The sequence below is a fragment of the Nannobrachium achirus genome (assembly GCF_963921795.1).
Source record: "Nannobrachium achirus genome assembly, chromosome: 11".
Taxonomy (NCBI): Eukaryota; Metazoa; Chordata; class Actinopteri; order Myctophiformes; family Myctophidae; genus Nannobrachium; species Nannobrachium achirus.
In genome coordinates this window covers 62,561,002-62,705,180 of record NC_137820.1, presented here as the reverse complement: position 1 = coordinate 62,705,180, position 144,179 = coordinate 62,561,002, and the positions used below count along the sequence as shown (strand labels likewise).

The following is a 144,179-nucleotide window of genomic DNA, read 5'->3' as shown; positions in this document are numbered from 1 at the left end:
TAGGGACAACATCAGAAGCATCTCTTTGGGTACCAACAGTAACGATGTGGCCATTCCTCTGACCGGAGTGAAAGAGGCTTCTGCTCTCGATTTCGACGTGTCCGAAAACAGGATATACTGGACAGACATACAGGCCAAGGTGATTATGGGCTTCTGAGTACAAACGTATGTGTCCTGTACAATGAGATCCTGCATTTATTTAAATGTGTTTAAATGAACACTCATGATATAGCTGGCTGTGTGTGTGTCCCTACTCCCTACATATGGACATGTGCACCTACATACTGTGGACACTCGTCATGTCAAAGTGTGTCATAACTCAAAGTGGATTCCAGGGTCTCTGTCGGTTCCTTTAAGGGGGGTTTAAATTGACCCTGTAACTCTGACAGTGGTTCCATTTGTGGATCAGAGTGGGTGACTAACAGGTCATTTTGACCAATTTTGAGATCGCAAAGTGCAATAACTCTCCCTGTGACGGTCTCAGAAATTTCCCCTTTCATGACTTTTCCTAAATACTCAAGACATATGTTCTCGTTTTTTCCCTTTCTGAAATGTTTCCTAAGTATGAAATAATATACCATTATACCACTCTGACTGTTAGTTATCGGTCATAAAGACAGGTCTCACCCATTCCTCCCCCTCCCAGAAGCAAGGAGAGAATTTCACACCTTTTGCGCTCCCCATTTGGTCAATTGAATTGCTAATTCACATTTGGAAGACAATAGAACCCCCGCTGGCAGCAGGGGAGGAGGTGTTGCTCTCCTGGGCCAAAAGGGAGAGAATTTACTTGTCAATTTGACTGATAAATGCAGTCAGAGTGGAAGTGATTTTTTTCCAGTCACCCGAGTGTTGGGGGACCTTGAAATTTTTTGAGTTTTGACTACTGTCATAACTAAAAAGACAAAACAACAAACCTTTCTCCCGCAGACCATCAGCAGAGCATACATGAACGGCAGCTCCGTGGAACACGTGATCGAGTTCGGGCTGGACTACCCAGAGGGCATGGCGGTGGACTGGATGGGGAGGAACATCTACTGGGCCGACACCGGCACCAACCGCATCGAGGTGGCCCGGCTGGACGGGCAGTACCGCCAGGTCCTGGTGTGTAAGGACCTGGAGAACCCGCGCTCACTGGACAACCCACGCTCACTAGCACTGGACCCTTTTAACGGGTAAGCTGACATCTTTGGATTAGACCAGCTGTTCTCAATAGCGTTTAACCACTTTAACACTGTTTCATACTTTGGCAGCTATAGGTGTCTCAAAATAGTCTAAAAAAAGACAATTAATGGATAACTAGATAAATAAATACAAAGAGTGAGAAGAAAGATACATACGAGCACTAAGAGTTGAGGCATTACATTTTGTATAACACGGTTCTATTGTGAAAATAGCAGATCTACATGCTCACAATGCCTCGCGCTGCGAGGCTTTGTGAGCATGTAGATCAGCTATTTTCACAATTTCTGCCTCTAATATTTGACATTTTGGCCAATGTTTAATTTGTCATTTTAGAGGTATTAAAAAGTTTAATGTTTATTAAACATTTTATTAAACATTTTACACCTCGTTTAAGACTTGGCTCTTTCTCCTGGGCAGCATATCGTCACTGTGTCGGGCATAAACCTTGTATCTCCAAGTTTCACGTTTGTACGTTTTTTTCACAAAGTAAAGCCCTGCTTCATCATACAAGGCTGTCGCACAAAAGTAGTGAAAACAGACGTTCTACAAGCACACAACGCCTCGTGGTGCGAGGCATTGTGTGCTTGTAGATCTGCTATTTTCACTAGTTTAGATCATTTTTAAAATGATAAATACAAAACGAACGGTATTGAACATACAAGGTTTCCACCCGACAACGACGATATGTTAGTGAGTGTATATACGCTGCATCACTGAGTTGGTATTCAGAGGGCCAGTTAGTTGTTCAGCTTTAGCCAGCAATTCCCTGCAATCTGTTAGTTGACCGAGGAATGATGCGTTAAAACCTCTTTACCGGAATGTTGCCAACATTCATGAACCTTCAATAGCACCCTGTGTGTGCTTGTGTGTGTGTGAGTGCGTGTGTGTGTGTGTGTGTGTGTGTGTGTGTGTGTGTGCTGCGTGCGTGCGTGCGTGCGTGCGTGCGTGCGTGCGTGTTTGTGGATGCTAAACCACATGCCTGTCTCAGCATGCCATATTGTTAACTCATGTCACTCACCTGGTGATGTCATGATGATGTTGTGCAGCAGTGCTGTCAACACAAATTGCCCGCGGCCATCTGATGTAGTTTTATGATCACATACTGTACCACACATAAACACGCACGCGCACGCGTACGCACACGCAAACTGACTGCATTTTCTCACAAAGCCTTGACCTTAATGTTAACTTATATTGCCCACCTTTTGCCCATACCTTACAGAGCTTACCCTAAAGCCTAAACCACAGCTTTGTAGATTCATATTATCCTTGGGAGGGTATTCGTCATGTTTACATCCTTTTGGGGCGATATGCTATATCGTCATCATTGTCGGGTGGAAACCTCGTATCTCCAAGTTTCAAATTTGTATGTTCTTTCGTAAAGTAAAGCCCTGCTTCATCGTACAAGGCCTTCGCACAAAAGTAGTGAAGACAGCAGATCTACAAGCACACAACGCCTCGCGGTGCGAGGCGTTGTGTGCTTGTAGATCGTCTGTTTATACTATTTTAAATTATTTTTAAAATGATAAATGCAAAACGAACGGTTTTGGACATACAAGGTATATTATGTACCGGTATATAAGATGGAATACAATGGGAAAACGTACGTAAATAGGATCATAGGCCTGGTTCACTGGTTACATCATGGCATAAATTCTAGAATGGTTCAGTGAGTCTCAGTGATAAAGACTTACAGTAATGTATTCATTTGGGTGCCTGCATTGACCGCCTCTCTCTCTCTCTCTCTCTCTCTCTCTCTCTCTCTCTCTCTCTCTCTCTCTCTCTCTCTCTCTCTAGTTTCATGTATTGGACAGAGTGGGGTGGTAGACCGCGTATAGCCAGGGCCTACATGGATGGCAGCACCATCGTCACCCTGGTGGACAAGGTGGGCAGAGCCAACGGACTGACCATCGATTACATTGACCATCGACTGTACTGGACTGACCTGGACACGTGCATGATCGAGAGCACCAACATGCAAGGTATGGACAATTACACGCAAAAAAAAAAATGAATTGTGGACCATGCCACAGTGCCACACTAGCATTTCACTGACTGTATACCTGTATGAGTAGTGACAAATAAACCCTCTCGATTCTTGTTGTAACATAGAATTTGTTCAAATAATTTGACTTTTTTCTGCAATCAAAATATGTTTTTGCGACAAACAGAAAGGCTGGCAGACCATCTAATTTCACTCTCTAGATCTCTCTCTCTCTCTATCTCACCCAATCCCTTTGCCATTGAGTTGCCTTGAAAAAAAAAAAGATCCTCACTTAGCAGCCCTTTTTCAAATCCTCCCCCTCTTTCACTTCTCCCTGACCCTTCAGAGGGAGGGTTTCCAGTTATATCACCATGAATAACTAACTGTGTGAATTGAATTGAAGTTGTCCTCATTGTATTTATATTCTCTTCCTTCCTACACAGGTCTCCAAAGAGAGATCATAGTTGATGATCTGCCGCACCCCTTCGGCTTGACTCAGTACCGCGACTACATCTACTGGACAGACTTTAACCTGCGGAGTATTGAACGGGCCGACAAGCGCACCGGCCTCAACCGCACTGTGGTGCTGCAGGTACAGCTCTATTGATCAGTCGTTGAATTGATTTAATAGCTTAAAGATCTAGTAGTCTATCTTCAGTTTGTTATTTAACAATTGATTAAGTCATTCATAAATTCATTATCTGATTGATTCATTGATTCATCCCTCCAGTGGCAGTTTGCATGTTGGAGATCTTAACTCATTGACTAACATTGTTTTTTGACTTATGTTGTTCCCTGCCAGCAATTTTTCGCTTTTAAAAGTAGTCACAGCATATCCATCTCAAGTTAGATCCAGTACGATCATGCACACCAACACACACGCCACGCTACAGCGTCAACGGAAATAAATGCTAGTTTAGTTAGCATGTTTACACTGCAGAATCTCCCGAAAACAGGAAACAGAGATATGGGTGTTTTCATGCAAAATTTGGCTTTCTCACTTGGATCAGCGCTGCAGTGGAGATACAAACGCAATCGCTCCGTGAGTAAACACCGGGCGATATTTACAAAGATGACCACAATCCAGCTCTTGCCTCCTGCGAGCGCATGCACAAACGAGCATGCATGCGATAATTTCACAGGCCGCGCCTCTCCACACCTCAACCTCTCTGCGCCTCCCAAAAAAACGCCCGCCTCTCATTGAAAATGAATTACTAGGGCGTGTCAACTGCCTCCCGTCTGTAAGGCGCTTAGAATCTTTTCACCGAATGTTTTCGCCAAAAGAGGGACACTGGGGTTCAAGCGCTTAATGAGCGATTGATTAATTGATAAATGATTCAATGTCTACCAGGGTCAGTTGGAGTTGATGCTGGACATCCTGGTGTTCCACTCGTCTCGTCAGGACGGTGCCAACGAGTGCTCCCAGAACAACGGCCAGTGTGCCCATCTCTGCCTGGCGGCACCGGGCGGCGCTCAGTGCCGCTGTGCCTCACACTACACCCTGGACCCAGATGGACGCAACTGCAGCTGTAAGGATTGTGGGGGACAATTTACTGTCATGACATGAGACAATTTATGTGTTATTTTTTAGTTTACCCGTGTGTCAGTATTGCTAGACAGTAGACACCAATGGACCTTACTGTCATTGTAAGGGGAGTTAATTGTGTCTGTGCCTGTGTGTGTGTGGGTGCGGGTGTGTGTGCGCGCACGCTTGTGTGCGTGCTTATATGTGGGGGTTAGTTACTGGTTGAGAAACTGAACTGGATCTGAATCTGTAAGAATGATTCAAGGGCTTGAGAGAAGGAAGGAGGGGATTGTTGAATGAGGACAGAATGTCTGTAAGTGTTGGATCTGAACCAGTCTTCTGTCAGCCTCGTTCAGGGCTCTGAGAGCGGAGCAGCACTCGGTCCGAGCTGTGTGTCGAAATATGAACAAACACACATGCACACGTTCGTTCACACACACACACACACACACACACACACACACACACACACACACACACACACACACACACACACACACACACACACACACACACACACACACACACACACATGCACACACACAGACACTCTACATGCATGCACTCTTGTAGGCCCCAGGATTCTTGTCCTCTTGGCAAAGTTTGTACTCTTGAGCAAAGGCTTTTTCCTTCTGCATTTGTGTTCCCCCTCTCTCTCTCTCTCTCTCTCTCTCTCTCTCTCTAGCTCCCTCTAGCTTTCTGCTATTCAGTCAGAAGTCCAGCATCAGTCGGATGGTCCTGGGGGAGCAGAGTCCTGACATCATCCTGCCCATCCACGTGCAGAGGAACGTCCGTGCGGTCAGCTACGACCCCCTGGACAGACTGGTGTACTGGCTGGACGGGCGGCAGAACATCCGCAGGGCCAGAGACGATGGCACTATGGTGAGACGGACACAGGAATAGGTCTTTTGATTGATTGAATATTTCATTAGCAGTCTGCAAAAAGTCCATCCATCCATCCATCCATCCATCCATCCATCCGTCTTCAACTGTCGAGTCTGGTTGTTTCCATTGTCGTCCTGTGTATTCAATTCATCAAGACATTTAACACACTTGTTGCCAGGATTAAAAAGCGACCATATGTCTTCAATTGCCAATATTTTACCTTTTAACGTGCACGATGGTGCACGGGTCATGCACGGATCATGCACCACATGTGTGCACGCCATTCACAGCTTTCAAACAAATAAATCCGCTTGGAAATCCGTTCAGGAGAGGCTATAGTGTTTTCTCTTCAAATGTAAACAACCACGGCTGCCATGTTTGAAAGATGGAGCTGTTCTGGGAGTCAAACATGCATTTCAGGATTGCGATCATTTTCAAAAACGGCCAAAACTCGGGAAACTTGTGTTTGGCACCAAGGTTGTTAAAGACATACAATAACATACAAGACATCATCAACACTAATAGCATCAAAAGTATATGTACAGAAAACATGAGGGGGGGCACTAGGTGCACTCGGTAGGTAGTCGCTCTTGACGAGTTTAACCACTCAAACCTCAAATACGTCTTTAATCACTTATAATGACATGCCCAGAATAGAGATGCCAGGGGTTAGGCCTGTCACAATGATTACATAATCGTCTATTCGCAATTATTTTGTCATAATCGCAATTATTTTGTCATAATCGTGTCCGTGTTGAAAATAGTGGAAATAGCAGATCTACAAGCTCACATGATGCGACGCGTTGTGAGCTTGTAGATCGGCTATTTCCACTATCTATAGCGGGTATGCGCATGCATAAAGTGAATGGCAAATCGAGTGGCAAAGTGAGTGGCAAACTGAGTTTAATGTCGTTTAACGTTGTTTAATGCAATCAGATAGGACTTTTCTGTTTGGATGTATGAGCTTTCAAGGCTAGAAAGTAGTTTTTACCACTCAGTAGGCATTCCTGCATAACTTCCGGGTATGATGATGATGTCACGCGCATACCCTCTATATTCTTTTTTATGTATAAAGATGTCAAATATGTCATTTCTTTGTATATTTAGGTTATGTGTCATATCTACCATGTGCAACTTCAAAGCCTACAAGCCAAACAGAAATGTAATCGTCAACGACAAAAACACAATTGAATCATTAATCGCAATTAAATTGAGTCACATTTAATCGTCGTGTAAAATGTCCTAATGGTGCCAGCCCTACCAGGGGTGACAGTGGTTAACATGTCCTAATGGTGCCAGCCCTACCAGGGGTGACAGTGGTTAACATGTCCTAATGGTGCCAGCCCTACCAGGGGTGACAGTGGTTAACATGTCCTAATGGTGCCAGCCCTACCAGGGGTGACAGTGGTTAACATGTCCTAATGGTGCCAGCCCTACCAGGGGTGACAGTGGTTAACATGTCCTAATGGTGCCAGCCTTACCAGGGGTGACAGTGGTTAACATGTCATAATAGTGACAGCCTTACCAGGGGTGAGAGTGGTTAACATGTCATAATAGTGACAGCCTTACCAGGGGTGACAGTGGTCAACATGTCATAATGGTGCCAGCCCTACCAGGGGTGACAGTGGTCAACATGTCCTAATGGTGACAGCCCTACCAGGGGTGACAGTGGTTAACATGTCCTAATGGTGCCAGCCTTACCAGGGTGACAGTGGTTAACATGTCCTAATGGTGCCAGCCCTACCAGGGGTGACAGTGGTTAACATGTCCTAATGGTGACAGCTCTACCAGGGGTGACAGTGGTCAACATGTCATAATGGTGCCAGCCCTACCAGGGGTGACAGTGGTCAACATGTCCTAATGGTGACAGCCCTACCAGGGGTGACAGTGGTTAACATGTCATAATGGTGCCAGCCTTACCAGGGTGACAGTGGTTAACATGTCCTAATGGCGCCAGCCCTACCAGGGTGACAGTGGTTAACATGTCCTAATGGTGCCAGCCCTACCAGGGGTGACAGTGGTTAACATGTCCTAATGGTGACAGCCCTACCAGGGGTGACAGTGGTTAACATGTCATAATGGTGACAGCCCTACCAGGGGTGACAGTGGTTAACATGTCATAATGGTGACAGCCCTACCAGGGGTGACAGCGGTTAACATGTCATAATGGTGCCAGCCCTACCAGGGGTGACAGTGGTTAACATGTCCTAATGGTGACAGCCCTACCAGGGGTGACAGTGGTTAACATGTCCTAATGGTGCCAGTCCTACCAGGGGTGACAGTGGTTAACATGTCCTAATGGTGCCAGTCCTACCAGGGGTGACAGTGGTTAACATGTCCTAATGGTGCCAGCCCTACCAGGGGTGACAGTGGTTAACATGTCCTAATGGTGACAGCCCTACCAGGGGTGACAGTGGTTAACATGTCCTAATGGTGCCAGCCCTACCAGCGGTGACAGTGGTTAACATGTCCTAATGGTGCCAGCCCTACCAGGGATGACAGTGGTTAACATGTCCTAATGGTGCCAGCCCTACCAGGGGTGACAGTCATAATGGTGACAGTCCTACCAGGGTGACAGTGGTTAACATGTCATAATGGTGACAGCCCTACCAGGGATGACAGTGGTTAACATGTCATAATGGTGACAGCCCTACCAGGGTGACAGTGGTTAACATGTCATAATGGTGACAGCCCTACCAGGGGTGACAGTGGTTAACATGTCCTAATGGTGACAGCCCTACCAGGGGTGACAGTGGTTAACATGTCCTAATGGTGCCAGCCCTACCAGGGGTGACAGTGGTTAACATGTCCTAATGGTGACAGCCCTACCAGGGGTGACAGTGGTCAACATGTCATAATGGTGCCAGCCCTACCAGGGGTGACAGTGGTTAACATGTCCTAATGGTGCCAGCCCTACCAGGGTGACAGTGGTTAACATGTCCTAATGGTGACAGCCCTACCAGGGGTGACAGTGGTTAACATGTCATAATGGTGCCAGCCCTACCAGGGGTGACAGTGGTTAACATGTCCTAATGGTGACAGCCCTACCAGGGGTGACAGTGGTTAACATGTCATAATGGTGCCAGCCCTACCAGGGTGACAGTGGTCAACATGTCCTAATGGTGCCAGCCCTACCAGGGGTGACAGTGGTTAACATGTCCTAATGGTGCCAGCCCTACCAGGGGTGACAGTGGTTAACATGTCCTAATGGTGACAGTCCTACCAGGGTGACAGTGGTTAACATGTCATAATGGTGCCAGCCCTACCAGGGTGACAGTGGTTAACATGTCCTAATGGTGCCAGCCCTACCAGGGTGACAGTGGTTAACATGTCATAATGGTGCCAGCCCTACCAGGATGACAGTGGTTAACATGTCATAATGGTGACAGTCCTACCAGGGATGACAGTGGTTAACATGTCCTAATGGTGCCAGCCCTACCAGGGTGACAGTGGTTAACATGTCATAATGGTGCCAGTCCTACCAGGGGTGACAGTGGTTAACATGTCATAATGGTGCCAGCCCTACCAGGGTGACAGTGGTTAACATGTCCTAATGGTGACAGTCCTACCAGGGTGACAGTGGTTAACATGTCATAATGGTGCCAGCCCTACCAGGGGTGACAGTGGTTAACATGTCATAATGGTGCCAGCCCTACCATGGGTGACAGTGGTTAACATTGTGTCCCACTGTGTTCCTTACAGTCGGCCACGGTGGTGAACAGCGTGGTGCAGCAGGTGGAGAACCAGCCTCATGACCTGAGCCTGGACCCTTACAGCCGCCACGTCTACTGGACCTGTGAGACGGACAACACCATCAACGTCCAGAGGATGGACGGACACGGCGTGGGCGTGGTCCTGAAGGACGACACGGACAAACCCCGGGCCTTAGTGGTCAACGCAGAGAAAGGGTGAGGGACATTTCTAAATCTATAATGTATACCATATCGCATGATGGCGCTTTGTGCAATGGCTTATAAATCGAGCGTCACATAAGATAATATAATAAATCATATATGGGATAGTGTAAAGGTTATTTTTTTCCCCTATTGTTTTTGGAGCTGTGTGAAACACAGGCTCCCTATACGTGGCTGTGTGGGTCTGTCTGTCTGTCTGTGTGTGTGTGTGTGTCTGTGTGTGTGTGTGTATGTAGCCTGAACTAAACTATCCTAAACTTCGGCACGCTACTAGTCCCACAGTTTTGCCACCACACACTCGCGCCATATGTCAAATCGACCGGCTTACTCGGGAATCGTGGGCTAGTAACTTGCTAAGAGAAAGGTTCAATAGTTTAATTGATATTAATTTATTAGTGAATTAATTTTCCCCATTGACTTATAATGGGAATCGCAAAAACTCACATTCAATTATTTGTCTCTCGCAAACCATAGGGGCTAGAGTTTCAAGACTTGGAGAGGAGGTTCATAATGATTTCAAGGATTAAATAAAAAATAATTGTGTCATTTGGCCGCATGGTGGCGCCATAACACCCCACTTTACGTTTTGGCCTCTAACTCTTGAACCGTAGGTCGGAAAATTAAAAATATTTTTTCCCTGGATTCCTTGGGTCATGACGCATCTCCCCATATAGGCCACGCCCATTTGCGCCATGATAGATTTTCCGCCATCTTGAATTTTCTCCAAAACACACTTTTTGCTCCTTTTCCTACATATTTTCTTCAAATGTCACAAAAATCGGTACACATGATCCACACACACACACACACACACACACACACACACACACACACACACACACACACACACACACACACAGCTCCACTTCACACGGGTGTGATTTTTTATTATTATTTTTATTTCATGAATTATTTATTCTTCCTCCTCTTTTAGGATTAATTTTAGTCCTTGACTAGCAGCAATTTAATTTTTGTCTGTTGAAGAAAACCTAAATAGGAGGGAAGAATTGTATGCCTGTGTGCGTGTGTGTGCTGCATGCGTGCTTAGGCCTGTCACACAATTATTAAATAATCGGCATCATCATAATCGCAATTATTTGAGACAATTCATATATTTCCAAATATTTAAAAATAAATAAAAAAATAGCAGATCTACAAGCTACAACACACATGTTTTAGTTTTTGTCATATCTGCCATGTGCACTGTTTTGACTACAAAGCCGTATCTTCCTCTGTGTTTGCAGATACATGTATTTCACTACGGTTCAGGAACGCTCAGCTAAGATCGAGGGGGCCAGTCTGGACGGCACAGAGAGAGAGTCCCTGTTCACCACGGGTCTGATCAGACCCGTGGCCCTGGCTCTGGACAACAAGCTGGGGAAACTCTTCTGGGTGGACGCCGACCTCAAACGGATCGAGAGCAGCGACCTGACAGGTGAGCGGCCCAGAGACAGACGTCACAAGCTCAGAATGAAGCGCTTTCTCTTAATCAATAGCCTCACCCCTGGGGGTTGAATATATCACACAAACATATCGTCGTTGTCGGGTGAAAACCTTGTATGTCCAAAACCGTTCATTTTGCATTTATAATTTTAAAAATGATTTAAACTATTGAAAACAGCCGATCTACAAGCACTATCTGCTGTTTTCACTATTTTTGTGCGACGGCCTTGTATGATGAAGCAGGGCTTTACTTTGCAAAAGAACTGACACATTTGAAACTTGGAGATACGAGGTTTCCACCCGACAACGACGATATGGTTGAGCATAACCAGTATTTAAGGTGAAAATCTACATCTAAAAACTTTAAACATCAAGGCTGGATAATACAAGTGCTCTGTTCAGTAACATCTGTGGTAATTACTGACACCTGGTGGGCATAACCATTTCCTGCACCCACTGCCCCCACCCATTGTGCCAGTTTTAGGAAGCAGCTACTGTAGCTAACTAGAGGTTTTCTCCTAAATAGCTGATTGCTGTTTGTGCAGGACATGACATGATCTCTTTCTCACTTTGTTGAGTGCCACGATTTCTATCTGTACTGGGTACATTGGCTGGCTATTCTCTCTCGCTCTCTCTCTCTCTCTCTCTCTCTCTCTCTCTCTCTCTCTCTCTCTCTCTCTCTCTCTCTCTCTCTCTCTCTCTCTCTCTCTCTCTCTCTCCTTCCCTGGCTCTCTTGGGTAGACAAGACACCCATGCTCACACTCCCCAGATAATATTATTTATATTGTGCTGGAGACAGGCTCTATTGAAAACACTGCCAAATGCAAGACATGCACTGAACTGCTTCCAAAGACAAAGAGATTGATATTATTTTTAAGAAGAACAGATACACAGAGGCAGGTGTATGGAAAATACTTCAGCCCCCTCTTCTACTCTCTTCTTCTCCTTGTTTGGTCAGAAGATGGATCCCAGCTGAAAGGGAGCTGTCATCTATCATACATGCATAGACACACCAGACCCTACTAGTCACACAAAGATAGGATACGAAGGTTGAGCATTCTGCTGCACCTATTATTACAAGTTGCTTCAAATTTACTAGCTAAAAATACAATATTTGATTTAATTAATTGGCTGCTTTCATTAAACTTCATCTTTGAGGGTCCCTAACCCTAACCCACGCTTTTTCTTTCGCTTTTCTTACCTTTTAAAGTGGTCGCAGTGTGTCTGTCCACGGTATAGATGTTAAAGTGTTCTACAGCTACATGCTCACTAGCTAGTACGGAAATGCTGCAGGACACATGGCAGGATCAGCAAACAGAGAAATGGGTGTTGGGCCAAAACCTCAAATGGAGTTAGGAGGTTTTGACCGAAGGGCTTTTTACTACTTTTCATTGGATCAATATTATTTTAACCAACACACAGACGTAAAGGGTGTTCAATAGCACATATTTATGAAAAAAAGAGAGGGCCAATCGGGTGGAGTTAGCTGGTTTGGCAGAAAGTGTGTTAGGAGTTAGGAGGTTTTGTCCCAAGCACTTTTTACTACTTTCCATTGGTTCAATATTATTTTATTTTTTTTACAATATACTTATTGAGTTTTTTTCCTTTTTTACAGAGAACATCAACTCTCAGATGTAAAGGGTGTTCAATAGCCCTGATTTATGCCAAAAAAAATCTAAAACCTCAAAAATGGAGTTAAGAGGTTTTGGCCAGACGGTGACAAATTGATAAATTGGTTACTATGCCAGAAGTTAGCAAAGGTCTGGGTCGTCTTCACCATAGACATAAAAAGTTAGACGCCTCCTTCGGCTCTGGGTCCCGGAAAACATGTGCTTTGATTGGCCAGTAGTCACTTTGAGTGGCAGCGTGCTTTCAGCACTTCTGCACTTCCTCCTATCCAGTTTGTCGGGTCGCTCCAATGAACTCCAGCGGCGGAAGAGGTGTCTAGCTTTTTATATCTGTGGTCTTCACACCCTGATGATGTCACTTACTCTTCCCTCCCTTCCTCTCTTTCTCTCCTAGGAGCCAATCGTATTGTCTTGCAGGACTCCAACATCCTCCAGCCAATGGGACTGACCATCCTGGGGGAGCACCTGTACTGGATCGACAGACAGCAGCAGATGATAGAGAGGGTGGACAAACTGACCGGGGACAGACGGACACGAATCCAGGGACGCATCTCATACCTGACTTCCATACATGCTGTGGAGGAGATGGACCCACTCGAGTTTGGTAGGTACCCCTACTCTGTGCCTATGTGAGTGTCTAGCCACATGCAACGCCACACACAATGATAATGGAGCCACGGGAGTGCTCAGTATGTGGGTTCCATAAAGATCTCAGCTAAACAATCTTATTTGTATTTGGACAATATGTTTGGTGACAGTGCAGCTCTAGTGAAAACACCAAACAAACTGAATTAGAGATGTGCCGATTGATCGGCGAGTGATCGCGATTGGCCGATAATGACTCTATCGGCTTTGATCGTTATTGGCTTTGCCGATCTTTTTCACAATATTTATCTGTGGGACTAAATGTAACCTCAGCTTCAACTCCTACAAGTTGAATTGGATACTAAAAGACCTCAGCCTGCAATCTCCTAATGTTTATACTTAATATACAATGTCAATGTTTTGTAAGAAGAATCATTAAATAATATGAATGCTGCTACAGTAACACAATAAATAGAAGAATTTATGGATTTGACGCTGTGATCGGGAATATCGGTATCGGCAGATACTGATTCCAGTTGATCGGCCCCAAAAATCACAATCGGAGCATCTCTAAACTGAATATATAGTCAAATAAATATGAATAATAATGTATAGGACAATTAGAGATCTTTCCCTACCACAGAAATGACTAGAACTAGAACATTTCTCTTAAGTGTTCATATTTGTTTTTAACTCTGTCCAACTCTGTTGAATCCTTACTCTCTCCTGTCCAGCCGCCCACCCTTGTTCCCGTGACAACGGGGGTTGTTCTCACATCTGCATCGCCAAGGGAGACGGAACGCCACGCTGCTCCTGTCCCATGCACCTGGTGTTACTGCAGGACCTGCTGCACTGTGGAGGTGAGCCAGTAAGACTCTCTAATCGGGAGATAAGCGACCGTCAGGTCGCCAACCTCATGGTGGCGCTAGAAGAGGGTCATGTGAGGAATCAGGGGCGGAGGTTGTGATTTGCCATCCAATTTGCGTGATTTTAGGCCAAAATCTGTAGGAGCAGTGTTCAAAAATGTGTTTTGAAAAGGTCTGCCTGATGGTGGCGCTAGAAGAGGGCCATTTGAGAAAGGTTGTGGTTTAGCAGCCAAGGAGTGTGTGTGCAAAGTTTGGCATGGATCGGGGCAACGGTGCTGGAGATATGAGTAGGGCAAAAGTGTGACGTGACGGACAGACTGACAGACTGACTGACTGACAGCCGGTGGAGGTTTTCATAGTAACTGCGATCTGACGGTCACAACAACAAACAATCAGAAAACAAACGCCAAAGGATTGGATCTAAAAACATTCACAAAAAGTAAAATGTTTTACTTTGTGGTTTGTAATTAAATCGTTTTCACTTTGAACGACCACAACGAGAGAATGAGAGAATAGCAGTTGACCAACGCAGCAATGTCTTTTCCTCCTCTCCTCTGGTCTCCCAGAGCCTCCCACGTGTTCCACGGAGCAGTTCACCTGTTCTACAGGGGAGATTGACTGCATCCCCATGGCGTGGCGCTGCGACGGCTTCGCTGAGTGTGAGGACCACAGCGACGAGGAGAACTGCCCCGTGTGCTCGGCTTTCCAGTTCCAGTGTGACAAGGGAGAGTGCATCGACGCACAGCGGCGCTGCAACGGAGAGCCTGACTGTGATGACCATTCTGACGAACAGGACTGTGACAGTGAGTTTGCATTCACACACACTCAGGGGTGTCGCACCAAACTGCTATTTTTGAAAGATCGTGAAGATTTGTGCAAGTCTTTGAATCCTTCTAAGGTTTTTTGAAAAACGTATGCTTCTATGTCAGAGGTGCTCAAACCTTTTCATGTGAAGGATATGTATTTGGAATGGACCCCCATCTCAAAATATTTACTTCCAGGGACCCCCCAGAAGCAACATTTGAGTTGCAAATGTTCCCTGCAAAAATACATATATTCAAAGATTTGCACACATTTTCACGACTTTTCAAAAATAGCAGATCTGAGTGCCGCGCTGCGAGCTTGTATATCTGCTATTTTTCAATAGTTAAATAATTATTTAATAGCATTAAATAATTCTAGGCCTAAAAGGATTAAAGCTGCAATCTGTAACTTTAACTTATGTAACTTTAGAACCGGGATCAGCTGGGATCAGCTGTGCAAGTGCTGAAATTCCTACCACTGATCGAAGTAAAATATTATAGCACACCTACTTACTGAGGCGTAAAATAGCATTTTACTAAACTAATCTACCATAACATGAAATAAAAGGTTGTCTGAACCAGTAATTCAAATTTGACCTATCATCATTTTATAATGGACGATTTACTTTTCGGGCAAGTGGGCATGACCTTTCTTTGGGCAAATAGAACATGACCTGTACTTGCCCGACGGGCAAGTGCCTCTGAGACCTTAGTGTCAACCCCTGTATGATATGATATGATATGATATGATATGATATGATATGATATGATATGATATGATATGATATACCGGTATACTTCTAGGTTCTTTCAGTATGTGTAGACAGATCATGGTACGTGAAAGATATCGAGGTTGTGTTTCGTTTGTCTGACCTCCACTCTCCCACCTCTCACCTCCCCTCTCCATCTCTCAGATATCTGTCCTCCCAATCAGTTCCGCTGTGGTGACAACCAGTGCATCACAAAGAAACAACAGTGTGACAACTACTCTGACTGCGCCGATGGATCCGACGAGTTGGCCTGTGGTACGCATGCACATACACACTTTAATGCTTCCTGTTACGACATATTATTTCTCAGTTACCCAAATCTATACTGAACATATTTCATCTTCCTAATTTTACCTTTCTATCTTTATTTCTTTCTCTCTCTCTCTCTCTCTCTCTCTCTCTCTCTCCCTCTATAAGCAGAGGTACTGCAGCCTCCTGTCAGTGACCTCCCCACCAGCTCCTCTACCATTGGCCCGGTGATCGCCATCATACTGCTGGTCTTTGTGATCGGCGGCGCGTATTTCGTGTGTCAGCGCGTGGTGTGCAGGCGCTACAAGGGCCCCAGCGGGACGTTCCCGCACGAGTACATCAGTGGCACGCCCCACGTTCCCCTCAACTTCATCGCCCCCAGCAATTCCCAGCAATTCCAAGGTAGGGCGTTCTTCCCTAGCTTGGAATTGCTGGGAATTGCTGGGGGCGATGAAGTTGAGGGGAACGTAGGGTTATTGTTGGATGGATGGATCCTGGCTTCGTCATCGTGTCTGAATGTTAACAGGCGCGTTGCGGTTGTTTTGTTTTGTCCAGGTATTCCCGGGTGTAAGTCTATGATGAGTTCAGTGAGTCTGATGGGCAGCAGCAGTAGTGGAGCTCCGCTGTACGACAGGAACCATGTGACTGGAGCCTCCTCCAGCAGCTCATCGTCTACCAAGGGAGCCTTTTATCCTCAGGTACGTTTGCAAAGTATGCAAACATATCGTCGTTGTCGGGTGAAAACCTTGTATGTCCAAAACTGTTGGTTTTGCATTTATCATTTTAAAAATGATTTAATCTAGTGAAAACAGCCGATCTACAAGCACACGACGCCTCGCACCGCGAAGCGTTGTGTGCTTGTAGATCTGCTGTTTTCACTTTTGTGCGACGGCCTTGTACGATGAAGCAGGGCTTTACTTTGCGAAAGAACGTACACATTTGAAACTTGGAGATACGAGGTTTCCACCCATCAACGACGATATAGTGCAACAGAATATACTCTGTAATGGCCTTGTAGTAAAATCATCTTTTGTTTGTGAGGTTAAAAAGTGGCCTGCCTGCTTTGATGCTATTTTGTGTGTTTAGATACTGAATCCACCTCCCTCCCCGGCTACTGATCGTTCTCTGTACAACGCTGAGATCTTTTACTCTTCAAACAGCCCCTCCACCACCCGATCGTACAGGTAAGACACGCGTATCTGTTGAGGTGACACGCATACAGCGAGCTCACTGAATCATTCATTCAACTAAAAAGAAAAAAACACACATACACATACACACTCTCTCTCTCTCTCTCTCTGTCTCTCTACCTCTCACACAATCACACACACACACACACACACACACACACACACACACACACACACACACACACACACACACACACACACACACACACACACACACACACACACACACACACACACACACACTCTCTCTCTCTCTCTCTCTCTCTCTCTCTCTCTGTCACATACACACACACACACACACACACACACACACACACACACACACACACACACACACACACACACACACACACACACACACACACACACACACACACACACACACACACAGTATACTATAATACCGTTATGACCCAGACATGCTCATCCTCACACCAGTGATAACGACTGATTTTGAAAATGGCTTTCGACTCTGGGCTTTCTCATCTTATCTGTTACAGTCCATTTAGTATTAACTGACCCAGACTAATTGACCCTGACAAAGGCAGCTGCCAAAAAGATTATATTTAATAGATTGTCATGTGGGATAGTATGTACTGCATCATTCTTTTAAAATAGTTTTAGTTGTTTTCTCTAGCCTTGCCTGCTGCTCAGTGGTCAAGGTGGGTTTACTTGCTTCTATAGTCACAGTCCATTCTCTACACATGGTAGAAATGCAATGCCATTCTAATATAGTTGGAACACAACATAAACTGTACATCAGGGGTCTTCAACAAGGAGTCCGGGGCCCCTAGGGGGTCCTCAGAGTTACTACAGGGGGGCAGCCAAATCTTTGAGTGATAGGATAATTATTTTAAATGAACAACTTGGACCCTCGCATCACTATACTCTGAGGAGAACTTGCTGCGAGGCGTTGAGAGCTTGTAGATCAGCTATTTTTGGCAAATAGGTTTGCTGTAGAGGTAGCAGTAGAAGAGCAGACCAAGTACAGAGTGAATGGTCAAGTTTACAAAGTATCGACGAGTTAAGATTTTAAGTGGTTAAGTGTCAAACAAGTCTATGAATCTATCTATGAAATTGATGAGAATCTGCATCACACATTTATACAATAGGCAGAGTGCTCCCTGCTTCATCTCTCTCCCAGCTAAGGGGTCCTTGGCCTGAAAACATTGAAGATCCCTGATGACTCAGGGCCGGATTTACCATTGGGCAAGGGTGGGCACGTGCCCAGGGGCCTCAGGGGGGTGGGGGCCTCCAAAAAGAAAAAAAAAAAAAAAAAAATTTCAAAAAATATTTTTTGGACCCCAAAAAATGTAGTAGGCATGATCGCGAAATTCCATGTTTAACCCCCATACCAACCCCATCTTTCAAACATGGCAGCCATGTTTGTTTACATTTCAAGAAAACATAATGGCTGCTAGCTCATGAATGCCTGAACGGATTTCCATTCGGATTTTTTTGTTTGAAAGCTGTGAACAGTGTGCACTAGGGATGCGAAGATATACCGGTACGGATCGTAATCGCGATACAAACGTCCGCAATACGGTCGAATCGGTTCATTCAGTGTGTACCGGTACAATAGACGGCCGAAATCGTGATGGATTGTGCCGTGAGTGTCTGGATCGGTACATTCCGCGATTGTATCGGTTCTTCCATAATAGTATTTCATTCTATCCTGTGTTTCCGAGGCGCCATGAATGCACCATCATCAGCCGTTCGGTTCAGCCCCCTCCCCAAAAGCCAGTCTTTAACGCGAGCTGCTCTCGGACAGACGGACATCTGCACTCTGCATGCTTGCAACCAGGGAGACAGACAGCGAAATGCGAGTGAATCAACACAGACGAACTAGCAGCCCCACGGGTTAAAAAGATGATAAATTAGTACAGTACTTAGCTTTATAACATCCAAGTCCGCTGCGCTGATTGTTGTCACAGAGTAGCACAGGCTGATCGAGTGATATGTAATCAACAGCCGTTTCTTAGCGAATCTTCGACGGACAATTGATTGAGATCATCTTCTCTCTGCGCTATATTAACTGCACACACACAACAACAACAATGTTGCTGGGTGTTGTAGGACTACTGCTTGCGTTTAAAACAAAGTATTTGTCACTGTTCTACAACTTTCCTGTTGATGCAAGCAACTCTCTCACTTTCTCTGCTGCTAGTTCTGCTCTGGAAAAGAAGCCTAATTTATACATCGCAGTACAAAGGTGTTGCACCTAAAATAGCAGACCTACAAGCTCACAATGCGTCGTGGATGCGACGCGCTGTGAGCTTGTAGGTCTGTTTTAAAACATTTTGGCTATAAAAATTGCATAATCCTGGATTAAATATAATATAATATAATATTATATTATATTATATTATATTATATTATATTATATTATATTATATTATATTATATAAATACAAACCAGGGAGGGACTTTATTGTTTTTCAGGTCAAGGACCCCTTAGCTCAGACAGAGATCAAGCAGGGACCCTCGCTGTAGGCTATACTGTATCACACAAATATTTGGCAGGCCCCCTGTAATAACCCTGGATTGGGGTCCCTGACTCCCAGTTGAAGACATATAGGCCTACTAATAATGACATAGGCCTTCTATATGATTAGTTATCAAACACTTCTACAATAGCCAGCAGCTTTGTGTTCTCCCAGAATACTATATGTTGGGTTGTTAGACAGAGCCTAGTACTACAGTGAAACAATAAATTGTGAATTTAAATTTCATACATTTTTAGTCGCTATGTTTTGTAAATTTTGGGATTTGGGCTTGAATCGTGGTGAATCGTATCGCATCGTATCGGGAACAGGGGTGGATCGTGATGTATCGTATCGTCAGGATTTCAATGTATCGCAATTATATCGTATCGCTGGCTGTGTATCGAGGTCCGTATCGTATCGCCTCAGTGGTCGAGATTCGCATCCCTAGTGTGCACACATGTGGTGCATGATCTAGGCATGGGCGTGCATGATCCGTGCACAATTAATTACATGGAAGTCTATGGAGAGGGAGGCGGTGTGGAACTTGGAAGCCATTTTGAAAAGACCCTGAATGAGTTAATGATGACATTTTAAAGTATTGCTATCCAAATAAAGTGATATTTGTGTTTAGTTACTGTACATTTTGTTTTATTATGGTAATAACATTGAGAGCTCTGCTCGCCGCACTGCATGTAGTTGCTCTGAAAGCTTAGTGCAGTCTAAAGCCCGTCCACTCTATGTATCAGGTACTTCGCGTGCGCGGTACGTGTGCGGTACTTCGCGCGCGCACAAGGGCCTCTTTATTTCCCCTTGCCCAGGGGCCTCATGTCATATAAATCCGGCACTGCCTGATGTACATGAACGCTTGTTTCATTCCACAAATTAAATTCAACTGAATTCTATTTGAATCTATATAAACCAGCGGTGTCTGTTCTCTTGTCCCCATGCAGGCCCTACCACCCGGTGCGCGGCGCGGCTCCTCCCACCACGCCGTGCAGCACAGACGTGTGCGACAGCGACTACACCCCCCACCACCCGCCCACGGGGCCCAGCTCATCGGTGGGCCGCTGGAAGGCCGCGGGGGGCCACAGCGCTCATAACAACAAGCACAACAAATACTATATGGACCTGAATTCGGACTCGGACCCCTACCCGCCGCCCCCCACCCCGCGCTCCCAGTACCTCTCTGCGGAGGAGAGCTGTCCGCCCTCGCCCTCCACCGAGCGCTCCTACTTCCACCTCTGCCCTCCTCCACCCTCCCCCTGCACCGACTCCTCTTGACCCTCCTTTCCTGAGGGGGAAGGAGGGGCTTTGACGGGGGTCGGAGCCCAGTGACGATCCTAGGGACAAGCAACAATAGGCCTTATTTCCCCATCCTCGCAGTGGGATTTGTTGATCTCCACAAACATTCAACCAAGTAACAGGCAAAGAAGAGTAATTATAATAGCAAAGAGGAGGAGTGTCTGCATATTATCGTATAAAATAATTATTTTGCTGACTTTTTTCCGGACCTGGCCTATTGCACTACAGAGCAGGTGTTACCAGAGTGGGTGAGGTTCAAGAGTGTTGCTTAAAGACACGTTGGAAGTTTGTAAAGCAACATGGTCATATTTTTCGCATTCCAGTGGTGGTCCAGATGCTAGGCGGTCCAGAGGTGTGTCCCTCTAGTATATTGTCACTGTCGGGCAGAAACCTTGTACGTTTCAAATTTGTAGCTTTTTTAGCGAAGTAAAGCCCTGCTTCATCAGACAAGGCCGTCGCACAAAAGTAGTGAAAACAGCAGATCTACAAGCACACAACGCCTCGCAGTGCAAGGCGTTGTGTGCTTGCAGAAGTTCCTTTTGACATGGACTGGTTGAAGAGAAGAGCTGTGACTTCCATCTTGTTGGCATCTTAGGGAGTGTTGGACACACTTGACTTCTTCTGGTCAAAATACAACCTCTGGGCGTACAAATAAAGCAGTTTAGTTCATTTTTTAAAATGATAAAAACGAACAGTTTTGGACATACAAGGTTTCCACCCGACAACGACGATATGTCAGAGTGCTGTTGTGACAGTCAGCAGTTACAGGCCATATCACTTTTGCTGTCTTGCCACTACTTTTGACTTATGATAAGCTAAGTGATTTTCCCGTTTTCAGCAGCGCCCTGCTTCATATTTACAGTTACACACCTCCACCTGCTGGCCAGTACGTACAACTACAATCTTCTGCTGTTCTGCCACTGAGCCCCTCTGCTGGAGCAGTCTGGCCGATTAAGGGCCATGCTCAAGGGCCCTTAAGGATTGATTAAGGGCCATGCTCAAGGGCCCTTAAGGATTGATTAAGGGCCATGCTCAAGGGCCCTTAAGGATTGATTAAGGGCCATGCTCAAGGGCCCATCAATGGTGTTAAGCAGGAGATCAGTGCTATTTAGGCAGCAATTGTATTTTTCCACCCCGTTTTCATCCTGCCTACAGAAACTTTTTAGCAGTCTGTTGACTGAAGCCAGTGAGCTTTTTGATCAGAAATTCTCTTTTTCCTAATCTCAAAGCTAGCCTTGCCACAACACCTGAGTTGTCAAATTGCTAGTGAAAACAAGACGAAACACAGATGTCCAATCTCTGGCACATTTAATGCCGATTCCACCGACTGACTATGCTGCTCTGCTCTTGTGTGTGCAACAAGAAACTGATTTAAAGTGGATGTGAAGTTAATGTAAAATGATCGGCGACAACCCCTTATTAGCACCAATCCAATATGGACGGGTAGTGGCTCCGTGTCACAGCTAATGACTGTGGCAGGTATCTCTAAGATGGAACCTCTGTCAGACTCATCCTCTGTGTGAAGTCGGACAGCTGCTGCTGTACTGTGTTGAAATCTGTGGAACCAGGAATCAGAGGCTGCCGGCCGCCAGCAGAACAACTTTTAGAAACCGAAGCAAAGACTTTGAGACAACTGTTTGGACATCCATCATCAATGCAAACCATCAACGCCCCCTTCTTCCGTCTTGACAGCGACCTCGTAGGCAGCAGACCAAGTGCCAGGACTGTATATAGTGTTAAAATAATATGAACAAAAATAAATGAGAGGAATTATTTTTACTATTTTATTCATGCCCGCTGATTCACCACTGGCTTAACTTTGGGGTTAGGACATTGTGGTTTAGGGCGATTTAAAAAAAAGAAAAAAAGGATTGAGAGCTGGATGGATGGATGAATGTATGAGTGAATGAATCAATGAACACGTGATTGAATAGATTAAGAATGAATGTAAATAAATAAATGAGCGTGTGAATGGATGTGTAACTGAGTATGTGCACATCTAAATGTGTGGGTGGCTAAATAAGTGTGATACGATGGATGGATGGATGGATGGATGGGATAAGGCCAATATAAAAGTGTGAAATCTTTTGTACATTGTGAATTTATATAACTTTTTTTTAACCCAACATTTCAAATTCTTTTGAAACTTGATAGCATTTTATTGGCTATGGTCTTAGTCCCGGTGATATGGTATGTTTTACATTGTGGAAGCCTTCCTCAATGAACCTGCATGCATTTAGAGAGGAAGACAAATCTACCGGTGGTATCACTTTGAGGGAATCCATTTCTCTCTCAAACATAACTTTAGTTAAGAATTCTACTATAAATGAAAAAAAAAGATACCAAATTTATTTCATAGTATTACGGAAATGTACATATTTGTAATTAAGTAAATAATTGAGTCTTGAGACATTAGTGATTTTTCTTGATGAATTTGAACCTGTTCCTACCATCACATTTTGTTTTGTTCTTTTTGTCCCGTTTACCAAAAGTATGTTTGCTGCTATTGTGTACATACTATATCATTTACTATGAATTATAATTATACAGAAAATCCCAAAACTACCATTCTCTTATTGACAATAGATCATGAAGCTATTTTACTGTTAATAACAAATTATTCCTATAGCAACTTTTGTAATTCATATTTCTGTCTGTGTGTAGCTCACTATGTAAGTATGTATGTATGTTTGTTTATCTGAATCGTCATTATTGGTGTGAAGAAGTCTTTCTGGAGTCACTTATAGGATAGCTTTGAAAAGCTATAGTTCGATACAACTGGGACATGTCATTTATCTTCAAAGCTATGTTGTTTGTGTTGTTTTGTTTGCAACATTACCTGTCGAATACAAATAGTTTGACTTCATGTTTCCAATATTGGAAAAAAAAGAGAGTAAATAAATAAGAGTGCTGCTTTACACAATATTTTGCAAGTGACACTACATTTTAAAGGCTGTTATATAGCCTTTGAATTTCAATTGAATGCTTCTCAATCAGCTGTAGTAGTTTGGAAGCATATTAAAACACAGTTGTCCAGGTGTGGTTTGGGGTGATATGATCTGTTTTTATTTAACATGTTATGTGAAGCCAGACTGTGGTAACATTGAACATTCTTCAATTTAATATGCTTTAAATTCTAGCCAAGCACTTATATAATATGTCCACGCAGATACAGACAGAATGGTACTTTGACTTAATCATGGAACAGAAAGTGATGAGTCACATGAACGTAGCAGGGTGAAAGACCAGAGTTTAGTTTTTAGCTGTTGATATTATTATCTCAATAGATCAGTTTCTATTTTTTGGGAAGGAAAGGAAACTCAGCACTAATAAAGAGAGATTGGTAACAAAAGCGGTGCCCCATAAGGGGCACACGCAGTACCCCACAACACCCACTCCAACCCTTTTTCAATGTAAAAGCATTGGAGAAATATAATGTTCATGCCCAAAGGTTGGGGTCACCACAGCACAGTCCAAAATAAATTAATTAGCATCAGCTTCAATGAGACAATTTTGTGGATTGAACAATGCAGAATCTTGTCTGCATATGAGAAGCAAAATGGTGAAAGTGACTTTTATTATTTTAGGATTACAGGACTAAATTCTACCCACTTACTGCCTGGAATATAATGTATGACCTGGTAACATTAGCTAATTGAACATTATATCAGTAACCACTTGGAACTATCAAGAGACTTGAGTGATTTACTTGCCACAACTCTTATAGATAGGCCTATAAAGTTCTGGCCCTCGCCTCCTAAACCACTGTGCCAGTAAAACTATGCTCCTTAACACAAACCCTGTCGTTGTCGTCTTTGTCTAAAATGCTTTGTGTAATTTACACTTGTGACAATTTTTGTATCAAAAGCATTTTTATATAATAAAGGTTCTATTTTAAGGAACTGTTTTGTATGTGTTCACTGAAACTGTGTCTATGTTTTCATCCTGGCTTTTGGATTCCAAAAACTAACCAGACCCTAGCTGTTCAGCGCTCAAACTTTGTCAAAAAGAAGATTTAAGTGGACTATGTTATTGATGTTTCTGACTCAACAATTCTAATATGTCTTCTTGTGCAATTATGGCAATTACGTGCCAGCAATATTACAGTATATGAGGCAGGTTGAGTGAAGTACTGCATCAATACAGTAGGTTATGGATATATACTAAAGGGTGGATATTGGCAAGAATCTTGCAATGCAATATGTATCACGATACTTGGGTCACGATGCAATAGTATCACGATATATCGCAATTCTTTGCGATACGATACTATTGCGATATATCAGCTTTAAAAGCTGAAGGCACTGCTCTAATTTTGTTATTTTCGTCGTTCGCAGCCATTTTCTCGAGAGACCTCACTCACTGAACCGAGAGACCTCACTCACTGAACCATGGGAAGGGGAAGTAGCTACTACAGCGACATCTAGAGGCAGCGGAGTGTCAGGACTGGACTTCTACCATTGGTTCCTTCCTATGCATGGGAACATATTTTATTTTATGACATCTAGAGGCAGCGGAGTGTCAGGACCGGACTTCTACCATTGGTTCCTATGCATGGGAACATATTTCATTTTATGACATCTAGAGGCAGCGGAGTGTCAGGACTGGACTTCTACCATTGGTTCCTATGCATGGGAACATATTTTATTTTCCTCAAAGTATTGCGATACTACGGCCTGAAGTATCGATACAGTATTGGCAAATAATAAACTATCGCGATGTATTGCCATATCGATTATATTGCCCACCCTAAAATATACCTTATCTTTCGCCCTCAATACAGCTTTTTGGACTTAAAAGTTTAAACGCATTCTACTTTCAGCCACAGCATCATCATTTTCATTATAAACTTTTCCTTTTTGTGAAGGTGTCAAAATATCAATTTCTGACAGGATCCTAACGAGGATAGTATGGTAGCCAGAACTACAAGAGTTGCCTTTATTTTAATGAGAAAAACAACAAATAGGAAACTTTCAAGACAATGTGATGGCAAACAAGTAGCCGATATACCAGCAGCAGGACCAAATTCATTTAGTTATGAATATCTGTTACCGTTTGGTTGCATATCTGGTCCGGGTCCCAGAGCGGATTATGAAATTGCATGTACTGTATGTGCGTGCTAGTACAGCTGATACAGTCTAAGGTTGGTGACACATTTTGTCTATCAAATCAAGTATGAATCAATCAAAGTAGTCTATAAACCCAAATGTAGTGGCTTCAATGTATGTCTATATTCATTGAAGCTAGAATAGGCCGGGCCCCAAATCTGCTATAATGATTCTCTCTCTCTCTCTCTCTCTCTCTCTCTCTCTCTCTCTCTCTTTGTTTGTCTTTACATGCACATTTAAACAGAGAGAGACTTTTCACCTTTTATACTAAAGGTGTATGTCTGATACATGAATTAATATCAAATATCTAAATATTGAAAGTTAAAAGCTGTCTGGGGTTTACCAAAAGGGTTGCATGTCTCTTCCTTGCCTGAAGACTATTATAAAGCAACTCAATTAAGATATCTATTTTGCTGGTATAACAATGAATATGATGCAAAATGGAAAGACAGAACTGGACCAATTGGATGTCCCCCTACAAGCATCATGAGGATGCATTCAAAAGAATTAAGTACCAGGACCAGGGACGTGCAGAGAATGTCTTCTTTCTAAAAGGGCCTTTTGGTAACCTGACTCCACCAGATGGTGGCAGCAATGCGTAGCATCCTGCAAACTGCCATCTGGCAAGTCAGGTTACCAAAAGGCCCTTTTAGAAAGAAGACATTCTCTGCACGTCCCTGGTCCTGGTACTTAATTCTTTTGAATGCATCCTCATGATGCTTGTAGCCTTTTGGTGAAAACAACACAATAGCTGACCTCCAAGCTTGATACTTACCACACTGAACTATGATCAAAGTGTGGCATAATCAAGTTAATACTGGAGATGTGGTGTAACGGCATGTATTTCTAGTTTCTACACAGAGAGGGCAGTTCTTTCAACATGAAGCTGCATTCAAGTTCAGGAGAGTTTGGACAAGGCAATTCTCTTGCTGCCTTTGTGGAAAGAGGGCATTTGCATTTCTTTCACCATAGTAAAAACTGCATTCATGGTCTGGAGAGGGCACTTTTTACAGATGGATAAAAGGGCAGGGGCTCGAACCCACTTTGATGTCAATGTGTGCATGTGCCAAAGGTCCCTCTAAATATCTGGTTTAGAGAATGAAAGAACCAAAAAATAGAAAGAGATGCACGGTTATTAAGAAGGGTGGCAGGGTCAAGGTGGTGCAGTCGGTAGCGCTGTCCCCTCACAGCTAGAAGGTCCTGGGTTCGATTCCCGCTGGAGAAGCTGTGGGCACTGGCGGCGTGTTCTCTCCTCCGCGTTATCAGTGCCCATATCCATACCATACCCCACTTACCCTAAGTGGGGTAAATAAGTGGCTTGGACTTCTCATGCATAGAAGGAAGCATGAGGTCAGTCCGTTGCTCTCCCCAAGTTGGCAGAGAGAGTGTTGTGCCCGGGATTACATTTAATGTAATTTTGCAACACATTTTTCACCCAGTTATCTAATAGATAATTGGCACTGGGTGAAAAATGTGTTGCAAAATCATGGGATAAAAAATGAAAAATAAAGATTTTACACCAGCACAGCTAGATTCTAGATTCAAACAATGGACTTGGTATGATATCAAAACATAATTGTCTGATTTCATCTGGTACAGACCTGAACGACTTCCCATACTTAATTGATTATCACAACTTAGGATCATTTTGACAAGAAAGTTGAAATAGATCTCATCTATATTCTCATTGATGCATACATCTATATTCTCATTGATGCAATGGCAATACCACCCAAAAAATTATATCAAGAATTTACTCAAGTATACAGTCAGCCCAGAATCATTCTACTTTTTATGTTAAAACTAAATGGGAAAAGGAGGCAGGCATGACCTTGGAGGAGGAGGATGTTCTCCACTTCTAGCTCCGGCCTTTGGAGAGAGTTTTCATGGAACAAGAATTGACACAGTCAATATATGAGCTGGTCGCATGTGGGTTAAAAAGGCGGGGAGATTTAACAGTCTAAAAGAACCCTTTAACATTAGCCCTATGTAATCAATTGAAAAGGGCAGATGTACAAGTTGACACACAAGAACAATGACATGTCATTATTAGCCTGTAAAGAAAGATCCGACAGGTAATGATTTTTTTTATTTTTTATTGAAAGATTCGAGCATGAACAGGTTGCAGTAAACAAGACAGTTGTATATTGCAGGAAGATGAGAGTTCTATATTGCAGTGAACAAGACAGTTGTATATTGCAGTGAACAAGACAGGTGTATATTGCAGTGAGCAAGACAGTTGTATGTAGGATGTACTTGTTAACCTAACTGTTGTACTGGGTGGGTTGAAATAGAATCATGGTTCTATAACCAGGTGTGCTGTTTAGTGTTGCGCAGGCTGACCCGGTGCCAACGTTTCAGACCTTTTCAGGCGGGCGGGTGGGTTATCACCACTCTCACGTGCAAAAAATAAATAAGAATAATCACCTGTTCTTATTTGCCTTTTATTTTTAATAAGAGTAGGCCTATAAGAATAAGAATATACAATGTTTGAATACGAGCACGAGCAAGCGAGTTTTAAAATGCGCCAGAGGTTTCTCCTCCGCTCCTTGGTGCGAGGACCGTCCCAAATCCGCTCCTGTTGAGGCCGCGAACCACATCTTGCCAACATTTGACACAACAGGAGCACAGCAGAGAAGATGCACAAACAATTCAGCTCAGAAAAAGTTAAACTAAATGCCACAAGCTTAAACCTTTATCCCATGATTTTGTAACCCATTTTTCACCCAGTGGATGGTGAACTGTGTAGCGATTTGTGTGATTTTAGGGCAAAAACTGTAGGAGCAGTATTCAAAAATGTGTTTTACAAAAATGTGGCGGGGGTCCCTGGAGCTGGGGGGGTCCCTGGAAGGGTGGAGGTTGTGGATTGGCAGACAAGGATTGTGTGTGGAAAATTTCACATGGATAGGGGCAAAAAAGTGTGATGTGACGTGACAGACAGACAGACAGACAGACTGACAGACAGACAGACAGACAGACAGACAGACAGACAGACCTGACGGTCGCAATTATAATCATTAGTTTTGTTTATTTTAATTATTATTATTAAGGAACTCTAGAAATCTCAGTTGGAACTGTTACCCCAGTGACCCGATGCTGGATAAGTGGTTGAAGATGGATGGATGGATGGATTGTGCTGCTGGTGTGTGTGTGTGTGTGTGTGTGTGTGTGTGTGTGTGTGTGTGTGTGTGTGTGTGTGTGTGTGTGTGTGTGTGTGTGTGTGTGTGTGTGTGTGTGTGTGTGATACACTGTATTGGCTAAATGGCCCACCATGACGACACCAACACCTTATTTGTTATGTTAAATAGCTACTGATTATCCCCCTTGGGATAATAAAGATATCTATCTATCTATCTATTAAGTAGCCTGCCTAACAGCCATAAGCATACCAACATCATCATCATCAGCACAGACTTTATTTGTTTAGATCGATTCATATTATTGTCTTGACCTGGGCGGAATGTGAGTTACTTTCATCAAGTCTTGTCATGAGACAAGATGAGAAAATATGTGTAGGCTACGACTCATTTTATACCAACACAACACATTGTATGTGTTTGTATCAAGAAGCACCAAGGAATAGGCTACTTCATCTGATATAAAGCAACTTATCACTGGACTGGACAGTTGTGTACATACGGTAAGAAAGACAACAACCTAATAAATATACCTACAAGTGAATTTGCGTGTTAATGTATTCATTTGATCTGTGATGATGGTGTTTAAACAGCCTATAGCGACGAATGAGGTAGACAGTAGCCTACAGCGGTCTATTTCTCTCTATTTCAAAACAACCAGAATAAACTGCTTCAAATGTAGGCTAGGCCTACGTGTTTCTTATCATGCCGATTGCTTATAAATCTACAACATGTGATATATCTGGCGTTAAAACGTCTCGAATCCGAAAAGTTTTAGCCGCTCCGAGTCGCAAATACACAAGCACCAAATTCTGGGCCCTGGGTACAAGGATTCACTGCGGGCCCACATGAATGTTCTTCTGGGGATTTAAAAAATTGCAGATATACAAGCTCGCAGCGCGGCACTCTCGAGTTTATATATCTGCTATTTTTCAATAGCTAAAGTATAAAATAATTAAGGCCCTTCCACCTTGGGCCTTAGTAACTCTCCCCCCCCCCCCTTTTGTGACGCACCTGCAGTCCTCCACACATGTCAACACTTCGCGTTTTTCATTCATCATTAGGCTACTTTATCAGTAGCTATTTTACATTACAAATAAGGTGTTGTAGTCATGGGTCAATGGTCTTTAGCCAACACAGTGTATTCATATTTAAATCGACTTTTTAAAATAAAAAACGGCGATCTGTGGTCCAACAGACAGGGGCTTCCTCATTCCTTTTTTCCCCAAATATTCCTCTGCGGTTTTGTTCCATAGTTTTGTTCTATTAGCCGTGTAGGCTACTACACCTGTTTGAAGGTGTATGATTCTCTCTGTATAATAAACATTTGGTTGCATAACACAAAGAATGATAGCCGATCTGCTGCAGAGTCTTTTCTCTCTGGTTCCCTTCAATCCCGTTGCCGTTTTTAACTAGAGATGGGACGTTCGTGAACGAATCGAGTCATTTGAACGGCTCTTTGAAATGAACGATGGGATCCGGTTCACAGTAGGGAGCCGTTCCTTTCTAAATAAACAGTTGTGGAAAAAGTACAAGCACATTCACATAGTAGAAGTTTGCAATTAAAATGCACTTGAGTAAAAGTACAAAATTATTAATCAAAATGCAATTAAACCATAAAGTAGCCTACTTATTATGCAAAATGTCCCATTTTAAAAGTTTTCCAATGAATACGTAGGAAAAAATAATAAAAAGTATTAAAACATTTGAAAATAGCAGATCTACAAGCTCGTAGCTTGTAGATCGGCAAAATGTATATGGCCGAAATGTAAATAGGGTTGAAATCATGTGTAATTATGAACACAATCTACAAAGTAGGCCTAACTAGTAACTAAAATGAGCCAGTCTTTTGAACGGCTCTTTGAAAGGAACGAATTCCAGAGATCCGGTTCACTTCAAAGAACCATAAATCCCATCTCTTTTTAACCCATAGTCTGGAGGAGCGTCGCCTGCGATTGGCCCTAATCAATGCAGTTCTTCCCCCCCCCATCGTCTGGAGGGCCGCGACAGCCAATAGGCAAAAGGTGCCCTGTATGTCGCGCCACAAACTCACCTAAATGTTGGAGTTGGTCTGACCAACTCAAAAACATGATTAGGTTCTTCATTACCCTGAGAAGAAAGTACAGTATTTACAGAACGGTACTCCGGAATCGGGGATTTGCTTGAGAAAATGCAATAATACAATGGCTGACCACTTTCAAATATTTTGGGATTGCTCAGCAATCCAAATCTACTGGCTTAGAGATTGTATTTTTTTTTCTCAAAAATTAAAAAAAAAAATTGAAAAAAAATTTGAAAAAAATTTTTTTTGAAAAAAAATTTTTTTTGAAAAAAAAAAGAAATTGAAAAAAAAAATTTGGGGGAAAAAAACGCTTGCGCACACACACGCGCGCGCACGCACACACACACACACACACACACACACACACACACACACACACACCCCTCTGTTGTAATTCGATACTCTACTCTGCTCAGCTCCTCTCCCCCCTCCCTTCCCCTCCCTCCCTCTGTAACTTGATACCCTGATGATCATTTTGACGTTTCAGCACTGGCCAGAATGTTCAGAATACTATGTCAGGACTGGCTGCTCTGCGTGAGGCGAGATGTTGTTAAATTGAAATAAATGCGGTTCAAAGAGTGGCATGTTTAAAATGTGGACAGTTGTAAATGTTCACGTTTGTTCGACGTGGTGGCTATGTTTGTGAGAGGTGTTTGTGAGAATATGTAGCTAAACATTCTGGTTTAGGTTTGCCACCAATTGCTCCAGTATAGATGCTTGATATCAATGTAATAATGGAATTTGAGAATGTAATTTCACCAATATTTACCGGAGTAATATACCAACCGATTTCAGCACAGCAGATAACTTACCTTGTCAAAATTTTACTGGTAGCCAGTAAGAAGACAATAACCAAGAAATGGCTGGGCAGAACTCCGCCAGTGGACAGCCATTGTACTAAAACATTTTCTGTAAGACTCTGTATAGATACATTTTACAAGTAGGCTACTGGTTGAAATGGATACTATACAGCCTACATGAAAATTTGTGAAGGACACTTGCAAGCAAATATGGGTGTAATATCATGTAAATAAAAATATATGTAGGCCTATATGTTTACTAGGGATGGTCCGATGAGGTTTTTTGGAACCGATCACCGAGCACCGATGACAAAAGTTTGATCACCCGATACCGATCAATCACCGATCCGATCAAGTTATTATTTATATATTATTTATATTTTCTAAATGTTAATGTTTTAACTTTAATTAATTAATTCACTCATGAATTCATTTATATATTTGCCTTACAGTTATTTACCAGCATTACTATGTATTTATTATCATAGCAGTAACTAATTATTCCTTCAGCACTGTGGAAATCAATACCCCAAAATGGCCTCAAGTGGGCATACTGAACGGCTGGTTGATCGGTTGCACCGATCGGATTGGATCGGTGAATTTACCTTTTGATCTAAACCACCGATTATCGCCGATCACGCTTTGATCGGCCCGATCCGATCCATTGCCGATTGATCGGTAACATCTCTAATGTTTACAGGTAAAAGTGAAACTAATCAATGTGTTGAGGTATATTACATGTATTATCATACATTCAAGTATGTTCTATTTCTGTATTTATTTTTATTTTATTTTTTATTATATGTATTACTGTTTTTCTTCCTGCTACATCTGGAGGCCAAGCTGCCGTGGACTTTGCCATTCAGGAGGAACGAACTGAGAACTTTGTAAAAAACTGAAGCTGCCTTAGCATAGGATCTACCACGTTTGGATTGAATTGAATAGCCTGTAACAATTCAATTACATTTTCAATTCAAAGTAGCTTTTTTGGCATGAGAAAACATACGTTTACATTGCCAAAGCAAGTTTCAATAAACACAGTTGAAAATGGGGAACATAATTATATACAGTTGGAGGGGGTATTTGGTACAGCATTGTGTAAACAGAGCTATGTCACATTTTGTCGTTATGTATATACAGGCAGGCTATGAAGCTTTTTGGAACAGATATCAGCATTTCTTTTTTCTCTATACAATTTCAATGGCATACAAATGAAGGAAAATAAAATGCCAATGCTATGCCCGTTGCTCAAAACTTTCACTGCAATGTGGCTGGCTAGAGTGTTTAGAATACCTGAAATGTAGCCTACCACTTTCACTGTATGATGCCCAAGATGACCTGTTTGTTCTAAAAGAAAATAAAGGAATAAAAGCAAAGTAAATAATAATTAAAAAAAGCTGTCTGGGGCACTGACCGCAGAAGTGTTTTAAAGTGAAATACCCCTTTAAGGGGCAGGGGCATTTTTGAATTTAGACTGGATGCCAATGAATAATAGATAACATAGTTGAGAGGTTTTCAAACGTTCTTATGTGGATAAGCAAATTGACTTTTATTAGGCCATGCATGGTCCAAGGACCTACCCTGGAATTCAACTTTAGGATTGGATAAGTTAATAGAAAATCATTCTATTTATTCCAGGCTACCACCCCCATATCAAATGATTACCGTATGTCCCATGAACACTGATGACCAAAAGGTCTTTTGACATATGAATTAAATTAAATTAAATTGTCATAATTTTACATCAGAAATAAGTCATAGTGGTGACTGGTGATACACATCAGGCATGTTTGTCTCCACTAGGCCGAAAGGCATGGCAGAGACTATGTTTTGCCCCCTGTCCGTCCGTCCGTCCGTCCGTCCGTCCGTCCGTGTGTGTGTGTGTCCGTGTGCATCTGTCTGTCCGTCTGTTACCAGCTAATCTGCGGGGCCATTGACCCGGTCTCGGCCAAACTGTGCACACACACTCCCTGTCCCTGGATGCCAATTCAGAACCTCTGCCCCACCTTTTTCACATGGGCCTTTTATAGCGCCACCATGAGGACAATTTTTGTTAAACTCATTATAAGTGTGACCGCCATGCAATGGCAAAACACTTATTGTAATCTGCCAGATGGTATAATCATACCATCTACCGGTAACTATATAGTTAATAATCTTCTTCCTGCAAATTTCGTCTGTCGCGCAATTTACGCCACCCCCGAAATATATAGCCTACATCAAAACGTGCGGCTCAGACGGGAATGGTGTGTTTTCTTTTTCCGATCCGTGTTACCATGGTGACGTAATTCGCCAAAAACGCCCAAAAACCCCATTGACCTTGAATGGGGGAAAGCAGAAAAAAACAGATACTTTGGCGCCACATAACTCTGCCATACTTTTGCCTAGCAACGTGATTTAAACTCTAAAACGCTCACACGACTTTGATCGTTTTCCTATTGGCTGGGCTTTAAACAGCCATAACTCCAGTTTGCAGCATGGTACCCTCTCAAAACTCGGTGTCTGGACTTAAACGGCCAATAGGGACTTATTACTTAAGCCCCACCCCCTCTTAAGCCCCACCCCTATCTTCCTATTGGCTGAGCTTTAAACAGCTATAACTCAAGTTTGCAGCATGGTACCGTCTTGAAACTTGGTGTGTGTACTTAATCGGCCAATAGGAATGATCTGTAATTGCATAGCCCGCCCCCTCTGCTTTCCTATTGGCTGGGCTTTAAACACCTATAACTCCAGTAGTTCCCAACATGTTACTGGTCTCAAACTCGGTGGGTGGTCCCACAGTCCCAACGGCTAACCGCTACTTCCGCTAATGCTAATGCTAAAAATGCTAATGCTAATTCAAAAAAATGTTAATGCTAATGCTAAAAATGCTAATGTTAATGCTAAAGAATTCTAATGCTAATACTGATGTTAATGTTAATGCTAAAAATGCTAATGCTAACACCAACCGCTACACAAGGTTGCACAAGGAGCGAGCTGCAGGCACACTTAAAATTTCTTCGAAATGTTCTTTTCTATTTTTTTGACTACTCCTACAGATTTTGTCCAAAAAATCATGCAAATCAGTTTTCCTTATTACATCCTGATTGGCCAAGAAAGATTGGCTTCCAAAGTTTACAGGATTGGTCCGTTTTGAACAAAATTCCTCAAATCATGAACACAGCGTGCAATTTTTGTGAAATTGTGCACGGACAGAGAAAGAAATTCCACTTCAAAAAATCCAAATCAGCCACATGGTGGCACTATAACAGGCCAATTCATGTTTTTACCAATAACTCCACTGATCAGTGTAAAACTTTGTGTGTGCACTCCCTTGGGCCAAGGAAAAACCTTTGCCCTGCCTTTTATAGTGCCACCAGGAGGCCGACTTATGTAAAACACACTTTTGGATATTACTCCTTCAGATTTTATCCAAATCACACAAATCAGTACACAGTAGGCCTATCTATACAACTTCTAATGGCGCTGAGTCGGCTCATGTGACCTTCGCAACGCTCGACAGTGACTCGCTCGCTACCGCTCGCTCGGCTCAAGGTTGCCTGAGACAGCGCACCAGTGAACGGTATCGAACATAAAGTAATCTAGGCCTACTCTTCATTTGACAGGGCACCCCCTGCAGTGCAGACCACCCCACCTCAAGGACCCCCAGACCCCACTTTGATAACCACTTGTCTAGTAGTCTATATTTTCCTGTTTGTTTACGTTTTGAAATGAGGAGTTTCGAACTTCCTACTCCAGGCTAGAGGGCAGAATTAGTGAGTACTTTTTCCACCACTGGCACTCAACTGAAACAATACCAATGACACCTGTAGTGACGTTTATCATGAGAAAATGTTCACATTTATGCAAGTAGTAACCGTAGCTACTCCATTTATGAGCTGAATTTGCAAATCGTTGCAATGCACCGATTATCCAGTAACCACGGTAAATTGCATCAAGCACACCCCACCCAGAACTAGCAGGGGCCCCTAGCCAACCACATTGCAGTGACGGATTTGAGCGACGGCAGAAGTGGCCAATAGCATTCCAGAGACTCTTTTGACTGATAGACTCCACAGAACGTAGTGGGGGAAGGGTCGTGGAAGTTGACGGAACCGCCATCTTGAAAAGTGCCCTGTGATAATCTACAATTTTCGCGCCTGTCAGAATCGGTTTTAAACGCTTTATTTTCCTTACCGGTTCGCGTGCTAACGGTTTGTAACATTTTTGTCAACACTTCAGGCTCATGGCCAAGTAAGCTACATGCCGGAGACTCGCCGTTTGCCGTTGATTATTGGTAGGTGCACCTTGCCAGTCCATGCACTTCGTGTTGGGGGAGAAAAAAAAAGAAAAACACGGACTGACGACTAACCCACAGTCCAATACAGCCGGCTAGCGTTAACTCGCTAGCAAGAAGAATACTTGGCCATCTTAAAAAGGCTTGGTTAATTACCTAACTAACGTTTACGTTGTCTGCGTGTACATTTAGCCGTTATTAAACGGGTAAAACGCCATAATAAGCAAGGTGAAGCAGCCAGTTAATGTTTATTTGGAAAGCTAATGTTGGTTGACTACCTTTATATATTAGCTAGTTGCTATCGCTATGGCTAGTTTCCCTTAATTATGGTGGCCGGGTATTGGGTAAGCTAACAGCGCTAGCTGTCAAAGCACCACTAGCTGTTAGCCAGCTTTCCACGGCCTGTATTATGTGTTTAACGTTAGCTAACCTATATTGGTCTGATTTTTGGGCCCTGGCAACGTTGACTCTTTACTTTCAATTTGAGTCAACTGGATGGTTTATTGACTCTGTCTCAAGTTAAAGTAGATTACTTTATATAAGCTGGTAGTCTCGGGTGTGATTTGCTGGTGTAGCCCACCCAGGTTAACCATAGTTTACATTATGTTGTCCAGTCTGGGCTTACAATACCAGACAGATGTAACTGGGCCACCAACCATCGCCCTCTTTCTTTGCTACTAGTGTCGAATGAATGCTGCCTTTCCGCTATAGAAACAGGGAAACGTTATTTTCACGTTTCAGCTCAAGTTTCAGACTTGATTTCATTCCTAAAGAAGAAGCAGATTTGGGGTTCTTGTGTTACGCCAAGTATCTTAATATTTACTGTTTGTTTTGCTGTCCTGTTGACATATCTACGAATCTTGGGAGACGCTTGTAGTTTACAGTGTACATTAGTGGATTATTATTTGAACTGTGTTATTATTCATTATCAATTATTTCTACAATATAAAAGTACATTTTATGCGATCCCCGCTCTGTGGTCTTTTGCATACTGTGTTTTGGATTTGACTGTTCCAAGTAGGGTGAGTAATTTACAGAAATTATATTGTAATTGCTCAACTGTCAGCTTAATAATTGAACCAGTCGGTTTAGTGTCTGGACTCTGTATTATTTTCCTCTGGCTGTTGAATTTTGGAAACCCAACAGCTACTGTTTCCTGTGTGAATAATAAAGCATTAGCTGCTCTGGTTCATGTTTGATGTAGACTAGACTGGTTTCTCCACTGAGATCTTGAACATGGTGGACTGGTGTTGTATTTCTTGTGGTTTCGTGTCGGGCACCCTTTTGATTCGAGAGCAGGTTACCAAGTGTCTGTAAATGTCTAGTTGTTGTTGTTGAACCTCTATATGCTGAATTGTTTATTTGCATTTTGAGGTAGCCATTAGGCTAGCTAGCTGCTGTCATGTTGATCTAGATTCTAGATTGCTTCCACTCTAGAATACATGTCCATGTCTCATTTTGATTTGATATGGCGCTCTGCCAATGCCATTGCCACCAGCTATTCTCTACTGTACTGTAGATATGCAGCTAAGTGGGCTAACCGTCAGGGGAATTGTTGGGGATAGACCCAAACACAGCCTAGTAGACATGCCCTTGAGGTGATGCATTTGATGGTATTGTTAAGTATCACCCGGCAACCAGAGAATCCATGTGCAAGTGAGAGCCAGCTGGGAATGGATGTTGACTGAATCATGGTGGTTAACTATTGATTGATTGTTTTTCGTCATGGGTTACTTGTTTGTATAAGGGACTTGCATGTCACACAGAGCCGTGTGACATGCAAGTCAAGGTTAGAAATCATGTATGACTATGATCCCTCACAGACTGACTCCATACTTGATTATTGTGTTCAATCAATGTTTTGCCTATTGGGGAAACCTGGTTACACATCTCTATTCAGAAACCTTGCTATTCAGAAGATTGACTTCCATTATTCTAAATGGATGTGTCACGTCACCTAAACCCTAACCTCAACCTCAGTAGGGGTGTTTCTGAATAGAGGTCTATCACCGGGAAACCTCAGTCTACTGTATGTAAACCTGCCAAGTGTGCACACTGCACAGCATGAATTACACAATAATTGTAATCTGCATTTTGTACAGTTTTGTCATTACATTTCAGTACTTCTAAGTTCTGACCTCACTACTTCTCAAGATATTATTTTATTCAGTAATACCTTTTTTATGCAGTGCTTCTCTTGTTACTGTTTAGATTGGGAGGGGCCACAGAACGTTACAACACAGAACTGACTCTAATAAAAGCAGGACTGGAGTTTTCATGGCAGGACTTTGGTCAGGTGTGTTTTATGGCTTTAGCGTGCAGACATTAAGACTTAAATCAGTGTTTACCACGGGTGGAGAGAATTTACTGATGTTGGTGCGTGTGACTGTGACTGACTGGCTTGGTTGGGGAAGAGGGTGGTCAGCTTGTGTGTGTTTCAATAGCTATTTGATAAAGAGTAGAGTATTTGTGTAACTAACGACCAGAACAAAAATAGCTCCCTTCAAGTCTGTCACTGGCCAACAAAAAGTCTATAAGACCAATTCCAGGAAACATGAGGAAAGTACTCGATATCATAACTACATCTTGGCCAGAACTACCAATTTGCGGCATTTAATGTTAAAGACGGGGTGAAATCAAAAACATGTTTTCCACACTTTTAGAGCATATCTGTAGTGATAATATGGCCATACCTAACACTAGATGCGAAAAAAATAGAAAATAAACATTGTTTGTGTATATTTATATCAAAGGTCCCTAAATAGGCCATTCTTAATTACTTCCTGTGAACAGAAATTCAAAAAGTGATGACATAGAATAGAGTTTTTGAATATAAATGAACCTTTGATTACATTCACCTGTTTGTTTCCCATTGCTGGCTCCCATTACTCAGATTTTAAATCCCATCGCTGGTCCCCTCGGATAGGTTCAGAAACACACAGGCTTCCTTTTCAAACTGAAACTTCAAAATAAAATACCCCAAATAGTCATTTCATTGGGTCTTTAAGTCTCCATCAAACAATTCTGTTGGTTTCTAATGGAGATTATTTTGGTATTGTTCTGATCCTTTGATCACCTATAGTGAGCAACAAAGATGATGGTTCCATGCTATTTTACTGGATTACATATAATTAAGGCAAGCAGGTGGAGCTTTTGTGTCCCTCCTCCATTGCGCTCTAGTCTACTTTTAATGAGCTTCTTCTCTCCTTAGACATTTATCCCAATACTATCAGCTGATCATTGCCTAATAATATGTGAGTATTTCGCTCTACACAATGTAGTCTGTGTATGAAAAAAGGCGTTTCAGTCATACAACCTACCAGAGGTTTTGTGTGTGTTGGGTGTCCATGGTATTGGTGTGTTGACACAGTTTTTACTTGGATTGTTAACAATGACTGGAGCAAGAACAGACTTGGTAGCCGTTGAGGTGGTAGTCTTGTGGAATAGCACTGACTGACTGTGTTTGTGTGTATGTGAATGAAGGATATTTCGAGGACGCCCGCATTAAGATGAACTGTTGTCAATGTGTAACAATGATATATGGATATAGCCCAATATGTGGGTTGTACTAATATGTAAATTTTAACTAGTTTTTAAATAGGAAGATGTATATTCTGTTTCATCGGCTGATAACTGATTTGGCTGTGCAATGTGCATCCAGTCCGTAATTTTAATTCTTCATTCCTACCTCTTTCGCTCTACATCCAATTTAGTTGTCAGCTTAGGGGCGCTTGTGTATTCCTTCATTGTATGTATAAGTAAAGGTTGTTGCACACTGCTGCGTTTTTCGGGCAGAATAACAGTGAATTTCGGAGCACGTAAATTAAAAAATCAACCTCACGTTATGTCAATCACGTTTGCACACTGCCGACCGTTTCGTATTTGTTTTCGGACCAGGATTGATTGTTTTCCGATTTTCGCAACAGTCACCACTGGGTCCCTTGCGCTCTCTCTCTCTCTCTCATATCGGATATCCAAAACGCAACGTAAAAACGCAGTGCAGTGTGCAACCAGCTTTAGACCCAGGATTAAATAAACAACTATCATTCTGTATCACTCAGTCTGTTCCTCTTGTTCCTCTCTTGTCAGCTGAGTGCCGTTGATGTGCTGAGGAGCTGCGGACTGCTGCTGTATATGTATGCTGTCTGTCCGTCTGTCCGTCCGTCACTGCTGTCTGCCTGCCTGCCTACCGTACCTGCCTGCTTGTCTGTCCGTCTGGCCAGCCTGGAATGGGCCACAACTCCCAAAGAGCAGAACATACCTTCTCTTTTTAACCCGAGTTCCATTCTCTGGACTCCAACACACACAGGTAGTTATAGAAAGTACAATTTAAAGGACTATACCGGTCTGTTTTTCTTTGACTCTTGTTTTGGGAGTATTTAAAATGTATACTAAGCAGCATTCTGCCTCTACAACCACTGGGCAGTTGTTACATTTAGAAACGGCAAAACCAAATTATATAAAGCATGCTTCTGGCGACTGCGAGAATAGTTTGGTTTTGAGCAGATTTCTGGGAATCGCCGATACAACAGATTGTTGTAGTGTCTGGGTACTGGGTAGTTACCATTGGTGTCGCCAAAAAACATCATTTTTACACAGTATGCCTGAAAGGTGACTGAAGATGGGGTTGCATATTGACAACTGAGGAAAAACATCAAGTTTGCTTTGTTTTTTGAAAAGCATATCCTGTGATTGGATTTTATAAAAAAAAAGTTCTGTCAACACTAACAGACTACTGAATGCTTCCATTTACAAACCTGTCCAGAAACGCTTTTCCCTAGCTTTTAAACCATGTTGATAAGATGCCGTCTTGTACATTTATTTTCTAATAAATGTTCCTATTCAAGGTTACAAATGTTGCTTTATTTTTTAAATATACTTTATTTCAACTTTGAAATTGCACCATAAATCAAGTATGGAGTTGCCAAAAGAAATTGCCCTCATAAAAAGGGGTCCTGGCATAAAGAAGTTTTCAAACCCCTGATTTAGAGAGTACCTCAGCTCTCACAGAAAAGGAAACGACAAAATAAAATTACACCATCATTAACAATGAAGTAGGATATGAAACGGATCATGTACAATGCATCACAAAAATAAACCAATGTAGTAAATGTGTATAGGGGTGGGCGATGTACTAGGGGTGTGCGATATTATCGATATGGCAATACATCGCGATCATGTATTTGGCGATACTGTATCGATCATTCAGGCCGTCCTATCGCGATACTTTTGGAGAAAAAAAAAGAACATAACATGCGGAAATCAATGGGCTCTAATCCTCGCTCTGTGTGTGTGTGTGTGACTCACGTCTCACGTTGAACAAGAACAACAAACGATAATTCCAAATAAAGTCCACGGGAGTAGTAGATATGGACAACACTTGTTGAACCTGGCACTTGTTGTCCAGGATAGCATTTTTAGTTCCCTTAAAACGACAAGTTCTACCGGAGCTAGCTTAGCATTAGCCTGACTGACGGTGGAAGGGGAGTAGTCCAGTAATTTTAGGCTAAACCTAAAACAAATTGCAATAGTAGCAAACTCAACTGATTTTGTATCCTCATTATGTCCTTAGTGAGAGAAAAAAGTCCTTGGGACTTTTCTTCCCTCACTAAGGACATAATGAGGATACAGATTGTTTTTTTTTGCTACTATTGCAATTTGTTTTAGGTTTTTTCATATAATGACTGGACTAGAGGGATTGTTGCCTTTCTTGCGAGAGAAACAAGCAAACAGAGCAAAAGTGTTGCCTCTCTTGCGAGAGAAACAAGCAAACAGGTATATAAAACATCTTTGGCAGCCACTAACACATTTCTTGACTCTCTTTTCTCCTCCAAATAAATTTGCCTAAATTAAATAGGCCTATTATTGATTCTGCTTTTAAAGAAATATGCTATTAACCAAGTAAGCAGAAATGTTATTGAATATAATTGAAAGAGAGTGACATGGTGTGTTTTTTGCCTTGAAAATAATCAATGGCAATATTGCCTGTCTGAATGGGAAACTTTTTTTCATTAGGAGGAATTTCCAATGTTCAGTTAATTCAATGTATGTATTTTAAGCTCTACAAAATTTGTTTTAATTCTTTTGAATTTTGCAATATATCGCAATAGTATCGCAATAGTATCGTATCGCAATAGTATCGCAATGTATCGTGATGTATTGTATCGTGAACCAAGTATCGTGATGAGTATTGCATCGCGAGATTCTTGCCAATATCCTCCCCTATGATGTAGTGATAATTATCATTGAGACGATACAATGTCTCCACGATATGCCTTTTCAGAGGTATCGTATATATATCGTGATACAATTGAGGGAGCCTTGTAAAAAATCCTGTTTAATCGTTGATACAGAGATTCATTGCAGAATTTAAACCTGCATTTTGGTCCAAATCAGTAGTTCTCAAACTTTAAAATGTCAAGGTCTCCACTTAACTCTGACAGTATACAAATGAAACCAAATGGACCTGTAAAATGTCAAGGTCTCCACTTAACTCTGACAGTATACAAATGAAACCAAATGGACCCTTACAGGTCCATTTGGTTTCATTTGTATACTGTCAGAGTTACATACTTGTAAAGTTCAATTTAGACCTCCCAAAAGGAACCCAGAGAGTCTAGTTTTTGTCAAGTAACTTGAAAAATAACCATAAAAACCAACCAACGTGAAAAATAATCGTGATAAAATCGTGTATCGTGATACCGCTTGGGAAAATATTGTGATATTGTATTTTTCCATATCGCCCACCCCTAAATGTGTGTGTATATATAGATTCTTATTTGCTTTAATGACTGCTCTGTGTCTTGTTTGTGCCTCCAGAGCCATTATGTTTTGGAAGTTTGACCTGCACACCACGTCCCACATCGACACACTATTGGAGAAGGAGGATGTGACGCTGACGGAGGTGATGGACGAGGAGGACGTCCTGCAGGAGTGCAAAGCCCAGAACCACAAGCTGGTGGACTTCATCCTGCGACCGCAGTGCATGGAGGACCTGGTCACCTTCATCACACAGGAGCCCAACACCGATGTAGAAGAGAAGGTCAAATACAAGTAAGCTACTGAGAGTTATTTGAAAAATATACTGTATATACTGTTGTGCTCGAAATTATTCAACCCCCTCTGACAAATTTGTTCATTGGTGTAGCCACTGTTCCTTTGACTTCGAACTTGTCAACTATGCTCAAAACTGTACTTTTTGGAACATTCAGTGTCTTTGCAATTGTTTTATATCCTTTTCCTTTGTTTGTACAAAGCAATAATCTCTTCTCTGAACTTTTCTGACCATTCCTTAGATTTAGCCATGTTTCTAACTGCTCTAATCACAGTCAACAAATCAACAAACTTCTAGTCAGGCCAGATTGCACATCTGATGCAACTATTTAAGCCCTTGATTATTTGATTGCAGTTGATTACAGATGTTTTCAGGTGTAATTAAGAGTTGAATAATTGAAAGTGAAAGTGGCGTTGAAAGTGGCATTTAGCATTGAATTTGGGAAAAAACACAACAAATGTTACTTTTGAGCTATTTACTTCATTCAGTTGTCAGTTTGTGAATTTAGCCAATAAACCAGATTTGCAGAGAGGGGAGGTTGAATAATTTTGAGCACAACCGTATATATAAATTAAATGAATGACGTTTATTAAGTGATCTGGTCAATGGGTATCTACAGTATCTCCTTAAGAACAGCTGTGACGTTGCGATAGTAGTGTTTGTTTGCTTTTATCTCAGCAAAGGTGAGCTGTCAAGGTGTTGCTATGTGAATTGTTATTTGTGACAAGCAACGCTCACTGTTTTAACTCTACAGAGTTCTCACCACGGTCAAGATGGTTTCAGGTTGGATATTCCCGTTGGCTTTTATGGTGTTAAATTTGGGGGAATTCATCATCTGATTGTACACCTGTGAACCGCACAAACTAAAGATCTACATACACACCTTTTCAGTGAACCAGTCTTTACTTAGTCGCAAAGTATTACTACTAAAATATAGTCCTCATTTTCGAAGAGCTTTGTGACATGACTTACCAGATCATGTGTACCTAATTTGGTGAATACTGTAATTGACCAGTCGCTATGCCCCTCCTAAAGCCGTCCTTGTCCAATGCCAAGTTAGCAACAGGTTACTAACGCAGCAGACTTGGCAAGCTGCCATGGCGGCGCGCATCGGTGTCTGGCTGCTAGATAGAGATGGGATTTATGGTTCTTTGAAGTGAACCGGATCTCTGAGATCCGTTCCTTTCAAAGAGCCGTTCAAAAGACTGGCTCATTTTAGTTACTGGTTACTTTGTAGATTTTGATTATGATTGTAAATCACTTCCACCCATATAGGTCTATACATTTTGGCCATTGGATACATTTCTGGCATTTGAAAATAGGTGATCTACAAGCTCACAATGTGTCACGTTGCGATGCATTGTGAGCTTGTAGATCGGCTATTTGCAAATGATTTTTCTACATTTTACTCATTGGAAAACCTGTGAAACAGGACATTCTGCATAATGAGTACGTTCTAATATTGGTACTTTAAGTACATTTTGAAACCAATACTATTTTACTTTTACTCTAGTACATTAATAACATTCCAAACTTGATTGCAGTATTGATATGTTTACCTAAGTAAAGACATGTAGTACTTTTCCCACCACTGTTCATTAGAAAGGAACGGCTCCCTACTGTGAACCGAATCATATCGTTCATTTCAAAGAGTCGTTCAACAGACTCGATTCGTTCGCGAACGTCCCACCCACTCGCTTCCGTGTCACAAACACTGAAACAAAAACAGAACGGATTGCACTGACCTACACAAACCCACGGGAATAATTTAGGAGCACTTCATGAGAAAATATAACTGGTAACACTTGTGTACTGTATGTTAATCTGACTTTAGTATAGGCTATTGTTTTCTTCCTGGACGTGCGTTCGTTTGTGGCAGGTTAGTCTGCAGCTGGGTGCTATTGCTGCACGCCGCCATGGCAGCTTGCCAAGGCACCCGCCTTAGTAACCTGTCGCTAAACGTGGCATTGGGCAAGCACGGGTTTAGGAGGGGCATAGCGACTGGTCAATTGGAGGGGGGAAAAAGAATCTGTATAATGTAGACATAGCAGCAAAAAGTGTTTTGGAGAAAATGAAAAATGACAAATGTACATGGCATTTATTATTTTTGTCTTGAAAAATGTGCAGATGGACATCATTTTGAATGGACTAAAAGCGAGACCTACAGAGTGTCTGGGGCATGGCTTGATAATCTACCCTGGCAAATGTGAAGTTGTGAGCTATCAGACTTGAACAGTTATCATTTAGTCTCAAAGCAAACTGCACTTACACACCCCTCAACCTTTTTTTCGGGACCATCCTCTCACACTATCAGCTGCTCTGAGCTGTGACTCCCTTAGTTTATGATGGTGTCATTGTGCCATAACTTGGCTTATTTCCACTGAAAAGTGTAAACGCTGCTTCTTTTACATGATTTTGTACACTTGCCAACAATTTCGATCTAGATGGCTTTTAAGATGGGGCAGGATAACAATCAGGCAAAAGAGAATAATATTTCTTGTAAGAAAATAAAACAATTCAGCAGTTGGCTGGCTCCTACTTTTTTTCACATGACACAATGACTAGTTCGTATCTGTAAATTCTACTCTACATTGGCGGGTGTTTAATTTTGTTCCCAGCCCCCATATAAATGTGATTAATGGGACATTTATTAATTGGTTGAGAAATAATATGTTGTATAATCATAATGCTTTATTCAAATCTTAATAATTATTTTATTCAAATGACATCGTGGCAGTAATGCATGAAGTGCTCATTAAATGTATTGTCACTAGAGGTTCACATCTAGTTGTCCCCACCATCACATCGAGTTGGCAATAACTTGGCTTATTTCCACTGATAAATGTAAAATTTCTTATCAGCTTGAGTTATGGAGTAACATAGCCAACGAGGAACCACCATTACCTTTATGCAGCTTCCTCATTGGCTAAACACGTTTTTTCTGCTTCCTCATTGGTTAAATATTATGGTGATGTATGCCCACAACATCAAAAGCAGTTTTTATTGCCTCGTCATTGTTTAAATGTTACTCCGTATAGCCAATGAGGAACCAGTATTCTTGGTGACGAGACTGACGTCACTTTTATGTACAGTAGTCTTCTCATTAGCTGTAAGTAGCTTTTGCTGCTTCATCATTGACTAAAAGTTACTTCATAAATTCGGTTATGTATGCCCATGTCACCTTTATAGTTTTTATTCTGAGAAAAGAAAACGGATGGATAAGAATATTAGATGAGTAATAACAAATGTGATCCGTATGCCCACAAGTTTTTGTTGCTTCGTCATTGGTTAAATGTTACTCCGTAAACTCCAGAGGATTGGTCAAGCATCACATGAGGAAAGTTTTATGATGACACAGACACAAATGTGACTCAGGTCATGGCAACCACACTCGCAATTTCCAATACTTTCTAGTTACTTGCGCCAGCAGAACGCATAAGTACTGCGTTGGGCTGCGTATGGTCAACCTGTTTCACTGTAAGGATTTAAACAGAGTGCCAATCAAGACTATTTCTTGTTTTCTTTTAACAATTGTATGATCTACTGTATTTTCTTTGCACTCCAAAACTGCGGCATACAGTATATGTATGCACTGTAATGAGCAGGGCTACTTTTAGGTTATGAGGTGTCTCAATATTTAGGAAATTTTATTGGCTATAAAATCATAATCATTGCAAACAAAACAGTCGCCAATGAAAATAAATGGTGGTGGCACAGTTGGCATCGTGCCTGAGAGCATTTAATCTTGGCTCTATTTTGCTTCTTTAATTACATGAATGAGCATCTCTGTGAGGAAGCCGGATGTCTTTGAGATGGAGTGGCAGGCTCCGCTGCTCATTGCATACTGTAGGGGAAACACTGGATGTTTTTTAATGTTTGATATATTCCAATACTAAGGACACACAGATGCCATTAACCCACTTAGGCCTAGACTTATTGAATGCTTTAACTGTTGAAAAATAGCAGATGTACAAGCTCACAGCGCGGCACCGAGTGCCGCGCTGTGAGCTTGTAGATCTGCTATTTTTGAAAAATCACACATTTCTTTTGCAAGTCTTTGAATATATCTATTTAAAAGCGAACATTTGTAACTCAAATATTTGCTTCTGGGGGGTCCCTGGAACAACATATTTTGAGATGGGAGTCAGTAGCCAAATACCAGCAATTTTGGGGATCCTTGACAAGAAAAGGTTTGAGAACCACTGATTTTAGAGGAAGGATTTAGAAGTCAGGTCAAAGATCAGGGTCAAAGATATTCAAAGACTTGCACACATTTTCACAAGTTTTCAAAAATAGCAGATCTACAAGCTCACAGCGCGGCACTCGGTGCCAATAGTTAAAGCATAAAATAATGGTTAAAGTGGTTAAAATCTAACTTGAGGGTTAATGGTACAATATGTTTGCTGTTTTCCAGGTACCCCAACATATCGTGTGAACTGCTGACGTCGGATGTGGGCCAGATCAACGACAGACTGGGAGAAGACGAGAGCCTGCTGATGAAACTCTATGGCTTCCTCCAGAGCGAGCCGCCTCTTAACCCCTTGTTGGCCAGCTTCTTCTCCAAGGTTCTCTCCATACTAATAGGACGCAAGCCCGAACAGGTGAGTCATTTGTGATGTGTTGTCTGTAACTTGAAGGTAGGGTAAGTGATTTCACTTAAGTTTCAGTTTCCATGTAGGTGACGGTGGGGACCTTCGTTCAATCATGAACAAGTGGGGGTGGGCCTTGGTGCACGTAAGGCCCCACTCGACCATGATTGGAGGAAGGCCCTACTCTATCCTGATTGGAGGAGAACTTGTCACCCAACAGTTTTGGTGGAGCAACTGAAACTGCTTTTTTCTCCTCACAGGGGATAAGGCTGAAGTCCAGATATGGACCAAACACTCTAGTAACTAGTACTATCAGAACATGGACCCATTTTGTTATTTGAATTAAACAAAATCACTTACCCTACCTCTAACTACATGTCAGTGCTCCCTGTGTGACTGTGCTAGCTAGTGTCCTGGAGGGGCATCATTAACATCAGTGTGTTTTTGTGTTTGTGTGGACAGATAGTGGAGTTTCTGCGGAAACGGGAAGACTTTGTAGACTTGATGATCAAACACATCGGCACATCGGCCATCATGGACCTGCTGCTGAGGATGCTCACCTGCATTGAACCACAACAGCTTAGACAGGATGTTCTTAACGTGAGTAGATGGACAACACTGCCTGCCTCCGTACCATAACCCAGTGGTTCTCAACCTTTTCAGGCTGTGACCCCATAAATAGTCATAATTTAACTGGGGACCCCCCCTCCCTGACGAGCACTATAAGAGTTCAGGCATTACATTTTGTACGGTTCTATTGTGAAAATAGCAGATCTACATGCTCACAACGACTCGCAACGCGAGGCGTTGTGAGCATGTAGATCGGCTATTAATTTGGGGACCCCCCTGGGACCCACAGGTTGAGAACCACTGCCATAACCTACACTTATTGGCCCTCATTTATCGATCAACTGTAAAAACCCAGCACAGATCCTAATGAGTGCATAAATCATTGTGTGATCCATGAAATGTGGTGGCTGAAAAATCATTTAAATAATATTCCCCTACATATTCTCCTAGTTTACAATGGACATACTGTATGTAATAACATTCAAGAAGAACTTCTCTCTCCTTCTCTATCCTTGGTTACTGTCTGGCTGCCTGTCAAGCTTTTGCACCCGGCATGGCTTTTTCTTTTCAGTGTTTCTTTTCACCCTTTTTTCCCCAATTTTGTCATTATGTCTATTCCCCCTGGTACTGTAGTCCCTTGTCACAGCTGACCCATACTGGTTGGTTGGGGAGGGTGTAGACCAGGGTTGCCAACATTGGCCTCACTTACATCAATACAAATTCAAAGTTTACTATACATATACGCATATATACATAATATATAGTATTACACAAAAAAAAACGTAACCCTGTTAATTGCAAAAGAATTGTATGGAAATGACCAGGTGCAGTTTGTTTCGTAAATCGATTGAGATTTTGTTTGCATGTGTCAGATTAATGTATCACTATTCTAACACTGTGCCCTGTTCTTTGTGTATTCCTTTAGTGGTTAAATGAGGAGAAGGTGATTCAGAGACTGGTAGACATGGTGCAGTCTGCTCAGGATGAAGATGTGAGTCTTATTTCCTTCATTCTTTTCACACTTGGCAAATGACCATATGGCAAGAAAGTGTAGATGTATGCCATCTGGTGGTTGTGTTAAGAACACGAGAGACACTCATTATGTTTACTTTATCTCTTATCTCGTCCCCTGTCATTTCTTTTTTCTTCCATTCAACTAGAGACACTCTAACGCCTCACAGTCCCTGTGTGAGATCATCAGACTGAGCAGAGACCAGATGTTCCAAGTCCAGGGCTGCTCTGAGCCTGACCCGCTGCTTTCTACATTGGAGAAGTATGTATTGAAAGAACCCATTCTAAAACCCTACTCCCTGACGTACATGGGATACCACTGTAGGGTACAGTCTGTACACTACCACACTATTCTCTATTAGGTTCAGGACGTCAGAGCTAGCTATTAGGGCATTAACGAAAAAGTCGACAAGTGGACTGAGTTGACTTCATTACACAAGTCGACTCCCACCAGAGAAAGTCGAAGTTGAAAAAAAATCCTTTGTATTTTTTTTTCTATCATTATTTTTACTCCATGTGTGCGTCTGTACAGCATTCAAACAGTAGGATTGCTTATTGTCAAGGACGGAATGATCCAATATTACAGTGCTACATTACATTTGGTATAACATGGTTCCATTGTGAAAATAGCAGATCTACATGCTCACAAAGCCTTGCGATGCGAGGTGTTGTGAGCATGTAGATCGTCTATTTTCACAATTTCTGCCTCTATATATTTAACAATTTGGACAATGTTTAATTTGTCATTTTAGAGGTATTTAAAGGTCCTTAAATTGGCACTTTAGAAATGTGAAGATACCCTCTATATACTTAAACTTTATGTTGGTTTGTTTACAGTTAAGTGAGAAAACAATGTTGTACATTAAGTTAATCATCTGGGGGTCTTGTGTGATGTGATGACGTCATCAAGTCGACTTCACCTCAACTTTTTTACTGAGTCGAGTCGACTGTGTACAAAAATCACAAGTCGTTAATGCCCTACTAACTATATTGTTGGAAAGTCCGGAGTCATAAGCATAATCATGCCATGCAGTTCCTTCATACACCCTGGGCAATTAACTGAACATTTATTGAAAGTGACATTTAGAACCAAAGACCTCCAACGGAAACAAGACCGCAAGGGCTTTTTTGGGGTGTTCCTTTTAGGCAGGGTGTTTTGGTATGTACTTGTACTGTTTTTGTTTTGACTGTACTTCATTTTTGTCTAAAATATTCGATCGATCAATCAGAACCTCTCACAAAATGACTACTAATGTTTTCCACAATACATGAACCGTGACAATAACCGTTAAATAAATCTGGGAACCCATTCGGTATTTATTTATTTTTTAAGTATAGAATTACTGTTTAAATTATATGGATTTGAAGTCTTATCTTCCAGGCCTGCTCTACCCTTTCCTCTCCTCCTCTCTGATTTGTATCCTCTCCTCCCGTCTCCTCAGGCAAGAGACAGTGGAGCAGCTTTTGACCAACATCTTTGAGAAGGAGAAGAATGAGTCGGCCATCGTCAGTGTTATCCAGATCCTTCTCACACTGTTTGAGACCAGGAGACCAGCGTAAGTCATGTCTTATCTTTTCATTTGCTCACATCTTGTACCTTGTAAGTTGCTCTGGATAATAATGGCAATAGCAGTTAAATACATTCCTTAATTGTAATTTGACTATAACTGAGTGTAGGATCTACAATGAAGTATATATAGGAGACAATTACTGCGTCGTAATGATTGTGTACACTACAATACACTGCATAGTTTGTCTTCTATTGAGAATGACAGCAAAGTTGAGAGGGAGACAGTACTGGTCCTATCCTGGTCCACTCTAGGCCAGTGTTAACAACTACACCAGGGGTCTTCAACAAGGGGTCTGGGGTGTGTAGAGGGGGGAAAAGAGAAGACTAAGTACAGAGTGAAAGGTCAAGTTTATTAAAGGGGAAGACCACCCATTTTCAATATTGAAATATGTCATTAATATACCTTAGAGCAGGGGTCTTCAACGTTTTCAGGCCGGGGACCCCCAAACTGATGGGGAGATGGAGCAGGGACCCCCTACCACCTCGTAGGGTGGGGGGGTCGGGGCTACGACATATTTTTTATTTTAAACATGTACAAGTTACAGCGAGCAGGGTGGGCCGTACCACTACCATTTCTAAACATACTACTTATTAACTGAGAACCAATGTCAATAATATCAACAATCTGTCAATTGCATAGTAATCATGTATTCAAGCTATTCAAAATGGATAGAATCATGATTTATTTTGTAACATAAATGTGAAAAAAAAAAAAAAAAAACATTTTTTGATTTTTTTTTTTTTTTTTTTTAAGCAATAATTTCGCGGACCCCCTGCAGTACCTCCGCGGACCCCCTAGGGGTCGCGGACCCCCTGTTGAAGACCCCTGCCTTAGAGGAGTTGTGAGGAAATAATAAAAAGGTTCCCCCTCTTCTGTGTTGCCTAGAACTGGAGGATTGATTTTGGGGTTTGTATTGTAAAGTACAACGGTGTGATGTCATCACATTGTACTTTACAATACAAACCCCAAAATCAATCTTCCAGTTCTAAGCAACACAGAAGAGGGGGAACCTTTTTATTATTTCCTCACAACTCCTCTAAGGTTAAGGTATATTAATGACATATTTCAATATTGAAAATGGGTGGTCTCCCCTTTTAAGTATTGACGGTTCAAGTGGTTAAATATCTGAAAACACAAATTGTCATGAATCCATAATACACTGATTGTGCTGAAACTATATGAACGATGAAACTATATGGAATCTATGAAAAGGTTGTGGGGTCCCTGCTTCATCTCTCTCTCAACTAAGGGGTCTTCGGCCTGAAAACATTGAAGACCCCTGAACTACATTAACGCAAATGACTGATGCCTTTTTTGTAACCATGGTCCTGTACAGGTTTGAGGGTCACATGGAATGTCCGCCTGGAATGTCCCACCCTTCATTCTCAGTCAACCACAGCATCCTGGAGGCCGTCAGACCCAGACTCAAAGACTTTCACCAGCTGCTACTTGAACCCCCAAAGGTAAAGAGGATGGGCCTCTCAGGGTTTCCTGCAGGAAAAAGTCTTGACCAGGGGGGATCTCATGGCGCACGCGCGAAGCGCGTGCGCTGAAATTTTTTGATAATTAATTAATTAATTCAAGTAATTAATTCACTTAATTTTTTATATTAATTCTTATTTTTGCCCTATAAAAACACATGAATGTGCCCATGATGATGGAAAACACAACTACATGCTATCATTCACATTTATTCAACATTGAATAACTACGTTTTTCACAGGACAGTGTAACTAGTTTTTTTCCCCCAGGTTAATCAACAAGCACTCGTGCCATATAAATAGAAGTCTACAGCACAGTAAAAAAAAAGAAACATTGGTGTAAAGTAACTAAGTAGATGTACTTAAGTACTGTACTTATACTGTACAAAGGAGATTTTCAGGTATTTGTACTTTACTTGAGTATTTCCTGTTTTCAGTACTTATTTACTCCACTACATCTGGGATCCAAATATTTTACTTCTACTCTTACAAAGTTAACTTTAGTTACTTTGGAGATACCAGCCCTAATGTTTTCTTCAAATGTAAACAAACATGGCTGCCATGTTTGAAAGATAGGGTTGGTATGGGGGTTAAACATGCAATTTCGCGATCGCGATCATGCCTAGTACATTGTTGGAGGTCCAAAAAGTTTTTTTGAGATTTTTTTTTTTTTTTTTATACCCTTGGGGGGGCGGGGGGGTTTTCAGGCCGGGCGGGGCGCCTGGCCTGTAAAGTGCTGCAGGAAACCCTGGGCCTCTGATATGAGCCTTCTACAGACCTTTACACATGTTGCTGCTGTACCACATGCGCTTCTTGAGATCATGGTATACTTGTAGGACATTTTTACACAAAAGAAAAGCAAATCAAGCCTGACACTTCGACGATGTCTTAGCACAGACATCTTTCATAACATACATTCATGGCAAATTACCCAAATAATTTTTTAAACTTGAATGATTGATTGTTGATTTCAACTTTTGATAATCCGTTCAACAGGAAAAGATAAACCCCAATAACCTATTTTGATAATTTCTTTCTGCACCTTTGCCTCATGTGGGAATAATGATGTAAAATTGTATTAGAATAATATATCATCCATAGATTGGACATAATCTACTATGAAAATAAGTAGATATGCCAAACTATTCAACAATTCCTATTTACATCATGCCCATTAGGCTAGTGCATGTACGTGAATATTCCCACGTTGCGCCGTTCCCCAAATGACATTGTTCCAGACTTGCATGGTCCCAGGGTAGTAGCTTAGTACACTGGGACCTTACAGTAACGGGTAGGGCTGTCACGATTATGACATTTTACATGACGATTAATTGTCACTCAAATAATTGCGATTAACGATTTAATTTTTGTCGGTGACAATTACATTTCTGTTTGGCCTTTAGGCTTTTAAGTTGCACATGGTAGATATGACACATAACCTAAATATACAAAGAAATTACTGACATATTTGACAACTTTCTACATAAAAAAGAACATTGATAGTGGAAATAGCGACGCACTGTGAGCTTGTAGATCGGCTATTTCCACTATTTTTGACTTTTAAAAAAATATATGAAGATTTTTAAACATGGAAATGATTTTGACTTATGAAAAATAATTGCGATTATGTCAAATAATTGTGATTAGACTGTTATGTAATAATTGTGACAGCCCTAGTAACGGTAGGCATATAACTTTACACCCCTAATGTCAACGTTGTCACATGCATGTACCTACGCTTTTGCCTCCTGCTGTACACATGATTAGTAAGGACTTTCCTCATCAGTAGGATTTAGCTTGTATCTTCTTGTGTCCTCCAACAGAAGAACATGATGAAGACGACGTGGGGCGTCCTGGACCCCCCTGTAGGGAACACAAGGCTCAACGTGGTCAGACTGGTGGCCAGCCTACTTCAGAGCAACACACACAGCATCAACACAGAACTCATCAACCTCAACACTTTGGGAGTTATACTAGTGAGTATAACAGTGGTTGTTTACTGTGTATTTTGTACAGTGAATTGTCAAAGCTGGCTTCCTACAAAGCTGAGGATCTCAGCTTAGATGGTATAAATGCTTCATAGGTTCATCCAATGATCTACTACAGCGGTTCTCAAACTATGGGTCCCGACCCAAAGTGGGGTCGCGGGAAGGTACCGTTGGGGTGAAGTTGTTGCAACCAGCGTGAAGAGAACGGACACTCGTCTCTCACTCACACACACACACACACACACACACACACACACACACACACACACACACACACACAAGCTCCGCCCCCCTAACAAGTAGTAGAACAGAGCACAAGCTGCTGAAGCAAACACACATTCACAAGCCCGTGTAAGCAGTTTACAGTTTAGGCATTTAGCAGACTCTTTTAATCCAAAGCGATTTACAGTAAGCAGATAATACATCACTATAATAAACAAGATAATATTTCAGAGCATCAACAATAAACAAATGTATATGAATATCAATCTACAAAAACAATATAATCAGTAAAGAAAAAAGGATTCTAGAAAACCTAAAAACAAATGCTAACTAGCTTCATGTATGGTCATTGAGTGTTACAGTAGTGCTATGGGTTTAGGTGGAGTCTGAAAAGGTGAGTCTTCAGTCCATGGCGAAAGCTAGCGAGTGAGTCCATTGTTCTAAGTGCGACAGGGACTTTATTCCACAGCTTGGGGGCCAGGAGGGCAAACTGTCTCGGACGAGTGGACTTTTGTCCTGGAGTTTTTAGCAAAGGTTCTGTCAGCATCCCTGTGTTGGCTGATCTAAGTGAACGGGTTGGGGTGTAGGGGTTGATCAGGTTTTGGAGGTATGGAGGAGCCATACCTTTGGCTGCTTTGAAGGTCGGCACTAAGCAGAGGCTTGGAGACACAAACAGATTTTAGCTGTTCATTAACGATTTCATAGGATTATGTTTAATATCAGCGGGTGATGCAAGTTCATGGACCCACTAGTCCATTTGGTTTCATCTGTACCCTTGCAGTGTTAAATTTTGATCGCGCCGCGATGTAACATTACCGACCGTCTCACTCGGAGTGGAGAGATCATGACAGACAGACAACCAGACCAGTTATCGACCGTGCTAGAAAAAAAGAGAACCTCTGATCTACTATACTGTATGCAGAAGGCGTTGTTCAACCACTTGAAACCTAGTGTCCCTATTCTGGGGGAATGTTTGCAGAAAATGGGCACTGTACAAGCTCACAATGTTGTGCGCTTGTTCATGAGCTATTTCCGGGCCAAGATATTTTGTGTAGAGTGAAAACAGGAGGGGGACCAGTATAGAGCCCTTGGGAATCCGGTTCACAAAGTATATGGGTTTGGTTAATTATAGTTTAGGGTTTTACCGGTTCGATCTGGTTTACCTGATTATACCGGTTCAGTTTATGAATACCAACTAAACCGAGTTGAGGGGAAAAACAAAAGTGACAATTAAAATATAGCTTACAAAATACAAATGTAAACGTATGCTGGCGGCGTCACGTTTATTTTCCGACAGCACTAAATTCATCAGAAAAACATCAGAGAAAACTTATTATGCAGCCAGCCTATGTGTCTGGGTAAAATGAAGAACAGGCTGGAGTGTTTTCTATGGTTGCTTTTTTGTTTTGTCGTTTTCACACAGTCTTGCATAGGGATGTAAACCGGGTCTGTGCCAATTCTGTCCCGGTGCCATGTGGGTCTGTGCCAATGCCACACACAACTCGGTTCTGCAAAACAGTACCTAGGCAGTTGACACATGCTTGAGGTGTGGGCTATGGGATCACAACTGCAGGCACCCTCGCTGCTGAAAAGATGGAAATGTGCTTTGCATTTTAATAATGTATACATGTTTCTTTGATGGGTGACCAAAACTACACTACATCAAGAGGACCCTAACAACGTTGTCACTGTCAGCTGTCAATCTGATCCTATCCAATCCTTTGATTAGAGTAGGTGTATTTGATGTGCAGTGGAAACATTTTCGAAACAAATGCCACGACTGCTGATCAATGAGAAATGTAGGTCTTCTCTCAATAAACAGACTTAATTTTCGCTCCTCGGAGCACAGTTCCCTGCCAGGCCTGGTTGCCTACCAAGGGCCAGCAAAGTTTGGGTTAGGTTTCCATCTGTTTCTGTTAGTGTCAGGGGTTTTGTATGAATTAAAGACTGATTGTTCAGTTTATGGTCAAGCTTAAGATCTTATATCACACAACATATACACTTAGGCAATGTTCACCAAAATAATAATAATGTTAATTATTGAAAAACGTATCCGTTCTCAGCGTTCAGGTACCGTTTAGGTATTGGTACTGTTTTATAAAGTATTCGCTTTAGCATTGGTATCGGATAAATCCTTTCACTGTTTTCTTTTTAAGCCATGTTTAGTTTACTGGATCTTATGTCACTTGTACCTGCTGCAAGGCAGCAAACTATCCAGATATTGGGTTAATTCCCTGCTAAGATTTATTCTCTGAGCCTCACATCACTGTACCGCTGCTCTGTTTGGCCAAACCTATCCTTGCAAATTTTACCATTTAATTTGTGAATAAATCTTTTTTTTTTTTTTTTTCATTTTTATGAAAGTTTACAACATTGATACATGATTTAAAAAACAATATTTAACCCAAAAACATTCCTCCACAGCATTGTCATATTTTCAAGAGTGAGTTGCACATGTCTTCACTATTGTTATTTTCCTTTGCCCCCAGGACATGTATTTCAAATACATCTGGAACAACTTCCTCCATATTCAAGTGGAGATCTGCACAGCCATGATCCTGGCCATGCCTCCTGCCCCCACGCACAGCGCAGACAGCCAGACAGACACAGAGCAGGACCACCCCAGGGAAAGCATACTCATCAAACATGTAAGCTTAGCATTTCACTGGTCTGCATCATTCAGACCGCTCCAATTTAACATTGACACCTGATGTTAAAGGTAGTGTAAGTGATGTAATTTAATTCAAATGATAACAAAATGGGTCTATGTTCTGATAGTATTAGCTACTAGTTACTATAGAGTGTTTGGTCCATATAAAGACTTCCGCCCTATCCCCTGTGAGGAGGAAAAAGCAGTTTCAGTTTAGGTGATGGCCTTCCCTCCAACGATAATGGAATCCGTCGAGACGGGGTTGAATAAATTAGAAGACGCGGCTTGTGATTGGCTGGGGCGGAGGTCTGGATCGCTCGGCTGTGGTTACTTGGACCCTGTGGGTGAATGTTGACCTCTATGCCTAAACCTAACCTCAGTAAAACTATGCCTAAACCTAACCTCAGTAAAACTATGCATAAACCTAACCCTAACCTCAGTAAAACTATGCCTAAACCTAACCCTGACCCTAACCTCAGTAACTAACACTATGCCTAAACCTAACCCTAACCTCAGTAACCCTGACGCTAGTGAGGCGCTATAACTTGCCGACGCTGGTGAAGGGAAAAGAAGCGCACCTTCCCCCACCGTGTCTTACGGATTCAATAATAGCTTCCCTCCATCAGCATAGAGTGGGGGCATTCCTCCATCAGGATAGAGTGGTGGCATTCCTCCATCAGGATAGAGTGGGGGCATTCCTCCATCAGGATAGAGTGGGGGCATTCCTCCATCAGGATAGAGTGGGGGCATTCCTCCATCAGGATAGAGTGGGGGCATTCCTCCAATCACCCATTTTGTTATTATTTGAATTAAATGAAATCACTTACTCTACCTTAATCAGGTTCAGCTGGGAACGGGACTCAGTGCCCAGAAACCTTTATTACTGCTGTTTGATAACAGTCAAAAGTGATCATCCTTTTATGTTAACCTTGACTTCGACATTAAGGTTTTATTTCACACAATACAAGCACATAATGAAGCGATTTTTGTGGCTACATAAAACAGTGTTCTCTTCCCTCTTATCACAGCTGTTTCAAAAGTGCCAGTTTATACAGAGAATTGTGGAGGCCTGGAGCTCCAATGAGAAAGAGCAGTGAGTATTCTTTTATGCAATAGAGCTAATGGAGAATTAACATGTCCAGCATTCAGTTCAGTTCGCAGTGTGTGTTCCTCAGTTATTATACTGTGTTCAAATGTTTCAAGAATTGTAAAGGTGCAGTGTTAACGGTTATTTAGATCGGTGTAATCCCCTTGGTAACAACGGTTTGTTTGTTTTCAGGGCGGAGGGTGGTCGCCGGCGAGGATACATGGGTCACCTGACTAGAATAGCTAACTCTATAGTTCATAACTGTGATAAAGGGCCTAACGGACCACAAATACAGCAACTCATCTCCGGTATGGACACAGTGTCTGTCTCTAAGTATCTCCATCCTCACCTTTTTCCACTTTCAGAAAAGTGGCTTTTATGTTGTGTTTAAAGATGTATTTTAAATGCCAACTTGTTTGCTCCTGTCATCTGAATTGAATTCTAATCATCTCTGTTTCTGTTACAGAGCTCCCAGAGGAGGACAAAGAAAGATGGGAGTCCTTTATTTCTGGCCAACTGTCTGACACAAACAAGAGAAACACTGTCGACCTTGTGAGTTTCTCATTCCAACTTAAAAAGAGAGTGTACACACATGGTGAAGTTAACTTGCATATGATCCAGCCTAAATCCCTAGAGCTCCATTATGAGATATTTAGTCTGGTTGAGCCCAGCAGCAGCTGAATTCAGGACTAGTTGGCAAACTATAGGGAGGGAACTATGATGAGCAACTCTGTATCTTATAACATCAATGGCTGCCCTTTAAAAGGGTTAGTTGATGCTGCTATAGAATTAGTAAAACATGAATTGAAGTTTGGCCAAGAGTTTGATGTACCAACTGGCGTGGCTGGTTGTATGTCATGGTGGATTGCGGCTCTGACTGCTTGAAAGGTTGATTCAATCGGCATCAAAGTCATTTAGGTCTACGCCCGTTGACAACGACCACAACCAAAGCCAAATGCCTATTTAGCCGTGCCAGGCCACAATGAGCAAAATAAATTGTTGACTGGCTTTTTGAATATCTTGTATAGGTCGATACATTGTTGACTGGCTTTCTGAATAACTTAATGTATAGGTCATTATACTGTACGTGGGTTTAGGGCTGTCACAATTATTACATAATTGTTTAATCGTGATTTATTTTTCATAATCGTGATTATTTTTCATAATCGTTTCCATGTTGAAAACTTTTCACATATAAAAATAAATAAATAGTGGAAATAGCAGATCTACAAGCTCAGTTGTGAGCTTATTCCACTACCAATGTTCTGCTATTTCCACTACTTTTTTAAGTATAAAGTTGTCAAATATGCCAGTCATTTCTTTGTATATTTAGGTTATGTGTCATATCCACCATGTGCAACTTAAAAGCCTAAAAGCCAAACAGAAATGTAATTGTCAACGCCAAAAACACAATTAAATCGTTAATCGCAATTATTTGAGCGACAAATAATTGTCAAGTAAAATGTTATAATCGTGACTAGGGACGGAGCTAGTTATTTTTTTTATAGATGAGCACCTTATCAATCCTGCTTATTGAGACAGGCTTTTATCGAGCCCACTATTTAGCGGTTTCTAATATTTTGTGGAGGGAATAAGCGTTAAATGGCTTTATGTTATGAATAGTACTGTAATAATTTCTTGATCGCCTCTTGTCTTGATTGTTTAACCCATTTAGGCCTAGAATTATTGACTGCTTTAACCAGTGAAAAATAGCAGATATACAAGCTCACAGCGCGGCACCGAGCGCCGCGCTGCGAGCTTGTAGATCTGCTATTTTTGAAAAAGTCATGAAAATGTGTGCAAATCCTTGAATATATGTATTTTCAAAGCGAACGGTTGTAACTCAAATTTTGCTTCTGGGTGGTCCCTGGAACTAAATATTTTGAGATGCGGGTCCGTGGCCAAATAAATATCATTTTGGGGGTCCTTCACATGAAAAGGTTTGAGAACCACTGACATATAGTAGTCTCTCAAGAACAGACTAACTGAGCTCCAGTGAAGTGAAAAGGACCTTTTCTTTGACGATGGCTGACCAGATTGCTGACATATAGAAACATAGGTTTTTTCCAAAAATCTTAGAAGGATTCAAAAGACACTTATAGAATTCTGATTTTCACGATTTTTCAAAAATAGCAGATCTACAAGCTTGCAGCGCGGCACTCGGTGCCGCGCTGTGAGCTTGTATATCTGCTATTTTTTTTATATTTAAAGCATAAAATATTGCGTCATAATGTGTTCAGGCCTAAATGGGTTAAACATGACGTCATGGGCCGCTATGCTCGATAACAGGCTTGATAAGCCCAAAGGTTATTGATACCGGGTACTCAATACATTTGTTACCGAGTTTGTAGCGGACCCTTGTTTCGAGCTCTGTCCCTAATGGTGACAGCCCTACGTGGGTTACATTGTGAGGCCTACACACACACGTTTCTGCATCTAAGCTCTTGTCTCTTAACCTCCAGGTGAACACACACCACATCCATTCTTCTAGTGACGACGAGGTGGACTTCAAAGACAGCGGCTTCCACCAGGACTCCTCTTTACAACAAGTAAGACCTATATACATACATACACACACACACATGCACACACGCACACACACACGCGCGCACACACACACACACACACACACACACACACACACACACACACACACACACACACACACACACACACACATACACACACACAGAGTGGGCCCATAGCCAGACAGGTGTTCAAGCAGTAGGCTTACTGATCAAGAGACACACCAGCCAGTGAGTGTCTGTGATGAGATTAAAGCCTGATTTATACTTGGTTGCATGTCTGCGTCGAGCACCGATAATTGCAGATCTACAAGCTCACAACACGCTGCTCTGCAGGCTTGTAGAGCGGCTGTTGTCACTGTGTGACACCTGCATGCAACTAAGCATAAATCAGACTTCTTAGACATACACGTTCTGTTGTCTCAAGGAAGCATTTGTATTGCTTTGGAAAAGAGCCATATTTCTAAGTAGTATGGATGGGAATTAATATTCAGAGCAGTTGAAGTGACTAGCACATGAGACGGGGCAATGTAATAACATATTGTGCTATAATCAACCAGTGTAGTTTGCCATTACTTGACAAGAAATGTCTGGGTATAGCCATTCAAAACATGCTACACTATCCACTGAAGATGGTATGCAATTGACAGATATTGCTCTTATGAGCTCCAGGCAGTACTACTTAAACAGTAACTGTTCAACTTGACACCTAAATTCTAAATTTCTCATTGGAAGACTAGGGAGACCACCTCCAACCACTGCAGATGTTTTAGCTATATTGTATTAACATACTCTTCTTATACAGATTGGTTAAAATAACATTTAATTCATTAAAATAAAGTCTGGAATGCAGCTTTAATACTGAAGAAAAAAGAAGCAGTTACATTCTCAAGGCAAACATTGAGAGCAGTTACATTTCATCCATGTTCTCTACATAATTTTCATATAATGAGTTAAAATGGATCATAGATTAATATTAACCAGTTCCTGAAATGTACTGAGAACTATGGGCCCTTCTCTGATACATGTTATAGTATCCAGCTCTGTAGATCTAAAAAACAAATGTATTTTGCATTGAGACAATAATTTGCTAATGTTTAGAGCTACAGACTATTAAATGAAACTAATATCTTGAAGCATTTTGTGACATGTCTTAATGCATGATGTGTTTGCTTTTGTTTTAACTATAACACTTTCAAAATGTAATTCTCTCAATGATAGAATGTTTTTTAGAACTATATTATACACACTTCCTCTTTGCTGTATTGTATAAATAAGTGCCAGCTTTTTGTAGAGCCAAGACTATATCATTATCGTTGGTCCTGGGCTTTGCCAGGCCTTTTCTGATTATCAGATGCAACAAATGACGTCCAATTTTATTGAGCAGTTCGGCTTCAATGATGAAGAGTTTGCTGATCAGGACGATGTTGTGGAGTGAGTACTCATACTGCATGACTGAGCCTAGTGTGTGAATCAGGGATGGGACGATTTGAAACTGTCATATCACGTTTATTGTGACAAAAGAAATCGCGATTTACGATATTATCACGATAATCCAAATCCATTATCTTGGGGCGGACCATTTGCCAAGAAATAGCAGATCTACAAGCTCACAACGCGTCACGTTGTGACGCGTTGTGAGCCTGTAGATCGGCTATTTTTTGGCAAAGACATTTGATAGAGTGGGGGAAAAAAGACTGTCGAGTACACATATTATATCTTTTACCATTTATAGAGTGGTACCGGATATGCAGCTCGGCAAATAAAAGGTGAATTGATCCCAGTGCATGACGGAGGACGATGTCACGATAAATAAAATCTCCACGATACGATTATCGTGAGTTTTTTTTATCACGATAAACGATAATATCGCGTATCGTCCCATCCCTAGTGTAAATGTGTAACTCTTAAAGGGACAGGACACTAAAAACACTAAGCTGCTGGGATGTCTTTGACATTATTTTTTAAGTGCCTTCTTTGAAAAAAAATGGCCTTTTTGATTATTTCAGAAACTGATGCAGCACTAGGAACTCATAAACCGCATGGAGTTTTAAAACATGTGTTGCTCTGCTGAGATTTTTGAGTACCTTTGGACTGAAAACAGTAATCTGGCATTACTTCCACCTAATGTCGCAGCCTTTAGTCGCATACTTGATTATCTGGCAGCCATAAAATAATGTCAGCACACTACATGACCTGTGTATAACATGTGTCCAGCACTTGTGTTTTGGGGTATTGTCCCTTTTCTTTCTTACAGAGGGGTAGTTATAGGTGGGGGTTTTCTCATATAAAGGCTCTGGGTTGTTAGATGTCACTAGTGATCATTGTCAGAATGTGTCCCCATTATCTGCTTCAATTTAACCAGGGCTTACCTTAATCACTTAAACCCTGCATATACTTATTTGACTGGGGTCCCCCAGGCCTCTATCCTAGGTCGTCTAATATTTTCCCTTCAACACCAAATGTCTTGGCCGTAAAAGGCCGATCTACGCATTGCGTAACTTGTAGCTCGGCTATCGTTTGCACATGTTTGCCCGTAATAGGGATTCTAGGGTTCATGTGTTCAAGTGGCACTGACTGTTTTAATTCCTACCAGGGTGTTAATTCCATTGACCTGGTATCCTTTCTAGTATTTTGTTCAGGGACTAGTTGGTTAGACCTGGCAAAATACCTATACTAGGGGCTGTGGGGACCGAAGTTGCGAGCCACTATCTCCTTACTCTATGTACATCTAGGGATTAGAATTCACCGTTTGTCAGCCTTCTGATTGGTCCCTGAGACTCCCTGACTGGCCAACCAGAAAAAAACATTCACTTTTTGCTATCGGGGGTGGAGTTTGTGCAGTGGAGAATGTTGCTTCAGGCTTTCAAGAACAGTCCGCACTGCGCGACACGGCATGCGTCTGGTACGGCCGCAATTTACGGCCGCGATTTCGCTCAATATAATGAATAAGCTTCAACAAACTAGTTCACATGGACCTTATCAATGTAACTAAGAGTTACGATTGGGTACATATATTTTAAATGGGCAGAATTGCGAAAAGCCAGCCTATTATGTGAGGAGAACAGATTATAGTTCTCCTCTTCCTACCCAAGATGCAATGCGCTTTCTTTTTCTATTTCTATTCTCTCTCTGATCCAGAGGATTAAACTAATTAAAACATATATTTTCGGGGGGAAATTACTGTTTTGCTATGTAATTACTGTACCTTTTTCTTCCCTTTTTATTAATATCACGTAGACGTGTTTTTTTTGGTACTTTATATAGCTGTAATGAGGCTATGAAGGAAAAAGAAATCCCATCCACTTCCACTATAAAAGAATCTGCAATAGTGATTCTGTCCCACTGGGATTAAACAAATTAAAACATATATTTTCTGGGAAACCCCCTGTTTTGCAATGTAACTACTGTACCTTTGTCTTCCCTTTTTATTAATATCACCTAGATGTTTTTCCTTTGGTACTTTAAATTGCAATAACGAGGCTATGAAAAAAAAAAAAAAATCCCATTCACTGCCACTATAAAAACAATCTGCCCAGGGTTAATGTCCCACCATAGTAACAGGGCAGAATGGGGCGGGATTTGCAAAAGCCTGAATTAACAGACACACTGTATCATTCCTGAAGCCTTCATGATAACTGAGAATTGGAACGATTCTGACAGCAGAGGCAATTTTTGTCATGCGATACTGAACTGGGGGGCGTTGAACACGTTTCGTTGTCCCTGTTCATACTAAATATGAACATGCCATTGGTGGAAGAATCCCAATCCTAGTTGTTCTGAATGCAGCACACATTCAAGATATTACATCATAAGTTAGAAATGGGTGGGGAAAATTTGGTGTAATAACATTAACCCTTGAGTAGCATATCTGTTAATTGTATCTACTAATCATTTGTGGGTAGCTTGTGGGTAGTTTGTAGTTGGCTAGTACATTATGTGTGTGTGTTGGGTAGTAGCCTTCTCACATCTTGTGGGGCGAAGGCTGGTCTGGTACACATCTGTGTATCTGTGCAGTCAAGACAAATGGGTAGTTGACAAAGCTCTACACACTAGTCATACCGTACATAATGATGAGAGGATTCATCAGAGCCTCAAATGGTGCATCGGAAATTTGGTTATATTTTGTTTTTAGCCTCTTGGGTTTTAACCCATTTAGGCCTAGAATTATTTAATGCTTTAACTATTGAAAAATAGCAGATATACAAGCTCACAGCGCGGGCACAGAGTGCCGCGCTGCGAGCTTGTATATCTGCTATTTTTGAAAAGTAGTGAAAATGTGTGCAAATCTTTGAATATATGTATTTTTTATGCAAACATTTGTAACTCAAATTTTGCTTCTGGGGGGGTCCCTGGAACTCAATCCTTTCAGATGGGGGTCCGTGGCCAAATACATATCATTTTGGGTGGTCTTTCACATGAAAACGTTTGAGCACCACTGACATAGAAACATTGTTTTTTTTTTTTTTAAGATTTGAAATATTCAAAGACTTGCACAAATCTTCATGATTTTTCAAAAATAGCAGATCTACAAGCTCGCAAGCTTGTATATCTGCTATTCCTCAATAGTTAAATTACCCAGGGCCCAGAATTTGGTGTGACACCCCTGCTCTTGGGTCATAAGGTTGTTAACTTCCCAGTTGTCTTGTCTGCACTATTGTCTGGTGGCGTAGGTGAATCCTAGCACAGTGTAAGTTTTGGGGGCTCTTACACTAATATATTTGTGTGTAAGGGATAATGTCTCGCTCAGCGGTCATTATCGAGTGACGGCTGAGGGATTTCTTCACTCAATAACGACCACTGAGCAAGACGACGTCCCGCTTATTACACGGCTACTTAATAAATACATTAATAATTTGACTAAAAACAAAGTATTTCATTGCTTAGAGTAGTGAAAATATTCCACAAGTGCTGCGCTGGGTGGCCCCCCAGCGAGGCACCAGAAATTACAGAACACTGATTTCAGTGATTGACCAATCAGAATCAAGCATTCAACCAAGCCATGTAATAAATGTGTATGATAGGCCCTCAAACAACAGACTGTGCATAACTGTAGTCCTGGGTTTCCAAATGATGACAGACCCTGTCTTCCTGTTCTGGTTCATTTTCACATGGCTTCATTCGATTGGCTCGGCAACACATTTGAAGGAAAAACATAAAGTGGTCCTTTGTGTTTCCCTTTCAAATCTGCTGCTGAGCCAATCAAGCTAAGCCATGGGACAGTCGCTGAATCGGTACAGGAAACAATTATGCCACCGTTTGGAAACCCGGAACTACAATTATGCACCGGTAAAAGTGTAAATTAATTAACCGTTCAGCTACAAGGAATTGATCTGATACATTCCAACCTTGACAAGTTTCACATGGCTTGGATTGTTGGAGGAACACTGTTTAGTAAGGGCTAATATCACTGGAATTGGAAGAATAGAGTGTGTGCTGCTGTGAGGTGGGATAAATGGATTCGGGGGTGGCAGGATTAAGTGAAACGGGCTGGCAGTTTTCATATGACTTAATCTGCCGTCCATACAAATACGATTTTAGATGAATCAGCACACGTTTTTAATTGTTTAGAGTTTAGACCTTTCGGACACATGGAGCCTGTGTTTTGCAGGCTCAGAAGACGCCGCCGTGTGTACAACCGAATGCGTATATTTCCTGAATACGATGACGTTACAGCCCAACGTGTCCCTTAACCCGCATGCGCTGCTCCCTCAACAACAAACACCCTCAACAACAGAGCGTGATAGGGCTTTAACAGCAAAATGTACTGCTCCCTCTAACAAGTGGACATGATAAAAGAATCGCTCAATTCTTCTCTCTTTTTGGTGCTTTGTGGCAGCCTTGGGTGGGTGGGTGGGTGGGGGGGGGGGTTCAATATGAAGTTGTTGATGCTAGTTGCAAACGATTGGTCTACAGTTTGTGTTTTCATGAATGTGGATGCCTAACGACCTAACCTAAATTAAACTCTGTTCTCTTTAACATTGCAGTATTCCCTTTGATAGAATATCAGACATCAATTTTTCACTGAATACAAATGACAGTGTAAGTATTTTGATTATTAACCTGATTTTGTTGTTGTGATGCACATATGTCATAATGTATTTTCATATAGTTGTGGGTGGCCAACAAAGCAACAATAACAAAACATTCCAACAGGAGAAAACAAGACATGTAACTGCACTAAATTGAAATGTGATGCTGTGTATTCTGTATCATGTCACCACCAGCATAGCTAGAATTAACGAGTAATGGAACTGAACAGCAGCATCTAGATGTTTGACCGGTAATGCTTGATTAATTTGCCATCGTACTGTGGTGTTGTGCTCCTAGCAACTCATTGTGAGATTGTAGATGGGCTGTATTCGGAGTGCAGCAATGACGTATTAATCGGGGGTAAGCCCGGTTTGAAGTTGAGGTTAACCCATTTAGGCCTACGATTATTGACTGCTTTAACTATTGAAAAATAGCAGATATACAAGCTCACAGCGCGGCACCGAGTGCCGCGCTGCGAGCTTGTAGATCTGCTATTTTTGAAAAATCATGATATTTCTTTGCAAGTCTTTGAACATATCTATTTAAAAGCGAACATTTATAACTCAAATATTTGCTTCTGGGTGGTCCCTGGAACAACATATTTTGAGATGGGGGTCCGCGGCCAAATACCTGTAATTTTGGGGGTCCTTGACATGAAAAAGTTTGAGAACAACATGATTTAGAAGAAGGATTTAGAAGTCGGGTCAAAGATCGGGTCAAAGATATTCAAAGACTTGCACACATTTTCACGTTTTTTCAAAAATAGCAGATCTACAAGCTCGCAGCGCGGCACTCGGTGCCGCGCTGTGAGCTTGTATATCTGCTATTTTTCAATAGTTAAAGCATAAAATAATGGTTAAAGTGGTTAAAATCTAACGCGACTCGGGCGCGTTCCAGGTATTTGAGAGTTAAACAGTGTTTTGTTCATGCACGTATGTCACGTGTACGCTTATAAACGCATCCGTCTATAAGGTTATGCTCCATGTCTGTTCCCCAGGCAAACATAGCTCTGTTCGAGGCTCGCTGTAAGGAGAAGATCCAGCAGTTTGAAGATGCTGGTTCTGATGAGGAGGACATCTGGGATGAGAAAGACGTAACCTTCGCTCCGGAGACACAGAGGCGTCCCAGGTATAACACAATAGATCTCGGGTCAGTTCAGTTGCCAGTGCCACCAAACACCTTGATTACACCAGGTTACATGTTTTGCCGCCAGAAAGTAAATGCTCAACACATGAAATCACATTATAGTAGTTATAGGTAAAAGCCTGGGATGGTATGGTGTTGTTGACAGCTTTATTGACATTTATCGTTCAGAGAATACATAGGACCACAATGGAAACGCCCTTAGGGATTGTTCTCCTTTTTAGCATTATTGTATAACTGCACCTTAAGGCATTCACCAAATATTCAAATATAAAAGTCACTATTCAACGTTGTTCACCAAAGTCGAATATTAGCTCATTTCTATTTTTTTATTGTTTTCTCTTTAAATAAAATCAAACCTCGGTTCTAAGTGAAGCGGTGAATTTTTATTCTGTGTACTAGAGCTATGAAATCTGTGTTCTAGATCTATACTTTCTATGTGCTTTAGTTCTATATTTCTATGAATTCTGAATGAATGAATGATTTTATCTGGAGAGCCAAATTGTCATGTGAAGCTTGACCAATCCTCAATTCTGCTTGCACGGGACATGTACGGGACAGACAAAACCTGTTCATTCTGGACTGGAATGACCATATATGGACATGTACGGGACACACAAAGCCACTCCTTGGAAGCGGCTTTCACCGCTTCAACAATATATAGTTTATAAAGCTTGGCTAGATAGGAAGTCGTAAGAATGAGTTGTCAATGCCCCTGGTGGATGAATTTGTTAATGCTCTATACCAGGGGTTCTAAAACCTTTTTAGGCCGTGACCCCCAAAATAAACATATTTGAACTGGGCAGTGGCACCCCCACCCTGACAAGCACTTGGAATTGTAGGTATTACAGTTAATGTGACTCGGTTCCACAGATAAATATTGTGAAAATAGCAGATCTACGTTGTGAGCATGTAGATCGGCTATTTTCACAATGTTCACCTCTTGCTTACTTAATATTTGACAGTTTGGCCAGTACTGTCAAATATCGACTATTAGAAAATTTTGAGGTCGAATAATTCAAATACTAAAAATCACCTACTGCACCTCTGTACTTTTTACAAACTTCAAATAAAGTATTCAATCAGAAATGCTGTGAGGGACAAGCTGTGACATCGTGAAAACATGCTTATGCTTCAGAGGAGATGTTATTTCTTTTACACCCCAGCAGTGGATTTGTATTGATAACTACTTAACTACAAGCATGTGTGTTGTGTGTTCAGGAGTTCAGGCAGTACAGACAGTGAGGAGAGCACAGACTCGGAGGAAGAGGATGTGAAGAGAGATCCATTTGAGGCCTCCAACCCTAGCGCTGATGACAGGATGGAGGTCGACACAGGTGAGAATAGTATGTGACTTTAGCCCCTTTTCCACTGCAGCTTTAGCACCACACCACACTACACCACATCACATAAAAATATCGACATTTTCCATTACTCAAAAGTACTCCTATCGGTAAGAAACAAATTGACCCTTTTAATTGTGATTATAATACAATATAAATTTGTATTACAACTATCCTAATTATAATACACTATAATGGATTATAACTGTGATTATAATACACTATAAAGTATTAATATATTACTATGATAATTATAAAACACTATAAATAGATTATAATAGTGGTTATAACAATAGAATCTATTATTGCGACCGTAAGGTCGCAGTTTAGTATCAAAACCTCCACCGGCCGTCCGTCACGTCACACTTTTGCCCTGCTCATATCTGGGCTCGTTTGTGTATTGTATGACATCACGCCACATCATCGGCTGAGGACTGTGTGATGTCATCATATCTCCATATATGGAGACATAAGTTGCTCATGCCCAAATATGGGCTGGTGAGGTCAGACTTAGTGTGATGCGTAGGTTATCTCCATATATGGAGATTCAACTTCAATGAGTAAACATGGCAAACTGTCAACTGCCCGTATGTCTTGATAATTGGTAAAACAAACTTTTGGCCTATTTGTGGAGATAAGCGACCAACGGTCGCTTATCTCCCGATTAGGGAGTCTTACTGGTCATGTTACAACTATATCCTGGTGGGCTAAATGAGAAGTCAGTGAGTGATCAGTCATTATTGTGTTTGGCCTAGCTCAGACCTACTCTAGATTGGATACTTTTTAGTACCACGTTTAGTACCACTTTCACACCACTCTACCCAGATTCCTGTAGTGGAAAACCTGGCACAAGTGGGCGGTGTGGAGTTGTGTGGTGTTATGAATGCAGGGATAGGATTAATTGATTTTTTAATGTAGAGATGATTTAATTGATACATAATGATTATTGATGATGCTTAACCTTTACTATACTGTACATGGGTATACTTCAGAATAAATGAATACAAATGCACACAAAATTCAATGACTTGTAGGTAAATGTAAATGCCCCGAACACATTGATTTACAAAATACAGCGTCCTTCACTTCCCATAGACATAACATTATCAGTGGGGAGAAACTCATTGTGTGGTGTCTTGTTTAGGACCTGTGTGGACAGCTAACTTTGATGACATCCCCATGGACACAGGTAGCTCCACAGCACCACCAGCCTCCTCCAGCCCCAGCAACCCGTCCCCCACCTCCCCCTCCACAGCACCGCGCCCTGACCCCTCCTGGAGCGCCTCTCCTGCCACCACCTCCAACTCTGAGACGGGCTGGGCCGACTTCTCTGGCTTCTCGCCTGTCAGGTAGGAGGACTGTGTGTGTGTGTGTGTGTGTGTGTGTGTGTGTGTGTGTGTGTGTGTGTGTGTGTGTGTGTGTGTGTGTGTGTGTGTGTGTGTGTGTGTGTGTGTGTGTGTGTGTGTGTGTGTGTGTGTGTGTGTGTGTGTTTATGCCAGGCATGTGTGTTTATGCCAGACTATGACAAGAGATGGTACCTGTTATAATTCACATGATTATTATCTAATCTTTGATATACGACACGAGGTGTTATGGGCTAAGTCTAGAAATTGCTTGGGTTTGAGCGCAACAGCTAAAACGAAAGTTACGTATGTAACTACGGTTCTATGAATCCCGAATGACCGCCAGAGGCGGTGCTTAAAGCACTGAATATATCCCTTCGCGCATGCGCATTCGAGTATGAATACCAACAAAGTCACTTGTGACCCCTGGATGACCCTACAGAGGGTATATCATCCGGGGTTATCCAATGGATCATTTCCTACAGAATCTTCTCGCGAGACCACGAGGATTCTGAGTGACCCAGTGCTCTGGCGGTCATTCGGGATTCATAGAACCGTAGTTACATACGTAACTTTCGTTCTATTTCATCCCTCCTGACCGCCAGAGGCGGTGCTTAAAGCACTGAATGACTATACCAACAAAGTCACGAGGAATCCTGATTACAAACCTCAAAGAGCAGAATCGAAGGATTCTGGGAAGAGAACCACCCCCAATGGATATGGAGTGGCAACAATCACCCAATAGAACCTGGAGAACGTGCCAATGACTGCCATGAGGCAGTGGCACCAATATCTTCCAGGGGTACTACTCTCAGGTAGCCCATGATGTGGGGGCACTATCATTAGAGTGGCACCCTATACCAGATGGCAGGGGACGATTACTCGCCTTGTAGGTGTGGCTGATGGCACCCACAATTAAAAATGGGGCAGGCGCTGTATGGGGAGCGCAATATCTGGGCCATCATAGCCACGGAAGAGCTGTTCTGGCTGCCGAAAGCATGTGGCAGGGCTAACATAAGCTCTATGGGCCCACACTGGGCACAACAGTTCCAGCTTGTCCACCCACTCTCGTGGTGGAGGTTAAGCTGGGCAAGCCTTACAGGCTGGTTGAGGTGCGACTGAGACAGCACCATTAAGGAGGAACGCTGTGTTCGGCCACATAGCGACACCTCAGCCGTCTGAGTTCTACTTCAGACAAGAGTCACTGACAGGCAGGGCGTGTAGCTCACTGACACGTCTGTTGAGGTAATGGGCAGGATGAATGCCTTCTCACATGCCACCAACCTAGACTGCCTGTGTCAAGGGCTTGAAAGGGAGGCCCGCAAAGGGTGTCCGTACCATGGGAAGATCCCATGATGGAAGTTCTCAAGGCTCTTGAAGGATAAAACCTCAGAGCCCCCTCCGGGAAAAGGGACACTTGACTATTGTTCCCCACTATGGCTGTGCCATTGTCGATTTCTACCATGTCTACATGATCTTGCTGCTATGCAAAATTTTTGAGTAGACGAAGAGTGGCCCCAGTCTAGGAGGGACTGGTGAAACTCCAGAAAAGTAGGCACAGAGCAACGCACTGGGTTATCACTCTGACCCATACACCAGTTGGAAACAGCTCCATCTGTTATCCTACTGTAACCTGGTGGATGGCCCCGGCCCTCTATCATTCAGGACGGTATGCCTGCCTGGATCCGCACAGCTACCCGCAGCGGTTCAGTTTAAGGGCTTGAGAATTGGGATGCCAGACCCGACCTCCAAGGTCGAGAGGAGACCTCTCCTGTCCCGGAGGTGCTATGGCTGTGACTTAGTCTGTGCAGCCAGGTAAACAGCCAGAAGGGAGCCACCAGTCGAATGGTGTGACCCTCCTGAAGAACTCTTAAGCACTGGTCGTATCAGTGGAAGCAGTAGAATGCATGTGCAGTGCCTCTGGGCATGTGCACATTTCAAAGGAAGGCGCCCTTTGGGCGGCAACCTACTTGGGGCTTTTGAGGTGATTCTACTCACCCGGTAGATACATTGCCCGCTAATCGGGCAGGGGACTGCCCCAAGTCATGAGGTCCATGGATGCCTGCAGCAGCCGTGCAGACCTGGTTCCGCCCCGGTTTACCCCAATACACGGTCAAGGTGTTACGTGACCGCAAGAGAATGTGCTCGCCTCTCAGGCACGGCAGAAGGCACAGTAGAGCCAAATGCACCACCTGGTGCTGGCTGTTATAGTAGTGGTATTTAAGGCCACAGGCTGCCAGATACCTTGTGAACACCCTCTGGGAGAGGGAGAACCCGAAAGGAAGCATCCTGAGCTTCCAGTGGTGGCCTTGATAGGCATAGCACAGAAACTGCCAGTGTTGACAGGCAGCGGAAACTGTGGGTATCAGTTTGCAGATCATCTGCTGTGGTCAACATATAAGATGACATGACCTTAATATACCTCTTGGGTCCCCCAGACTCAAGGAAGTATGTCGATTAGAACTAGCCTAGCACAGCGAAACAATCCACCCATGTTAAAACAAGGTGGGAAAGCTATACTATACTGCAGTTAGCTGCATTAGTATATAGTCTGGCCAAACCAGCCTAGATTAGAACCTCCTTGTCTGACAGAGGGTCTACAGCCTCAATGGCACCCTTCGTCAGGAGGACGGATAGCTCCCGGTCCAATGTTAGGATTTTTGCCGGGTCACTGACTGCCTTCTTTTGACCCAGCCAGATGTGGGGGGCCGGTGTCGGAACTGATGCTTATATCAGGCGTTTGAGGTGGCAACCACCAACACGTCTAAGGTGTAAGCAGCCCAGTATCTGAGCTGCAGATGGGAAAAGTATCACAGCTGGCCCAGTAGCCTCAGCTGCCGCCTGGTCTACCTAGCCTGCATGATTCGCTTCAGTAGTTCCATCACTGCTGAACCAAACCCTTCCACTGGGAGACTACAGAGTTCTCCTAGGTGCCCCAGTCAGGCTTAACTGTTAAAGCCACACTCTGGGATGAGTTTGAACTAGGATGGGCATCATCAATCTGAGTTCATGGAAATAAACCCAATGCCTCTGGTGACACGTCACTGAAGGTGATGGAGTCAGCATTCACATTGCCCTTTGCAAAGACGTTGAGAGGGCAAGCATAAGGTATGATAGGGAGTTGCCCAAGCACCTCGCATTCAAACCCCCTGCCACACAGCCCCCTCGGGGAACACAATGCGGACTGTGATGACAGGCTTGATAGCTGGCCTACAACCCAGGCGAGCACTTATTGAATCATTCATGGCTGACAGGCATGAGGAACATAAAAGGCAGTGGAGGGCGGCCTGCGCCTGGCGAGGGTGCTTGGCCTGGTTAGGTGCTGGCATTCCAGGGCTATGCGAATGATAATGCGCATGGAGCTGTACTATGTCTCAGTCAATGGCTCTGAGCTGAGGAGTGGGAGCTCGGCTCTAAGGCCCATGCATCTTCCTTATATTCATGGAAGTGTGTAGCTCAAGCTGCAAGGAAGATCACATCATCCTCTGGAGTCAGCTGTGGCATTGGAGGAGTAGGCACTTAAACATCCTCCAAAGGTAAACGGTTGGCGGGCAATGGCCCTCATGTAAGCCAACTCAGCAAATAGCCAATCCAACATGGATGAAGTCAGACCTTTTCTTCCTGGTACACAGGGCAGAGGTCATGGCCGGCATCCGGCTGGAGAGGAGCCTCACACGAGGTGCAAAAGTGGGAGATCTCCATTGTGGTGGCACCGGTTTCTCTGCACCGGCCAACACACACCAGTCCCAACTAGCCCAGAGCGCGGACGCCACTGGTTGCTAGACAATATTGACCATATGCTGGAGGGATGGAGCGTGTACGCTGCATATACCAGCAAAGGCCATAATTTGAGCAGGATAGACAACTCTTCCGCTTACCAGAGCGCGAACGTCACTGTTAGCTGGAACGTCGACATTAGCTAGACTGTAGAACCTGTATGGTGGGGGGAGGAGCGCGTACGCTACCTGTACCACCAGCAGATGCCCACTCATAAACAACCGGCTTGTAGTAGCCGTTAATCAAAGTCTGCTACCATACATCTTTCTTTCAATGCTTTAAATGCTTATTGTTGCACTGCTTGAGATTTACAAGTTAAGTGCATTATAAAACCAGAGCGTGAAAGCTGCTCTTAACTGGACTGTGGAACATGTATACTGAGTGTAGAGGGAGCGCATACGCTGCCTGCACCAGCAGAGGCTGTTAGTTGGTCTGTGGACCACTTGCTGGGGGGAAGGAGCGCTTACGCTGCCCGCACCAGCAGAGGCTGTCGTTGCATATAAAATGTCTCAACAAAGATTATAAATATATATTACTTTAATGAAAAAAAGACTACTGGTAGCTAGCTACACAGTAGATTAGCTGCAGTAGAGGCCATAAACTGGGGGGAAGGAGCGCTTACGCTGCCTGCACCAGCAGAGGCTGTCGTTGCATATAAAATGTCTCAAATATTATAAATATATTACTTTAATGAAACAGACTACTGATAGCTAGCTACACAGTAGATTAGCTGCAGTAGAGGCCATAAGCTGGGGGGGAGCGCTCACGCTGCCTGCACCAGCAGAGGCCGTCATTGCCGAAAATTGTATGCCAACCAAAAAGTTATATAAAAAATATAAAATATAAAGTTAGGCTATGGAGTACCAGTAGCTAGCTACCAAGTAGGCTAGCTGCAGCAGATGCCGTAAGCTGGGGGGAGGGGGCGCTCACGCCACCTGCACCAGCAAAAGTTTTAATTACAGTATTTAGTCGGCTCTTCAGATAATCAGGACTGTTAACTGGAATACCGCCGTGCTGTTAGTTGGAGCCTGTTCGGTGTGAGAGGAGGAGCGTGTACGCTACCTGTACCACCAACAGAAGCTAACTAATAAACAACCAGCTTACAACCTTCAATAAAGGTTTGGATGCTGCCATTTATGTAGCAGTGTGAGATGCTTCTTATGCCAATGTTTATTGTAGCACTTTGAAATCTATCCAAATGTAAAGTTGTTTACTATGCAACTTACAAACAACAAGTTTATCACCCTCAATAAAGGTTTGGATGCTGCCATTTATGTAGCAGTGAGATGCTAATATGCCAATGTTTATTGTAGCACTTTGAAATCTATCCAAATGTAAAGTTGTTTACTATGCAACTTACAAACAACCAGCTTATCATCACCCTCAATAAAGGTTTGGATGCTGCCATTTATGCAGCAGCATGAAATGCTTCCTTTGAAAGCTATCCAACGTAAAGTTGGTTTATTATTATAAGAAAACGGCAAGTGAACACAGCTTAATATTGACAATTGTCAATTCTTGTTATGCTTGCATTTACCAGGCAGTAAACGCTAATCAAGTAGCAAACTAACAGCACTACATCCAAACACGCTAGTCGTAGTAGTCTGAGTTACAGATCCATGCTGGGATGAGAGAGCGTTATGCAATCTACACCAGCCCAAAAGTTTAATATAAAGTTTTGGAAATTAAGCTACGAACGAACTACTGGTAACACCACCAGTAATGGGCACCTGCTGTGTGAAGGCGCGCACGCTGCCCGTATCAGCACTCAGCAGTGACTGATAAACAAAACAAGCTATACAATATAGTTAAGAGTTTGAGCTACTTGTAGCTCCACTTTACCAAGTACAAACTATCGGTAGCTACGATCAATCAATCGTCAATAGAGACCATTTTGCTGAGGGAGGTCGCTGCCTGCCCTGTACGCAATATTTCTATCGTAGGAGACGGTGCTGTACCAGCTGGCTAATATGTTTACGAAAGCTTGAAGCAAGCTTGAACGCTGCCAAAAGCTATTAGACAATGTCTACCAAAAAAGCATAAGTAGGCCGTCATGCTGCGAGCAGGAACGGCATGTGATCTAACCAGAAAATGAAACAAAAAAGAAAGAAACAACTCGCTAAAACAGCGTGTTTCAACAACAAGGAAAGTAATAATAGTATGTATCCTTGATAATGGTAGAAACGGAGCGCAAACGGTCCGTTCACAGCAAACGAGAATCTCGTATTGGAGGGAGGCAGCGCCAGCAGCCTTTCGCAACAGTTTATTCTCTTATACAAACAAACACAATGTAACTTTAACCTCATCGTAGTGCGGAACTTACCGCTAACAACAGTAACCTACCTCTTGTCCGGAGAGTTAAGACCCTCGTCAAGATCGGACGCTTTCGCGTCCACGTGAAATAAACTCCGCTTGTAGAGGAGATAAAGTCGCAGTTCCTGGAGGGCGAACTCTCGCTACCCCGACCAAAACGGCCACGGAACTACTAGCGACTTCAATAATAAGGTAGGTTGCATAATAATGCATCGTATACTGATGCATATTGTAGCTCAATGCAGAGCTTGCAAACGAAACTCGGCGCGCGAGAAGAAAAAAGGAAATGATCCATTGGATAACCCCGGATGATATACCCTCTGTAGGGTCATCCAGGGGTCACAAGTGACTTTGTTGGTATTCATACTCGAATGCGCATGCGCGAAGGGATATATTCAGTGCTTTAAGCACCGCCTCTGGCGGTCAGGAGGGATGAAATAGAATCCCCAGAGCTGCAACTTTCGCGCGTGAGTAAACAATGACCGCTGCATTTGCCGTGAAAAGAATGACATGTCGTTGGATCTCTATGATGGTCTTGTAAAATGAATGCTGTCTCAGATCATAAGGTATATCCCTGAAATAATAGAAATGTCTGGATAATCCACCAACAGCCATTTTGGCAGGTTAGGTTAACAGGAAGTAGATAGATCCCCCCCCCCCCCCCCCCCCCCAGTTGACTGTTCTTGAACTTGAATTGACAAAGCGTCGGGGAGAATATACAGAATAACTAAAACAACTATTATTGTACAATACAATAGGGCATGTCTGTACGTGATCTACCTATGGTATGCCTTCCAGTTGACATATTATGTTTTATCTCTCTTCAGTCCCAAAGACCCTCTGAGGTGCAACTCCCCGGTAGCTATGGAAACCAGTGTAGAGACCATGGACCCTCTAGGGGTCAACGCACCGATGCAGCCTGATGGTAAGATGTGCACACACATACACACACACACACACACACACACACACACACACACACACACACACACACACCCGTACATGATGACGCATACACTTACACACACCCATACGTGATGACGCATACACTTATACACACATACCCATACATGATGACACATACACACACACCCATACATGATGATGCAAACACTTGAGTCTACAACACAACAGTGTGAAGTCAAACATGGCTGACTATAGGCTGTCACAATTATTACATAATCGTCTAATCGCAATTATTTGAGGTAATCGCAATTATTTTGCATAATCGTCATAATCGCTTCCATTTTGAGAAATGTTTATATAGTGTCATTCAAATACATCAAAAAGTAGTGGAAATAGCCGATCTATAATGTCTTTGTATTTTTAGGTTATGCATCATACCGCCATGTGCAACTTCAAAGCCTAAAAGCCAAACAGAAATGTAATTGTCAACGACAAAAACACAATTAAATTGTTAATCGCAATTATTTGAGTGACAAATAATCGTCATGTAAAATGACATAATCGTGACAACAATAAATTGTTTGTTTTTATGCCTGTTGTTTAAATCCCAGAAGGGAACGTGTTAGATTAATCGATGTAGAAACGTAATTCCTTTTCACCATCAACTTTGGCTCCAAGTCTGCTTCAGTCCCCTGACGTTGCTTGATCTGTCGTTAAATCCACAATCTAATCTTCGACAACTAATTCAGCTTTGTTTTGTCATCCAACAACCGTCTCGCTCCAGACGGTTGTGACGGTTGGTCCAGCGACGGTGTGACTTCTGCCACGTCCCCCTCTTCCTCCAAAGCATCCGTTGGCTCTGCCGCAGATGAGGAAGCATCATGCGAGCAGCGCAGCATTACAGAGACAGTCATCAACGGCTCCATGAAAGAAACAGTCAGCCTCACTGTCGACGCCAAGACCGAGACTGCCGTCTTCAAGAGGTTAGACACTGACTGACTGACACACCGCAAACATGAGTGTTCTTATGAGCACCAATTCTGTAGAATCACTGTCTCTGTTCCTCCTACATCGGTACAGTGTTAGATTTAGGCCTAGAATTATTGAACGCTTTAACTATTGAAAAAATAGCAGATATACGAGTGCTGCGCTGCAAGCTTGTAGATCTGCTATTTTTGAAAAAAAAAGTGAAAATGTGGGCACATTATTAAATATATATTTTTCAAAGCAAACTTTTGTAACTCAAATCTCTGCTTCTGGGAGGGTCCCTAGAACAACATATTTTGAGATGGGGGTCCGCGGCCAAATACCTGTCATTTTGGGAGTCCTTGACATGAAAAAGTTTGAGAACAGCTGATTTAGAAGAAGTCGGGTCAAAGATATTCAAAGACTTGCCCACATTTTCACGGTTTTTCAAAAATAGATCTACAAGCTCGCAGCGCGGCACTCGGTGCCGCGCTGCGAGCTTGTATATCTGCTATTTTTCAATAGTTAAAGCACAAATAATGGTTAAAGTGGTTAAAATCTAAATCGACTTGGGCGCGTTCCAAGTCTTTGAGGGTTAAACTCCACAAGCTCTTGTCTAGATGGTCTTACGCATCGCAGGAGTATTGGTATCTTTTCTTGAGACTGGCTCTCGGTCTCAGGAAGAGATCAAATTGAAATCTAACAGCTTGTTGGGGTAAAGATTTGGACTGGACCATGAACAAGTGCAGAGAATATTCCTTCTCAACTCCACCATACGCCTCCTGTCTTCTCTCCTTGTCTTCTCTCCTCTTGTCTTCAATTCTCCTTATCTTTTCCAAAATATGTGCTGCCCCCTTTGCATATAAAGTGCTTCAATCCAAACCTGCACAAACACAAATCCTCTATTCTTTAACCCATTTAGGCCTGAACTAATTTTTCTGAAAAACGTCAAAATATTATTCAAAAATGACAAAAACAAATATGTTGCTACATACTGTACATGTACTGTACTACACAACAATGTGTTCCCGGCCTGAATGGGTATTATACTGACTACCAGTGACTGATACAGAACATCTGCCTGGCTGTCAAACTGGTTTTCAGAAGAGTATAGAGGGACTACAAAGAATTGACTTTGATTGTACAAACATTTGCTGTCTTAACACAAAAAGTGATTCAGTGGAATTTGCAGGCTTACAGCTTATACTGACTATTGACTATAAACTGTTGGTCTCTACAAGCCCTGAGCATCAGTTTGAAATACGTTAAGAGAGCAATAATAACGGGCTGTTCTTAAAGTACCATGATATATATATATCGTCGTTGTCGGTTGGAAACCTTGTATGTCCAAAACCGTTTGTTTTGAATTTATCATTTTTGAAATGATTTAAACTAGTGAAAACAGCCGATCTACAAGCACACAACGCCTCGCACCGCGAGGTGTTGTGTGCTTGTCACTACTTTTGTGCGATGGCCTTTTGTGATGAAGCAGTGCTTTACTTTGCGAAAAAAATGTACAAATTTGAAACTTGGAGATATCAGGTTTCTATCCGACAGTGACGATATATATATATGTTTTATGAGACCAGTTTTCCACTAAATCTATCACTTGAAGGCCATTTCTCTGCTGTGTGTCACTTTATTCTAGTAGTGTGAATGTAAAACTGAGAGAGCCAGACCACAATAACCCCCCTCCCTCCCCCCTCCTCTGTCTCCTCCTGTCTCCCTGAGTCTGCTGATGCTGCATAGTACTGTCTGTCTGTCTCAGTAAATAACTGCTGTCCTTTTTGACATGACCGATCGATTGTTGTTTGACTGACACTTACAACCTGAGCTTCCCCCCTCCTCTTTCTCTTGCTGTGCGTTGTGGGTGTGGTCTTCTTCAGGGTGTTGAAATCTTATCGGTATGTACAGCCAATCAGAGATCAGCCTGCAGCCGTGATGTAGTCTTGTTGTCACGTCAACCACCAACTTTTTTTCCCCCCTTAGTTTTGGTCTCTTCTTTGATCTCCGCTCTGTTTGTTTGTTTGTTTGTTTTTTTATTCCATTTTCCATTCTGCATGTCTTTCTACCAAAAGGTCGTCAAAGTACAGGTTTTTATTTGTGTAACTTATGGTGAAATTATTCATTTTATAAACACAAACCAGAGGGCACCTTGTTGTTGCTGTCCGAGGATGTTCTGAACTGGCACCTGATTCCTCCGTCTGAGTTTGGTTAGTTTGTCACTTCCTTGGTATCTGCCTCTTAAAGATCTGGTACATGATGGCAAATACTGTTGAGGTCTACGAGTCAAAGGGTCTTTGATTATCTTATTAATTATGTAATGGATTATGGATGGAGCCCGACTGATACTAGTATTTCAGGGCCGACACTTGTATTGTGGAGTACAGATATTGTAGCCTGACACTCAGCCTGAATTGACATTTCGTTTCACTCCATTATTCAGTCTGAACTCGCTTCCACCGAAGGCGATTGCAGGGATGGGCATTGCCAAAAAAGAGGCAGTCTTCAGCGATTGGTTCACAACGCACATGAGTTCTGGGAAACCCCCACCCACGCTGATCACAAGACGCTGATTCACGATGCTGATTCGCCGTACAGATTTTCGAACGAGGAAGGCCTCTTCAATGAGAGCACTTCTAGACCACTGAATCGCCAAAACAAAAATTTTAAAGGGGTGGTGACATCCAAAAATAAATTTTGAGTTTTTTATGCTTTTTTTAATGTTCCCTGGCCTCAATTACACCAAAAAAAACACAACTTTTGACATGCAGTGGTTTTCCTGCTATCTGTGTGTTTGTGCCGGTTTCTGCATAATGAGTCTCAAACGCGCAGTTCATTGGATACTGGACTCATACGTCGTCAGTCCTCCTCTCTCCCAGTCTCCCTGTCTGTATTTCTCCCATAGAGTTATTTCTCCACAGCCCAAGTTTTGAGGAAGTGACCTCTTACATTATATCATCCTTTAATTGTAAATATGGGCATATAAAATACATTTATCCATTCAAATATCTTATTTACATCAATATCCTTCATATCAAGTAGTCTGTTTATGCTTTAGTGAAATAATTAAAATCGCTATGTATTTGCGCACAGCGGAACCTCTCTCCTTCTTACCGACACTCTGTGTCGGCTGTGTCCGACTAACAGTGCACTGCTCCACGGGGTAGAGCTAAGTGGAACCTCCCTCCTTTTACCGACACTCTGTCGTTGCTGTGACAGTGCACAGCGCACCCACACACACACACACACAGACAGACAGTAATGCGAGCAGACAGTAAAACGCTATAACACAAGCAATAGGTGTTTCTCTAAACTGAGGCATTTAGCCAAAATATGTTGCTATAACTACAAAGGACCATGACGTTTTTCTGCATTGCGGAGCGGAGGCTGAGCTGAACGTTACCGCGGCGCCGACGGTCTAAATTGAACTCCGCGAAGGTACATAGTAACCGCAGGGCTCCGGTAATGTATCGTTCCCGGGGTAAGAAAAAACACCCGCGCCTCGGCTCGTAATGACACAATTCCCCGCTGATCATGCAGACGCGTATGCCTCAGGCCAGGGCTTAGCTCAGCCTCTTTAGCTGCCATGGTTGTGTGTGTGTCTGTGTCACAGCCACTGTCTTGTGCGAAAGCAACAAAAAATGCGAACACGCATCTCTGTGTGTTGGAGCCGGGGCGGCCGCAGATCTGTATGTGCGTGCGCGTGCGTGTGTGCGTGCGTGTGTGTGTGTGTGTGGCCACTTTGGGTACCATAGTTTGAGAATCGCTGTCCTATAAGGGCTGAAGTGATTGATTTGTATTAATAATCAAAATCTACAAAGTTACTAGTAACTAAAGCCTCCAAATGATTGTAGTGGAGAGATAAAGTGCATTTGCCTCTGAGATGTAGTGGAGTAGAAGTATAAGAATTGAAAATTGGAAAGGGTTAGGGTTAGGGTTAGGGCTAATACTCAAAATTGTACTCAAGTACATGTACTTACTGCACTATAGGCCTACTAATATTTATTTTGTTAGAATGAGTGGGAGAGAGAGGCTCCCCTGGTGGTGAGTTTAGAGTATTTCAGGTGACAGACCGTTTTTCATGACACCTAAACAGAGAGAGACACCATGGCTCCATGGAGTGGATTTTCAAGTTTAAACATTTTAAAACATGTTTTTAGGACCAGGGCAAAGACTTTTATGATTGGTAAAAACAGAATGTCATTTAACCTTTAAGGGGTGTGGCTAGCGATTCAGGGTCTGGAACTAGGATATTGATATTGATATATTGGCCACAATTCTCACACGCAGTCGCACACACATACACAACCCCACACACTCTTATATTTTATTGTTATTACTATTGTTATTATTATAAACATATTAGCATATCGTCAGGTAGAAACTGTGTCTCCATAAATGTTTGGGGGGGTAATTTAATACTCTAATTTGTCATGACAGTGTTGCGCAAAGCTAAAATAGCAACATTACCGAACAATAGCTACAAAATGCACATACATCTATGAGAGGCCAATAGCGGTGGATTGAAATTGATCAACCGATAAATCGGTTCATGTTGTTAATATATTTCCTGGTGTAATGGACACTTTTCAGACATCAACTTTTATATATATTAAAAACATCTGTAAACTGTTATGGAATGGTGTCTTAAACACAAATCAATGCCTTCTTGATGAACATCAGATTATATAGATTTGGCGTCATTCATCCCACAATAGTGACTACCTCTTTGTTTACTGTTTAGCCCCACTAATGACGAGGCTCTAAAGATGGTAAGGTTGGTCATAAACAAGGTTGTCTTTAAAACTACTCACTGGATTGCAATGGAATTTGCAGTGCACGTTGTCAGGAGGATGAACCCCATCACCAACAGGTGCATCATTTCTAAAAGGATTCACGTAAGACCATGAAACTTTGAGGAAAGGTTTTGTCATAGAGCAAGGAAGAACTGATTAACCTGGGCCGTGCCCAATTCCAGTTTATTGAATGTCACCAAAGGTTGCCCAGGGGGCAAGGAAGCTCAGCTGGATTTGAAGCTCAGGAAGTAATTTCTTAAAGTGGACCCTTTCTGTACAGTAACCGCAATACATTAATGTGATTGGCTAATATGAGGCGAGGGGCGGAGTTGAGCCTGAGTCAACAACAGACAGCTGACCGCAGTGAAAATGCGACTTTGTATACCGTAAATTAAAAGTTGCAGTTGTAGGTGTAAAAATTATAAAGATTCCACAACTTCATGGCATATTTACAGCAAAAAATTAAGTCTTCTACAAACAAGCTGTCAGAGATTAGTATCGAGGGTCCAACGTTCTCCTCCCGTGCTCTGGAACACTTTTAGTGGCCATGTCCGTCTCTTCCACTAGAAGCACGGCGTGATCCTGCGGTAGATGTTGACTGTTCAGCCCCGTCTCATACACTGTGTGTGTGTGCCGTGACAGAAAATAGCCGTGCTACAAGCTCACAACGCGCCGCAGACATGACGCACTGTGAGCTTGTAAATCGGCTATTTTCTATGTTCGCGGCCCCGTATTCACTACTACGCAGTCACTCTGTGCAGAGGCTCTGAACTCTGTGATGCCGTCCTTCCCCATTTCAGACTGTTTGTAGAAAGACCACGTGACCTAACTGTCTCATAATGTAAATTTTTTGGGAGCATTTTTTTTACAGTATGAGGTACGGTTGTCATCAGACCACTTAACTCATTTGTAGCCAATCCCGAGAATACTCGTGAAAAATACTCGAGTATTTAGAGTGCCGATCCCGAGTATACTCGCGAAAAGTACTGTATTACTGTAACGCCGGTTCTCCTACCCTGTAGCTGGGCGGAAGGTCCTGGCACGATCGCCCTCGCCGATTCATCATCATCACGGATCCACGTGCACAAAATAGTAATCCCATAACATGGAGGCAGACGGGGAATCTCATCTTTAATGTCCATTATCTCCAAACAACACTTTTAAAGGACCTACACCATGAATTTTCACTTTTTCTATTTTAAAACCTTTTTTTGGGGTCCCACTGGCACCCTCTATCCTCACAAAGTCCTATTTCTCACCATTGTGTCTTTCTCTCGTTTTGGGAAGACAGAGATGAAAAGCTTTCCACGGGTTCTCAGAACAGTGCTGTTCTGAGAGTTGATCCGTGTGACGTCACACGGATTCCCTTTTTTTTTTTTTTTTTTTTCAAAAAAAAATTTTTTTCAATTTTTTTTTTTTTCAAAAAAATTTTTTTTTTCAATTTTTTTTTTTCAAAAATCTTTTTTTTTTTTCAAAAATCTCAACCCGGAAGTATTTACGCAATGGACTTCTAGCCTTCAAAATAAGACAATGGAGCGTAATGGAGCCCTGCGAGCGGCACGCTATACATTTAACCGGTTCATGTCTGGAGCACAAAATGAGTTAAAGGAGAAGTTCACCCCAAAACGTTTTCTTTTCTATTGATTACTCATGCCACAGAGACTTGAGTTCAATAATATTTTTTGGTATTTGTCTCATTCCTAGATAGTAATTTGATTATACTAAATGTACCCCCATTGTTTCCCCATCCAGTGCCATGCATTTGGGTCCCCATCCCGGGCCATGCATTTGGGTCCCCGACTCCCCATCCAGAATCAATGGGGGTACATTAACTATCAACTAATCATTTTTTGTGTTAGGAATGCGACAACTACAAAAAAATATTATTGAACTCAAGTCTCCATGGCGTGAGTAATCAAAAAGTCATTTTGGGGGTGAACAACTCCTAAGTCATATGGGGTGCTCATGAACCGTAATGGAGACGCTTGTGGCACAGCTGGTGGGAACGCAGCCTTCCGTTGAGTGAAGCGATGACGTCAGGGTATTGTGCTCATCATGTCTGGTGTAAATGGGCCCTTAAACTCCGTTACTCCTATTTGTTTTTTGGATTGCCCAGGAGATTTCCAGATGTGTGTATGATCTTTTTCGGAAGTAGGATAATGGATTCAAAATAAACAATGGCTCATTATCTTGCTATTGTTGGTTTCTTCCCTGAGTATGTTGTAACTGTCAAAAGCCAAATATTGAAGGTGGTTTTAGGTGGATGTTTGGATTCTGACTAGGCCTGAAAGAGCTTCTTGGTGGTTCTCTGACACAAAGCAAGACTGACGGCTGGCAACAAATGACTTTGGTCCAATCATTTTCCAAAACTGTGTGTAGACCCTGCCTACCACTTTTAACAGCAGTACTGTAGCTGTACGAGTAGCAGGACGATACAGCTAATAAATAAAACATATTTAAAAAAAGACAACTTTCTCCATTTGCTGTACATTTTGATGCTTTGCCTGCATCTTATGTATTTAGCACCACTCGCCCCATTTCAACACAACTCCGCCTATGTTTTCCTCTTGTGTTACTTCTTTGATGTGTTCTTCTGTTATCCCATCAAGCATGCATCTATGTTTCATCTATGTGTGTGTATGTGTTCTCTCTGTGTGTGTTTTACGGGGTGTCGGGGAAGGGCGGGGATCATGAAGTGACCTCAGGAAAGCACTGAGTTGTATGTGTTGCTGTGTGTTGTGTTCCAGTGCTGATGAGTCGCCCTGCTCGCCAGAGGCAGGGGAGCAGTGTGGGGAGCAGCAGAGAACAGGCCCGTCCCTCAGCAGCAGCCCAGCCTCAGCAGCCTGCTGCCCTAAAACCACACCTAAAAGGTCAGTTAACACACATAGAGATGGATTGTATAACACTTAATTACCGTGATACATCACCCCTGTGCAGAGAGTGACACTAAGGCTTGCCCACCTGCCCCCGGCAGGTAAATAAAACTTTCGGGCAGGTGAAGTTTGCTTTCAGGTTGCCCGACCGGACAAGACGCAACCGTCTATAAATACAACACCATATATCTGTCTAAACACCTGAACGTGGCCAGAGTGCTCTGTCTTCTGTCTGTGGAATGTAAAATAATAGCTCTGTTTACCTATAATGTGCTGTTTTTACTGTTGCTACACTTATAAATGTAAAATAACTAGTGTGAAACCATAGACATATTCAATCATAGCTATGTAGATATTTGGATTTGGAAGTAAAATCTTACCTATCATTTTATAATGGACGATTTAATTTTTAGGCAAGTGGGCATGACCTTTGGGCAAGTAGAACATGACCTGTACTTGCCCGACTGGCAAGTGCCTCTGAGACCTTAGTGTCAACCCCTGCCTGTGGATTCCTGTCTCAGTATTCTTTCTCTCTTCATAACTATATAACACCTACTTTAGAAGTAATAAGGTAACATTATAAAGATGTGTGTATAAAATACAAAGAGCACATTGTGGTGACACAAATGAGCATGACGAAGATTATTTATTTATCGTGTTTATTCATCTTATCTTTTACTTTGTACAAGCAACGAGAAGTGTCGGTCCCCTACAGAAGTTCCTAACGGACCTCTCGAGGAACAGTCTGCAATGGAGGAGGCCAAGTAGGTTGTTTTCTTATGCACACAGTTGATGTATGACCTTCCTTGGGCAGTGTTTTAAAGACATAAACATAACTAAATCATGATTGAAAACAATATTTGGTATGTGTTGAGTTAGGATGATAATTATATTCTTTGAGACGCGAAGAGCGAAATCGGCTGAGGTTTTTACCAAAGCCACGCCCCTCGTGGCTTGGGAGCAACGAATCGGAGCACAACGGTGAAGGCTGAAAGTCGTGGGGACGAAGATTTAATATTCTGTCCATATCGTGACATAACTCGGACGGTGATGAGTCGGCTCATGCGACCTTCGCACTGCTCGACATCGACTCGGCGGTGTATCACAGGGCTCATGTTTGCCTGAGACAGTGCGTCTCCATCATGGCTTTTCTAACTATACTTGGCCAAAACGAGAGAAGCACTTCCGCGGTGGGCGTGGCTTAGGTAAAATCCTCAGCCGATATCGCTCCTCGCCTTGAGACGCATACAGGTACTTTTGGGCTTGGCCAAATCCAGAATTACTTAGTAGCTATCGCCATTGGGATTGTGAGACAGAACATCATTTATACTGTAACATTTATACTGTAACATTTCTAGCTCTAATTATATACCTATAGTATTGTTTGCATATAGGGTACGGGCTTGGTATCCTTTGCCTTAAATGTGAAGTATTTCCGAACAGCTCTTATATCATGCTGACGCCTTTGATAAACTGATTTCTTTTGGAAACCATAACTTGGCTGATATGGTGAAAGAATTGTCGGTAACAATGTACTATATTATGAAACCCCAAGACATTATTGGTTTTATCTTCTTGACCTTTTTCTTTTAACCATTATCCTTTCCACCTTTTGTCTTCTCCCCCTTATCTCTCTCTTTATTAGATTGGAGCAGAATGCGTTGTCCTCAGAGACGGCTGTAAACGGCCCGGTGTGAGGCTGGAGCCTTGAGCAAACCAACAGCCAGTTTGTTCCTGCCTAGCAGGGCTCTCCCTCTGGCCAATCAGCCGAGGCCACTGCTCAGAGCTTCACCAATCACACACCACCACCACCACCACCAGGACCAGCAATACTCCCATAGGCTCATCACAGACACAGACAAACAGACAGGTGTACAGTCAGATGCAGAATGAACTGAAAAGAATAAAGAGAAATGAGAGGCATACTCTAATGGATACAGATTTTTTTTTTTTTTTTTTGCATTTGTTTCTATACTATTGTTCTTATGAGGTGATGATCTGTGCGACTGATATCTTGCCACTCAAAGTTAAATAGTAATGTTGCTATAGTTAAAGAAATGATTGTATGAATAAAATATTTTATAAAAAAAAAATGTATACGGAAATGGGAAGATGAATAACAGAAGGATAAGAAATGGAATTTAGTAGATTGGTATATGCTCACTGTGAGTGTTACCCAACTGACCAATAAGCTGTTGTTACTAGGTAAATTGATCCTGTGCAACAGTTGAGATTTAATTTGAGTAAAGGCAAACCACCTACCGAGATGTATAAAATCTTCACCCAGCACTCGTCTGTATCTCTGAGCAAAACAGCTTCTTCTACGAATGAAAACATTTTTAAAAACTTCGAAAAGGTTTATTTTGCCACAGGTATTATTTGTAAATGTTTTTTTTCTCTCTTGTATTCTGCATTGAGCAAGATTTGACAAGCCTTTTTGGTATAGTTTTTAACTTAATTTATTATTAAGGTTAGATTACGGTAATGTTTTGTTACTAAAGAGCCATACCCATGTTTTCTCTTCCCTTCTAGCATGGTGCGTTCAAGAAAGTTTAGATTTATTTCCCCCCATCTCCCTGCTAAAAGGATGCTCCAGAAGAGGAATGTGCTGTCACCAGAGCCTGAACTGTGTGTTTTACCTCTCAGTTCAGCCTCTCTTGACAACAGTGACCTCTCTTTAACAAGTCGGAAATCCTCATTTCTATTTCATCATCGAATGCCTCTTTGGACCACATTTGCGCTTTTATTTACGTTTTGACATTGAAATCCTAATGCAGGCTGAAGATGCACTAGATTTTGTACAGACACTAAGCTGCGAAAGTTTAAATACACCCACGAAGGACAATAGACTTCTCCACAATCACCTGCGGAAGTGAATGCCTGTTGAATAATATTTGTATCTCGTTGTGGATCTGGCTTTGATTCATACCCAAAAAAGCTTAGCTGCATTGTGATTTTAATGTCAGTGGAAATGGGTCATCTCAAGAGTCTGAGAGAGAACCTGTTGCAAATCACAGGCTCCCATCACCAAGAGCTGCCAGCTAGCATGACTGAAGTCACTAGACTGGTTCCTAACAACACAGGACCAAACAAGGATAAGACTGGGCTTACATTTCATTGCGTTGTTACTACCAAAGGGCCAAACGGGGTAGACGGTTTATTTAGTAGCCTGGTTTCCTCCACAGGTCCAAGCCTGGCTAGCCAGGGTTTACTCAGAGGAGTTTCCATGGTATGGCCGAATGGGGCCAACAAACGCTTCTTTGTCATATTGTACCTTAGTCCCTACTTTCTGCTTTTGGTGTAGAGAACTGGTGTGACCTACCCGCAGGGCTACAGTTACAAATGAACAATTAAGAGTTGCCCCTGGCTAGCTGTTCTAAGCTTTGTGCTTCAAAAAGTGTCTATACCTTGCTTTCACTTGCTGTCATGGTTCCGATCTTGTTTTGTCGCGGCGGTTATGGTTCCCTTCTAGCAAACATTCTGCCAAATCAATGCACTTACGTTGCAAAGTGGCAAGAATGGACAAAACCTCAGTTGATTCATTTAATCAGTGGTTTCTCTGGAGGCTTGCAAGGGTCTGTACTCTGCTGTTCCTGTGCCACTCAACCCGAACCTCCTACAATGAGTGTTTGAAGGGATGATGGATATGATTGGCATTGCTCTTAGAACATGCATCAGCCATTGATTCATTCTTTTTTTGTAATAAAAAGATTATCTGTACCAGCATTGGAAAGGGGATAAACTATTTATATTGGTACTACCACATCTTTTTTTTTTGTTGCTCAGATTAATTAAATTTCACCTTGTTAATTGTATCAATTTCTGAAGCGAAGTCTTTGCAGGTGCTTGAAGGACCTTGTCTGATGGGTGTGTTGATTCTCTTCTACAAGACATTGTGTACAGATTTTTCTGTGACCCAACACTCAATCATTTAAAAGTTAGAGCACCTGGGATTATGTCCTGAGATTTTACTACTGGGATTTAATCTGCACATTAATGAAGTTGAATGTCCCTTGAATTTCTCGCAGCAAAAGTAATACAAAGTTATGAAATGTCAGAATTTGGGGAACTACTTCTTCATCCCTAATGTTCAATGTAATTATTGCTGCCTGCATATTGGGATTATTGAATTATTTTATGTCTGTCTCGGAAGTTTTCCTGGGCTCAAACCAACATGTTCAAGTTAAAACTAGTGGGGTTGGTCTGTCATAATTAAGAAGTCGGTTGTAGAGTTGAATAGGGACTTAGAACAGTTCCCTATATATAATGTCTAGCGTGTAGTGTAGGTAGGGTAACTGAATATCATTTAAACAAGTGATATTGATGTATAAAAGCAAAAATCCCACGTAGCATATTGGCTGGTTCATTAAACTGGTAAATGGACATGTGAACAGTACATTGCCGATGTCTACGAATTTATAGGTTAGGAAAGTTGGATTAGGTTTTTAGGCTTAATCTTACTGAGGTTAGGTTTAGGCATAGTTATACTGGGGTTAGGTTTAAGGGTCATTCCCACCGGGCAAGAAAGATAAAATATCGTTCTCAATAAGTGAATGGTAGTGTCCACAGTGGATGCGGGACCGTACCTATGTTCCTCAGGTTCTGTTCCCCACTTACCCCACAAAAGGTTTTATTTTCCCTGCTTGCTCAAAAAAGGAATATGTTCCCCACTTACCGCCACACACCAAAAAAAAAGGTTCTGTTCCCCTCTTATCCAAAAATGCAGGAAAATGGATTTCAAATGATTAATAACAGAAGATAATGTGAAATTAGGAATACTAGTGGGACAGGGGGTACTACTAGGGACATCTGGGCACCATATTTTTGTTACGACTGGGCATCTAGACGAGCGGGCACCAGGACGTGGGCACTCTTACTGATTATCAGTTAAATTGTTATGGTTTGGATATGGCTTTGGGCCTATTATGCTGCGTGTATTATTGTAATGGGTCAGTAGGTAGTAGGTAATTTGCACTTGAGCGAGCAGCACTAACGTTCATGGGCACTTTCATATTTAAGATTATCGAGAGGAGGCGGGTCTTAACTCAATCCTGGTGGGTTTAGGAATCACGCCATTTGGACGAGCGGGGGGATATGGAACCTTTTTGAAGGGGAAGTGGGGAACATAGAACCTGGGCTAGGGAACAGGGAGGACTACCATCCACTTCAATTGAGAAAGATTTTTTAATCCTTATCTTGCCTGTGGCAATGACCCCTTTAGGCATAGTTAGGTTTATGCATAGTTTTACCGAGGTTAAGGTAATAGCTTTAAGCCTAGTCTTACTGAGGTTAGGTTTAGGCATAGTTTTACTGAGGTTAGGTTTAGGCATAATTTTACTAGACCCCCCACTTGGGGGAGTGGTCAGAACACTGAGTCTTCCCTTGACTCAGAACATATCAGGATGAAAGTAGCGTGTGAAATCAGGGATTTGGTGGAGAAGGGGAAGACATAGGCCTACTTTTAACGTTTGAAAAATGATTGTGTCCAAGCATGATCCGTGTGCTGTCGGTTCTACACTCCACTACAGGTACAGTCCACTGTGACAAACACTCTGACTGAAGACATTTAGAAGTTTGGATAGGTTAAGGTACATGAAAGTACAGTTCACTGGTACAAGGCCTAAACACTGCAAGAAAGCCCAGAGAGCAGTGACGGCCAGTTATTTATTTCTAAATGTAAATCTTGGTTGTGTGTATTTAATAATACCGTAGCCTACATGTTTTATTTTTTTGGCCACAGTGGGAAACGTTAGATGCATTGCTCAGGACTTGGAGTCGGACTGCAGGTTGTCGCAGATTCCAATCCAGACCACAGTCTTCATGGCTGCAGACTACCTTCAAGTGGATACTGGTCAGTGGTCAGGTGGGCACCTCGATGTAAAATTGGCTATTTTGTCCAAAATGTTAAATATTAAATATTTGAAAATCGTCTTAAGTGAAAGAAAGTAATATAACACGATGTGTTACTTCATTTTATCCTTCAACGTCTTGTTTATGCCCCAAAATACAGGAAAATACAGGTTTGGTAGCAATTGTAGAAATATTAGACCTTATAACTGTAAAATGTTTAAGCATGTAACGATCATGTAATAGGCCTTCTGTATTTTACCTAAGACCATTTTTCAAATATATATATATATTTTTTTTTTACATTTTGGACAAAATAAACCACCTGACCTGTTATAAATTGTTCGTTCACCTACATATAAATACCATACGCATATGGCTAGTCTATCTGAGGGTTTTTATTGCCGTGTCCGTGAGTGTTTGTAAGCGGCTCGTTGGTCTAGGGGTATGATTCTCGCTTTGGGTGCGAGAGGTCCCGGGTTCAAATCCCGGACGAGCCCTTGTTTATTGTTTCACAAAATCCCAATTCCGTATGAGAAGAATACGAGGATCTCGATTACCACGCGAAAAGCTGAAAAGCGCATATTATAGCACAGAGTTCACAGTTTTCTACCAGTCAGAATTTATTGTGGCAACTCATTCCAGCTAAACTCTAGCTTTTATCTCATCTGACATGATGAGATAAATAAAGAAACGCCTAACATATTATTCACTATCTTGAAATTAAACTGCTCGTATGACCACCAGAGAGCGTTGTTTGACCAAATAAGATCTCAACCTCTAAACTGCCACATCACCAGCTGTTGGAACTTGGAACGTAACGGTACACCAAGCTGCAAGGACAGGGCAGATAGCGAATCAAATCAGTGTTGTAGCCAGGCTCGTTGGTCTAGGGGTATGATTCTCGCTTAGGGTGCGAGAGGTCCCGGGTTCAAATCCCGGACGAGCCCATCTTTTGATTACATAATATGCCCCATGAGGAACCATAGGTAGGCTAATCTAATGACTCAACTTCAACTCTGTTGTCTACATTGCATTCTCTTCACAGATGAGTAAGCCTGGCTATACAAGGTTGTATTGCATCTGGGAAAATGTTACAGTAGGCCTACCTCTATCATCGTAAAGTATTATATCATTGCTCCCAATTTTCTTTAGACAGCAATGAGAAGGTCATCTAATAATTAAGCAACATTTTGATTGAACACCAAGGTCAGAGATCATCTCAAGACATATCAGGTTGTCCACATGACCATTCATCAAACCTGTGACTTCACTCTGTAGTTATAAGCAGTGATGGAATAAGTATCAAGTAAAAGTATCAAAAGTAAAACTCTGCTATTCCAAATTGACTTGAGTAAAAGTATGAAAGTAGGTTATTGGCATCAAAATATATTTAAAATACTCACAAAGTGATTTTTTTTCCTCCAAGTTCTCAAAATTTAATTAAACATCTTTTGAGAATAGCAGATCAAGTCATTGCGTTCGAGTCCAAGTATTGTCTTTATTTTTTCAAGTATGTCTAAAGTCATCAAATTTCAGACTCGAATCCAAGTCAAGTCTCAAGTCCAAATCTCAAGTCCACACCTCTGCTAGACTTCACAAGCCTTGTGACACAAGGTCTTGGCTTTAATTCTTTCTATTGAAGGTACATGCTGAGAACAACAGGTGGTGCCATAGTCTAACTTTTTATTCAAGCGTTATGACAATCTGCAGTTTTGAATAGTACAACCATGCCTAAAGGTTAGTATGTCTACATCTCACCAATAAATGCTGACATCTCATATTACTGACATCAGACCTACTCACTTTATCGTTTTGACCAAAATACTAAGATTGCCAAAACAAGCCAAAAAGCTTTTTTGAGGTGTTACTGTTGATCCTTATAGTTGACCTTGTACAAGTGAACTGAACTGTCATGAAACTGTACTTTTTCCTATGCAAACTTGAAACTTCTAATAGTCTTCTTCAATCAATCAATCTACTTGTACTTTTTGTAATTTCATCTCAATCCTTATTGAAAGGGGGGGGGGGGGGCACTCCTAAGAGGTTTTGGCGGTTAATTTAATTTAGTTTATTTAGACTGCATATAAATCACAACTCAAACAAACATGCTGGTTAAAACAAAAGAAGATAAAATACAATAAAGTCCAGGACTTGTTTCATTCCAATGCGGTCTCTCAAACAAACAAGGTGGGCATTTCCATTGCGGGCTCTCTCAAACAAACAAGGTGGGCACATGTGTATGGCTATATAACTGTAATAAATACATCCACCGGTTTTACATAACAAAGTAGCCTACAATTTGACATTGTATAAAGAAATTAAACATATTCTTACTCACACATTATCATCACCTTATGTACTAACTAGGCCAATGTTTTGTTGACAAAATTGAGGCAGGCTAAAACAGAGAGGGCACAGTTGTACGCCACACAGACGAGATGTTCCACGTCACTTCCAAAAGGCTTTATGAAAGGCAGATGGATCACTCATCACTGACATTGCATAAGGTAAGGCTGACAAAAAGCACTGGCACGGATCCAACCGGTGTTGTGTTGTTGAAGTCTTTGAAGTAATCACACCTCATGAGACTGGCTACTAATAGAGTTTCTTTGATCAGTGATTCTTTTGAACGCCAGCCCTGGTTTGAGAAATGCTGCCAACGTATGCCCCACACAGTGAGTGGCATGATGGCATCTGATTGTAATCTGATGAGAGTTCATACTTTTATTGAACCTTTAACAGATATTTCAGTTTTATTTAACATAGATGGGAGGTGACATGATACCGCACTATATACAATAGTATTGTGCATTTCACTTTTCCTACTGAGTATAGCGACTGTACTATATAGGCAAAGTTAAAAAACGAACAAACAATTTTTGGAGTGGATAATGTTTTAGTAAAGTCATTTTAATATGTTTCAGTTCACAGATGGTAGCTACAAACTGGATTTATTTTTGTTTTGGTTTAAATCTAACATTAAGAACGGATTTGTTTTCAATTGATGGATTCTTATTAGAGCTTGAAGACCCAGCCCTGCTAGGGCCAAATTCGGCCCTGGCAAAGCTTTCTTGTGGTCCCTGGAAAACATTACCTATTCCAATGTAAACAATAAATAATAATAATAACAAATTATTGGATGGTTGGTTGTACAGGATGACCATTTTCGGCAATTCATTTTTTCATCATGGAGCTGGGTAGCTTGACAACATACTAGAGCTCAACAGATGAGTTCTGAGTGCAGTTCATCCATCCATTTGAAACTGGGTCTTGAGTAGCCTCATAAATCAGCCTCTTCCGGAAATTACATTTGCTTTAAAGGGAATGAAAATGTAGTCTTGAATGGATGTTTCATTCAAATAACCTTTCATTCAAACAAACATGTAAACACTTAACCTTGCCAGTGTAGCACCCCACAGTTAGTATCAGCCATGAACCAGCGACAACAGCCCTGCTAATCGGGCTCAACCCTATTAGCACGACTGGTTGTGCGTTGGACTGGCGAGTGGGAGTCCCGGGTTCAATCCCCGCTTCCGCGTATCACTATATCTGGCGTTGTCGGCAGGATGAAGAGCGTGATGCCCTCGTGAGGAGGAACAGTGCCACGTCGTGTGCGGCGGTCTGCGGCGTGATGTGTTAAGCGCGAGGGTGCGCTCCAAAAGACCTGGGGGGTGAATGTAGCACCCCACAGTTAGTACCAGCCATGAACCAGTGACAACAGCCCTGCTGATCGGGCTCAGCCCTATCAGCACGACTGGTTGTGCGTTGGACTGGCGAGTGGGAGTTTCGGGTTCAATCCCCGCTTCCGCGTATCACTACACCAGCCTACCTCAAATACTCTTCCCACAAAGCCGCTTCCATGCCAATGACCCATGCAGAACATACTGAAATATCTACTTCCTCTTTTGTTAATATCAACATTTAAACCTGTGCTCTATAAAGGACTGGCACACAAAACATCAAAATGCATGAATGTAGTATGAAGGAGGCCCTAATAAGTTACCATATATTCTGTTGTCACAGTCTTATGGCCCACGACTTCAAGTGATTTTACATTTGTGGCCCCTTCCTTCTCTAGCTGAATACCCCTGCAGTACTCCATACTTACAGTAGCCTACGATTGATCTGCTCTATGAATTGATTGATTGATTGAATACTTTATTAGTCGGGCAGATTTTCAGGTGTAAAAAGTGGGTGAAAGTCTTTGTTGTACAAGCTCCATCTCTGCAGTTTCAAGAAAGGCGGAATGAGAGAGAGAAATAAGAGAAACAGTAAAACGGGTCAGATATCAAGAATATGGGCAGTATGAAATATAAGGTGGTTAAAAATAACAGTGGGATGAGGCAGTTAAGATAGCAGCAGATGTAATAGATACAGTATGTACAGTACATAAGGTGCATAGTTTAAGGATATAAAAACAAATTGGCAGTTATAAAGCAGTAGATGTCTTGACTGCGACCAGTCGCGGCTCCAGGGAAAAAATAACAGGGGGGCCTTACATTTTCCAAAGGGGGCACTTTATTTTTCAACACACCCCTATATATAGCAAGCAGATTTTTTGCGGCGTTTTGAGCCACGCTAGTAATGTCCATTACAAGTTTTTTGGGGCGCCCGATGGAGGGGAAAAATGTGTTCCTTCCACTTGCTATGTCCAACGAGGGAAACTCCCCCGTCTGGTGAAAAGAAGAAGCGGCTTGGACTCGTCCTGCATAGAAGGAAGCATGAGGTCAGGCCGTTGCTCTGCCCAGATCAAATCAAATCACATCAGATTGTATCTCTGAAAGAAGCGTTTGAAGAAAAGAAGGCTGAGCTGGGAAAGACAGAGGCTGAAGTCCAGCAGATGATCCAGGAGAGACAAGTGAAGATTCAGGAGGTCCAACACTCAGTACAGCTCAGTAAGAAAGATGCAGACAGAGAGATAGCAGACGGTGTGCAGGTCTTCACTGCTCTGATCAGCTGTATTGAGAGAAGCCAGGCTGAGCTCATTGATGCGATTGAAGAGAAGCAGAAAACAACAGAGAAACAGGCTGAAGGCTTCATTAAAGATCTGCAACAGGAAATCACTGAGTTAAAGAAGAGAAGCTCTGAGCTGAAGCAGCTCTCACACACTGAAGACCACCTCCACCTCCTCCAGAACTTCACATCCATCAACACCCCTCCACCCACCAAGGACTGGACAAAGGTCAATGTCCATCAGTCTTCATATGAGGGGACTGTGAGGACAGCTGTGGCTCAGCTGAAGAAGACACTCAGTCAAGAGATGGAGAAGAACCTGTATGATGATGAGCTGAGGCGGATCCAGCAATATGAGGTGGATGTGACTCTGGACCCTGATACAGCACACTGTGAACTCATCCTGTCTGAGGATGACAAAGAGAGATTCTCTCAACGTCTCAGTGTCTTAGGAAAACAACACTTCTCCTCAGGGAGGTTTTACTATGAGGTTCAGGTTAAAGGGAAGACTGGGTGGGGTTTAGCAGTGGTCCGAGAGTCCATCAACAGGAAGGGATCAATCACAGCGAAACCCAACAATGGTTGCTGGTTTATAGGGTTGAGGAATGAAAATGAGTACACGGCTGCTGCCAGTCCTGATGTCCTCCTCCCTGTAAGAGAGGAGCTCCAGAAAGTGGGAGTGTTTGTGGATTATGGGTCTGGTCTCCTTTTATGATGTGGAGGCCAGAGTTCATCTCTACTCTTTCACTGGCTGCACCTTCACTGAGAAACTCTTTCCATTCTTCAGTCCTCATCCTTATAATGATGGTAAAAACGCAGCTCCTCTGATCATCTCTCCTGTCAATCACACTGATTAGACACAATTTAATCTTTAGTTTAAAATGAAATTTCCACAAAGACAACAAATGTATATGGACGGGCTGATTTATATGTTTATGTTTCATTAACAGTCATCAAGCCATTTAACTGTTGATCCTAACAGATGGATTCTGCTGGCAGTGTTGGAAAGTAACTAAGTACATATACTTAAATACTGTAGGCTACTACAGAACAAGTGTGATGAGATACTTTTACTTCACTTTTTGAGTATTTCATACATCATTTCTCTCTCTCTCTCTCTCTCTCTCTCTCTCTCTCTCTCTCTCTCTCTCTCTCTCTCTCTCTCTATACTGTATATATATATATATATATTTATATATATATATAATTTTATAATAATCACAATGAACATAATTAACACCTGTAAAACATCTTAAAATAATGGTGGGGTAGGGTACTACTGGCCAACCTTGACTGGGGGGGTCACAAAGTCTAATCTGGGTGGGCATTGCCCCCCAATGCCCCCCTGTGGAGCCGCCTATTACTGCGACCCATGGATGCCACGTGCATATACAGTAACAACAAATGTCCATTTGTTATTTGTCTGGATTATTGGTCGCTATACTATACCGAGGAGAACAAAATCACTGTTGCTTGACATCATTGTGCTGATAAATAGGCTGAGGACAGAGAAGACTGGCAGTGCTGCTACTGTGACACCCTGTTGATGCAAAAGCATGTGATTATCCTCGGTGCGTAGAGTGGATGGCAAGAAGTACAAAAGTCTAATATTCAGGCTCCTGCTAATTTAGGTCAGGAAGATTACAAATATGTGTTGGGTTTTTCAGGGGCACTCTGATACAAAAAATAATGATTTGGATCACATTTAAGTCCTGCTTCAGGGTAAGAGTGAGCCATGTGCTTTGGAACAATGTTTTTAATTGTTTTCTTTTCAGCTTGCCTGGGAGTTCCCAAAGGAGGCATACCAGGTTGTGTACTGGCCTGCATAATCCATAATCTATATTCTATCAGAATGAAGCCTAATTTATATTTCTGCACGTCCTGAGGACGGATCCCCACTATCATACCTCACATACATTTGAACATCAACATAATGGAGCCGTTTGAGAGAGACTTGTTAAGTAATTGAGGCATTATTGGCAATTGCATGATCCTATATCCAAGTTCACAAACAAACAAGAAAAAAACAGCTATGACTGCCAATTTGTGGCGACGCTTGAGAGCAATGTTGGGGATTGGATTTGGCAGTGGTGAAATTTATGAGAACAATCCATAAAATAAAGTACATCTAAAAACAGTTGGAGAGCGGGGGATGGAAAGCTCCCAGCATTTATCTTGTGTTGCCATACATAAATGCACCGGACTGTTTGCTAATACTAGTGTGCATAGTTGAAATTACACATCTTGAAGCATCGTCTCCAAGAACTGACCTGTCTGCTCCTAAAAATAAAGCTTTTACATGCTTCTTCTTACCTTTGCCATAGGTCTTTATATTGGGTCTGAGGTAGCTTTAGGTCTGAGGTTATTCAAGTTTACCGAATGCACTGGAGTCGAGCATTTGTCACTATTTTTTGAGCTTGTACAAACCATGTTTCCTGCCTCCTCATTGATGAAACTCTCCAATAGAAGCCTCTGATCCATATAGTAATCTCAGAACTGTCAGCTCTGCATGATAAGATATCTTGGGCTTTACCAAAAGCTGCTTTGAATCAAGCTCAAGCTTTACATTTTTTTGGGGGCTAATTTGTTTAATCATGCTACTCTTTTAGGCTTTGTTATCTATATTAGGATTCGTATCAACTGTGCTACAATTTAAAAAATGTTGTTAGTTATAACTTGGGATTAAAGGACACTGTTATTCTCATTCATGTGATGGTGAGAAAAGCACAGACTGCAGGGAAACCAGTGGTAGTTTGTTAAAATATATTCCGATCATAAATTTCAGTGCAAAATAATAGCTTTCACACAGATATACAAAATGTTACAATTCAAGTTATTTTCTTACTATACTGATGGGTTTATATTATAGCTTCAGACTGATTAAGATTCTTCCGTCTACTAACTAGATTGACTCTTAATCAGCAAGCGCCATTCCCACCAGGCAAGATAAAGATAAAACATATCTTTCTCAATTGAAGTGGATGGGAGTGGATGGTAGCGTCCAGTGTGGACACTCCCATCCACTTCAATTGAGAACAATATTCTTTTGAGCGGTGGTCACGCCGCTCCTATACGTGGCCGTGTGTGTAGAGGTACGTGTATGTGGGTGCGTCCGTATGTGTGTATGTGGGTGGGTGCGTCCGTATGTAGCCTCAAGCCTGTGTAGTACCTTTTCTGACCACACATGTTAAGGGAGGGGCGCTGTTTTCACGCCAGGCCAGACCAGGCACACACACACACACACACGCACACACACACACACACACAGGGGGGAAGGGGGGAGGGGGGGGGGGTTGGTGGGTAAACCACCGCTCAGTTCACACGGGTGTGATTTTTTTATCTTTATCTTTATCTTGCCCGGGGGAAATGACCCTTAAGAGTCAATCTATCTTACCTGATGCCAAAGTAACAGGTAACATTAGACTCTAATCTTACCTCCGAATGGACAATTACTGTTTAAAGTGACCTTGTGCCATAAATGCAGACACAGTGATAGCCACAGCTCTGATCCATAGTGTTGGAAGGAGTTCTCCTTAACGCTATGTCACCTTCCGCACTCACAGCCCCTCTAGCCAGGCTGCTCAGCCTCTGATGTTTAGTAAAGAAATACTAAAATACACTTTCGCTACTCATTTTTAAGATGTTGAAAGGAAAGCCTAAGGTACAAGGGCCAAAAAAGCTTAATTTTCGCTCTGATAGAAACCAATAGGTCATGTGACCGTTCCCACCGTCCACATTTTTTACAATCTATGGTTGAAACTTGAAAGCCTACTTGCCTCCACCTCACATCTAAAATACACTTTTTGTCCAGAAAAGAAAACATTTTTAAAATATTTTAAAAACAAAACAGCCTGCAGGCAAAGTCAGTTTGTACAGCAGTCACAACAAAACAAGTCAGTGGAGCATCAAAGATTGAACCGTGGCCTTGGTTGTTATCAATGCAACAAGCACAGAGTTGACAGTTCTTTCTGAGGTGATGAATTTCCTCAAGGTATCTCCTTCTGTATTATTCATTTGTTTATCTAACTAAGTTTTTGTGCATAGTTCCCATCTGATAGGATATTTTTGAGCGGTGCTAACCGCTCCTATAGACCGCTTTTTTACCAAAACTATGATGTCACAAATGATGATGACATGAGTTCGCTAGACCAATGAAACACTTCGATTCTGTTGATCTGATGTCATAGTCACAGAGGCACCCGATTGGTTAACCCTGATTTAGAACGCGTTTAGGCCGCGTAAAATACGTCATAACGCGTTTAGGCCGCGTAAAATACGTCATAACGCGCTTAGGCCGCGTAAAATACGTCATAAAAAAATTATTGAGCGGTGCTAACCTTGAATTTCAAAATTGTATTAGATGAATATCACTTATAAGCGATAAAATAACCACACTTTTAGACAGACTGTGGAAAATCTTACAGGTTATAAATGATAGGCAGCTAATACAAGTTTAAAATACAAATGAACAGACTTTGAAAAACTAAAATATTCATCTTCTGGCCTCTTCTCGCCTCTCTGGAGGCCTCTCTGGAGGTAAATAAGGTCACTTATCATTACACTACGACACTCTTACAAGTTACAATCCGTAGCTTGGTCAACTAACTGATGAGAAATGACGATAAAGACTTATATAGTCTGAGCAGACCTCTAGACTGACATCATACACAACAAAAACAATATTGCCATGCATGCCTATCAACACTGATTCGTGCAGGAAATAGTTTGCACCGCTCACTTCGCACGGGTGCGATTTTTTATATTTACTAGTTGTGGGCTCGCCTGGAAGGCGAGCACACGTATGTTATCTTCATTATTTATATACTATACTATACTAGTCAGTATCTCCTCAAAACTTTGGCGCGATTCATCTCTTAAACGCTTACACCTTTCAACACCATTCAAATTTTTATGTGTTCAGCTTACTGAGGACACGTGTGCTTGTATTCTTGGTTTTGAAATGTTTTGTAGTATAAATATAAAAAAATAAAAATGTTTAACTTTAAGCACCCAATGCATTTCCAATGGGTTTAGTGAGTGGGGACAGAGTGGAGAGAAGGATAATAGACCCATGTTTATGTTAAGGCTCGGTGGCTGCAGTGTTCACACTTCAGATATGCTATCTATATCATTGCGTTCACACAGGTCTGCTCTCTGATTTGATCCAAATATCTAAGCTTTGTGATGTATATATTCTGAGTTACAACTACAAATATCTATAAATGTCCCTCTCCACTCTACTGATTGAGACAGCTGTGATTAAAGGCCTGTCTGTCATTGGCTGTTCTGTGGTGCTGCAAAGTAACCAAGTACATTTACTCAAGTATATACAAGTACTTGTACCTACAGTACAATTTTGAGGTACTTTTACTCTACTTTCCATTTTTGTTACATATACTCTACTATAAATACAGCATTTGACAGCCTCAGTTACTTGTTACTTTGCAGATTTTATTATTAATAAAAAACATAGATGGACCACTTAATACTGCTATGAAGTTGATCTACAATGTGCACATGCACGCACGCACGCACGCACGCACACGCACACACACACACACACACACACACACACACACACACACACACAAACACACACACACACACACACACACACACACACACAAACAACTGTTACTGTGTTACTGTGGAGACGTTTGCTTGTATTTGTCTTTGAGACATGTTTTGTAGTGTTTTAGAAATTTTACTTAAAAAGAATAAGGTTTTAGGATCCCGGGCAATGGGATTTACAGTATATATCCTAGAACCCGCAGGGACAATCAGCCGTATTAGTGGTTGTTGTTGGTTTTCAGGGAGATATCACAACCAATGCATTTTCAAATCAGATCCACAAACACAATAAAAGTCATGCTCCACTCCTCAGTCTGGAGTGGCCACATAGAAGAACGCCTTGGTTATAGACATAGTGGAGTAAAAGTACAGTAAGGTTCAGTAGAGTACAGTAAAGTACTGTAAGGTACAGTAAAGTACAATAAAGTACAGTAAAGTACAATAAAGTACAGTAAGGTACAGTGGAGGACAGTAAAGTACAGTAGAGTACAGTAAAGTACAGTAGAGTACAGTAAAGTACAGTATAGTAAGGTACAGTAGAGTACAGTACAGTAAGGTACAGTACGGTACAGTAGAGTACAGTATAGTATAGTACAGTAAGGTACAGTACAGTAAGGTACAGTAGAGTACAGTAAAGTACAGTACAGTAAGGTACAGTACAGTAAGGTACAGTAGAGTACAGTAAAGTACAGTAAGGTACAGTACAGTAGAGTACAGTAAAGTACAGTAAGTTACAGTAGAGTACAGTAAAGTACAGTAAGGTACAGTAAAGTACAAAACAATACAGTAAGGTACAGTAGAGTACAGTAAAGTACAGTAGAGTACAGTAAAGTACAATAAAGTACAGTAAAGTAGAATAAAGTACAGTAAGGTACAGTGGAGTACAGTAAAGTACAGTAGAGTACAGTAAAGTACAGTATAGTAAGGTACAGTAGAGTACAGTACAGTAAGGTACAGTACGGTACAGTAGAGTACAGTATAGTATAGTACAGTAAGTACAGTACAGTAAGGTACAGTAGAGTACAGTAAAGTACATTACAGTAAGGTACAGTACAGTAAGGTACAGTAGAGTACAGTAAAGTACAGTAAGTTACAGTACAGTACAGTACAGTACAGTACAGTACAGTACAGTACAGTAAGGTGCAGTACAGTATAGTAAGGTACAGTACAATACTGTAAGGTACTGTACCTTACAGTACCTTAAAGTATCCTATTTGTTGGGTTGGAAGCGAGCCCACACTGTTTCGAAGGAACAGTATTTCTAGTTAATATCATATCGTTTTTAGGGGCACGGTGGCGCAGTGGTTAGCGCTTCGCCTCACAGCTAGAAGGTCCTGGGTTCGATTCCCGCCGGGGGACGCTGTGGGCACTGGCGGCGTGTTCCTCCTCCGCGTCATCAGCGCCCACACCCTAGGTGGGGTTGGCGATAGGGCCTTTCTGTGTGGAGTTTGCATGTTCTCCCCGTGTCTCCTAGGGTTGATACCCTCACAAAAACATGCACGTAATCCTGGTCTCAATAATGCCTCCCCCTGGCCAGCCGGGGCGCCTGATGGAGGGGAAAAGAACTGGTTGGAATAACGTGTTCCTTCCACGCGCTACGTCCAAACCAGGGAAATCTCCACTGTCAGGTGAAAAGAAGCAACTTGGACTCCTCATGCATAGAAGGAAGCATGAGGTTAGTCCGTTGCCGAGGGAGAGCAGAGCCCAGGATTACATAGGCAATTGGCACTGGGTGAAAAAATGGGTTACAAAATTGTGGGATAAAAATTTAGTAATATCATATCGTTTTTATTGATTGTGACCAAAGGTCGCAGTATACCATGAGAAATGTCGCAGCTTGTCCATCCGTCCTTCAGTCAGTCCTTCAGTCACTGCAGGAAGTGATGTCACGTGACATCACCTCAGCAAAGATCAAACCCTGGATATCCATACTGTGTCAGTCAGTCAGTCAGTACACATTTTCACAGTCTAAAATATTTAATGTAAAATTCCATGGGTATCCCTTTTATGCCCATATATGAAGATCCCTGATGTCATTGATACTGTATATATCACTGGTAAATATATTGCCATGCACTTAGTGAGGGGATTTAAGGGAGCAAATAAGGGAACTAATTTCGTGCAATTTTGACTTAAAGCGCGAAATTTTGCACAGATGTAGCCCAGGGCTTGCTCTAATGATTTAGCTAGGGCGCCCGAGTCGGCGACCTTCGGGGTCACCACAGCACCAACAAAACTCTGAAAAGTGATGACTCATCACTTTTCATCACTAAAGTCGATGGGAGCCAAACTTGATTTGGCCGCTGTGGCGACCCCGATTGTTGCAGACCCGGGCGCCCTAGCTAAATCATTAGAGCATGCCCTGAGCTACATCTGTGCACAATTTTGAACTTTTAGACTGATTAGCACGAGAAAAAAAAAACCCTAAGGCCTCCGACTAACATGAAAACGCACCCATACGTGTATTGTTTTCTGAGGCCATTTCTAGCCCACAGAATGTTTTTTGTGCAAAACAAATGCCTGCAATGGATTCAGCATGATGACAAACCCCTAGTTAGACCCCTTAGATCCTCCTTAAATACCCAGAAAAGTAATTCTGGGTATTTTCCTCCTGTATAGAAAGTCAATGGGAGCCCAACTTGATTTGGCTGCTGTGGCGACCCCGAAGGTCGCAGACTCGGGCGCCCTAGCTAAATCATTAGAGCAAGCCCTGGGCTACATCTGTGCAAAATTTCGCGCTTTAAGTCAAAATTGCACGAAATTAGCATTTGCTCCCTTAAATCCCCTCACTAACTGGTTTTCCATGATTATTCGTATGGCACTGTCTGGACACAACAACCTTGGGTCTGGCTAGTGGAAAGTTACCAGCGAGGATCCTACACAGTCTTGAGAACCAATCAAAGGAGTACACGGTCATATACTGTATTTATATATATGATGTAAAACCACCATTTTGGTTAGAGGAAACTTAGAGGAACGATGAACTTTAGAGGATAGATCTAGGACACACTATGGGTCCTCTATGCCTGTGTTACTGTATGTCTGCCTGTGCCTGATTTTTCCTCTTCAAAGTAAAATCCATTTACACCTTGGTTTCTCTCTCCTGTCTTATTTCCTGGTGAAGTATTTTGGTCTCATATGGGAATAAGAAATGAGTTGTTGTTGTTTACGAGAATTTATTTTATCACCATCGTTATTTCCATAGAAGAAAGAAAGGGAAGAAGAGAGGGGAGGGGGGAAAGGAGATCAAGCAGGAGAAAAACAAAAACAAAGAACAAAATATATTAGTATCTACATATTTACACATGGTACCCGAGATAAAAAATATAAAAAAGTTGCGTGAGCAATGAGCATAGCAGCAGATGTATACTTATACATGATATCGTCACTGTCTGGCCAAAACCTCTTAACTCCATTTTTGAGGTTTTTGATTTTTTTGGCATAAATCAGGGCTATTGAACACCATTTACATCTGAGTGTTGGTTAGAATAATATTGAACCAATGGAAAGTAGTAAAAAGTGCTTGGGACAAAACCTCCTAACTCCAGACTTTCTGCCAAACCAGCTAACTCCACCCAGTTGGCCCTCTCTTTTTTTTCATAAATATGTGCTATTGAACACCCTTTACGTCTGTGTGTTGGTTAAAATAATGTTGAACCAATGAAAAGTAGTAAAAAGCCCTTCGGTCAAAACCTCCTAACTCCACTTGAGCTAATTTTCCCGAAAATGAACATTTTGGAGTTAGGAGGTTTCGGCCCGACAGCAGAGATATACAGTACTGTCTCATGTGTGCCAGCATCTTTTTACATGATTTGTGCCATGATTTGTGCCATATACTGTATAAGGCCCCAGTGTTTTCCTTTGTCTCCTGGGAGTGTGCATGCAAAGGTTTACACCAATCGGTTTAGCAGTGACTGAGAGTGGCTGTATACAGACAGACGGACATTGAACATGTGTAGCAGTAGTGGCTCCGAATCAGAGCCTCTTCCTGATAACCAAAAGCCTAATATGTCCCTTTAGGCTTGTGTTTAAGATGTTGGCTTTCCATGCGGGAGACCAGGCGAACACCCTGGGGAGCAGGGACGTGCTGGCCATTGGGAAAAGCGGGACAACTCCCGAACGGCCGGTTCATTCCCAGCCGGTCCAGGCCGGCCATTAGGGAAACAAATTAAATAAAATGTCGGCCTTCGTTCCATTGTGGGGGCTGGGCGGCCAACAAAGTAAATCGTCACTGTCGGGCAGAAACCGTTGCACAAAAGTAGTGAAAACAGCAGATCTACAAGCACACAGAAATAAGCCAAAGAAATAAGCCCAACAGAAGCAACTACAGTAGGCTATACTACTTTACATTCACATTTGAAAATAGCAGATCAGCAAGCTCACAAATGTGTCACATTGCGACACATTGTGAGCTTGTTGCGACCGTAGGTCGCATTTACCAAAACCTCCACCGGCTGTCCGTGGGTGAGTGAGTCAGTCACACTTTTGCCCTGCTCATATCTCCACAACCGTTGCCCCCATCCATGCCAAATTTTGCACACACACTCCTTGACTGCCAAACTACAACCGCAACCGCAACTACAGCCCCAGGGACCCCAGGTCCCTGGGGGACCCCCAGATGTAAAAAATGACCAAATGTGCTCACACGTCACACGTCACACTTTTTCCCTGCTTATATCTCCGCACCCGTTGACCCGATCCATGCCAGATTTTACACACACACACTCCTTGCCTGCCAAACTACAACCTCCAAGGACCCCCGGCTGGGGGACCCCCAGATGTAAAAAATGACCAAATGTGCAAAAATGACCAAATGACCACCCCAACGGGGCTGCTCACGGGGAATTCCCGGGGACCACCGACTCCTGGTGCTCCAGAACGGATGCAAAAGTGGTGGCGCCCCCAGTGGAGGACCCCCTGCCACTGCAGCGCACATAAAATGCCGTAACTCGGGCTAGGAGCGTCCGGGAGAGCCGCGGCCGGTACCTATTCGTCCGCCAAGGCAACGCGGAGACCCCACCCCTCATTTCTCACATGGCCCTATTCTAGCGCCACCTTCAGGCCGATTTTTAAAACACATTTTTGGACACTGCTCCTACAGTTTTTGCCCTAAAATCACGAATATCACTACACAGCATGTCTACACTCATGTCATCAACATGGATCAGGAAGATTTTGGAAAAACAAATTTTTGCCCTATTTGTGGAGATAAGCCACCTACGGTCGCTTATCTCCCGATTAGGGAGTCTTACTGGTATATTTGCTATTTAAAAAATATTGAGGGAAAACCTTTTTTTGGATATTTTTGAAACATTTTAACAACATAAATCTGTGTGGAGGTCCCTGGCACCACATATTTTCAGATGGGGGTCTGTGACTGTGGACAAATATGTAATCTGGGGTCCTTGATATGAAAAGATTTGGGAACCACTGGTTTAAAAAATATTAGAAAGTAAGCCCAATAAGCAACAATTTTTTTAGAGACACAAATTGCTTATTATAAGCAGACATGGCAACCCAGGTACATTCAGAGCCCAGAGCCTAGAACGCCAACTACTGACACTTTAATGCAAGGACAACAGGAAACCAAATGATGTTTTTCAGGCCAGCTTTTTCAGCCTCCGCCTCTTTCAGGATATGAACAGGAAGCCGGGGGCGGGGCCAGGAATAACGTGAATAGAGAGAGATCTCTCTCTATAGCGCGCAATGAGGGCCTCTCCAACTCTTTTTCCTGGGCTGAATCAGGGGCCCAGCACGTCCCTGCTGGGGAGTATTATGGGCAGTCACCCCCCCCCCCCCCCCCCCCACACACACACACGCACATGCACGCACATGCACGCACACAGAGGGGTAATCTTCGCCTCCCAGCCTGGCAAGACAACGTCAAGACGTCAAAGAAAGGTGTCCAGGAAAGCGGCTTTATGCTTTAGATAATGCAGAGCATTATAAGAGAAGGCTGCACAGTACACTCCAATGGGTTTGTCCCCATAGTGTATGTTCACACCAAGAGAACCATCACTCTAGCCTAGTTTATTTGCACCACACAGTCACAGCAGTCAATGTTTGTCCATCTCTCTCTCTCTCTCTCTCTCTCTCTCTCTCTCCCACCCAGTTCTGATTGATTCCATTGTGTGTTGTGTCATTCTGCTGCAGATGAATGATGTTGTTTGCCTCTCTGACAACCAGTCAATACCTCATTCTGTTTCATTTTCAGGTGGCTCCTGCTGTGCTTGTGCACGTGCACGTGCATGTGTGTGTGCGTGTGCGTGTGCGTGTGCGTGTGTGTGTGTGCGTGCGTGCGTGCGTGCGTGCGTGCGTGCGTGTGTGCGTGTGTGTGTGTGTGTGAGAGAGAGAGAGAGAGAGAGAGAAAGCATATTGCATGCATGTGTCAAGTGTCATATGTGTGGGTGTTTGCATATGAGTGAGCATACTAAAGAATGATTGCATCATTGCATCAGGTCAGTGGGGTATAAACTGGAATGCCACAGAATATATGGAACAGAGGTCCTCAATCTCTCCTACATAAAAAATCGAACCTCTGTTCGAAGTGGAGCTGTGTGTGTGTGTGTGTGTGTGTGTGTGTGTGTGTGTGTGTGTGTGTGTGTGTGTGTGTGTGTGTGTGTGTGTGTGTGTGTGTGTATTGCAGTTGATGCTCAGGGCAGGCTAGACTCAACAGCACCTCTCTGGTCACCCAGGGTACTCAGGCTACACCAGAGGCTACATACAGACAGACAGACAGACAGACAGACAGACAGACAGACAGACAGACAGACAGACAGACACACACCGCCACGTATAGGGAGCTTGTGTTCCACACAGCTCCAAAAAACATTATAGCAGTGGGTCTCAAAGGGAGGTCCAGAGACCCCTAGGGGTCCTTGAGGGGGTTCCAGGGGGTCCCTGGCAAAATTATTTAATATAGCATTAATATAGCATTACAATCTGTTTAAACAATTTACTTTAACCCTTGAGCATCATCAGGAGGCCGACTTAAATTTGTAAAACAATTTTGTTGATATTGCTCCTTCAGATTTTATCCAAAAATCACACAAATCAGTACACAGTATCTCTAATAGTCATGTGATCAAGTCAGATCTGGCTGATATTTCATATTCGATCCTAATTGGCTAAAATTGGCTTCCAACGTTTGCAGCTTTGGTCCGTTTTGAACAAAATGCCCCAAATCATATGAGCTCACGATTTCCGAGAAATTCTGCACACACATTCCCACTTGACCTGACTTTCGCCAGATAGTTGCAGCAGTGCGTAACGCTCTGCCTTACATCTGGGCTCTCTCGGACAGACTCGATGTAAGGGGCGGGCCATTTTTTGAATTTCTGTAGCAGGTGATTGGTAGGGCTGTCTTCGACACAGGATTTATGAAGTCGACTCGAGTCGCGGGGGTTAATCCGACGCGTCGACGAATCGTTTTATAGTCTACTTTGAAAAAAAAGTGTTGCTTTAAACCACGTCAACATAATAGAATAATACATTAAGAGATGAATTGAATACACAGTGTTTTCGGTGATATCGGTGCGCGAGCACAAATGTTATCTGCATAGCAGTGTACAACCATAGAGTTATAACACACCGTTAAAACAAATAAAACATCTCCGCTGTTTCAACTCTGCCCCGTCTCTCGGCAGCGTGCAGTAGATGAGACATTCGCGAACGATTCCGCTCTCTTGAACGGCTCTTTTAAATGAACGATGGGATCCAGTCCGCAGTCGCGGGACACAGAGCACTGACAGAGTAATGAGTCAGTGTCGAGAACGGATTCATTTCAGAAAAGGATCATAAACAGGTGGAGGCACAGCTCCCGCTTGAGCCAGCAGTGTGGACATGTCATGGACGCAAACACAGCGAAACACAATCATTCATCATGGATTACAACACTGGAACAATTCAGAAGCACTTTAATTAGAAAATGTAACTTGTAGCCTACACTTGTGTATGTTAATTTGACTTTAGAAGATTGTTTACTACTTCGTGGACGCGCGTTTGTGCTGTGGCAGGTTATTTAATATGGGATTTTGACAGCGTGCTTCCTCCTCTTAACGGAACACTGTCCCGGCTCTGAATGTTTTAACGAAGCGGCGGTCTGAACCGTTCTGGCCGTTCCGTCTCACTTTCAACCCGACGCTGGTGCGAGACAATAAATAACTGTTCGCCAATTGCTACTTCTCATTGGAAGTACATGACACCACCACACCAGTCCAGCAGTGCACCGCAGTACTGGCAGACGTAGTAGGCTAACTGGTGATATAAAAAAATATATATTTTCGCTTCGACTCAAACAATTGGCGTCGATTCCCGGGGCTTAAAACGACGCGTCGATTCGTCGATTTTTAGAAGACACCCCTAGTGATTGGATGTGGCCGTTTCTATCACAGTCTGGGAGTGCCAACTCCAACCACTCATATTGGCCTGTCTGCATGACGTTGCACCCAGAATCCGCCTCCTGGGTTTCCACGTGGTCTGCAATCAGACTCTATTGGCTCAGAGCCGCTCAGAGCCCGCCCATAGCTGCCGCTGATTGGTCCGGCCCGGGACTTTACGAGTGTTATCAACTCTGGCCGAGCAAGCCCAGATGGTAAAGCAGAGCGTTATATACGCAATGCTGCCACCATCTGGCGAAAGTCAGGTAAATTCCCACTAGGTCAAGGAACAAATACCACCCTTTTCACAGTGGCTATATACCGCCACCAGGAGGCCACAATAACCTACCTGACCTGGCGGAGACCTGTTCTTGTTTTTAGTTGTGTTAGACCATAGAGTTATAATAAGAAGTGTTAGACCAGATTGTGTCGACACACCTGAAACTTGATTAGTTTGTTCATGAAGAGTCTAGACAGACAGCTCCTCTACGTATTCCTCTGCATTTGTGCCTTTGAGAGCCTTTGTAAGTTTTCATGTTTCAATTTCTACTGTTGCATTTCTGTATCTGTATCTGTATTGTGCAAATGTACATAATTTGAGCTCTGCTAAACAGTAACCTGCTAAACAGTGCCCCCTAAGGGTGGCTTTCTTATTATACCCACTCCAGTATTTTTCCCAAATTCACTTCCTGTTTTGAGCATGCAACATATTATGTGCAGCTCTTCTAGTTGAACAGTCTGGTCGAATATGAGTCTGTAAGTACTGTTCTTGTGTTTTAGTATCTCAGTAATGATGAAACATGATTGCCAAGTCCCTTTTTGAGAGCCCAACTGTGTATTCTCTTTGGTAAAAACTTCATGTTTGTTTAGCTCCTTTCGGAACCCCTCACTCCACTGCTACGCAGCTCCGAGATGCGGTTCCTACTGGTCGGCTGCCGAAATCTTGTTGTTGGATCCACGATCCGCCGTTAGCGATCACTTCTTACCTTTGTTGAACACTCTATCCAAAAAGTAACCGGCCTATGTGAAAGTATAATCGTTTTACTTTTTAAGCGTGGAACAACCTCGATGCACTGGGGTGAAATGAAGACTTTATATCGCTCGAAAGACCAGCCGGCTCTGTGTTTACCCGTGTTTTCCCCCGTTGTAGTCTCGCGTGGCTGTGAGCATTTGACCAAATCGCGGAGGCAACAGTCTGGCCACGCGAGACTACAACGGGGGAAAACACGGGTAAACACAGAGCCGGCTGGTCTTTCGAGCGATATAAAGTCTTCATTTCACCCCAGTGCATCGAGGTTGTTCCACGCTTAAAAAGTAAAACGATTATACTTTCACATAGGCCGGTTACTTTTTGGATAGAGTGTTCAACAAAGGTAAGAAGTGATCGCTAACGGCGGATCGTGGATCCAACAACAAGATTTCGGCAGCCGACCAGTAGGAACCCCATCTCGGTGCTGCGTAGCAGTGGAGTGAGGGGTTCCGAAAGGAGCTAATGTTTGTTGCTGTTCAGCTCCAGTCATGTGGCTTACAGTAAAGGCAGCAATGCTGTATTGTCCCTTCCAGTCATGTCTTTTACCTGTGAATTTTGGGAGTGATTTGAATATTATTATTTTCAGATTTTTCAGTTCATGCCACATAGAATAGTGATATTAATATGCCCCTTAAAAACGGATTTACAGTATTCTGTGCAGAAACTGCATTTCTTATGCACCTTAACTCCATGTTTAAAGCTGCTTTTCATCGCTGGGCAATTCATGTGGTTTACATGCTAGTTTCATTTCAGTGCAGCTGTGTTAATGTTTAGCTGCAGTATGTTTGCAAGTTAATTAATGTATTTAAAAGCATTGTTAAAAAGGTATTTACAGTGGAACACATTTTAGTACACATTGTAACAAATGTATGGTGTGTGTATTTCATGTCATTTCAGTTCTGCAATTAAAAAAGATATTAAAAGAAGGAAATGAAAAGAGAATCAAAACCCAAAACAAAGATTTGCTTTCAAATGGAAACCAGTCTCCTCCTGGTCCTTGTTGGCTATCTGATGTTAACTGTCTGCCTAGCTCTGCAAGGATTGCTACACGCATAGCGAGGGCAGAACAATATAGGCTAATGTGTCTTCGTGTTAAAACACATTACATGATGCTGTGGTTAAATATAAGCTAAATTAAGCTTTTTGTCATATGCTAAGCTAGTAGTTTCTTGTCATTACATCATGTTAAACAGGATACATTTGAGATGTTTTGTGATCAAGACATTGATGTTTATTTCAGTTTTACAAAAAGTAAATGGATGATATGTGAAGAGGATACAGTAAGTGTCTGAAAAGTTTGACTCTCTGATTCCATGTTGTTCGCTATCTGTCAAGGAATGTAGAAGGGACACGTTTCTAACTGAGACGGAATCTGTGGGCAAACACTTTAATTAGACTGCACTCTGTCGAGGTGCCAAGTTGTGCCTTGTGCACTCGTGGCCATATATGGCCTACTTGTGTGCCAGCAGAGTGTGCAAGTACTGTGATGAGTGCTGTGACTGTCTGAATGTAGGTGGGCAAGTTGGCACTCTGTTGAGGTGCCAACTTGCGATTTGTTGTTTTTATCAGGTTGCACTTGTTGGTGTCACCGAGAACGCTGCTCCCTCATTGGCTAACGGCCCTGCCTTTGTACTGTCGGCCAGAAACAGACGGCACCGAAGGCAGTACTTGCATGCTCTGCTGGCGCAGGTAGTTAGGGGTAAATCTCGCTCTTTCGAAGGGTCATTCTTTTGACAGCCAGCGTCGGCAGGTTAGCTACTCACCCGCGTCACGGTTACTGAGGTTAGGGTTAGGGTTAGGGTTTGGGTTAGGTTTAGGCATAGAGGTGAACATTCAAGCGAGCGAGTCGCCGTGTTGAGCGTTGCGACCGACTTTCGGCACCTTGGCGTGGCCCAAGTGAACACAGCGGAGCGCTCCCTAGCTCCGGTCCAGCTCAGACCCGTTGGCAAACGAAAGGTTGCAACCCTTCATGCCTGTCCTCCCTCTCTCTCCAGATGAGGTCCTAAAACTAGAGGCCTCCACTAGACCGACCACCTGTCCTCTTGACCCCCATCCCTTCCCCAATCTTCCAGACCATTGGACCTGATCTCCTCCAGCATCATCTGTAACTTCAGGCTGTGTCCCATCTGCCTTCAAGTCAGCCAGATTTACGCCGCTCCTCAGGAAACCAACTCTTGACTCCTCAGACGTCAAGAACTTTCCTTTCTTTCCAAAACTCTTGAACGTGTTGTTTCCACAACCAGCATATGCCCCTCCCCCTCACACAGATCAGCTAACTCAGGGAAGCTGTCAGAATGTTCCCTAAAACATCCGGGACAACGCTCCACACGTCCCAGACTCTTCTCCCTTCTGGCCCCCAAACTGGAACAAACTCCCCATTGCAGTTAGAACTGCAGACTCACTCCCAACTTTACGTCGTAATCCAAAGACTCACCTCTTTTCCACCTTAGCCTGTAGGACTTGTAGCACTTGACCTCGCCTTGACCTCGCCTTGACGGCCTTGCAGGCTTAAGCAAAGGTTACAATGTATTTTAGATAGCATGCTATTTAGACAGATGCCAGGTTAATATGTTGACCTGGCATTATTGCATAGTTTCAATGTACAGATTTATTTTTTGATATTAGACGGATGGGTTCTTGTCTATGATGCTAGATTACTGAGACACTACATTGTTTTGTTTTATGTACAGCAGGGGTCTTCAACAGGGGGTCCGGGACCCCTAGGGGGTCCTCAGAGTTGCTACAGGGGGTCCTTCAAATCTTTGTGTGATAGGATCAGGTTTTTACATTAACCACTTAACCCTAGCGTCCCTATTCTGAGTGAACGCGCTGCGAGGCGTTGTAAGCTTATAGATCAGCTATTTTTGGCAAAGATAGGTCCATTTAGTTCCATTTGGTGTACATTGAGGATTTTACTGTGTGGCGTGTAGTTACACCCTGCCACTCCGACATGTCTCCTTTCCGATATGTCTCCATTCCGACACTAACCCTATCTCTAACCCTTACCCTAAACTTAACCCCTATGGAAGTGTCGCCACTCCGACAATAAGAAGTCAATTTCGGTGTGGCGACATGTGTCGGAATGGAGAGCGACACCCGTGGCGTGGCATCATTGCTATCAGGTGGAAACCTTATAGGCCTATGTATGTCCAAAATGGTTCATTTTCAGAAGAACCTGTATTCCAATGGATCCAATGTAGATATTATTTATAGTCACAAGCTCATATTAATACTTTTAATTGGTTCAACATTCATATAAACCAACACACTTAACCATTTTCACTTTATTAAATATCAACAATAGCAGCCCACTGAGCACGCCGTCTAAAAGTGGTCTAATAGACGTATAAAATCTATACGTCTATTAGACCACTTTTAGACGGCGTGCTCAGTGGGAGATTACAAATTCACATGGCCTTGCATTGTGAACTTGTAGAGCGGAAGCTTTTGCTGCTTGGCACAAAAGTTGAAATTTGGAGATGCAAGGTTTTTGCCCGACTGCAACGATATACAATTAATACTCATACAGCAGCAGTGTAATCAACAATAGGCAACGTGCCAAACTACTCTTCTGTTTCAGCAGCTTTAACACAAATATGCCGAGCAGCTCAAAATGGTACTTGGCCCCGTCAAGTTATATTTCTGCCTCTACTCTTGGACCGAATAAATGAATACACAATTTTTAGCCTCCGAGGAGGCTCAGTTTCCAACACAAAAGGAAATGGTTGTATATGGTTGGTCAGCTTTTAGGATGTGAGACATAATCTCTCTGAAAGAAATGTCGAGAAATCATTTTTTATTTGAACAACTTTGGATTAAGGGGAGAGTAGACACCTTCAATAATTTTAACAGGTCCTTTTTTTCCCCCACATGAAATTATTTCAAAAGATTTGAATAATATCATCACTTTGCCACCTGGTGTGTGAGTGATATGTGTGTCAAGGGAGCTGGCTTATACGATTGATCATTTTCATGGAACTGAATTGGGCTACAGTACACACATGGACTCTCAAAAGAGCAATACACACCATTTGCTTGATGCATTTCTACACAGGCCTCATAGTACCTTGAGTTCAGTCACATAATACTGCTCCAGTGGAAAGTAAACCTCGAGTGCTGGCATTTATTATCCTGCTCTACCAAAATGATTTATTCAGCAGTGGTTCTCAAACAGGGGTCCAGGGAACCCCAGGGGTGCTTCAGCCAAATGAGAAACAGTTTATCCACCATTTTATACCAAAGCTATCAGAGCTGCTAAACACCCCGATGCAACGCATTGTGTGCTTGTAGGTCGGCTGTTTTTGCACAAAGTCTTACAGTAAAGGACCTTTTTGCAAATCAGTCACCAGAACCATGTATTCAATGAGTCTAACATGGTTAACGTGATGCTTGAAGTTCAATATCTAAATATTGAATCAAGCAACTTGAAAACTGTCTGGCGTGCACTGCACACAAGGTCTGTAGAAGGATCCCAGAAGGTCTTTTTGTCTCCACCAGCCGAAGGCATGGGGGAGAGTATGTTTTCCCCTTCGTCCGTCCGTGCATCCGTCCGTCCGTGCATCCGTCCGTCCGTGCGTCCTCGCACTTTGTGTGCACCTAATCTCAGTCGCTGTTGGCCCGGTCGCTGCCAAAGTGAGCACACACATTCCCTGGATGCCAATCTAGAACCTCTGCCCTAAATTTTTCAAATGGGCCTTTTCTAGCGCCACCTTGTGGCCGATGTTCGCAAAACACATATCTGTGCACTACTCTTACAGATTTTGTCCAAAAATCCTACAAATCGGTAGGCAGTATCTCGACACGGATCTGTCCGATTTTGCATATTCCATCCTGATTGGCTAAGATTGGCTTCCAAAGTTTGTAGGATTGAGCCGTTTTGAACAAAATGCCTCAAATCCCAAACGCAAAGTGCAATTATCATGAAATCACGCACACACGTTCCCACTAGGTCGAAGAAGAAATGCCACTTCAAATTTTTGAAATCAGCCTCATGGTGGCGCTATAACAGGCCGATTTGTGTTTTTACCTATAACACCACCGATCAGTTTCAAACTTTGTAAGCGCACTCCCTAGAGGCTAAGGATAAACCTTTGCCCTGCATTTTTCACATCAGCCTTTTATAGCGCCACCTTTGGGCCGACTTGTGTAAAACATGTTTTTGGATATTACTCCTTCAGATGTTCTCCAAAAAGAACACAAATCAGTACACAGTATCTCTATAGTCATGTGATCAAGTCCGATCCGTCTGATATTTCATATTCCATCCTGATTGGCTAATATTAGCTTTCAAAGTTTGCAGGATTGCTCCGTTTTTGAACAAAATGCCTCAAATCATCAACGCAGCTTGCAATTACCGTGAAATTTGCCACATATATTCCCACTATGTCAAGGAACAAATGCTACCCTTTTCACATTGGCCTGTTATAGCGCCACCAGCAGGTAGACTTTAGCAAAACAATTTTTTTTGAACACAATGCTTCAAATCATGCATGCAGCGTCCGATTGCCATGAAAGGTCTAAGGTGAAGAACATATGCCACCCTTTTTACACTGGCCTATTATACAGTAGCACCACCAGGACGCCTGGCCTGGTGGAGACCTGTGCTCGGAAGAGCTCTGCTTCTAGTTTTAAAGTGAAATCCTTTTAACCAGATAAAGGGATCTGCTCTCTGGTCTGTTATTTTCTTTAACAGCCAGTAGGAGGCAGCGTCATTACTCTAGTCTTGTATTTTTATTTTTGAGCGGTGTATGTGGCTATCATGATTTATGAACTGCAATACTGCTGGTGACCAATGCCAGGCCTTGGTGACCAAGGGCAGCTGTTGAGCAGTCGAGGCACACTCTCTCTCTCTCTCTCTCTCTCTCTCTCTCTCTCTCTCTCTCTCTCTCTCTCTCACACACACACACACACACACACACACACACACACACACACACACACACACACACACACACACACACACACACACACACACACACACACACACACCACACTACACTCCCAACACACACCACACAAACATAAAGACACAGCCAGCCTTTGTTTGTCAATTCTAATAAGTATGTCCTTCAAAATATACAGTATGAAGATAGGCTATAGAAATCTATCTTAATAAACCTGACATCATTATAGTCGGGGGATATCTTAAAAAGTCCTGGAATAAATTCCTTACCAAAACATTTCTTCACCAATGTGTTTGTAAAGGTGTCTAGTAACACATCTCACAAAGACTGAAATTCAGTTTCACTAGGAAAATCTTTGACAGCTAGGGTAATTCTGGGTCTCATTCACCCACTACACTATACAATAGGGGAAAAAAATCACTCCCAAAAGATATGCTTTAAGTGGGATGTGAGGGGTCTAACTAGGTGTTTTTAATTATTCTGAATCCATTGCAAGCATTTGTTTTGCACAAAAAAACATTCATTGGGCTAAAACAGCCCATAAAATGATGGTTTAGTGATGAGTCATCACTTTTCACAGTGGTATGGGGGTCCATTTCTAGCCCAAGGAATGTTTTTGGTGCAAAGAAAATGCTTGCAATGGATTCAGAATAATTAAAAACACCTAGTTAGACCCCTCACATCCCACTTAAAGCATATTTTTTGGGAGTGATTTTTTTCCCCTATAGTATAGTGTATAGTGAGTGAATGAGACCCAGAATTACCCTAGCTGTCAAAGATTTTCCTAGGGAAACTGAATTTCAGTCTTTGTGAGATGTGTTACTAGACACCTTTACAAACACATTGGTGAAGATTTTTTTTGGTAAGGAATTTATTACAGGATTTTACACTATTTCTAAAGATATCCCCCGACTATTAAGACTGATGGTTCTTAAGAATTGAACAGACAACAGAGGCCTTACACAGACACGGCTCAACTCTTTGAATCAAAGACCTTGAGCATTTTCCTGATGTAGCCTAGATATGACAAATGCCAGGGAATCGACTCACCTTGAATTGTTAATTATGTTCTTTCTTAATTAGAACAGAAGAGCTTACTGCATTTACCTTTCTAATCGACCCCACTTTGTGTTGAAAGCAGAGAGAACTATCATTGACATTGGCAGTAACAGTGGGTTCTCCCCTTCTCTCTCACTTACTCCTGACTCCCCACCTCCACTCTCAAGCAGGGGCGTCACAAGGGGGGGGAAGTGGCACTGAGTTACTTGGGCTCAAGGTGGAGGGGCCTTAATTATTTTCTACTTTAGCTATTGAAAAATAGTAGCTGTACAAGCTCACAGCACGGCACCGAGTGCCACGCTGCGGGCTTGTAGATTTGCTATTTTTTGAAAAGTCGTGAAAATGTGTGCAAATCTTTGAATATATGTATTTTTTTAAGCGGACATTTGTAACTCAAATTTCCACTTCTGGGGGGTCCTGGAACTAAATATTTTGAGATGGGAACATAGGTTTTAAAAAAAACCTTTGATTTGGATTTGAAATATTCAAAGACTAGCACAAATTTTCACGAGTGCCGCGCTGCAAGCTTGTAGATCTGCTGTTTTTAAAGCACAAAATAATGTGTAATGCGTTAAATAATGCGTTCCCAGTCTAAATGGGTTAAACCCCCCTCCCCCTATGAAGAACATTCATGGGGGCCCCGCAGTGAATCCTTGTACCCAGGGCCCATAATTTGGTGCGACACCCCCTGCTCTCAAGGATAATGGTGACTGCCAAAGACCTTGTCTCAGCCTTTTAACAGATGATCATTTTGTTTTTACAGCCATTACAATTTAGGCATTTAGCGGATGCTCGCACCCAGAGCGACGTACAAGTGCTGATGATGGCTCAGAGATGCAGATTTAAATGTACCTGACTGTCTGGAGTCACAGAACAGCAGTCTAGTCAGTTTGTCAACCTTTTACTGTTTTTGCATTAATGCAGTTTATGCGAGGCTAATGCCTTTCTAGTATCGATATGCTGTGCTTGAGTGGTGCTTCTTTATGAAGGATATTTCCACTGCTCAAATAAAAAGTCTTTGTTATTCCTGTGTTCTGAAATATGCAAATCCTGTATTTGAATAAGGTTCACTTCACTCAAAACATATACATTATCTGTGATGTATCATTATTCCGGCAACAAATATTATGGTTCAAAGCTGTAACTGAATATAGTGTATTATTTTTAAATGTGTATATATATATAAAAGAAAAAGGGCTCTCAAAGCCATTAAATTAAACCGCATCTTACAGTAGTATTAGCTGGATGCTGTTCCAGGATCCTATCCTGAGGTGGGTACATATATTGTGCAGTGCATGCATACTATCAGTGCAGTTCAAAGCCCTGCTTCCGGGCCACTTTTTAGTGGTTCTTGGAAATAGTCCAGCATTTAAAAAAAGAAAGCATTTCTTTGGCAACCCCAAAGTGCATTCATATTCAATCTAAAAATACAGTCTTTCTTCTTTCTTGAAAGAAAGAAATCTATAGAGGCAGACAAAAGTCAATCATTGGATTGAAAGCAAAACCTCTGATGATATGCAGAATTCTTAAACAGTGGATTTAGCAGGATGCCTGTATTGATATAGATTTTGTGTAAGTGGGTTCTGACTGACTGCACAAGATTGCTTTGTTGATGCTTTGTTCCTAAATGGAGATACCCGATGTCAGCACAAATATAGGTGTTGTTAGGCAACGGTTTATGTTGTGCATGTGACGTCAGACCAGAGTTCGATCAGCAAGAGAGAATAATCGCACCCGTGCGAAGTGAGCGGTGCAAACTAATTCCTGTAAGGGCGCCTGCGCGAATCAGTGTTGATAGGCATGCATGGCAATATTCTTTGTGTTGTGTATGATGTCAGTCTAGAGGTCTGCTCAGACTATATAAGGTTTTCGTGTGTTCTGACCTTTACACCATACAGAGGACGGAACCATCTCTGGACAGAACCAGCTCTGCCACCAGAGCCTGATGACTCTGGTGGTCGTCAGTTAGGCAACCAGGGACCTTATTTGCCTCTAGATTTTTGTTTATGACCCTATACTAATTATTTCGGCAAAGCCGAAGTATTTGAATTTCATACCACGATTATTTTGACCAAAGAATCATCCGTTATCCTGGGGCGGAACATTTGGTCTAGTTAACTCATGTTACCCTCATTAGTGACAGCATAATCTTTTTTTTCCAAAAGCTGTTTATTTGTATCTTACATTTTTTGGAACCACAGACCTTGCAGCAACAGCTGTACAACCAAGTACAACAGCTGTCAGCCAAGTACAACAACTGTCAGCTATGTTCAAGACCACTGACTTGACTGAATCTTTCAAGAAGAGCTGGGCCCGAAGAGCCCGAAGAACTGGGCAATCAGTGGATACCCAGTGGATATTGTGTTTATTTGTATTTTAAACTTGTATTAGTTGGCTATCATTTATAACCTGTAATATCTTCCACAGTCTGTCTAAAAGTGTGGTTATTTTATCGCTTATAAGTGAATATTCATCTAATACAATTTTGAAATTCAAGGTTAGCACCGCTCAATACTTTTTTATGACGTATCTAGGCGGCCTAAACGCGTTATGAGGTATTTTACGCGGCCTAAACGCGTTCTAAATCAGAGTTAACCAATTGGGTGCCTATGTGACTATGACATCATGGACAGATCAACAGAATCGAAGTGTTTCATTGGTCTAGCGGACTCATGTCATCATCATTTGTGACATCATGGTTTTGGTAAAAAAGCGGTCTATAGGAGCGGTTAGCACCGCTCAAAAACAGAGAGAGGGAGGGAGGGAGAGGACAATACTGCCCTACAAAGGCAGAGTGCAGTAACTACCACTGGGGGACGGGCCTCCATTCCGAAACCCCACCATTCCGAAACCCAACCATTCCGAAACACCACCATTCCGAAACCCCACCATTCCGAAATTTTAATTATTTTAACTTTCACCCACCTCCACCCACTTTACCTCACCCACGTTCACCCCCCCACCCACCTCCAACGACTTTCCCCCTCCTCCACTCACTTCCTCCCACCTCCACCCACTTTCAATCACCTCCACCCACCCACCTCCACCAACTTTAACCCAGCCACCTCTATCCAATTTCACACACCTCCACCCACTTTTACCCCCCCCCCCCCCCCCCCCCCCCCCCCCACCCACCTCTACCCACTTTCACCCAACTCCACCCACTTTCTCCCACATCCACCCACTTTGGCCCCCCCACCTCCACCCACTTTCACCCAACTCCAAGGGGCAGGAAAGTGGGTGGAGTTGGGTAAAAGTGGGTGGGCCTGGGTGAAAGTGGGTGGCGGTTGGGGGAAAGTGAATAGAGCTGGGTGAAAGTAGGTGGAGGTTGATGGAGTGGATGGAGGTGGGTGAAATTGAGCAGAGGTAGGTGGGGGTGGCTGAAACTGGTTGGATGTGGGTGAAAATGTGTCGAGGTTGGTGGGGATGGGTGAAAATGGTTGGAGGTGGGGAAAATGGGTGGATGTGAGTGAAAGTAGGTGGAGGTGTGTGGAGGTGAATGAAAGCGGGTGAAGATGGGTGGGGTGGGTGGAAGGATCTGGATGGAGGTAGGTGAAAGTTAGTGGAGGTGGGTGGGGCTGGGTGAAACTTGGTGGATGTGGGTACAGGTGGGGGTGGAGGTTGGTGGGGTGGATGGAGGTGAAAGTGGGTAGAGGTGGGTGGAAGTGGGTGGAGATGGGTGTAGTTGGGTGAAATTGGGTGGAGGTTGAGAGTGGGTGGGGGTGGGTGGAGGTGGGTGAAAGTGGGTGGAGGTTGGTGGGGGTGGATGGAGGTGGGTGAAAATGAAACTGCATATTTGGAATGGTGGTGTTTCTGATTTTCGGAATGGTGGGGTCTTATAGAACAATGGGAAACCCCACCATTCCGAATAATGGAAGTCAATCTTCGGAATGGAATGGTGGGGTTTCGGAATGGAGGTGTGTACCCCTACCACTGGCGCCTAACTCTGTCCCCCACTAGGGGTAGCACAAATCCAGGATTTTTTTGTATTATTTCTTTTGGCGCTGCATAGCGGCACCTCGAAAAATCGGGTATTTGCGGTTATAAAGTCGGCTAAAATGGGTACTATTTTTGGGTATAAAGTCGACTAAAACGGGTTTCCTTTATTTAGTCATTTTCGGGTGTCTTTGGGGCTTCACATTGGCTATGTTATGCTAACTCCAGGCAGTCCCCCGCCCGGCAGATGTGGGGGAGCCATTGCTCCCCTTTGCTCTATTAATCAGGCGCCAGTGGTAACTACGTTTTCGGACACACTGACTTATTTGTGTGCCATTTTGGAGAGATGTTGGATGGTCTTCTCACTTCCTTCGGAGGTGTTACCAATAATACTAATGAAGGCTCTGTTCCATTCTGCTCAAACAGAGTCAGGGTGCTGATATTGTGCATGTTGGCTCACTGGAAACACTCTGCTACACCAGGGGGTCTCAAAGTGTGGTCCAGGGATCCTTGTGCTTCCTTGGGGGTTTCAAATGACCCCTTAAAAGGTGTTACTCTGAGAGTGTTCAAATGGAACCAAAATGCAGGTGTAAAAGGTTTGAGAACCACTGTGCAACATGAAATGGAACAGAGCCTTCATTAGTATCATTTTAACACCTTTGAAGGAAGTGGGAAGACCATCCACATTGTTTCATACCTCTTCCACGCCTCTTGGCTTAAAGCGACAACGCTCTACCCCAAGAGGCTTGGAAGAGGCATGAAACCATGTGACTTCCACAGGGAATGAATTGGATTCCACTCTTCCGCCCTCATTCCCCTAGGACAAGGAAAGGGTATATCACTCTTTAGTGTGAATGTAGCCAGAGAGAGACAATTTCACTCATGCACTAACCTGGCCAATGGCCATTGTGGCCAATTAATGCTGGGTACCGAAACCTGAATGCTGATCGACGCGTCACAAAGGCAAGCGATGCGTAGTTGGTGCAATAACTCTGCAATGCCGGGTAAGCTGATAATATGGCGTGAAGTGTTGCGTTTTCTGCCTGTAGCTTAAGACGTGCATGCATGCATGCCAGCGTATCTGCATGTGGGGGCCTGTGTGTAGGCCTATGTGTTGTGTTTGTGCATTACAGTATATGTGGCTGAAGTGCCTCAGGTTTCAACTCTGCTGTGTGGCTCTGCAACACCAATTACTCATGGCATAAACAGCTTTAAGACGCTTGCAAATGAAAGCTATATGGCATCCCGTTGCACTGTTCTTTGTTTGCTTTACCTCAGATATACTGTACTAGCAACAACAAAAATAATGAACCAAGATGCCTTGTTAAATCGTAAGCAAAATTTATATTTTCTTTGTCTCCAACGGCACTGTGTTGCTGTAAAATTGAGGGAGACTTTGTCGAGCGTACTGTATCTTATCATTGTCGCTGACATGAAAGGTTGCCGATCTACAAGCTCACAACGCGACGTGCTGTGAGCTTGTAGATCTGTAAATTTTTGGCAAATGTTCCGCCCCAGGATAATGGATTTTGATTATCGCGATAATATCGTAAATCGCGATTTCTTTTGTCACAGTAATCGTGATATGAAATTTTCATATCGTCCCATCCCTAGAATTTGCTGTCTTTTGCTCCTCCACAATTTCTGCTGATTTGGATGTTGATGTAAAGCTACTGTAAAAGTCTCTTGTGACTGTCTGTCACATCTTTGCCCCCTACATCAACCTCTCCTCTCCTCTCCTCTCTCTACTCTACTCCTCTTTCACTTTTCTGCCTCCTATAGAGATGTCAGTCAAAGACATCCTTTTTTCCTCTCTCGCAGTGGATTCTGGGTATTTCAATCTAAAACTCTTAGATTAGACACTCTTATGATGACAAAAGAGACATATCGTTTAAAAAAAATATCCTCTAGCCAATTTTAGGCTAATTCAGAGGTTATCGCATCTTGCTGATAAGTCAGGAGTCAGAGAACATTACTGTTAATTAGCTTGACGAAACCGAGACAGAAACAGGGTGGCTTAGAGGCAAAGAAATGAAGAAGAATGATTGCACATGCCATGTCTGATGAAACTGGATGGAATATAAACATCCAATCTAAGAGATGCCTTGGAGGATTTTCTCTTCATCATAAAAAATGGGCCGACAATAACAATTTACCCTCAATTAATCAAAGTTGATTGGTAGAATTAAGGGTTGATCAAATGTTGGAGAGGGCGATCCACTCAAGGACGATGATACACGAAAGAAGAAGGTCATGCGACCTAAAGAAGAAAAGAAAAAATAATAATTTAACAATCATGCGCTCTTCAATACCAACTACCTTTCAATAATCAATAATAATTATAACACATTCTTCCAATGGTAATTCAACTCAAATTCAAATGTTCTTAAAGGAGTAGTTCACCCCCAAAATGACTTTTTTTCTATTGATTACTCATGCCATGGAGAGTAGAGTTCAATAATATTTTTTGGTTTTTGTCACATTCCTAAGACAAAAATTTGATTCGAGTAAATTTACCCCCATTGATTCCGGATGGTGACCCGTTTCGAAACGGGTCACCATCCGGAATCAATGGGGGTACATTTATTGTTATCACATTTTTGTCTTAGGAATGTGACAAAAAACAAAAAATATTATTGAACTCTACTCTCCATGGCGTGACTAATCAATAGAAAAAAAGTCATTTTGGGGGTGAACTACTCCTTTAAGTGGTAGTTACACTTACCATGGTATAACTACCATAAGTGGTAGTTACACTTACCATGCTATAACTACCATAAGTGGTATATATTCAATCATTTCTAAGTGAAGGGCTTCCATCCTCTTTCAAGCAATGTATTCATTCATTGATCCTCCATCCAGCTCTTTCTTCCAGGTTAGCGTTTCAGCCCTAGGGTCTGGATTTACACAGAAACAGAAAATCTGATTCTTAATCCCGATGACCTGACTCTAGGGTCTCCCTTGTTAGACCAGCAATGAAAAGATCAAATCTGGACTCCAGACTGCGGGATTACAATTAAGATGTTCTCTCCTGGTGCAAATTAAGACTGGGAAAATCTCGGAGCCCCTAGAGATGATCTATGGTTTAATAGGGAGGAAAAATGCTAACAACTAGAGTCCTACACTTGCATATAGCAAGGGCAGAAACCTTGTATCTCCATATTTTAACTTTTGAATGTTTTTTCATACATTAATGCCCTATACTTCCTCATATTACAATGCTACAGAAAATTTGAGAAAATAGCTCAAATACAAGCTATTCTAGTATTTTAGCTTTTTTTGTGAAAGCGGTTTTAAGTGTGTATTTAACAAAGGAAATGTATTTAGTATTTATCCATTGGAATACAAGTTATTTGTTCTATTTCCTGAAAAGTAACAGCTGTGGACATACAAGGTTTCTACCCAACAGCAACGATACACAAGAGTAAAAATAAAGAGACAAGCAGTAATACAGTCCAAATGCAAACCTCTTATGTAGCCTCAGGCTATAAGTAAGCCACATGTTTTACAAAATTAAAAATGTTAAACTGTCTGCTGCAGAAAAGTGACTTTGTTTTACTTTGTAAATAAAACATTATTACGGTCATGCATGCATGAGAGGAGCCACTGTATAATTCTATTCCATTCTCCATCTCTCACTGCCTGCCCTCCATGGTTGTTATCTTTAGGGGATTGTAGTAGTAGTAGTAATACTTGCTGAGAACGCTGTTCTTACATATTAAGTAGATGCACCCTATTTGTCACGATCAGATACAAACACGAAATGTTCTGCAGATAACTTGGCTTCTCTGTTTAGGGATTCTTCACAACATTCGCTTAGCTATAAGTTTCAGTCTCGATACTGTATGCAAAATACAAGTTCAGTGACCTGTAAAGAAAATGGTTAACAAACTTTTCATTGATAGAGATGAGAAAGTGTGACTTAGAGGGCAGTGCTTCTCAAAGGGGAATCCTTGGGTTCCTTGAGGGGGTTCTAAATCGAGAGTTATGGGGGTTCTTGAAATTAAAATGGTTTGAAAACCACTGACTTGGGGGGCTGTGGTGGCTTGAATCAAACACTGTTGTGAATATGGGGGACTCCCTCTTTCCCAGGTGTTTTGCCCAGGTGGGCGTGGTTTTGAGGTATATAGTTTTAGGCATAATTTCTGTTAGGAAAGAGGGAGTCCCGTGGCCGTGAATATGGGTGAATATAATAGTGGACAGTAATCCAGAGAATGACGAACTGGACCTGTCCTAAACCTCATATTCTGTCTGCTATTGTACCTAATATACTTCGACATTTTCCGAGAATGGTATGAGAAATGGAAGAGGCCATATTACCAGCTTTATAGGTTTGTTTTAACCTGCAGGATTTGGCAAGAGGATGGGGGTCGTATAAGAGTATTTGATTGACTGTATTAAATAAAAGCCTGTTTCTCCTTTTAGTATAGGCTAGTCTCCTAGTCTGTATCTTATTTCTAACTGCATATTGGCTGCCAATCCTCCTTTTTTCTAACGAAATTTCAAAATCATTAGGAGACAAGAGGTATATATTGGGGTGCTAGTGGCTCTGGAAGTAGAAAGACCATTTGGAAACTATGGTTCCAGGTTCAATCCCGGCTCTGGATAATGCCAATGTGTCCTTGAGCAAGACACTGAACCTCTAACTGCGTGTGTGTGTGTGTGTGTGTGTGTGTGTGTGTGTGTGTGTGTGTGTGTGTGTGTGTGTGTGTGTGTGTGTGTGTGTGTGTGTGTGTGTGTGTGTGTGTGTGTGTGTGTGTGTGTGTGTGTGTGTGTGTGTGTGTGCGTGCGCGTGCGTGCGTGCGTGAATGGGTGAATTCTGGGTGAATTCATTTTTCATAAATCAGTGCTATTGAACTGCACTGGTCTGCCAAACCAGCTAAATCCACCCGTTTAGCCCTCTTTCTTTTCAGAAATCAGTGCTACTGCTATTGAACACCCTTTCTGTGTGTTGGTTGGAAAAATATTGAAAAGTAGTAAAAAGCACTTTGGCCAAAACCTCCTAGCTCCACTTGAGCTGTATTTCCTGTAAAAATTAACATTTTGGAGTTTAGTTTCTGCCCAACAGCGGAGATGTACAATATTGACTTTGTATGTGAATGTGTTAGATTTTTCCTTTTAACATTTGCAGGGTTTTAGTTTACTTCATTTACTGTTTACTTCTAAGTTTACCTCAAGGCCTTTAAATAATGGATGCAAATTCATAATTTGGACTACAGTATCGCTATAGTTCTGTGTGAAAACCCGCAGAAGTGAAATACTGAAATACTCAGACCAGCCCGTGTGGCACCAACAACCATATCACGTCCAAATCACCTTTCTTCTCCATTCTGATGCCTGGTGGTTTGATCTGCAGCAGATCGTCTTAACCATGTGACCTAAAGCATTCAGTTGCTGCCATATGATTGGCTGATTACAAGAAACTTGCATTAACATGCAGTTGGAGAGATGAGTCTAATAAAGTTCAACAATTTACTTGACTAGAAGTACAAAGGTATTGGTGTCAAAAATATATCGTCACTGTCTGGCCGATACCTCTTAACTCCATTTTGAGGTTTTTGATTAAAATAATATTGAACCAAGTAGTAAAAAGTGCTTGGGACGAAACCTCCTAACTCCACACTTTCTGCCAAACCAGCTAACTCCACCCGATTGGCCCTCTCTTTTTTTCATAAATATGTGCTGTTGAACACCCTTTACGTCTGTGTGTTGGTTAAAATAATATTGAACCAATGAAAAGTAGTAAAAAGCACTTCGGTCAAAACCTTGACCGAAAAAAAAAACTCCACTTGAGCTTATTTTCCCGAAAATGAAACTTTGGAGTTAGGAGGTTTCGGCCCTACAGCAGAGATATTATGTAAAGTAGCAAAGTAAAAAGTTGCCTGTGTCATAATTTAAAAGAAAAATAACCCACATTAACAACATAACATGCATGACATAATATGTCATGTATGTGTCATCATGAACAGAACGGAACAGAACAGACTCTGTAAGCTATAAAAACGTAGCCTGGGCTGGCTTCCAATTTCGGGCTTTTGATCCGGTCGGGAGCGGAAGATCTCCTACGTTTTTCTGTAGTCCAAAACGGACTACACTTTGGCCGGAAACAACGACCGGAAACAGTTTTAACCCGTACTTGCGCATGCGCTAACTACATGGCTAACGACTTGCGCATGCGCTAACTGGGTTGAAACTGTTTCCGGTCGTTGTTTCCGGCCAAAGTGTAGTCCGTTTTGGACTACAGAAAAACGTAGGAGATCTTCCGCTCCCGACCGGATCAAACGGCCCGTTTAGTAAACGAAGACCAGGCTTTCCCCCAGCGGAAAGCCTGGTGATGCGAGGTTAATAAAAACGGGGATAGGATCTTCACACTGTTACCATGGATACGTATGTGCCAGCAGTGACCTGTCAAACTACATTTACATAAAGGTAGATAAAGGAAAGGTATACAGTATTATAAAACAGGAAACAACCCTACACAGATGTACAGTATGTAAATATTGAACATTTACATACAAAGCGAAGCGCCTGTTATGCACTTTTTGACCCCCCGAACGTGAATTGTTTCCGACATGTTGCAGAATTAATGGAGCTTGATGAAGTGTTTTTGGTGCACACTGGAGTTGAAGCGCGAGCTGTACTACTTAATGAGCATTCTTCTCATGTACTGCATGTGTTTCAGTCAGAGGGCAGTGTGCAGGGCACAGTGCTGGAATAAGTCCTCCCATTTCTTACTTGAGTAAAAGTAGCAATGCTAAAATGTAGAAATACTTTGTTACAAAACCCTGGATCTTACTTGAGTAAAAGTACACTGACTTAATTGTTTAACGTATGTTTTTTGTATTAGTAGTGATAACCTAAAGTAGGGGTCTTCAACATGGGGTCCGGTACCCCTAGGGGGTCCTCAGACGTCCTCCAAATCTTTGTGTGATAAAAACCTTTTTTTCTCCTTTTTTATATTAAGCACTTGAACTCTAGCAACCATATTACGAGAACTTTAGCCAAAAGGCATTGTGAGCTTGTAGATCAGCTAGGTTTGATGTAGAGGGGAAAAAGAGCAGACTATGTACAGAGTGAAAGGTCAAGTTTATTAAGTATTGACGGTTCAAGTGGTTAAATATCTGAAAACACAAATTGACATGAATCCAAAATACACTGATGATTGTGCTGTCAAACGAAACTACTGTATAAGGAAATATATGAAAAAGTTGTGGGGGTCCCCGCTTCATCTCTCTCTCAACTAAGGGGTCCTTGGTCTGAAAATGTTGAAGACCCCTGACCTAAAGTAACTTGTAATTAAGGAATGAATATATATATATATATATATATATATATATACATACATATACATTTATATATAATTACATGTATTAAATTGTATACTTAATAAATGTTCTTAGTTACCCTCCACCACTGGCAGGTCAGTGGCGCTTGCATCATGTGTAGAACCGTTGGGGCTCAAGACATTAATGGGTTCAGAGAGTCAGGGACAGGCAGGGAGTGATGAGTTAATATGATTTAGAAATGTTTCTTTCCAGTGGCTGGAAGCGCTTGGTGGTGACCGATGTGAGTGTGACAGGGCGAGGGTAGTCATTCAGGCAGATGATTTGGGAGTCCAGGGACAGGCACAGGGGTGGTTGCCTTGGAAGAGATGGGCATGACAGACTGAAGCTGTGAGGGGTGGAATATATCAGTGATGACATCTGCCAGGTATACACATGCCTTAAGAATGCAGCCAGGCATGATTTGTTCTCTTTTCTTTTCTTTTTTTTTCCTTTCTTTTTTTTCCTTTTTCTTTTGCTGTGTGAGTGGGCATTCATCCTGAGTGCCTTGCTGGTACAGTATTATTGGTCTGCAAACAACCATAGAATGATTTGAACATTCAGTGATTCTCTTCAACCATGTACTGTATATAGGCTATAATATAGCCTAACCTATAGATATGAGGTTTCTGCCTGGCTGTCACTGTCGGGCAGAAACCTCATGTCTCCAAGTTTCAAATTGCAAATTAGCTTTTTTTTTTTCTTGGAATGTTGAGTAGGCCTACATCAGTTTTTGTTGATGTTCCCAAGTAGAACTGTGGTTGAATATCTGTCAACTATTCACTATAAAACTAACTTTACAGGGTTTCTTTCTTTCTTTCAGATACTCAAGGCTTACTGTGTCCCTCCCAACCTACTCTGGGCCATAGGAGCCATGAACCGACATGGGTACAAGAGCCATGCTGACGACCCCAGACAGCAACAGTGAGGAGTTTGACATTGTGTCAGCAGTGTGGCAGTGGGACAGCTTCGCCCCCAGACTGGCGAGCTAGCCAGATGAATGGAGGATGGAGATGACTGGAGACGCCGCTGCAGGGCTCATCCTAGAGAGAATGAGTGACTCCATCTGGCCGTCACTCAGAACTAATGAAGTCAAGTAGAAGACGGCTCAAGGTAGGAACCTTGTTTGTTTGTTTTCTGCTGCTTGTGGTATGCTGTGTGTAATTCAATAATGTGATTCAAGCTGTTGGACTATTTCATTACATTTTCATGGCATTTTGGGACCCAATGACCTGGTGGCAATGAAACATGTTCAGTTTCTGTCTTTGGAATTGAATGCTGCTGATGTGAATCTGCAGTTTGTATACGTTGTGTTGTGTCTGGTGTTGAAGGTAGTGAGTTGTAACAGGGAACAGAATTTGTGTATGCGACTCTTGGTCACTTGAATCGTGTGTATTTGCTATTACCTTTTAAGTTCCAGCTACATGTTTTGTTTTACAGTGTGTCTATTGTGTTGTGGCTTATGTTGAAGGTTGTGAGTTTTGACAGGGTGGCTGTCTATGTAGGCCTACATACAGTAGGACTACATGGAAACAAGCTTCACAGCTAGAAAGTCCTGGGTTCGACACTGGGGACCCTGTGTGGGCGCTGGGAGTGTGTTCTCTCCTTCGCATAATCAGTGCCCGCACCCTAGGTGGGGCATGGGTTTGGCAAAAGGGCCTTTCTGTGTGGATTTATCGCGCTGCTGCTTCTTGGCTGCTCAAGCTGTAACAAGTAGAATAACAACACGTCGACGCATTTCCTCTCAAAGCTCACAACGCGTCGCATTGTGAGCTTGTAGATCTGCTATTTTCAAACATTTTGTCATTTTACTTTTGGTACTTTAAGTACAATTTGGTGCCAATACTTTCATACTTTTACTCAAGTACATTTTGAATTCTGGACATTTACTTGTAACGAAGTACAGTATTGATACCTTTACTTACAGTAAGTACAAAATGTGTGTACTTTTTCCACCTCTGACTGAAAGAAACAGAATGACATCAGCCTGCATTACCTGCATTAGACTGAGTGTTTAGAAGCACTACGACACGCTGACTCAGCAGCGCCCTGGAGACATTTATAGGTCTCTGGATTCTAGACCTTGTTTAGCTCTACAGAAACCCCACCTCAAACACTAAAGATAGACAGGGGCGTGCGTCAACACCAAATTCTGGGCCCTGGGTACAAGGATTCACTGCGGGCCCCCCATGAATGTTAACGCGCTGCGAGCTTGTAGATTTGCTATTTTAGAAAGATTGTGAAAATGTGTGCAAGAAACGTATGTTTCCATGTCAGTGGCGCTCCAACTTTTTCATGTCAAGGACCCCCAAGATGATATGTATTTGGCCACGGACCCCCATGTCAAAATATTTAGTTCCAGGGACCCCTCAGAAGCAAAATTTGAGTTACAAAGAAATGTTCGCTTAAAAAATACATATATTCAAAGATTTGCACACATTTTCACGTCTTTTCAAAAATAGCAGATCTACAAGCTCGCAGCGCGGCACTCGGTGCCGCGCTGTGAGCTTGTATATCTGCTATTTTTCAATAGCTAAAGTTACTAGGGCCCCTCCACCTTGGGCCCTAGTAACTCAGGCCCACCCCCCCTTGTGACGCCCCTGACCCCACCTCAAACACTAAAGATAGAAGCTGAATTTGTTTTAAAAACAAAGCCACAGTAAATCCTGCTCAACCTAATGGCTATCAGTGTGTCGTAAACCTTTCCCCTCTCTGTCTCTTTTTGCCTCTCACCATGTCAAATCTTTGACTTTGTTTGTTTGACTATTTTTGGAATATGTGTGCAAGGACACAAAACAACAGTATAATCCCCTAAACCTCTGCAAGCCAGTATTGAAGCTCATTATAAGACTCTGTTTTATTTCACTTTGTTGAAAATGTGTTGTTCTGTGCTGTTGGGCTTAGACTGGGTAATCCTGTGTGCTTCAGAGACAGCTATGGACTATTCCTGTTAATCTTTCCTCTGCTGTATGGATGTGTGTGTTTGTACCCAGAGAATTTACACTGCAGGTAAGTATAGAGAGGAAACAAAATCTAGCTGGTACTACATTCTTATCATAGCCTCCTCAGAGGTGGAAGAAGTACTACTACCAGTAAAGACTCCCTAATCGGGAGATAAGCGACCGTCAGGTCGGCAACCGCATGGTGGTGCTAGAAGAGGGGCATGTTAGAAATCAGCTGCAGAGATTGTGGTTTGCCAGCCAAGAGGTGTGTGTGCAAAGTTTGGCATGGATAGGGGCAACGGTGGCGGAGATAAGAGTAGGGGCAGACTGACTGACTGCCAGACTGCCAGCTAGCCAGCCAGCCAGCAAGCAATGAAATTGTAGTTTGATTTGTTCTATATTGATTTATTGACATTTATTGACAGCTGTTCAGTGATCAACACCTACCCCCCTTCTCGAGGTTCAAGAGGTTAGTTACCTAAAAGCACCTCAAAAATGTACTGTACAGTACCCAATTCTCTGTTCTTTGTTACTATCCACCACTGGTCCTCCTTGGGGTTTCTGTCTATACTTTCAGAGCAACAAGAACAGGATGTGACGGGTTTGGAAAAGTCCACGAGGAGAGAGAGATAAGCCCAAAGTTATAAGTTATAACTCTAGAATGATCAATCAATCGTTTTTGTGCAAGCTTCTTCATTCTTCCATATTTCCATATATATTTCCATAAAGAAGAAAGGGGGACAATTGGGGAAGAGAGATCAATCAATAAAAAACGAATAAATGATCTACACATCGTACCTGAGGTGAGACATAAAGGTGCTTGAGCATAGCAGCAGATACTGTACATCAGTGTTTCTGAAACACATTTCAACGTCTCCCTTTTTGTACACTGTCAGTTACAGACTTGTATGTGTCAAATTAGATCCCCATAAAGGAGAACTTTGAGAACCACTGCTTTACATGATATGCTTAACTCATTTAGTGCCAGCGCCCTCTAGGGGCCATAGAATGCCAGGGTATCTCTCATAGGCGAGCGCTTTAGCTTCCAGGACCTCACCTTCCAGGACCTCACGTGCTCACGTTCATGCACGTCATGGAAAGGTCCCGGATGATAATGCTAACAGAATGGCTATTCCCATTTTGTCATCTAAAAGATCATTTTTGGGCGATTTCGCCGTAAATAAACCTCGCGCCGCTTCCCTAAAGACACAATCCAGAGATATAAGCCTTCAAAGATGTGGTCTTTCATTGGATTAGGCGGAGATTGGCGATTTTGTTCGCAAATAACGGCCGGCCGGGAGGTTGCTAGCTTTCGGCTAGTAGCTAGAAAAATCAGGCCAGGCTTCAGAAGGCCTCTTATCATTTTATTCATTTCATTAAAAAAAGCCGAACTACTTCGGGATCGGCACACTCGTATACTCATCGGAAGCGGCGCCGAACATTGGGTGAACATTGGGGAGCTCAAAAATGTATTTTAAACCATTTTTAATGGAATATATCGTCGGACAGAGTAGAATGGCTAGCTGGCTAGCGGCTAGCGAGCCAGGACCACCCACGACTCTACAAGCAGCTCGGGGTAAGTGAATTAATAAAAAAAAATTGTATTGGATTGAAATAAAGCCGAACTAGTTCGGGATCGGCACAGGAAGAGTTAAGTGTGTGTGTGCGCGGGTGTGCGTGCGAGCGAGCGAGCGCGTGCGTGTGAGTGAGAGTGAGTGGGTGCATGTGCATCTGTGTCCAGATGGTGTACGGTATGTCAAGTTGTTAACACTTGGATGATGGATTCTCTGTTTTTAGCACTGGTTAAAAACACCACAGTTACAATTGTTGTATAAAGTAGAGAAAGAAAAAGAAGCAGCATTTGGATTTATTTTTCTTTCTTTCTTGTCTTTCTTTTTTCAAGCAAGACTGCACAAACATTCATCTGCTTGTCTGTCAAAACAGTCCTTTGTGATGTTCTGTCCACAGTCTTTACATGCTATGGTAGCTAACACATAACAAGAAATGATAAACATCAAGATAATAGTTTGGCGGTCAGCAGCAGGTACCAGCAGATAGCCTTGTAGAGAAACACAAACCCTTCAAAACTATTGAGAGCTAGCATTGATTTTTCACATGAATTCCAAAGACAATTACACTGACTCTCACCTTGTTGCCAATGGGTTCCTGTCTCTGGAACATCTGAAGCAGTGATTCAGAGTGTGTGTGTGTGTGTGTGTGTGTGTGTGTGTGTGTGTGTGTGTGTGTGTGTGTGTGTGTGTGTGTGTGTGTGTGTGTGTGTGTGTGTGTGTGTGTGTGTGTGTGTGTGTGTGTGTGTGTGTGTGTGTGCGCGCGCGCGCGTGTGCGTGCGCCTGCGTGCGCATGTGCGTGTAAATACAACAGAAACATTATTAATTACAAAGTTGCCAGAGAAAGGGGCTCCTGCCAAGTTCACCATCCACAGGAGCAAATTATCAGCTGTGACAGCTACATAACCCATTTCCAACCTAACAAATGGACCACTTCCTCCTCTTGTTGTTATAGCTGTGCCCTGTGGCGTTCCTCCTCCTCCACAGTATATAAATTACACAATACACACACCTTAGGAGTTGAGTAGCAGCGAATGAGCTTCGGTCTAACAACACCAAATACCTGCATTCATTTCAATGCATGTTACTTACTGTATGATGTTGAATTATGCACAGTGGTGGACAAAGTGATGGACTCAGTACAAAAACATTACTCAACTGCAAGTAGCTGTGTCAAGTAGTACAGGAGTATTTGCTTTTAGAAATAACGATCAATGTCATGGATCACTGGTCCTCAAATATCCATGGACCCCAGCGGTCCTTGATGCATGCGCGATACAATATACAGAGCCAAACGGTACGATATTTGCTTTTGCACATCGATATAGTAGATCATTGCAAATTATCGATTCAGTTACCGGTATATCGTTACACCACTATTAGCACATTTTCTAGGACCTCGATTCAGTTACTACCGGTATATCGTTACTCCACTATTAGCACATTTTCTAGGACCTCGATTCAGTTACTACCGGTATATCGTTACTCCACTATTAGCACATTTTCTAGGACCTCCTGGAACCCCCTCAAGGAACATTGAGAACCACTGCTTTAAAGGCCCACTTCACCTCTGGGATAACCAGATCTTATTTTATTGTTGTTTGGGACTCGATCAACACAATCACAAATGATGCATCATGCTGCATCACTAGTCATGCTGAAATACTAAAATATCTCAAAACACAGATTGAACACAAAAAATAACTCAGGACTGTGTTGATCATGTCCCAAACAACAATAAAATAAGATCTGGTTGTCCCAGAGGTGAAGTGGGCCTTTAACATCCCTCCTTTCATTCAGCACCGGGCACGAATGGGCTGCTGAATGCATGCACTTATTCTGCTCCTTAACTCTCATTTGAACCTAAACTATATCCCAGACACATCCAGAACCTGGAAGTCCTCCAAATGTGGATGGATACAGATGAAGGGCCATTTCCCCCCTCATCTCTCTCTCTCTGTTCGACGGCTTTGCACAGGGAGATCTGATCCTAACTATAAATCCCTGCAGAGTCAAGGGCAGCGCAGCAATTAACACTTGAGAGCAGGTGATATAGCGTGTGTGCAGGGGCGTCACAAGGGGGGGGGGGCCTGAGTTACTAGGGCCCAAGGTGGAGGGGCCTTCATTATTTTATACTTTAGCTATTGAAAAATAGCAGATCTACAAGCTCACAGCGCGGCACCGAGTGCCGCACTGCGAGCTTGTAGCGGCACCGAGTGCCGCACTGCGAGCTTGTAGATCTGCTATTTTTGAAAAGAAAATGTGTGCAAATCTTTTAATACATGTATTTTTTTAAGCGAACATTTGTAACTCAAATTTTGCTTCTGTGGGGTCCCTGGAACTAAATATTTTGAGATAGGGGTCCGTGGCCAAAAACTAATCATTTTGGGGGTCCTTCACATGAAAAGGTTTGAGCACCACTGACATAGAAACATAGGTTTTTAAAAAAAACCTTAGAAGGATTGGAAATATTCAAAGACTTGCACAAATGTTCACGATTTTTCAAAAATAGCAGATCTACAAGCTTGTATATCTGCTATTCTTCAATACTTAAAGCACAAAATAATGCGTTCCCAGTCTAAAAGGGTTAAACCCCCTCCCCCCTATGAGGAACATTCATGGGGGTCCCGCAGTGAATCCTTGTACCCAGGGCCCAGAATTTGGTGCCACACCCCTGCGTGTGTGTGTGTGCATGCACGTGCACGTTGTGTGTGTCTGTGTGTGTGTGTGTGAGTGGACCTGCTGCATGTGAATGTGTGTGCTGAAGCATCACAGCCAAATAAGAACCACCACATAAATACTTGCTGAGGATGAATAGATTGTCGTAAAATGTGAGGTGTGAAGAATAAACAGTCAGCTCTGTGCCAGAGGTTGGCCGCTGCGCTGACCGAAAAATCCTTCACGCAGCTTTATGGTGTTTTGTTCCATGGGATTATTCTTCTGACACGCCGTCATTATTTCTCTCAACAGTCTTCAGCCCCCCTATTTATTCATTAGGCGTCGCCCCTTTAGCCATTAGGACAAAAGAATGATGTCCTTTTTAGCTCTAGGATATGGAGGGGAAAAAGTGTGTTGTCCTTATAGAGAGGGGTCGTTTTGCCTCATTCACTTAAGGATGCTCTCTTTGCCAGGTGGCATATAGCTCTGAGTGTTCCATTTGGAACTGTTATTTATGCCTTACAATAGTTTCAAAGACGATGAACTCTTACAGAGACTAAATAAATAGCCTACTGATTCATAAACCAATAATTGCCAAATAACATGAATATACGCGTTCTACCTTCTTCATTAAACCATGCACAGTGGAGCTGCAGTCCAGAAGCCTATACCAACTCTTGCAACATGGAATTTCACGGTTTCTGAGGGAATTTACTCATGGCAAGAAATAGGTGATTGCTATCTTTTCCCTGGAACTTGAAAGGTTTTTGTTGTTTGACTGACGTTTCCTCTACCTCGGGCTCAGCCTCCATGCTTTCATCTATGCTGGTGGGGAAGTGCTTTTTGGTGGTGCTAATGAGAGAAATGGAAATTTTGGTTCTTATGAGCGACTTATCATTTGTGTGTTGTAGACTGATCTGGGCTGTGTCACACGGTCAATGTCACTGGTGCCCTTTGTGAACTTTTCTCCAAGTTATGCAAGGCAGTCGAGAAGTGGCACCCTAATTCATATAAATATTTGGGGATATATTTTGTCTTTGACTCCCTCCTCTCGAAGTTGTCTTTCAGATGTGTACACATCAGATGGCAGAGGTAGACGGTATGTTTCATGATGAGTACAAAGTTGATAAATAAATAATCACCTTGACATGCATTTATTTCTACCTATGTGCTGTAGGCTGTATACATATTTAAGACAGAATTTGTTCTAAGTCCCTGACTGCTTATCTATTTTTGCCATGCGATGGCTCTTCAGTTTAGCCAATTGAGCCCTTCCATACATAATTTGTCATACTATGAATTATTAGCTACAGTGATGTCATGCCTTACTACATGCGAATCGAAATCACGTGAGAGTGCAAAACAGAAGTGGTTCTTGCGTTTTGGCTCATAACTTTGAAAAACGTCACGTCTTTATTTTTATTAGATGGTGGTTGTTGCACGTCCAATCACTAATACTGAACCATAGTTTCTTGAGGACAGAAATATATAACACAATACAATACAATCTGTCTCACAAAACTCAGTGCTAATACCTGTGTTGTTTTTGTTTGCACCCTCAGGCAATGGCAACGTTTGTGTGTGTGCATGCGTGTTTGTGCGTGCGTGCGCGCACACGCGTGCATGCGTGTGTAGCGGAGTGACCCACTGCCTCAGCCTGATGGCATCAAAAAGCTAGAATCTCAGGCGCCCACTGGCCTACTGGTCCAGGCGCATACCATTTAGGCTCTGATGCCTGACAGTGTGTCGCCGGTTCGATTCCCGATCCGGACGACCTTTGCTGCGTGTCATTCCCCATCTCTCCCCCCATTTCCTGTCAGTCTACTGTCCTATCAATAAAGGCATAAGCCCCAAAACAAATCTTTAAAAAAAGGGATAGGGATATCCTTTTGGATCAATGGTTAAGATACTGGACTTTCACGCGGGAGACCCAAGTTCGAATCCCAGGCGTTACATTGGTGCCGTGACCCGGATCAGGTGTCCCCGTGGGAGGAGGTCAAAAGGGGGGTGAGTGTAGAGAAGTGACTCTCTGCCTCAGCCTGATGGCATCAAAAGTTTAGCATCTCCCACAGCCCATGGGGATGTCCCTTTGGATCAATGGTTAAGATATTGGACTTTCACGTGGGAGATCTGAGTTCGAATCTCGGGCGTTACATGTGCGTCCGTGCTAGTGCGTTCAGGTGGATAAGCACCAAGAGATTCTTGATGATACGATAACCCTGGCTGATTCAGTTTGATTAGATATTTTATTAAACGCATAACAGAAATTTTTTTATAAAGTGTAAGTTCAGGTGAGGTAAGCGGTGTGGTTTTAAAGTTGATATAGTTTAATTCCCTTATCGAGAATCCAGGGGTTATCTGGGCTATCAATGCTCCAATATACATATATTTTTTGCCGAGGAGCAATTGTTTCGATTTCTCCAATGGTCAGGCGACAGTGCTAGTAATTTATAGATATATTAAGCTGTAGGTTAGAGGACAAGACTATTGACAAGTGGACAGATTTTCCTCATAAATCCTACAGATTTAATCTCTTTCTTGCACAAAAAATCTATTTGCTCTTTGCAACAACAGTTTTCATTGATTACAAATCTAGCCACAATCCAGTGGATGCATGATGCCCTATTACCCTATGTCTTTTCCATCCATAAAGACTCAAGAGAGAGCTTAGCTTAATATTTTAATATACTGTACAGTTGTTCCTGAAAATATAATAGGCCTAATAGATTCTTAGATTTTTGGGGGCAAATAAAATGTTATTTTGTCCAATCTGTGTTGTAGAGTAAGTATGTTAATACAATTTAAGTAGTAAGACGCCTAAGGGGACAAGTGACCTTGCGAAGTCGCACCATGTCTTGGCCATCTGGCCAGTGATGTATATCAGACCAGTTATCCATATATGGAGACCCCTGGTACCCATATATGGCGATCCATGTATATGGAGATATGCTGTGAGACCCCAAACATGCTTACTCAGTTATTCGTTATGTGAAAGTTCTATGACGTCATGGCCTCATCTATCTATAAATGCGAGAAGTCTCTGTCTGTCTGTGTGTCTGTGTGTCTGTAATCCGCGTATCTCGAGAACCGTTCGTCCCACCGGCTTCAGATTCGGCACGCGCGTTCCCCGCCGCGGCACAGAGTGCAGTGCCGGGTCTCGACCCGACCCGACGCGCGGTTTTCCCGAACCGGCGCGAAACGTTCGGAATCTCCTTATGCGGGGTTGATTGTTGACATCAGGCTGTTCCGGAGGAAATCGGCGAAAGCTCTGACTCATTGTGACATCACTTCATAAAAGGCTCTGACATCACGTACGCCACATGAGTCAACAAAAAATCTCTGTGAGTGTGTATGTATGTATGTAATCCGCGTATCTCGAGAACCGTTCGTCCCACGGGCACGCGCGTTCTCCATATATGGGCATAAAATGAATGCCCCCATATATGGGCATAAAATGGATTGCAGACAGACCCATATATGGGCATAAAATGGATTGCAGACAGACAGATACAGATATCTCCATATATGGACATAAATGGACACAGGCAAACAGATGGTCAAAGATCTCCATATATGGGCATAAAATGGACGCAGACAGATATGGGCATAAAATGAATGCCCCCATATATGGGCATAAAATGGATTGCAGACAGACCCATATATGGGCATAAAATGGATTGCAGACAGACAGATACAGATATCTCCATATATGGACATAAATGGACACAGGCAAACAGATGGTCAAAGATCTCCATATATGGGCATAAAATGGACACAGACAGACAGATACAGATATCTCCATATATGGGCATAAATGGACACAGGCAAACAGATGTTCAAAACGGGTCCTATGACAACAGGTATAATGAGGTTTGCATTAAAGGGGGAACCGGCACTGTGTCTGCAACACAGTTGGAGGCACAGACAGATACTCCATATATGGGCATAAAATGGACGCAGATAGACAGATATCTCCATATATGGACATAAATGGACACAGGCAAACAGATGGTCAAAGATCTCCATATATGGGCATAAAATGGACGCAGACAGACAGATACAGATATCTCCATATATGGGCATAAATGGACACAGGCAAACAGATGTTCAAAACGGGTCCTATGACAACAGGTATAATGAGGTTTGCATTAAAGGGGAAACCGGCACTGTGTCTGCAACACAGTTGGAGGCACAGACAGATACTCCATATATGGGCATAAAATGGACGCAGATAGACAGATATATCCATATATGGGCATAAAATGGACCCATAACTATAACTGCAGTGATCTCCATATATGGACATAAAATGGACGCCGACAGACAGATACAGATATCTCCATATATGGGCATAAATGGACACAGGCAGACAGATGGTCAAAACGGGTCCTATGAAAACAGGTATAATGGGGTTTGCATTAAAGGGCGGGGCATTCATTCCCTCCATATATGGGCATAAATGGACACAGGCAAACAGATGTTCAAAACGGGTCCTATGACAACAGGTATAATGAGGTTTGCATTAAAGGGGGAACCGGCACTGTGTCTGCAACACAGTTGGAGGCACAGACAGATACTCCATATATGGGCATAAAATGGACGCAGATAGACAGATATCTCCATATATGGACATAAATGGACACAGGCAAACAGATGGTCAAAGATCTCCATATATGGGCATAAAATGGACGCAGACAGACAGATACAGATATCTCCATATATGGGCATAAATGGACACAGGCAAACAGATGTTCAAAACGGGTCCTATGACAACAGGTATAATGAGGTTTGCATTAAAGGGGAAACCGGCACTGTGTCTGCAACACAGTTGGAGGCACAGACAGATACTCCATATATGGGCATAAAATGGACGCAGATAGACAGATATCTCCATATATGGGCATAAAATGGACCCAGAACTATAACTGCAGTGATCTCCATATATGGACATAAAATGGACGCCGACAGACAGACAGACAGACAGATACAGATATCTCCATATATGGGCATAAATGGACACAGGCAGACAGATGGTCAAACAGGTATAATGGGGTTTGCATTAAAGGGCGGGGCATTCATTCCCTATTTACATTGTTCCGAGTTGGCCAGGTCGCCGACTAGACGCTGGGCCGCCCGAAGGGCGGCCCAGCTTCTAGTACATACAAACACTAAAGCCCTTTGCACACAGGCGCGTTTAACCGCACGGATAAAACGGACAATATAATTTGTTTAAAAGAAAACAATGATTCTCTATGACCTCATGCACACCGGCTCCGAATTAGCCGTGCGACGAGTGGCTGCCGCCGTGCGTTTTTTTCTCGATCGAACCCAGTTCGATTCGTGCGTCTTGTCGCATGCGGTAAAAAAACTCATCACTCCTTTTATGACTCCTTTTTGGATCCGCGGCGCCGATTCCGCACAGCCTTGCACACCAAATCCAATGCGTTTTATTCATGCCGCAAACGAAAAAAACGCAACTGTCCTGTGTGCAAAGGGCTTAACAGAATCCCTTTTATACCCATATATGGAGATCTCTGTCTGTAGAACCAGCCACAAAGATATGGGCTGTCTTGGCCATCTGTCTTGGCCATATGGATTCTGTTTGTGTGGTATGTGGCCAATGTGGCCTCTATATACGCAAGGCGTTGTGAGCATGTAGATCTGCTATCACTCCTTGGCATATTATGCAAGGAGTAGCCTCGGGATCCAGAATTTTCATTCAAAGAAAAAAAGTCTGCATGGGTAAAGCCCCCAGTAACTGTGACTCAGCCAATCACAAGCTGCGATGTAGGCGATGCCTTGACGCATCGCCTACAGAGTACGGACACTATAGGATCTTGATACTCCGGGCCTCTCCCTGCCTCTTCTGAGCCGTGGACTGCTAGCGCTCGCTCAGGGTATGCAAGGAGTGACAAAACCGGCTTTGGCACTCCTTGCATATGCCATGGGCCGATGATGCCCATGTGCAACTTCAGGTCAATTGGTCAACCCACTGAAGAGAAAAAATGCACGTGAATCGATGAGGACAGACAGTCTTAATTGAGTGACGTGACAGAGTTCACAAGAATGCTAATAAAAGCTTACATCTGGGGAGAAAAGTCTTTGTCAGTACCTACCCTGCAAGCCAAATGACGTCATGATGACGTTATGATAACGTCCTCCGGTGACTCCGGTACCAGGGACCCCCGCGGACCCCCAGGGCCGGCCCCAGGCCCCGAAAACCGGCCTGGGGACCACTCTGGCGGCCGCCGCTCCACCACCGGGGACCCCCGGTGGTCCCTGTGACTCCGGTGATGTTCAGAACTTGGCCAGATCACAGCCCATATGGGGATGATCTTGACGTCATTACCAGGATGTCATATGAACTATAGGATTATTGTTATTGTTTGTAATGTTAGTTGAAATATGAGTATGTGTAAGGTTATATTCTGAGACATATCTGACTAGTTATGATATTTATCTGGCCTCGATCGGACCCACTCTGATTAATCCAGGATGCCCGTTTTCATGGGCAGGATTTATGTTGGTTGAAATCAGGTGATTAGTCATGGTTTGACTTGATTTGACTTG

The 144,179-nt window shown here is 42.5% G+C and overlaps 2 protein-coding genes and 1 pseudogene across 8 annotated transcripts in view; all 3 read left to right on the top strand.

Moving 5' to 3' along the window:
• Positions 1-24,714, top strand: part of lrp5 (low density lipoprotein receptor-related protein 5) — a 109,387-nt gene extending 84,673 nt beyond the window's left edge. The window contains exons 14-29 of the mRNA XM_080737373.1: positions 4-139; positions 928-1,172; positions 2,980-3,164; positions 3,610-3,758; positions 4,518-4,695; positions 5,377-5,573; positions 9,279-9,484; positions 10,735-10,925; positions 12,956-13,165; positions 13,881-14,006; positions 14,579-14,815; positions 15,730-15,840; positions 16,006-16,236; positions 16,390-16,532; positions 16,921-17,018; positions 20,461-24,714. Of these exons, the coding sequence (XP_080593499.1) occupies positions 4-139; positions 928-1,172; positions 2,980-3,164; positions 3,610-3,758; positions 4,518-4,695; positions 5,377-5,573; positions 9,279-9,484; positions 10,735-10,925; positions 12,956-13,165; positions 13,881-14,006; positions 14,579-14,815; positions 15,730-15,840; positions 16,006-16,236; positions 16,390-16,532; positions 16,921-17,018; positions 20,461-20,791 (2,974 nt within the window). The 3' untranslated portion in view covers positions 20,792-24,714. The remainder of the gene's footprint in view (positions 1-3; positions 140-927; positions 1,173-2,979; positions 3,165-3,609; positions 3,759-4,517; positions 4,696-5,376; positions 5,574-9,278; positions 9,485-10,734; positions 10,926-12,955; positions 13,166-13,880; positions 14,007-14,578; positions 14,816-15,729; positions 15,841-16,005; positions 16,237-16,389; positions 16,533-16,920; positions 17,019-20,460) is intronic.
• Positions 24,715-36,013: 11,299 nt separating this feature from the next.
• Positions 36,014-90,195, top strand: ppp6r3 (protein phosphatase 6, regulatory subunit 3). 6 transcript variants are annotated; one of them, XM_080736524.1, is made up of 25 exons: positions 36,014-36,195; positions 40,285-40,504; positions 43,015-43,248; positions 47,664-47,850; positions 48,301-48,438; positions 49,334-49,399; positions 49,569-49,681; positions 50,862-50,975; positions 52,327-52,453; positions 54,295-54,447; positions 57,171-57,329; positions 58,360-58,424; positions 58,611-58,726; positions 58,885-58,970; positions 60,881-60,967; positions 62,331-62,377; positions 66,931-66,985; positions 67,974-68,104; positions 69,341-69,456; positions 70,607-70,811; positions 77,723-77,820; positions 78,586-78,784; positions 86,314-86,436; positions 87,129-87,203; positions 88,085-90,195. In XM_080736524.1, exons 3-25 carry the CDS (start codon positions 43,022-43,024, stop codon positions 88,134-88,136), a joined length of 2,739 nt encoding a protein of 912 aa, XP_080592650.1. In that variant the 5' UTR covers positions 36,014-36,195; positions 40,285-40,504; positions 43,015-43,021; the 3' UTR covers positions 88,137-90,195. The 6 variants fall into 6 exon arrangements, with proteins under 6 accessions (XP_080592650.1, XP_080592648.1, XP_080592647.1 ...); XM_080736522.1 differs by having other exon boundaries at positions 69,341-69,465; XM_080736521.1 differs by having other exon boundaries at positions 62,298-62,377; positions 69,341-69,465.
• Positions 90,196-91,930: 1,735 nt separating this feature from the next.
• Positions 91,931-98,099, top strand: LOC308294512 (pyrin-like; annotated as a pseudogene). The gene is made up of 2 exons: positions 91,931-91,967; positions 97,077-98,099. The product of its transcript is annotated as a pyrin-like (transcript).
• Positions 98,100-144,179: the final 46,080 nt, after the last annotated feature.

Bases quoted from the DNA above. Each gene is read 5' to 3' on its own strand.
- ppp6r3 (XM_080736519.1), top strand. From the start codon at position 43,022: ATGTTTTGGAAGTTTGACCTGCACACCACGTCCCACATCGACACACTA. The intron at 49,682-50,861 runs GTATGTATTGAA...CCGTCTCCTCAG, and splicing joins CTGCTTTCTACATTGGAGAA to GCAAGAGACAGTGGAGCAGC. The intron at 78,785-86,313 runs GTTAGACACTGA...GTTGTGTTCCAG, and splicing joins GAGACTGCCGTCTTCAAGAG to TGCTGATGAGTCGCCCTGCT.